This window comes from Lampetra fluviatilis, chromosome 25 (assembly GCF_964198595.1).
Source record: "Lampetra fluviatilis chromosome 25, kcLamFluv1.1, whole genome shotgun sequence".
In the NCBI taxonomy this organism is placed as follows: domain Eukaryota; kingdom Metazoa; phylum Chordata; class Hyperoartia; order Petromyzontiformes; family Petromyzontidae; genus Lampetra; species Lampetra fluviatilis.
Genome location: NC_136299.1, coordinates 7652586 through 7796764, shown reverse-complemented (window position 1 = coordinate 7796764; position 144179 = coordinate 7652586). Strand labels below are relative to the sequence as shown.

The window sequence follows — 144179 nt, the reverse complement described above, 5'->3', positions numbered from 1 at the left end:
CCATGGACGGGACGCGGCGGGCCGAGACCGCGCGCGGCGCTACCAGAACGGGGCCGTCAGGAGGCGAGGCCTGCGCTTCGGCGCAACGAGGCCGAATGTTTCCGCTGCGGGCGTAGGGGCCACTACGCCAGAGACTGCTGGGCCCGCTTCCCGGCTCCGCCGCAGCAGGAGGCCTCGGCACCGGTCAAGTCGGCTAAAGATCCTCCGAAACAGGCATGTCGGCACGCACCAGACACTCGGCAAGGCTTTACACCTCACCCATCACCGTCGTTGCGCCATCCTAACGTTGTGGTTAAAGCATGCCCTTCGACGGGGCCTTGTCGCTCGGTCACGCAATGGCGCAAGTTGGCACGGAGAGTCGTCGCGGCCGCTATGGGCTCGTCCACTGTACCGGGGTCTATACAAGGGGTGGACGTACGCATTTTGGTCGACTCCGGCGCGTCTGCGACTATTATTTCGGATGTCATTTTTCATCTGTTGGGCATCCCGCCGGGGGCTGTGCGTCCGGTTTATGGGTCGTGCGTCGCTGCCAACGGGGGTAGCATGGGTATCGTGGGTCAGGTGGATGCTAAGATATCTATTGGGGATGTGTCGGCCTCGGGTGTTGTGTTGATATCGAGATCTTTGGCGGTTCCTTGTTTGTTAGGCACCGATTTTTTGGCTAAGATGCCCATTTTGATCAAAATCAATGAGAATTGTATTGAACTGCCGGGGGGCCGTCAAATCTCGTTTCTGCCGTCGCCCTGGGGGCGACCTGCTTCGGCCGTACAAGTGCAGGCGCTGTCCGTCGCATCTGTGGACATCCCACCTGGTACACAGATGCTTATACCCTTGCGGTATCGGAAGCCCCTGCCTGATCGGCTAGGAGCAGTAGGGGTCTTGTTGTCACCGTCCGCCGCGATAACAACCGGGTTGGCGTTAGTGGGGGCACAGACCATCGTCCGGCCGGATCAATTACCGTTTTTACAGGTGCTTAATGCGGGGGGAGAAAACGTCCGTGTCCCGGCCGGTACGGTTGTGGCACATGCCACTACGGCGTTTGCGACCCATGATTGTCCACATAGCCGGGGAGTTGTTGCTGGGGTTTCCGAGCCAAGGAGTTCGGATGATCGTTGGGTTGCTCATTTATGTGACGAAAATTCTTCCCTGTCCATGGAGCAACGTGGTGCGCTGCGTAAATTGTTGTTGACATATTCCGATGTGTTCAGCTCCGATGATTTGGATTTGGGCCGCACTTCGTTGCTTTACCATCACATTGAGACGGGCGATGCTGCCCCTATTCGATTAAATTCGCATCGGATGAGTCCTGCGGAGCGAGAACACGTACGGGGGGCAGTGGAAGACATGTTGGCTGCGGACATTATATCGCCATCTAACAGCCCATGGGGCGCTCCAGTCGTCTTGGTTAAGAAGAAGGATGGCAAATTGCGATTTTGTGTTGATTTCCGCAAATTGAATAAGATATCGGTGGCAGATGCGTACCCCCTGCCGCGTATGGATGACTCCCTCGACGCATTGTCGGGGGCTAAGTTCTTTTCCACACTGGACCTCTCTTCGGGATTTTGGCAGCTTCCCCTTGACGAGTCCTCACGGGAGAAAACCGCATTCCGTACGCCGCAGGGGTTATTTCAATTCAACTGTCTCCCGATGGGATTGAATGCGGCCCCTGCTACATTTCAAAGATTGATGGAGCTCGTTTTGACGGGGTTGCAGTGGGAGACATGTCTTATATATTTGGACGATATCATTGTCTTCAGCCGCACATTTGATGAACATTTGACGCGGCTGGAGACAGTGTTCACGAGGATGCGTTCTGCCAAATTAAAATTCAAACCAAAGAAATGTCACCTACTGCAACGGTCCGTCCGCTATTTGGGGCACATTGTGAGTGCTGAGGGAGTGTCCACGGATCCGGAAAAGACGGCGTGCGTCCGGGATTGGCCGACTCCGGCCACCGTGGGGGATGTTCGGCGGTTTTTGGGATTTGCCTCGTATTACCGAAGATTTGTGCCGGGTTTTGCGACGATTGCGAGGCCCTTGCATCTCCTTACGGGTAAAGGACGGAAGTTTGTTTGGGGACAGCCGGAGGAGGCGGCCTTTCGGAGTCTGCGTGATCTATTGGCCACGGCCCCAACATTGGATTATCCCGATTTCGATCACCCATTCATTCTTGATACGGACGCGAGTGACACAGGTATTGGGGCGGTGTTATCACAGTCTAAAGGGGGTGTGGAGCGTGTCGTGGCGTATGGTAGCCGAGTCTTGTCTCCTGCGGAAACCCGCTACTGTGTCACTCGCAGAGAACTATTGGCGGTTGTTTTTTTCCTACGGCAATTTCGACCATACCTCTACGGTCGTTCTTTTATTGTGCGTACGGATCATGCGGCCTTGCAATATGCCCTTAAAATTGACCAGCCATCCGGACAGTTGGCACGTTGGTTGGACACGCTACAGGAATTTTCCTTCCAAATTCAACATCGGAAGGGAGTGCGCCATGCGAACGCTGACGCACTTTCCAGATTACCGCGGCGCGCCCCTTGTAAATGTGAGTCGGGGACGCATAGGTGTTCGCCGATTCCAAACCCCCCTCAGCCGCTTACGTTGGCCGTCGAGAAGTCGGACACTCCGATGGAACCGGGACCGGCTGACGGGGTTTTGAATCTGCCGCGGTCTGTCTGGATCCGGGAACAGATGATGGATGAGTCATTGGTGTCCTTGCGGAAGCGGTCTGCTAAGGACAATGGGAGTCCGAGTACGGCTGTGGGGCCGCAAACCGCTCTCCGAGATGGTCTGCTTATGTGGCGGGAGGGGTTCCAGGAACGTTGGCGCCTGGTGGTACCAACGTCCTTGCGATTCGAGTTGATTAGAACCCTCCATTGTGACACTCTCTTACATTTAGGGGTGCAGAAGACCTTGTTGACATTGCAACGTCATTATTTTTGGCACGGCATGGCGACAGATGTCGTAGGGCACGTGCGCGCGTGCCCTGCGTGTGCACGACGTAAGCCGCCGAAACATCCTTACGTGCCGCCTCTCCAGTCGATTCAGGTGTCTCGAGTCAATGAATTGGTGGCACTGGACATATTGGGACCTTTTCCACCATCGGCGAGGGGTAATAAATATTTGCTGGTGGGGGTTGAGTACCTCTCCCGTTGGCCGATGGCCTGGCCGTTGCCCGATCAGTCGGCCGCGGCCATTACCGACGCCTTTTTGTTTGGGTATATTATGGATAAGGGGGCGCCTGAGAGACTCCTCACGGACCAGGGCAGGAATTTCTCTTCTAAATTATTGGCGGAAGTGTGCGCGGGCCTTGGGACTAAGAAAGTACGGACATCCCCATACCATCCGCAGACGGATGGTATGGTTGAACGGCTGAACAGGACATTGTCTGCCATGCTTTGCCATACCGTGAGTGAACAACAATCAGATTGGGATCTGCACATCCCCGGGGTGCTTTCGGCGTACAGGATGACGCCTCATGCGGCTACAGGATATTCGCCGTTTTACCTTATGTATGGTCGGGAAAACGTGCCGCCGGTGGATGTGCAATTGGGAACTGGGGTGAAGGGACCTCGTAAACCACTTCCTGAATACATTCAGGACACGGTTCGCCGAGTCACGGAGGCGCGGGAGAATGCCCGCGTGGCTACGGCCAAAGCCCAGGCCCGGAACGAGCGATATGCGCGACGGTCTGAGGGGGAGTGCCCTTGGAAGGTTGGGGACCTAGCCTGGCTTCATTGTCCACAGGTACGTCCGGGGACCTCGCCGAAATTGCACAAACCCTGGCATGGTCCCGTACGCCTCATTGCGGTTCCCAACCCACAGTCAGCACGCGTCCAGATTGGGTCTCGTCGCTGGGTTGTGCATACGTCGCGCTTGAAACCATATGTTGCTCCCTTACATGATGCGTCATCCCCCAATGTTGCCTTGCCGGGGTCTGTTGCTGCTGACTCTCCCCTGCCTGCGTCCATTGATCTTGCTAGAGCGCCTGTCGTACCTGTTCCAGACAGGCCGGCCGTGACATTGCGGGGGACGAGGGGCCCTGCTCGGAGGACGCCTGCCAGGTCTGCGGGACCTTCGAGCCCTGCAGCCCTTCCGACCCAGCTGCGGGCACGGTCACAGGACAAGCCCAAGACTAACTCTTTAGAGACACGGGACGGCGGTGGACTTCCAGCTGCGACAGGGGGATTACCCCCTGTCATTCCTCGACTTTCATCGCGTTCCCGTTCTGCGAGTGGGCCGCCGACCGTCCGGGACGGGCCGGCGACCCGCACACGTTCCAAATCGCTTACGTTTCGTTGATTGTTGCTGTCTTGTTATTTTTTTCTTACAGTTGTATTTATTGCATGCTTTTTGTACGTTCGTTGATGTTAATTGCGTTGTTGTTGTTGTTCTTGCTGTTACATTGTATGCTTAGTGTCCTTTAGGGGGGGAAGCTCGGTTCGCCGCATTACGATTTGCTATTGGTCAGCCGAGGTCGGCTGGGATTTTTCTACGGGGGAGGGTGGTGTAATGCGGGCGTAAGCGACCTTCCGGATGTGACGTCACGGGGGGTGGAGTCATGTGACGTGGGGGGAAGGTTCGGGTCCTTAAGCGGGTAAACCGGAAGGGGAAGGCAGTCGGGGTGTGAGCGGAAAAGAGTGAGGCCACGCGGGCGAGTGTGGAGAGGGGGGGGCGCCGACGGCCATCGGGAGCCAACCCCGAAGATAAGAGGAAGCTGCGGAGTGGTGTGCAGCTGCAGAGGAGACAGCCAGAAGGGCTGCGTGTTAGAGGCAGCGGTGTGGCTGCCAGGAGGAGCTGCGGAGAGAGAGAGAGAGAGGGCTGCATGTTAGAGGCAGCGGTGTGGCTGCCAGGAGGAGCTGCGGAGAGAGAGAGAGACAGCAAGAGGCTGTCAGAGCTGCGGAGGGAGAGGAGTTGCAGCGAGTACAGCCAAGGGGGGCTGTGTGAGAGAAACAGCAGCGGAGCTGCTGTTGTGGATCGGGCCGACATTGGAGTCAGCACCGTGGAGAAGCTACAGAGTAAAGACAGCCGTGTGGGTGTACAGCACGAACCGAATAAAGGACACTGAGCCAGACATCGTGGTCCAGTCGTTTATTACACTTTTATTATTTCCCTTCTACGTGACTTTACCGAAAGAACCAAGAAGATGAATCCCTGCAGTGACGAAAGCTTTACATCGAAATTTGTTTTGCTCACTTAATTTTTTGCGCTGTATTGGAGCTCGTGGGCTGCCCAGGGCCGGGCACTTCCAGACACCTCCCGCGTGTCGCCTCCCCTCCACTCCCTCCACTCCCCTCCACTCCCTCCACCCCCTCCACCCCCTCCACTCCCTCCACTCCCCTCCACTCTCTCCACTCCCTCCACTCCCTCCACCCCCTCCACCCCCTCCACTCCCTCCACTCCCCTCCACTCTCTCCACCCCCTCCACTCCCCTCCACTCTCTCCACCCCCTCCACTCCCTCCACTCCCTCCACCCCCTCCACCCCCTCCACTCCCTCCACCCCCTCCACCCCCTCCACTCCCTCCACTCCCCTCCACTCTCTCCACCCCCCTCCACTCCCTCCACTCCCTCCACCCCCTCCACCCCCTCCACTCCCTCCACTCCCCTCCACTCTCTCCACCCCCTCCACTCCCTCCACCCCCTCCACCCCCTCCACCCCCTCCACTCCCTCCACCCCCTCCACTCCCTCCACCCCTCCACTCTCTCCACCCCCTCCACTCCCTCCACTCCCTCCACTCTCTCCACCCCCTCCACTCTCTCCACCCCCTCCACTCCCTCCACTCCCTCCACCCCCTCCACTCCCTCCACCCCCTCCAATCCCTCCACTCCCTCCACTCCCTCCACTCCCTCCACTCCCTCCACTCCCTCCACTCCCTCCACCCCCTCCACTCCCTCCACTCCCTCCACTCCCTCCACCCCCTCCACTCCCTCCACTCCCTCCACCCCCTCCACTCCCTCCACTCCCTCCACCCCCTCCACTCCCTCCACCCCCTCCACTCCCTCCACTCCCTCCACCCCCTCCACTCCCTCCACCCCCTCCACTCCCTCCACTCTCTCCACCCCTCCACTCCCTCCACCCCCTCCACTCCCTCCACTCCCTCCACCCCCTCCACCCCCTCCACCCCCTCCACCCCCTCCACTCCCTCCACTCCTCCACTCCCTCCACCCCCTCCACTCCCTCCACCCCCTCCACCCCCTCCACTCCCTCCACTCCCTCCACCCCCTCCACTCCCTCCACTCTCGACACGGAGCTCAGCCTCGAGCACGATCCCGTGTCGGCTAGGTACCGGGTACCGCGGAGAGAAGCCGGCTCGCAAAACGAGTTCCACCACTCAGCACTTCAGTCTCTGTGTGTGTACACGCGTATACACACGCGTGTACACACGTGTACGTGTGTACACACGTGTGTACACACGTGTGTACACACCCCCTCCACTCCCTCCACCCCCTCCACTCTCTCCACCCCCTCCACTCCCTCCACTCCCTCCACTCCCTCCACTCCCTCCACTCCCTCCACCCCCTCCACCCCCTCCACTCCCTCCACCCCCTCCACTCCCTCCACTCCCTCCACTCCCCTCCACCCCCTCCACTCCCTCCACCCCCTCCACTCCCTCCACTCTCTCCACTCTCTCCACCCCCTCCACTCCCTCCACCCCCTCCACCCCCTCCACTCCCTCCACTCCCTCCACTCCCTCCACTCCCTCCACCCCCTCCACCCCCTCCACTCCCTCCACTCCCTCCACCCCCTCCACTCCCTCCACTCTCGACACGGAGCTCAGCCTCGAGCACGATCCCGTGTCGGCTAGGTACCGGGTACCGCGGAGAGAAGCAGGCTCGCAAAACGAGTTCCACCACTCAGCACTTCAGTCTCTGTGTGTGTACACGTGTGTACACGTGTGTACACGTGTGTACACGTGTGTACACGTGTGTGTGTGTGTATACGTGTGTGTGTGTGTACACGTGTGTGTGTACACGTGTGTGTGTACACGTGTGTGTGTGTGTGTGTACACGTGTGTGTGTACACGTGTGTGTGTACACGTGTGTGTGTACACGTGTGTCTGTGTGTACACGTGTGTGTATGTGTGTACACGTGTGTCTGTGTGTACACGTGTGTCTGTGTGTGTGTGTGTACACGTGTGTGTGCGTGTGTGTGTGTCCGTGTGTGTGTGTACACGTGTATGTGTGTACCCGTGTGTGTACCCATGTCTGTGTGTATCTGTGTGTATCTGTGTGTGCCTGTCTGTATACCTGTGTGTATACCCACTCACGGCCAACACCGGTCTTGGGGCACCCCTAGGTCGACTCAGCCTGAAAAGCAGACCTGGTGCGGTGTGTAAACCTCGCCACTGGGGAGACAAAGGCGGGCGGGCGGGCGTGGTTCTGGCCACCCACCCCCTCGTGTGCCGTGCCGGCCTTCATTGGTGCTGCTCGCTAACAGCACTTGCCTTCAAAAGTCTGTGTACGGCTATACGGGGGATCTTTGTGTATCTGTGTACCTACCCGTGTGTGTACATCTGTGTGTATACATCTGTGTGTGTGTGGGTACATCTGTGTGTACATCTGTGTGTGTGTATACAAAGGAAACAACTCAATACGTTCGTCAATAACAATGTGGTGGGGGGGGGCGGTTGGACCTTAAAAGAGAAACTATATAATAGGCGACGTTTCGGACAATAGCCCTTATTCATAGCGTGTAAACACGTGCGATGTCTGCACCCCGTGACCACTCACCCTACCCCTAAACCCTGACCAAACACCATACCCCTACACCGTGACCACTCACCCTACCCCTAAACCCTGACCACACACCATACCCCTACACCAGGGGTCGGCAACCTACGGCTCCGGAGCCGCATGCGGCTCTTTACGGACTGCTTCTTGACGATATGTACGTATGTACAGTATGTACTCAGATGCATTGCGGCTCTTGAAATACTGAATTTTGTACCGAATTGGAAAGAAATGGCTCTTCTTGTTATTTTGGTTGCCGACCCCTGCCCTACACCGTGACCACTAACCCTACCCCGTGACCAGTCACCCTATCCCGTGACCAGTCACCCTACCCCGTGACCAGTCACCCTACCCCGTGACTAGTCACTCTACTCCGTGACCATCAACTCGAACCTTCCAACGTGACCCTACGCCCAAACTCTAAACCCTTAACCTGAACACAACACTTTTAAACTCCACAACACCTACAACAACAACAACAAACCCGCATCCTTACTCCTAAATCCTAACCACTCTAACTTACACACGCTCCCCCAAAAGCCCTAGCCCTGTACCATGTACACCCTACTAACCCTGTACCATGTACACCCTACTAACCCTGTACCATGTACACCCTACTAACCCTGTACCATGTACACCCTCACCCGTGTGTTGGTTGATGTTGCCTAGGCACATCACCACCGCTCATCAGCCGAGGGGTTCAGCGGAGAAGGAGACCCCCCCGCCCCCCGCCCCCCACCTTATTCCCCCCCTCCCCCCCACCCTGTTTTTACAGCATAAACGCTGGGATTAGAGTCAGACACTGAGCGGGGATCGCTCAACTTATCAGTGCCGTTCATCTCCACCACGCCTCCCCGGCCCACGTGTGTGAGTGAGTGTGTGTCCGTCTGTCACGAGGGAGACAAAGGCGGCCGGGCATGGTTGCTACCCACCCCTATCGTGTGCCGTGCTGGCCGCTAACAGCACTTGCCCCAACAGTCTGTTCAGGCGAAACGTTGTCTCTGTGTACGTGTGTGTGAGTCTTTGTGTGTGTGGTGTGTGTACGTTTGAGTCCGTGTGTGAGTACGCGTGTGTGTTAGTCAGTGTGTGTGTGTGCGTGAGGGTGTGACAGTCAGTGTGTGTGTGTACGTGTGTGTGAGTCTGTGTTTACTCGAAGAGTATGACACGATACAGAGCGTCCAGCCAAGAAACATCTTTCCACACTCAGCAGAAGCGAGCGAGAGAAGAGTGGGGGGGAGGGGGTGGGGACGTCTCAAGTAAATAAACAAAATCGGAGCCAGAACGAGAGTAGAAGACAGTAAGAACCAAACAAAGGCGGGTTCTGCAAGACAACCAAAGTTCACCAAGCAAAGGCAAAGCTCCCCCCCCCCCCAGTATAGCCTTCGGCGGACTGCTGGGGCAAGTGCTGGTCAGCGAGCACCCTACGAAAGCCGGCACGGCGCATGTACGGGTGTGGTGTGGCCACAAACACCGACGCCCGGTCCGCCTTTGTCTTTCCCCAATGCTGAGGGGGGGTGCAGGATCGGTTCAAATATTCGCCAACCGGTGGAAATTCTACGTTCCCGTGGCAGGGGCCCAGGACGTTGGTGGGGAGAGGCGAGGAAGGGTGAGAGATAGGAATGGGGGTGGGTGGGGGTGATGTGGGGGTGGAGGGGTAAAATATATGTCGCCCTCTGCAACACCGCTGTCAGTCACACCCACACTCGAGATAAGAGAGATAATGACGCACGGACAGACACGCGGACAGACGTATAGGCGGACACAACAAGAAGACACAGATCCCCCGTATAGCCTTTCACAGACTGTTTGGGCAAGTGCTGTAATAGCGAGCAAACTTATGAAGGTCGGAACGGCGCGCGAGCGGGTGGGTGGGCAGCACCACGCCCGACCGCCTTAGTCTCCCCAGTGGGCGATGTTTGACACACCGAAACAACCCAGGACCGGTTCAGATAATCGTCACTGGTGTTGGTGACCGTGAGCTGGAATCGAACTCGGGTTTGTCAGCGTTCGCAGCTAATCCCGCTGACCACTACACGACAGCTCCCCACTACTATACAGTCGAGTAAATATGTATATTGTATATTGCTGAGCGAGGAACGCAAAGGAGAAGGGAGTAATGGCAGGGTGCAATAACATTCGTGAATAGCAAGCGAATCAGCTGTACGACCGCACCGAATATCTTCAAGAACACGCGTGTTCAGCATCGTTTAACGTGCCTGCAAATAACACAAAATTACAAAAGTGTGGGTGTTGTTCGGAAAAAAATGGAAGGAACCCGGAAAGAGAGGAGGAGCTCGCAGATTGACGGCATTTAGAGGTCGGTGCCAGCAAGATGCGGCTGCACGACTTGAACAAATGCCGAGGTGCCAAGTGGACACCTTGTGATGATAATGATGATGATGATGACATATATATGATGACACTGTCACGTGCGTACGCAATGTCAACAACGAGCCACAGCCCTCGCTGTGTTCACGGCCAAAACTTTAGTAGCGCCTCGACCCGCATTTGCCAGGAGGACCGAGAGCCAAGCGGTGAGAATCGCGTTCCACGAATTCACAATTGTGACTCGCTCCGAGTGATACGAAAGTTGGCCGTGATTCGTGATTGCTCTGACACCCGTACGGGGGAGCGAGCCCGAACCAATCACAGACGATTGTGCCCCCACACACACGTGGCAATGCGGTTGGGTGGTGGAGGGTCTTCTAACATAACTTGTTTTTTGCCAGATCATGATCACGTGGCCTGACTCAGAAATAAATCATTAAAAATTTAACCCGTAAAAACTAAGTTTTTCACTATAAATCCTTTATATGCATGGCATCGATTTTATGTTATTATTCATTTCTGTTTTTCTTGAGTAAGAGTTTAATTTGTATCACATTGGTATTTAAAATTAAATATGAAAAAAAAAATCCTAAAAAGTGTAAAAAATTGTAAAAAAAAATTCACGAAAATAAATTGTCACGCACAACGAGTCTGTGTGCAAAATGTCAGCTCGATTGGATCACGGGTAGTGGGTTAAAAACGACCGAAAGATTTGCACGGTCGTAAGCGTGCAAGCAAGCAATTGAACTTAATATAAAGGATTTAAAAAATATTGTTTGTTTGTTGATATTGATACTTGTTTACGCAGGAAACGCCTCGCCTGACGCATGCACGTGTGTATGCTGAAGTTCTTTCGCACCGTACGTAGCCATCCGTGCTCATCACTGAGTCTCGTGACTCGTTTTCAAGAGGATCCTGCCAAGTTGTCAACAGGATCCTCCCAAGGGTCGATGTCGCTGCTGTATGCGCTCGAAATCGAGCAGATACATTTTGACTATTGCGATGTTTGGACGAAACCAGTTTTTACTTTTGGATTTGTGGCGGTTTTTTAACTTTAAGCTACGGGGGGAAATACCGGAACCCCTTGGAAAAACCCACGCAGAACAGGAGGAGCAGAGAGAAAAAAATAAAATAAAAAAAATGCGAAATGATGAACGAAGCAAAGTGCCGAATACACCTAGCATCTTCTTGTTTCCACTGATCGTAATTTTTTTTTTAAATATATAAAAAGAGAGAGAAAGAGAGAGAACACGCAGACTCCACGCAGAAAGGCACCCGATTTGGGAATCGAACCCAGGATTTTCTTTATTCGTTGGCTGTGAGCAACACGCGTGACCTTGCTGCCGCCAAAAACCGATCCCAATGCTTGCGTGGTGCTCCACGCGTGTTGCCTCCGCTGCTCAGATCGTGTCCTCGTATAAACAATATATTTGACCAGCGACTAACGTAAGCTGTATACGTTATAGATTATACGTGTTTGTATACGAGTCTTTATATGTTTGCGACTTGTGTGTGTGTGTGTTCAATGAGCGGTAGTGTAAGGGTGAGCGCGCTGCGCTACGAACCCGGCGATCCGAGTTCGACTCCCGCTCACGGCCAACACCGGTGACGATTATCAGAACCGGTCCTGGGCCTCCCCTAGGTCAACTCAGCCTCAAATTATTACCTGGTGCGGTGTGTAAACATCGCCACTGGGAAGACAAAGGCGGCCGGCCGTGGTGCTGGCCACCCACCCCCTCGTGTGCCGTGCCGGCCTTCATAGGTGCTCGCTAACAGCACTTGCCCCCACAGTCTGTTAAGGCTATACTGGGCGATCTTTGTCTTTGTATTGAATGAAAGGCGAATAAGCAGATACTGTGTCCCCACCATCGTGGTTGTTGTCGTCGTCTCCCTGATCATCGTTTGTCTTCTTCGTAATCATCGCCGTCATCAACATCATCGTCACAATTTCCATTAATTAGCTGCGCGCTTAAGCGTAACCGCACAGCCCCTCCCCTTCACCCCCCCCAACAACCCCCACCCCCTCCCCCACCCCCACCCCCAACCTCACCCCAACCCCCCCACCCCAGGCCACCACAGTCCATCTCAGTTGCTCCTTGCACAAGCAAACCACCCTCCCATCACCACAGGGGTAGTTCGTAACCAGACCTCTTAAGTGGGGGCCTGGAGGGGTGGGTGAGGTAGGAGGGGGGCGGGGGGGGGAGCAGCGGGGCATGGTTCGATACAAAGACAAAGATGCCCCATGTAAACCTACATGGACTGTTGGGGCAAGTGCTGCTAGCCAGCACCGCGTCTCAGCGCTCCGCACTCAGCGGCCCGAGTTCGATTCCCGGGCCACGGATAACATCAGTGGCGAGTGATGCCTGAACCACTCCTGGGCCTGCGCTATGTCGACTCAGCCTGAAACGAGTAGCGGGTGCGACGTGTAAACATCAGAATAGGGAAGACAAAGACGGCCGGTCGTGACCCTGTAGCTACCACTACCAGCGTAGTGAGTCGTTCCGGTTCATAGGTGCTCGATGTTGGCCATTTGCCCCAACAGTCTGTAAAATGATCGGGCGAACCTTTATCTTGTCAAACACGAGACACGTGGAGACACGCGTGGAAACAGACTGGAGACACGAGGAGAGACGTGGAGACACGAGGAAAGACGTGGAGACACGCGGAGACACGCGGAGACACGAGGAGAGACGTGGAGACACGCGGAGACACGCGGAGACACGAGGAGAGACGTGGAGACACGAGGAGAGACGTGGAGACACGCGGAGACACGCGGAGACACGGGAGAGACACGCGGAGACAGACTGGAGACACACGGAGACACGCGGAGACACGAGGAGACACGTGGAGACACGTGGAGACAGACTGTAGACACGCGGAGACACGCGGAGACACGAGGAGAGACGTGGAGACACGCGGAGACACGTGGAGACACGCGGAGACACGAGGAGACACGTGGAGACACGTGGAGACACGTGGAGACAGACTGTAGACACGCGGAGACACGAGGAGACACGAGGAGAGACGTGGAGACACGTGGAGACACGCGGAGACACGCGGAGACAGACTGGAGACACGTGGAGACACGCGGAGACACGCGGAGACAGACTGGAGACACGCGGAGACACGCGGAGACACGCGGAGACACGAGGAGACACGCGGAGACACGCGGAGACACGTGGAGGCCCTGGGCAATGACCATGGCCACAGGCTGGGCGAGACAGAACCGTGGAGAGTCTTGTCTGGGACGGCCCCGCGTGGAGTTACAAACTCGGCTCGCTCCGACTCCCTCCCCTCTTTGTGTATAATCATTGAGAGTCGTTGTTTGTGAATGTAAGTAACACGTAAAATAAATAATGCGTTACATCTCCTCTTGATAGCTCCCCCTCCATGTTACAAAGAAATTAAAGTATTCGTTTTCGTACATTCCATCAGTGAATAGTTCAGCAGCATTGGTTCAACACGAGACAAAAAACCGGGACCAGTTTCGACACGCAGTGTCCCATCAGTAGTCAGGCTTGCTTGAATCAATGCGCGTGAACTATCAGCTTGTCTATAGACAAGCCCCCCCCCCCCACTGTGTTAGATCATGGGTGCGATTGCTCCAGCGTGGAAGAGTAGGCCAAAAACCCTCGTCTAGCGCTCCCTCCAATGGAGGGCACCTTCCGCCAGCACTGGGGTGAGGGATGCGAGTTGCAGTGGCCGCGCCTGTGTCTCTGCCGCAGCAGCAGGCGAGCGCACAGCCACTCTCTCCTGACAGCGTCTCAAGTGTGCATGGAGAGATTCGTGCGAAGGTGGTTAAGGGGGGGAGGGAGGAAAGGGGTGGATGGGGGGGGTGCACGAAACGCGATGATTGTGCTTGAATGTAATATTGATATTGTTTATTAAATAATCACTCCCCCCCCCCGCCCGAAGAGGAAACATCTGGGCTCGACTCCCCTCTTTTCCCTGAGTTCCCGATTCGAGGGGAAGGGGTGAAGAGGATTTATAGCCGGGGAGATGATGGTGGGAGATGTGGGGAGGAGGCGTTGGGGAGATGATGGGGAGGGGGGGAGCTGTGGGGGGGGGCGTTGGGGAGAGGAGGGGAGATGATGGTGGGAGATGTGGGGGGAGGCGTTGGGGAGATGATGGGGAGGGGGGGGGAGATGTGGGGAGGAGGCGTTGGGGAGATGATGGAGGGGGAGATGTGGGGAGGAGGCGTTGGGGAGATGATGGGGGGGAGATGTGGGGAGGAGACGTCGGGGAGATGATGGGGGGGGAGACGTTGGAGAGAAGAGGGGAGATGAACAGATATTTAGTTGCTCGGAAAGTTTGTCTCGGTTAAAAAGTTTTAGTCTGCGACGTCCGTTTTAATTCACGGAGCCATTCGGCCTGATTATACCCGAAGGGCACTCTGTGTGTGTGTGAGCAGTGTGTGTGTGTGAGCACGGTGTGTGTGTGTGTGTTAGGGGAGCTGTAGTGTAGAGGTTAGCGCGCTGCACTACGAACCTGGAGACCCGAGTTCCATCCCCGCTCACGGCCATCAACACCGGTGACGATTATCTGAACCCGTCCTGGGCCTCCCTTAGCTCGGGTCAGCCTCAAATGAGTCGCTGGTGCGGTGTGTGTCAAACATCGCCACTAGGGAGACAAAGGCGGCCGGGCGTGGTGCCACCCACCCCCTCGTGTGCCGTGTCGGCCCTTTATAGGTGCTCGCTAACAGCACTTGCCCCGATAGTCTGTTAGGGCTATACGGAGGAACTTTGTCTTTATATTATTTGGGTCTTTCGGTAAAGTCACGTAGATAGGCTCAAAGAAAATCACACAAAAATAACAAAAAATATTTTCTTTGACCCTATCTACGCGACTTTACCGAAAGACCCAAAGAATATGAATTCCTGCAGTCACGAAAGCTTTAAGTCAAGATTCGACGTTGTCTTTGTCAGAGGCCGTATGGCGAGCGGGCTCAGTGACCTTCCCACTGTGCGACAAATACGGCAACCCGAGTTCGATTCCCGCTTGCAGCCAAAAACGTCGGTGACGACTGCACCACTGTATATGGAAACCGATCGTGGGCCTCCCCATAGGTTGACTCGGCCTCAAATTAGTACCCGCTGCGTTTGCGTAAAACATCAGCACTGGGGAGACAAAGGCGGCCGGGCGTGGTGCTGGCCAGCGATAGCTACACGTGCGCTGTGAAGCGACTAGAATGAGCCTGTGAAATTCGGAGGTCTAAGTTACGAGGCATGTCACACGTAGGTGTGTGTGTGTCATGCGTGTGCTTGCCCCCCACGTAAGGAGATTGCGGAGCAGAAATCGAGAACAAACGATGGCGATTCTGACCCCAGTGCCAGATCCATGGGGGGGGCGAAGGGGGGGGGGGGGTCGAGCATGGGGTTGGAGACGAAAACCCCGCGCTCAGACAGACAGCACACCTCCAGGCAATGCTCGACCTCCACGGTTTAAAGCCACGCGTGACCCCCAATGCTCAACCCAACCAACTCTGCAACCCAACGGCTCGCGGCAACCATTGTCGCGCTTCGGGCAATACGCAACCGACCGCTCTCCCCGTTGATGGTTCGGTGGCGCTGAGATCGTTGCCCAACGGGCTGGGGGGGGGGTAAGTAGGGGCAGTAAGGCCCCGCGCGTCACGCCACAATCACCTCCACATTTCGCGAACCCGTAACCCCCCGTAGCGCCAACCCCCTCCCATCTCCCTGTCTCTCTCGCTCGCCCGCTCGCTCCCATTCAACCCCCAGCGGCCGTCCCCCCGCGCGTGCGTGCAGCTGAGTGCGGTTGGGGGGCCGGCACCACCACGTGACTTCGTTGACATCCCCCCCCCCTTGCCCCCCCCCGCTCCATCCTCCTCCCTCCCAACGTGGTGAAGCGACGCGAGGTTTCACCACGAGGGACCCAACTGTCTTCTTGGTTCTTTCGGTAAAGTCATCACGTAGAAGGGAAATTATAAAATAATAAAAATAAAACATAATAAAATAATTCTCACGACGTTTCGGCCACAACGCAAGCAGCCGTCCTCAGGTGAAGAGCAGGTCTGTCGGGAAGACAGCGTCTGAAATAACCCAAGTGTCTTCACGTGTTGTGCTGTTGTTGTTGTTGTTTAACGAACAATTGGCGTGCCCGACACAATGGCCCCAATAACAAAGGGCCCCGCGCGCGCGACTCGACTCACGCGCGCGGGGCCCTCCTCCCCTTGCCCCTCCCTCCCCTCCCTCCCTCCCCTCCCTGGCCCCAGGTCAATCGGTCAGATGGTGGTGGGGGGGGGGGCACAGATCTCCCGTGTAGCCTTACACGACCGTTGGGGCAAGTGCTGTTAGCGAGCACCTTAACACACAAAGACAAAGACCCCCCGTATAGCCTGAACAAAATGTTGGGGTAAGTGCTGTTAGCGAGCACTTATGAAGCCCAGTAAGGCACACGAGGGGTTTTGGGTGGCCAACATCACGCCCGGTCGCCTTTAACTCCCTAGTGGCGATGTTTACACACCGCACCAGGTACTCATTTGAGGCTGAGTCGATCTAGCGGAGGCCCAGGACCGGTTCAGACAATCGTCACTGGTGTTGGCCTCGAGGGGGAATCGAATTCGGGTCGCTGGGTTCGTAGCGCAGCGCGCTAACCGCTACACCACCGCTCCCCCACTGACACAAATTCTCTCTCCGCCTCCCATTTACCTGTCACCCGCAACGCATGCCCCCCCTCCTCACTCACTCCCTCCCTCCCCCATGCGGCCCTCTGCACACGCGCCCGGTCGGACTGGTTCCTCGGCAGGGGCAGGTGAGAGGGCCAGAGGAGAGGAGAAGTGCCCCGGGTTTCGTCACTCACCCCACTCCGCCAGAGGGAGGGAGGGAGGGAGCGGTATTTCTATATTTCTTTCTCTCGAATAGAGAGACGCGCTTGTCAAGAGACGGGTGTTTTCACATTTGTCGTGTTCCCCCCACCCTCTCTGCCTCTCCCCACTTATGCCTTGGGTGGGTGAGTGGTGTACGTGTGTACGCGTGTGTGTGTAGGGGGCCCAGGTGGTGGATCTGCCTGTCATCTCAGTCAGTCAACCCCGTGGCACCTGGGTCTGTGCCGTGACCTCCTGCCAGCGGGCGTTCGACACTTCACGTGGCATTAACGTGCACATAGCCTGGCACAAGCGCCGTGGTGACGTCACCGCCACTTAGTGGTGCATGGCGGTTGCTGTTGTTATTGTTGTTGCGTGTGTGTCTGTATGTGTGGATATGCACGGAGGGGGGAGCGGTGGCGCAGTGGTTAGCGCAATGCACCACGAACTCGGAGAATCCGAGTTCCATGCACGGCCATCAACACCAGTGAAGATTATCCGAACCCGTCCTGGGCCTCCCTTAGGTAGACTCAGCCTCAAATGAGTAGTTGGTGAGCTGTGTAAACATCGCTACTAGAGAGACAAAGGCAGCCGGGCGTGGTGCCGGCATCGATCCCTCTCGTGTGCCACGGCCTTCATAGGTGCTACTCGCTAACAGCACTTGCCCCAAAAGTCTTTGTGTTTGTCTTGTGTGATGATATCAGAGCGTGTGTGTCTATGTGTGTGTGTGTGTGGTATGTGTATATGCGTGTATGCACAGGTGCATGCATGCGAGTGTGTGTAGCTTGTTCCAGGGTGTCTTGCATTACCGGTAACCGAATGTAAAACCGGTTACCGGTTCGCCGCAAATACGCACACTCATTAGCAACAAGCATCACGTGTTTGAACGTGTTAACTTTTACAACAAAGGCGGCCGGGCGTGGTGCCGGCCACCCACCCCCTCGTGTGCCGCGCTGGCCATCAAAGCACTTGTCCCAACAGCCTGCGAAAGGCTACACGGGGGATCATTGTCTTTGCCTGCACTCGCGAGCACACACACCCAGCCCTGCACACACGGAGACACCTCTTCACGTTCCACTTGCCTGTCACCCCCCATCCACCCTCTCCACCCCCCCCCCCGTACACCCCTCCCTGCCCCCCCCCTCCACCAACGCAGACTCGTCGCGAACTCAAACCCGAAGCACATAGCCCCGTGGGCTTCTTCCGCCACGACCACTCCCGCCCCATCAGCCCGCTCGCGTTGCCGAGTGCACGCGGAGCGGTGGTGCAGCGGTTGGGGGCAAATCCGCGCGGCTGCCGCTGCAGCGCTTTCCTCCCTACGCGAATAATCAACACGCGACATTGAATTGGTCGACAACGGCGATAGTCTCTGCACGCGCATCCGCGCTGTGCGGATTCCGTGGTTGCATAACTGACGCTGCCATTTGCAGCATACACACACCACACCACACATACACACACCACACACCACACACACACCACACACACCACACACACCACACACACCACACACACCACACACACCACACACACACACACCACACACACACACACCACACACACACACACCACACACACACACACCACACACACACACACCACACACACACCACACACACACCACACACACACACACCACACACACACACCACACACACCACACACACCACACACCACACACACACCACACACCACACACACACCACACACCACACACCACACACACCACACACACCACACACACCACACACACCACACACACCACACACCCACACCGTACACGTCTTGCCGTGTACAAGCAGCAACAGGTGAGCTCACAGCAGAGTGAGCTTTCCCCCCGTCTGCGTTACTGGAGGCTAAACGAGGGCCAGAGAGTGTGGATTACCGGAGGGTGTCTGCAGAGAGCGAGTTAGGAGGGGCGGGTGTGGGTGGGGTGATTGGGGGTAGAAGGTGAGAGACGGGCGGGGTAGTCAGGTGGAACAGTGATGGGGGGGTGCGTGTCCGTGCATGTGGGGAGCGGTGGCGCAGTGGTTAGCGCGCCGCGCCACGAACCCGGCAAGCAGAGTTCGATTCCCGCTCGCGGTCAACACCACGTGACGTTTATCTGAACCGGTTCTGGGCCTCCCCTACGTCGACTCAACCTCAAATGAGTACCTGGTGCGATGTGTAAATATCAGCACAGCGTGGTGCTGGCCACCCACCCCCTCGTGTGCCGTGCCGGCCTTCATAAGTGGGTGCTCGCAAACAGCACTTGCCCCCAATAGTCTATGATGGCTATACGGGGGATATTTGTATTTGGTGGGGGGGGAGGCGGTGGGGGAGTTAATCACCGTGCTTATCGTGTTCGTCTCACCTGGATGGGTCGTGAGTACGATACACGCCAGGGCAAGAATGTGTGTGGCGGGGAGCGGTGGCGCAGTGGTTAGCGCACCGCTTGTGTGTGGCAGGGTGGGGAGCGGTGGCGCAGTGGTTAGCGCACCGCGCCGCTTGCGTGTGGCGGGGTGGGGAGCGGTGGCGCAGTGGTTAGCGCACCACGCTGCGTGTGTGTTGCGGGGTGGGGAGCGGTGGCGCAGTGGTTAGCGCACCGCTTGTGTGTGGCAGGGTGGGGAGCGGTGGCGCAGTGGTTAGCGCACCACGCTGCTTGTGTGTTGCGGGGTGGGGAGCGGTGGCGCAGTGGTTAGCGCACCACGCTGCTTGTGGCGGGGTGGGGAGCGGTGGCGGGGTGGGGAGCGGTGGCGCAGTGGTTAGCGCACCGCTTGTGTGTGGCGGGGTGGGGAGCGGTGGCGCAGTGGTTAGCGCACCGCGAGCGGGCGAGTGACGTCTCAACCGGCAAGTCGTGTCAGCCCTCGCCCCTGCATGGTGAAGTTTGGACAACTAACTCCCGTAACAGGGACGGCGTTGCGAGGCCTTCACCCACGAGCTAAATGAGCAAATGGCTGTAAATGATGAATTATTAATATAAGTCTGCGCTGAAATAGTGTCATCGTCTCAAACGTTGGTTTATTTTATTTCCTTACATGTGAAGTATTGGAAAATGACGGCAGGAAACTCCTTGACGGGAACACACTTCTTTTATTAAATCTTGACTTGTAACAATACAACGCGTGGCCTCTCTTCTTCACAATGCGCTTCTCTTGGCTCTGGATTCTGTGCTGCCGGCTCTCTGTGCCTCGTGTAGACTCCGCGCCTCGGCTACACTCCTTTCTCGCCTCGTGTAGACTCTGCGCCTCTGCTACACTCTCCACTCGCCTCGTGTAGACTTTGCATCTCTCTCGCTGGCTACACCGTATGCATACTCGGCTCGTGCAGACCGTTCTCTCTCGCTGGCTACACCGTATGCATACTCGGCTCGTGCAGACCGTTCTCTCTCGCTGGCTACACCGTATGCATACTCGGCTCGTGCAAACCGTTCTCTCTCGCTGGCTACACCGTATGCATACTCGGCTCGTGCAGACCGTTCTCTCTCGCTGGCTACACACTATACATCACTCAGCTCGTGTAGACCGTTCTCTCTCGCTGGCTACACACTATACATCACTCAGCTCGTGTAGACCGTTCTCTCTCGCTGGCTACACACTATTCATTACTCAGCTCGTGTAGACCGTTCTATCTCGCTGGCTACACACTATACATTACTCAGCTTCTACTCTCCATTACTCTCCTCTCCGGGCTCTATCTCTGCACCTTCCTCTTCATTCTTAGATGGTTCCACTTCTGCCCCCTGCTCCTCTGTGCATCACCTTATATACCCCTTCTTCCCAGGAGACGGAGCGGATGCGGACCTCAACGTCGGCACCGCTCCTCTGTTACCCAATCCCCACGCGCTATCCCCACGATCCGGTTCCGCTCAGCGCGTGTTTCCACTCCCCGACCAATCACACCGCGCTGCTACCCGATCACTCCCTCTGGGCGCGTCACCGGCACACAGCCAATCAGCAGCACTACCCCCACCCGCGCACTGACGCCTGCTCCTCCCCGTCAGCGCGCGTCACCACACACACACCCGTACATACGCGCTGGCACACGACATATACACCCAGCGCGTATCACCACTACATCACCCCCTCCCACATAGCTCGCAGCCGGCCCGGCTGCTAACAACAACCAACCGCGACGATAAAACGACAACCAACAAAAAAAAAACCCCGTAACCCCCCGAGTGTGCCCCGTAACATAACACAACAACAACAACAACAAGAATAACTATGTACAGATTGACAATGAACCCGAAAAGTCAACAATAACACGATACGAGCAAATTCGAAACGAACGCGCCCCACGTCCCTGCGACTACACGCAGTGACGAGGCGCTCCAACTGCCCCGACTCCTCACGAGGCAGGTCATGCAAAGTAGCACGACCTGGCGCGAGTCCGTCTGGCTGGTCCATCGTATGGGGCGGGACACTGACGACCGTCCGGCGGTTCCGGCTGCTCCAGACGGCGCGGAACGGGCCTGAAAGGGCCGGCCCCGCCGCGGAGATCCGGCCGCCGGTGATCGGCAGCTGTCAGTTCCGAGACACCTGGGAGCAGATCAGGCGAAAATACGTGTGGATCAGGCAGAGACATTTCCCCCTCTGGGTCGCCGGTCACGTCACACGCCCGGCCATCACGACACAAGGGGAGGCCATATGGAGGCGAGAACGGTTTCAGTCGGGAGGGGTGAACGTACCACCGGCGCTTTCCCCACTTTATCTGAACGCACTGGGGTCGTGCAACGCGCACGACCTCCACGGGTCCCCTCCACGGTCTCAACAATTTAGGCGACGTAGCCAAGGGTGCCTGAGGGCAATGCAGCCAGGCCCTGTCACCTGGTTTCCATTCGTGCATGGACACCTTCCGTGCCCGCAACCGTTCATTAGCAATTTGGCGAGCCCGCGAATTAAGCCGCGCGGCCTCCCTCGCCTCTGTCAGCTTGTGAATATTAAACTTAATATGTTCTGCCAAATTAGAATTAGTTCGTGGAGCGGACAGGCCAAGTTGCGTTTCTATTGGCGGGTCAGCTTCCCGACCGTACATCAAATAGAATGGGGAAAACCCCGTAGCTGCATGGGGGGCCCTTCTATACGCAGCAAGGACTCCCGGGACCTGCAGGTCCCAATCTACATGTGCCTCGCACACCTGCTGGCACAGCATGGAAGTCAAGGTTTTATGGAGTCTCTCCACCATCCCGTCAGTCTGCGGGTGGTACGGGGAGGTACGCACCTTCTTGGTACCCAACAGATCGCACACCTCTTGCAACAATTTACTCGAAAAATTTTTACCTTGGTCGGTCAGCAGGCGTTCGGGGGCCCCCTTGTCCAGGACATAGCCCTGGACGAAGGCATCCGTCACAGCCGCTGCCGACTGGTTAGCGAGAGGCCACGCCATAGGCCATCGGGTAAAGTATTCGACCCCCACTAACAAATATTTATTCCCTCTCGGCGTGACTGGGAAGGGCCCCAAAATATCGAGTGCAACGAGCTCGTTGGTACGCGAGACCTGAATAGATTGCAGCGGTGGATTAGCTGCCACGGCCGGTGGTTTACGCCTGGCGCACTCAACGCACCCCTTCAGAATATGCACCACATCACTTCCCATTCCCGGCCAGTAATAGTCACGCTGAAGCAGGGCAAGCGTCTTGTTAACTCCCAAGTGCAAGAGGCGTTCGTGTGCCGCCAAGACAACCCTCCCCCTCACAGCGGAAGGCACCACGAGTGCGTTCCGCCGGGACAAACTGTCCCATTTCAATAACACGCCCCGCTCAAGTACATAGGAGCCGGTACGCTCCTGGTCCCCCTCGGGACCCCCAACCTTGCGGCGCAATGCTAGCAGCGAGCTGTCCGCCATCTGGAGGCGGCCCCATTCGCTGAGCGACAGCGAGAGCAGCGAGTCCCGACCCTGAGAGGCAGTGGAATCATCCCCGATCGGTGCGCCCGCTGTCGCAGCCAGTGCCCCCATCTCCCCCGCAAGCGTCGGTTTACAGCGCGCCGATCCCGACAAACACGCGCATTCATCACAAGGCAACAACCGCGACAAGCAATCGGCATTCGTGTGTCGCAACCCCTTACGGTACGTAGTCGTAAACTGATAGTCCTGGAGGACTTCCAACCAACGCGACAACTGGCCCGAGGGCTGGGCGACCCTCAATGAATACTGTAGCGCCGCGTGGTCCGTTCGGACTGTAAAGTGACGACCATAAAGATATGGCCTAGACTGCTGCACAAAAAAAACAATGGCAAGCAGCTCGCGACGGGTGACACAGTAGCGCTGCTCCGCCGGAGACAACACCCTACTACCGTAGGCGACAACTCTTTCGACACCCCCAACGACTTGGGATAGCACCCCCCCAATGCCCGTGTTGCTAGCATCCGTGTCCAGCAAAAAGGGACTGGCAAAATCGGGATAACACAAGGGTGGGGCACCCACCAAGGCGTCCCGGAGGGAGCGAAACGCGGCCTCCTCCTCCGGTCCCCATTTGAACTTCACTCCCTTCGCCGTTAGAGCGTGCAAGGGTTTTGCAATAGTGGCGAAGTGCTCAACGAACCGCCGATAATAAGAAGCAAACCCGATGAAACTACGCACGTCGGAAACGGACGTAGGTGTCGGCCACGAACCGACACAATCCGTCTTCGCGGGATCGGTGGAGATCCCCGAAGAATCGACAATGTGACCCAAGTATCTAACGGACCTACGAAGGAGGTGACATTTGGCCGGTTTAAATTTCAACTTAGCCGATCGCATTCGCAAGAACACCCCTCTCAATCGCCGGAGGTGTTCCTCAAAGGTTTTACTGAAAACAATGACATCGTCCATATAAATCAAGCATGTATCCCACTGCAAGCCCGACAAAACCAGCTCCATAAGTCGCTGAAACGTCGCTGGAGAGGAGTGAAGTCCCATGGGTAACCGGTTAAACTGGAACAGCCCCCCTGGAGTCCGAAATGCTGTCTTAGGTTTCGACTCTTCGTCGAGCGGCAACTGCCAAAACCCCGATAACAAATCAAGAGTCGAAAAATATCGCGCACCAGACAATGCATCGAGGGACTCATCCATCCTGGGGAGCGGATACGCGTCAGCCACAGAGATCTTATTCAGGCGACGGAAATCAACGCAGAATCGCAGGGACCCGTCCTGCTTCTTAACCAGCACAATAGGCGCTCCCCACGGGCTAGAGGAGGGCGAAATAATATCGGCTTCTAGCATGTCGTTAACAGCCGACTGAACATGTTCCTTCTCCACGGGACTCAGTCGGAAGGGATTTAGCCTGACCGGCGCCGCATCGCCCGTTTCAATGTGATGGTGCAACAAATCCGTGCACCCAATGTCATACTTATGTTTACTGAATACATCAGAGAATTCAATGAGCAACTCGCGCAGCGCACCCAACTGCGCCGCCGACAAATCGTCCGAGGCGGCACATAACGAATGGACCCACTCAAGGTCTTCCCTTGGCTCAACGTTCCGCGCGGGGCTCGAGCCCACCTGCGCAACCAACCCGTCATCCCCAGGGACCTGCGCCGCGTGAGCCAGCACGGTGCCCTGCGGAATGACAGCTGGTCGCGACCCCGCGTTCAAAACCATCACAAACGGATCCCTGTCAGCCCGCACCAAAGTGTGAGCCACCGATAAATCAAGACCCCCGACAGCCTTGTTAGAAGGACCCAAAAGCATACTCTGTCCCGAAGCCTCCCTCACCCATGGTTTTCGCAACCGGAGGGGAATCAACATCTGTGAACCCGGGGGCACTTGCACTGTCTGCGTCGCCACCGCTTGTATCATAGCGCACGCCGTCCGAATGTCAGTAGGGCCCGTCAAAAATGAAATCCGGCGACCCGATGGCAGTTCAATGCATCGTTGATCGATAAGAATTTTAATGGGCATTTTAGCCAAAAAGTCAGTGCCCAAAAGACACGGAACTGCCAAAGAAGACGAAACGAAAACGGGTCCCGACAATTTGATATCTCCAATGCAAATGGACGCCCTAACCTGACCGATAATGCCCAACGATCCCCCATTAGCGGCGTAAAATGGCACATCCACTGGAAGCAGCGGACGACATTGGACCGGAAGAATATTATAAATGAGGTCCGATATAATAGTTGCCGATGCCCCCGTGTCCACTAACACCCTAATCTCAACCCCATCAATAGATCCCGTAACAACGGACGAACCCGCCGAAGCAGCCACAATTCTATGCCCCAATTCCGCCCATTCAATGTCTCCCTGGTCCCGGCCGAACCCCCCTCGCCGAACCGAATCCCCGAACCTTAACCGGCCCTCCTCCGCCGCAACGCGGCGTCCCATGTGTGCCGAATAAACAGGCCGAGCGTGTGAGGTGCCGCGACTTGCCGGGGATTGTAGAGATGACTTGGGCTCTCGGTCGTCGTCCAGCCGAGCTCCCATGGCGCGCTGCCGCGGAGCGCGGCACCCGGACGCCACGTGGCCCCGGAGGCCGCAGTTATAGCACGTGACGAGGGTCGGAGTAGATCTTGGTTGCTCCGACTTTCGGCCCGATCGCAGAGGCGACCGGGCCCCCGGCCTCCAGTCCCCTGGTCGTCCCGTGGCGAACGCCTCCTCTCGTGGGCTGACGACTTGGGGTTCGGCGACCACCAAACCCGGGGCTGCGACGACAGCAGCGTTGCAACCAACGCCTTGCTTCCGTTGTAGGGCCTCGTACGCTTGAATACTCGTGGCGACTCTCAAAGAAGAAATATCAATCTCGTCAGCTGTGTTGATAGGGACCCCCAGGTCCTGCGCCAACTTGAGCAGCTGCTCCAAAACCATCGCGTCTTGGCCCTCCTCGTCCATCCGAGGGAACGCCGCATCAGCAAGAGCCAGCAACGCCGTGCGATAGGCCAGCGCGGTCTCCGTGGCCGCTTTCCGTCTTGCGTAGAACTGATGGCGGCACGTAGAGGGAGGCCCGTAGACCCTGGCCAACAAACCCAGCGCATCCTTCAGCGTGGAGCGGTCCGACTTCCGTGCAGCCCTGAAGGCCGCGAGCGCATCGTCGTCCAGCATGGCGGGCAATGCCCGCAGCGCCGTAGCATCGGACCACGCTGACATCTCTTGATGCGCCAAAAACCTTCGCTGAAATTGGCCCCAGTCTCCGCCTTCCGCCTTGAAGGCTGACAACGTGGGCAGGCGCTGTTGAAAAATGAAGTCATCCGCCTCGTGGTTCCTCTCCGCCTGTCCGTCGGTGTCTAAGATGGCGGCTCCAGCAGCAGACGTAAGATGGCGGACCCCCTCGCGCGCTGATGACGTCGATGCGCGTGCTTGGGAACCCACCACCACGTGGCGCTCGCCGTTCCCGCCAAAAGTAGGCCCAGGCGCAATGGCGGGAATCCCCCATTCGTTTTGGCGGGAATCTGCGGGGCGACCTTGTAAAATGTCCCCCACCGTCCCCGCTCCTCCCGACGAGCTGATCTCCGCCAAGATGGACGCGGCGGCGAGCAGCAGCTCCGCCAGTCGGGAGTGCGCCTCACGAAGCCCGGCGTCTGTCCCCGGTCGCTCGGCCGGCGCCGTCGACGGACCCTGCAGCGTGGGCAAGTCCTCTTCCTCACCCCCCGCCACCAGCGGCTCCGAGTCGTCCAGGTCTTCCTCGCGGTCAATCCCGTGGGTCCTACGGGTCTTCCTCGTCTCCATACTTGGAAGCCCGTTTCACTTCTGACGCCAGATGAAGTATTGGAAAATGACGGCAGGAAACTCCTTGACGGGAACACACTTCTTTTATTAAATCTTGACTTGTAACAATACAACGCGTGGCCTCTCTTCTTCACAATGCGCTTCTCTTGACTCTGGATTCTGTGCTGCCGGCTCTCTGTGCCTCGTGTAGACTCCGCGCCTCGGCTACACTCCTTTCTCGCCTCGTGTAGACTCTGCGCCTCTGCTACACTCTCCACTCGCCTCGTGTAGACTTTGCATCTCTCTCGCTGGCTACACCGTATGCATACTCGGCTCGTGCAGACCGTTCTCTCTCGCTGGCTACACCGTATGCATACTCGGCTCGTGCAGACCGTTCTCTCTCGCTGGCTACACCGTATGCATACTCGGCTCGTGCAGACCGTTCTCTCTCGCTGGCTACACCGTATGCATACTCGGCTCGTGCAGACCGTTCTCTCTCGCTGGCTACACACTATACATCACTCAGCTCGTGTAGACCGTTCTCTCTCGCTGGCTACACACTATACATCACTCAGCTCGTGTAGACCGTTCTCTCTCGCTGGCTACACACTATTCATTACTCAGCTCGTGTAGACCGTTCTATCTCGCTGGCTACACACTATACATTACTCAGCTTCTACTCTCCATTACTCTCCTCTCCGGGCTCTATCTCTGCACCTTCCTCTTCATTCTTAGATGGTTCCACTTCTGCCCCCTGCTCCTCTGTGCATCACCTTATATACCCCTTCTTCCCAGGAGACGGAGCGGATGCGGACCTCAACGTCGGCACCGCTCCTCTGTTACCCAATCCCCACGCGCTATCCCCACGATCCGGTTCCGCTCAGCGCGTGTTTCCACTCCCCGACCAATCACACCGCGCTGCTACCCGATCACTCCCTCTGGGCGCGTCACCGGCACACAGCCAATCAGCAGCACTACCCCCACCCGCGCACTGACGCCTGCTCCTCCCCGTCAGCGCGCGTCACCACACACACACCCGTACATACGCGCTGGCACACGACATATACACCCAGCGCGTATCACCACTACACATGCATGCGCACGCACACAACGTGAACGCAGTACATCTATAGACCATATATATGATAGACAAACCTAGACACATACAGAAGATAAAGGTCCCCCGTGATAACCTGAAGAGACAGTTGGGGCAAGTGCTGTTAGCGAGCACCGATGGGTGTCAGTACGGTTTACGTGCGGGTGGATGGGGGGCTAGAACCACGCCCGGCCGCCTTTGTCTCCCCAGTGCCGAGAACCGGGTCTGATATCACTCGCCACTGATATTGGCCGTGAGCGGGAATCAAACTCGGTTTTCCTAGTGCAGTGTGGCAAGGGCCGTCCATAGGAGTGGGGGGGGGGCGGGGCCCGGGGCAACCTGCGTCGTATGCCCCCCCACCCCCCCCCCCAAGACGCCTCCAAACTAAACACGGCCCACCCCCCAAGCGCGGGGCCCTGGGCGATCGCCCCGAGTCGCTGTACCCATAGCCACGCGCACGCACCCGCACATACACAACACATGGAGGAGGTGATGATTAAGGTGGTGGCGGTGATGTCGGCGAAGATATAAAAAAGAGGAGGAGAATAGGTGATAGAGGAGGAGGAGGGAGGAGGAGGTCGAGGTGAGATTGTGGAGGAGGTGGAAGAGAGGGAGCTGTAAGCCAGGATAATCGACCCAGGGGTAGGCCCAGGACCGGTTCAGATAATCGTCACCGGTGGTGGCCGTCAGCGGGAATCGAACTCGGGTCACCGGGTTCCTAGCGCAGCGCGCTGACCGCTACACCACCGCTCCCCCCCCACACACACACACATACACTCTCATTGACACACACATACACCCTCATTGACACACACATACACCCTCATTGGCACACACACATTCTCATTGACACACACGCGCACAGGCACACACCCAGAAGTGCCCAAAATATTTTTATGTCCCTTCTTTTTTAAAATCACGGTACAAAGTCCAAGCGATGGCTCTGGTCACGCCTGAGCGAGCTTCCTTGCACTGAATCTCACAAACTCACTGTGGTCAACACTCACCACCACACTCACCAACCGCTTACTAAGCTTCCTACCCATATCTCTCCATCCACATACCAAAAGAAAGTCGTTGTCACACATCCCATCGCCGTCATCACCCCCATCACAAAAGACAAAGATCCCCCGTTTAGCCTTAACACACTGTTGGGGCAAGTGCTGTTGTTAGCGAGCAGCACCTATTAAAGCCTAGTGAGGCACACGAGGGGTTAGGGTGGCCAGCATCACGCCCGGTCGCATTTGTCTCCCGAGTAGCGATGTTTACACACCGCTACTCCAGGTACTCACTTGATGCTGAGTCGATCTAGGGGAGGCCCAGGAGCGGTTCAGATAATCGTCACTGGTGTTGACCTCGAGGGCAGCGCGCTAACCGCTACACCATCCCCATCACCACCCCCATCATCACCCCTATCACCTTCACCACCTCCACCCCCTTTGACCTCATCTCTTCGATGCCCCTATGTCCCACATGCCCCCAATATCCCCCATGCCCCCAATGTCCCCCATGCCCCCAATGCCCCCCAATGCCCCCATTGCCCATGCCCCCATGCCACCTTTAGAAGCGCTCTGCCCTCCCCCCACACTTCACCTGCGCGCTCACCGCACTCGTCGCTTAAACCGCGCCGAGTGCGATGAGCGTCTCACGCACCCCCGCCCCCCTCCTCCCCCGCACTTCCAAACCTCTCGTCTTCTCCCTCCCATCCCCCATCCTGCCCTCGCCCCTCCGCACCCCCCATCCCCCCACGATTATTATTCGTCGACCCATCCCATCGGCGGCGCGGCGTTTTGGTCGCGGAGCGCAGAGTTTCAGCAGCACGAACACAACTCCGGAGCGGTTTCGACATTTTCGTGTCTCATCGGCAGAGTCGCGCGAACAATGCCGGGGAACGGCCATGTGTTTACAGGCACGCGCTATGCTCTGTTCGATCATGATGGGTCCTAGCGAGACGCACACGGACGTGACACGCAACGCGGATTCACAGATCAATCACTCACGTCCTGGCGGGAAATGTTAACAACATAGATACACGGGCAGACGTGCATTCACCATGACAACGAGTTGTTGTTGTTGTTGTTGACGATAGAGCGCCCTCCTACCACGCCGGGGAGTCTCATAGCGGGCGCCACGGTGGCCAGGAGATGTTGACTACCTCGCCTGGTATACAGGAGGTCGTGGGTTCGATCCCGACCCTGACGCCTGCTGCTGTATATTTGGAGTTTGCGTGTCTCTCATTATCATCATCATCACGGTGGCCAGAAGATGTTGACTACCTCGCCTGGTATACAGGAGGTCGTGGGTTCGATGCCGACCCTGACGCTTGCTGCTGTATATTTGAGGTTGCGTGTCTCTCTCTCTCCGTGGTCGCGTGGATTTTTCTCCGGGTCCTCCGAGTTTTTCCCTCCACGTTTAGAAACGCGCCTTTCGAGTGTTTGGTCTGCGATACATGTCCACGTGATAAGCCACTTCGTCGAGATCTCATTTGTGATGGTCAGGTCGCTTCTGAAAATAAGAGCTACAGACCTCAGTCCGCTTTACCTGGTAAAATCAAATCAAATCAACAGTGATCTCAACACAATTGAAAGGGGGACACTCCCAGTGACAGCTGTCCCTGCGCGGGTACAATGTGACTTAAAGGAGCTGGTCTGCAACGTCTGTCCAACAGAGGGAGGGAGGGAGGGGGGGCGTGAGTGGAGTGGGCGATGATTTGAAGCTGCTTGCTGTGCAATCCCAATCGAGTCAATCGATATCGTCTGCGGGCTCAACTGTGTTGCTCATTGCATTCTCCACAATTGCCGCGAGCGATGGTTGTGTGGTGCGTGGCAGAGAGACGGGGTCCCGGTGCCCCCGTGAGGCGGATGGGAGCGGTGTGTGCGGGTTGGCCGCGTGGAGTGCTGGGGACGAGGCTGCCTGGGATGCTTCTTGGCAGCACAGGGACCACTACCAACACCACCGCTACCACCACCGCCACCACCACCGCCACCGTCACGGCGTCTTGCGTTTACCGTCTGGACGGCCAAAAAACCTGGCACGGATTTACGCCTTGGCGAACGCGAGTGTGTTAGTGTGGTGGTGGTGGGGGGAAAGGTGGGGGGAGTGGTGGTGGTGGGGGAGTGGTGGTGGGGGAGTGGTGGTGGTGGTGGGGGGAGTGGTGGTGGTGGTGGTGGTGGTGGGAGAGTGGTGGTGGGGAGAGTGGTGGTGGTGGGGGGGGCGAGTGGTGGTGGTGGGGAGTGGTGGTGGTGGTGGGGGAAGTGGTGGTGGTGGTGGGGGGAGTGGTGGTGGTGGGGGAAGTGGTGGTGGTGGTGGTGGGGGGGAGTGGTGGTGGCGCAGTTAGCGCACTGACTGCGCAACGAACCCGGCGACCCGAGTTCGATGCCCGCTGCTCACGGACCAATAAGTGGTGATTATTATTTTAAACAGTCATGGGTCTTCACCCCCACCCCCCACGTCGACTCGGCCCTAAAATGAGTACTGTACCTGATGCGGTATGTTAGAATTGGAGAGACAAAGGCGGCCGGGCGTGGTGCTGGCCACCCACCCCCTCGCGTGCCGTGCCGGCCTTCATAGGTGCTACTCGCTTAACAGCACTTGCCCCAACAGTCTGTTAGGGCCATACGGGGCATCTTTGTCTTCGTTAGTGAGTGTGTCGGAGTGTTTTGCTAATGGCACTCGACCATACAGTCAATATACATAAGCGGGGATCTTTGTTTTCTGAGTGTGTGTGAGAGGGTTAGAATTCGTGAATGTGTTTGGCAGTATGTGTGTACGTGCGTGTGTGTTCTTTACGTTAGAGTGTGTGTATGGCTCGAAAGTGTTTGCTAGCTGCACTTGCCCCAACAGTCTATACAGCTGAAAGGGAAATATTTGTCTTTGTGAGTGGGTGAGTGGGTGAGTGTGCGATGCGGTGCTGGGAGCGGCGGTGCAGTGGTTAGCGCGCTGCGCTACGAACCCGGCGACCCGGGTTTGATTCCCGCTCGGGACGATCATCCGAGCACTTGCAGCAACACGCGTGCTGGGTCTCCCGTTCATTTGAACATTGGCCAGGCTGAAAGATCCCTGCTGAGCTTCTAATTGCAGCCACAAATGCATTGGCCAGCAGCATGTCCGCTTGATTGCTTGCACGTGTGTGTGAGTTAAAACTTCCCCCCCGCCCCCTAGCAGCCCCCCCCCCCCCCAACTGTTGAACTTGTTTTTCTTATTTGTTTGCTTTGAGGTGTATGTTTTGCTTATGTAATTCGGGATGTCTGCGTGAGATCTCGGCTGGATTACAGAGAAAGTTGGCTTTGTTTTTACAGAGAAGAGGGCTCCGGGGAGTCAATCACAGCACGACCTCCCTTCCTAACACAAGCGTCCCAGACACCAACGCACGGCCAATCAGAAGCTGTTCATATCGCCAGCACTGACACTAACCAAACTGGCCACTCAGATACCATCTCTACCACTAGCCCTAACCCTAACCACACTCGCAAATCAGATCATATCTCAATCACTAGCCATAACCCGAACCACAGTTGCAAATCAGACACTAATATTAGCCCTACTCCAAAGCGTACTAGCTAATCACAGACCCTTAACCATAGCCCTACGATGAAATATTAACACTGGCCCTAACACTAACCTCAACGTACTGACCACACACACGTGCGCGTGTGTGGGTACGCGTGTGTGAGTACATGTGTGTGGGTACACGTGTGTGGGTACACGTGTGCCTAGAGCAACACTGACACCCGTTGCACACACATTGGTTGAAATGCACGCACACTTTGGTTCAAAGACAAAGATCACCCGTATAGCCTTTAACAGACTGTTGGGGCAAGTGTTGTTAGCGAGTAGCAACCGAAGGCACGGCACACGAGGGGGGGGGGCGGCGGTGGGTTGGGGGTGGTTAGCACACCTCGCGGCCGCCTTTGTCTCCCTAGCGGCAATGTTTGCTACGTACTGCACCGGGTACTTTGTGTGTGAATTCCATAGCTGTCAATCCGTACGGTTTAGCCCGTTTTCGTGTCCAGGGAAATTGAGTTTTCAGGTCCGTATGGCGTACAGCCGTTTTCAATACGGGGCAAAAAAATGTGTCTGTCTCTTTGTTTGTGTTTCTCCCTTGTTGATGGGACGTTGTAGGATGAACGTGGAGATGTATAAGGGGCACGGGGTGACCAATAAGGTCTGAATTGATCTGTAATAAGGTAGGGAGGGCACTGACAAACAGAGGTCGCAACCGGGTACCCGATACCCGTACCCTACCCGATACCCGGCTACCCGTACCCGGCCGGGTACCCGGCCGGGTACGGGTAGCCGTTTGCGACCCTGTTGCGGCTGGGTACGGGTACGGGTAGGCCGTGAGTCACTAATGAGTAGCCGTTTGTCACTCATTTCGGGTAGGGTTCGGGTACGGGTAGGGAACGGGTTCCCGTACCCGGCCGGGTACGGGTACCCATTTGCGACCCTGGTGTGGCCGGGTACGGGTAAGGAATCAAAACCCGTTTGCGACCTCTGCTGGCAAGGGGTTGATGGGTGTGGAATTCGCCACGCGCCGTGAGCGCCCTCTGCTGGTCACGCGGGAGATCTCGAGGGCGGCGGGTTCCTATGCGGGGTTCGAGTCAAAGTGTCAAAGTGAAGTTGATTTAATCTTCATTTGAAGATTTCGTGACTGCAGGAATCCATACAGGTGGGACAACCACAGCAAGACTTCAGCAATTTCTTGCTGTGGTTGTCCCACCTGGTGAGGATTGCTTGTGTTGCGATCGAAACGTCGTGATTTGTTTTATTTTATTTCTACCTACGTGACTTTACCGAAAGAACCAAAGAGTATGAAGTTGATTTATGTAACCAAGGCGAGAGAGAGCTGTATATATATTTTTAAAAACTATTTAAATTTTACCAGATAAGGCCCACTGAGTTATGGAGCTTGTTTAAGAAGCGCCGTGGCTATATCGCAAATGAAAGCTCAAACGAAGTGGCTTATCATGTGGAAATTTAAAGCAGCCAGATACGCTAAACGCGTCATATCGATTCTAAATATGGAGGGGGAAACCCGGAGGACCCGGAGAAAAATCCACGCGACGACGGGGAGAGAAAGAGAGAGACGTGAACTCCAAATATACAGCAGCAGACGTCAGGGTCGGGATCAAACCTACGACCTCCTGCATACCAGGCGAGGTAATTAACATCTCCTGGCCACCGTGATGATGATGATGATAGTGAGAGACACGGAAACTCCAAATATACAGCAGCAGGTGTCAGGGTCGAGATCGAACCCACGACCTCCTGTATACCAGGCGAGGTAGTCAACATCTCCTAGCCACCGTGGCGCCCCGTGAGAGACTATCCCTTAGTAGAACTCGAGATGCTCCGAGGGATTATCTCGGCTTGCAAGAGTGACACGGACCGTCCAGTCGAACAGTCGGGGACGATGAGGAGATAATCCCAATTGAGTAATTTTTAGGGAAATGAGTAGGATTATGGATAGGGGGTGTGAGTTCAGGTGGGAGTGGGATATTGAATCTTAATTTTGGAGCTTTCGTGACTGCAGGAATTATTCTTTGGTTATTTCGGTAAAGTCTCCGCCCCCGCCCCCTTTCTATATTTAAGGCCCCGTCACAGAGACGACCTCTCTCTTTGTGCCGATACGTGTTCTCTCTCTGTGTATCTTTATGATGTCTGTCTGCTTATATGTCTGTCTATAGTTTTCTGGTTAGATTATTGTTGCTATTTCTTTTATACCTGATGATGATTGCTTGTGTTGCAATCGAAACGTCGTAGTATGCTATTATTTAATTTATTATTTTATCTTTATACGTGACTTTACCGAAAAAACCAAAGAATAGTGGGATATTGGTTCATAGGTATGGCTTGTAAGAGAGGCAGTGTTGAGTCGGGGTGTGGTGACGGCTAGGGTTAGGTTAGGAGAATGGGTTTAAACCGTAGGGTCTAGTTAAATATAGTGGTAGGATCTCAAGACTTGCGGTATGGTTGGAGGTAGGGGCAAGATTAGGTTCGGGGGATGGGTAGGCGCAGGATTAAGCACAGTGCTATGTGTAGAGGTGGGCGTATTGATAGGGGTATGATTGGAGCTAGGGTTAGGATCAGGAGTAGGATTATATTAGGGGTATGTGTAATATTAAGTGCATATAGGGGTAGAGAGGTAGGTGTGTGGTCGGCAATATTGTTGGAGATAGGGTTAGGAGTAGGGTTGAGGATAGGGTTAGAAAGGGTGGCTAGTGGTAACGGCTAAAGGATTGAGTTAGGGGTAGAGTTGGGGGTAGGGTTAGAAGGGGGCTACTGGTAACGGCTAAAGGATTGAGCTAGGGGTAGGGTTGGGGGTAGGGTTAGAAAGGGGGGCTACTGGTAACGGCTAAAGGATTGAGTTAGGGGTAGGGTTGGGGGTAGGGTTAGAAAGGGGGGCTACTGGTAACGGCTAAAGGATTGAGTAAGGGGTAGGGTTGGGGGTAGGGTTGGGTTAGGGATGTCGTCATGGTCAGCGGTAAGTGTAGCAATGGGAGTAGTGGAGGGAGCATGGTTAAGTATAGGGGTTGGTGTATCATTAAAGGATCGGGGTTCGGCGCGGGCTATGAATAGAGGTAGTGTTGAGGGGAGGGTAAAGGTTGAGTGTCGATGCGTACGTACAGGGATATGGATAGGGGTAGGATTAGGCATAAGGGTAGTGAGACAAAGGCGGCCGGGTCCTACCCCCATCACCTTCGGGCGCTTAGCAGCTCCATAATAGGTGCTCAAAAACAACACTTTCCTCGGATGATAAGACCCCACCCCCATCGCCCGCGGTCATTGAGAGCAACAGTTGGGGGTGCGTCTTATTATCCGGTCTGTGTAGGTGCGTGTGTTCCTATAACTCCTTATCAGTGCCCTACCTTAGCACAGACCCATTCAGACCTCATACTGGTAGGAACCACCTGGTTCCACAAGCCCACAGGGGATTATTGTGTCCGTGCGTCCGTCGTGCATCCAAAAATGGGAGGGGTGGGGCTGGGTAGAGAGAGGAGGGTGGGGAGGGGCTGGGTGGAGAGGGGCTGGGTGGGGAGGGGAGGGTGGGAGGGGTGGGGCTGGGTGGGGAGGGGAGGGGCTGGTCACCCCGTGGTGGCCTTATAAAACTCAACGTCTAACCTACTCACGCCGGCTTGTGCCCGCCCTCACAGTCGGGCATATTTGCGGAATACACCACGCCGCCGTTGACCCTGCAGGCCATTGACCGAGCAAACCAACGTTCCTACCAGCTCCCTCCACAGGAATGTGTTTGGTCACCACGCGCCCCTTATCAATCTCAACGTTCATCCTACAAAGTCCCATCACAAGGGAGAAACACAAACAAATAGACAACACAAAAATATCTTGCCCGTATTGAAGCGGCTGTACGTCGTATGGACCTGAAAACTCAACTTCCTTATACACTGTATACGAATACGGGGTTTGGAGTTGTGTCTTACTTATACTCGTCCAAGCATTCCATCACCACTTAGAACCTTTGCGCCTGCAATAAGCAGCCTTGGTTTTTTTTTTTTAAAACATACACACATACCAAGGTCGATAAAACTCAGTACCAATTTCTTTGGGAAAAAAAACTAAAAATCGTATTCATCCACAACGTTGCAGGATAATTTTAGATTTGAAGTTTTCGTGACTGCAAGGATCCATACTCTTTGGTTATTTCGGTAAAGTCACGTAGGTGAAAAATAATAAATAAAAATAATAAAAATGAAAATAACTAAATTAAATCACGACGTTTCGGAAGCAACACAAGCCTCCGTCATCAGGTCGGACAGCCACAGCAAGAAAACAATTCCACTCCAGAAAAAAACATTTTCTTGCTGTGGCTGTCCTACCTGATGACGGAGGCTTGTGTTGCTTCCGAAACTCCGTGATTTAAATTAAGTTATTTTCATAAATGTTTATTTGTATATTTTTTTAATATTTTTATTTTTTTTATTTTCACCTACGTGACTTTACCGAAAGAACCAAAGAGAACGTTGCAGGAGCTTGCAGTGACGCGAAGTGACCGCGAGGATGCGCTAGAGCCTACGATCGCTCGCAGCGAGCGAGTTACACACGAAGTGAGTTGAGTCGCGGGCATTTTGCCGTCCCGTGCGATTGTATGTAGACTTGGTAACTTATGCGTGGGGGAAGCGATCTTCAGATGTCCGTGACGATTAACCACATCGAAGCTTCATGGTTATTCTGGGTTGTGTTTTGCAGGAGGGAGCGCTTTGTGTGGGCACTATAACCCGCATATAACAGGGAGAGAGATAGAGGGCTTCTTACCCATGGGCATCTGGTAGTTCACCGGAATTAGTTCACGCAAGCCTGACCCTGCTGACGAGACATTGGATGTCGAAACTGGACCAGAGTTTTGCTTGTGCTGAACCAATGTTGCTCATGATAGGGTGCACTCCCACAAGGCTGTACGTGCTGATGGGATGTGTGAAACAACTTTAAGTAGCAATATGTTTCATTTCATTCGGACAGCTCCAGTAATTTTCGATTTAAAGCTTTCGTGACTGCAGGGATTCATCTTATTGGTTCTTTCGGTAAAGTCACGTCGAAGGGAAGTAATAAAATAATACAAATATAAAACAATACAATTATCACGACGTTTCGATTGCAACACAAGCAATCATCATCAGGTGTGAAAGAACCAAGAAGATGAAGCTCCAGTAATAATAATATATAAATAAAAACACGGTTATTGTCAGCTACATTCGTTGAATGCAGTAGTCTAATCATGGACAGCACATCTGTCAATCAGCTGCTGGATGAAGTCCTCTCCACGCCGTGCGGGTCACGTGGGGGGGTTATTTGACCATACTTCACCACCGCTGGTGAATGCGGGGGGGGGGGGGCATAGAAGACGTACAGTCCAATGCGGTGGATCTCACTGCCTTGCGTCCTCCACTGCACACAAAGTGACGACACAGCAACCTATAGCATCTGGTTATGCAATGCGGTCGTCTAAATCCGCGCACGGCTATCCAGGCTAATCCCTGCACAGCAACAAAAACAACAATCTGCCATTAAACCGGCAAGCGAGACGCCTTTACGCACTGAGATTACAACTCAGATTGGGGCTGTTTGTTACTGGCCGTTTTGCGCCGCTCACATCGGTGGCGAATGGCGGACCGTCTGAACTAACCCGCATTGACCAGAGTGGTGAAGTATGGTCAAACGACATCCCATGGCGGACACGGCGTCGGGAGGCGTTCATCTAGCAGTGGATAGACCATGGCTGATGAAGATGATTTTAATTACGATATGAACGCATCACGTGCGTGAGTAACTCTGCCCTAACAGAGGAAGAGGAGGAGGGGGGGATATGTCGACGACGTTTCGGGAAATGACCCTTGTTACATCATTTCCGCGAGGCCTTCGTCCAGCAGTGGACTGATCATGGGTGACGATGACGATTCGTGTTTAAATACTCAGTACGATCACGTGGCAGTGTGAAAAATCAACAACAACAACAACAACCAAAAACCAGGTACGAATAATAGCGACGCATTCGGGGGGGGGGGACACCGAGAGCGACCGATAAAGCTTTAATAAAAAATTATTGAATTTTTTTTTACAAATTTTACGTCAATTCGGCGATGTTGGGGTGGTGTGAAAGCAAAATAGAAAGCAAAATAATAAGTCGCAAAAAATCAGTGCTCCAGGTGAGGCTCGAACTCACAACCTCGGCATTGCCCACCAAAGTACTGCTCTATAAGTACCGCGCGCTAACCGATTGCGCCACTGGAGCCGCCGCTAGACCAGCGGTCACAGCGGCTACTTGAATGTTTAGTGGGGGGGGGGGGTGATGTGGGTTTTTTTATTTGATAGGGTTTTGGTTTTATGAGTTTGCATTGTTGTTGTTGTGCTGTCGATGGCGTACCATGAAAGGAGGAGGAGATGTGTGTGTGTGTGAGTGAGAAAATGGTCGTTTGAAAAAATATGAACGTTTTTCTTTGCTTAAAGCTTTCGTGACTGCAGGAATTCATACCCTTTGGGTCTTTCGGTAAAGTCGCGGAGATATTCTGTTTCTATCTCCGTGACTTTACCGAAAGAGCCAAAGAGAGTATATATACACACTGTACTCTTGGGTTCTTTAGGTTGCTACAGTTTTGTGTTGCTACAGTAGATTTACTGTTTTGCGGTGAGTCGTGGCGAGCGCTGTGACTTTGTTATTTTTTTTAAAGATCATTTATTCACAAGTGATATTGTATATTTACATGATATCGTAGGCGACGTTTCGGGCAATGGCCCTTATTCATAGAACACAGTGCTATGAAGAAGTCATGCGCGCTAAAATATTTTTCACTCTTTTTTTATACTAATAATGACTATTTTAGCACATTTTATATTATTTCATTTTGAGGATACACACGTGGTGGTGTCGTCGTTATTGACGAACGTGTTGAGTGCTGCTGCTGTTGTTGTTGTAATCGTGGCCTCGTCACCAGCACGTCTGGTGCACGAGGTGTCAGGGCCTTGAGAAAGAGGTGTCAGGGCCTTGAGAAACGAGGTGTCAGGGCCTTGAGAAACGAGGTGTCAGGGCCTTGAGAAACGAGGTGTCAGGGCCTTGAGAAACGAGGTGTCAGGGCCTTGAGAAACGAGGTGTCAGGGCCTTGAGAAAGAGGTGTCAGGGCCTTGAGAAACGAGGTGTCAGGGCCTTGAAAAACGAGGTGTCAGGGCCTTGATAAACGAGGTGTCAGGGCCTTGAGATACGAGGTGTCAGGACCTTGAGAAACGAGGTGTCAGGGCCTTGAAAAAGAGGTGTCAGGGCCTTCAGAAACGAGGTGTCAGGGCCTTGAGAAACGAGGTGTCAGGGCCTTGAGAAACGAGGTGTCAGGGCCTTGAGAAAGAGGTGTCAGGGCCTTGAGAAACGAGGTGTCAGGGCCTTGAGAAACGAGGTGTCAGGGCCTTGAGAAACGAGGTGTCAGGGCTTTGAGAAAGAGGTGTCAGGGCCTTGAGAAAGAGGTGTCAGGGCCTTGAGAAACGAGGTGTCAGGGCCTTGAGAAACGAGGTGTCAGGGCCTTTAATGAGGTGTCAAGGCCTTGAGAAAGAGGTGTCAGGGCCTTGAGAAACGAGGTGTCAGGGCCTTGAGAAACGAGGTGTCAAGGCCTTTAATGAGGTAGGGCCCTTAATTAGGAGGTGGAGCCTGAAAGGAAGAGGTGGGCCTTTACTGAGGTGGTGGGGCCTTTAATAAGGAAGTGTGGCCTTTAATGAGGTGGGGCCTTTAATAAGGAGGTGGGACCTTTAATGAGGAGGTGGGGCCTTTAATGAGGAGGTGGGGCCTTTAATGAGGAGGTGGGGCCTTTAATAAGGAAGTGTGGCCTTTAATTAGGTGGGGCCTTTAATAATGAGGTGGGACCTTTAATGAGGAGGTGGGGCCTTTAATGAGGTGTGGCCTTTAATGAGGTGGGGCCTTTAATAAGGAGGTGGGACCTTTAATGAGGAGGTGGGGCCTTTAATGAGGTGGGGCCTTTAATGAGGAGGTGGGGCCTTTAATAAGGAAATGTGGCCTTTAATGAGGTGGGGCCTTTAATAAGGAGGTGGGACCTTTAATGAGGAGGTGGGGCCTTTAATGAGGTGTGGCCTTTAATAAGGAGGTGGGATCTTTAATGAGGAGGTGGGGCCTTTAATGAGGAGGTGGGGCCTTTAATAATGAGGTGGGGCCTTTAATGAGGAGGTGGGGCCTTTTATAAGGAGGTGGGGCCTTTAATAAGGAGGTGGGGCCTTTAATAAGGAGGTGGGGCCTTTAATGAGGTGGGGCCTTTAATGAGGAGGTGGGGCCTTTAATAAGGAGGTGGGGCCTTTACTGAGGAGGTGGGACCTTTAATGATGAGGTGGGGCCTTGAATAAGAAGGTGGAGTCTTTAATAAGGAGGTGGGGGCTTCAGGAACGAGGCACTGCAACAATGACGCCCTCCCAGAAGGCGGTGCGGGCTGATGGGATGGGCAAAAAAAAAACTTTAATTTGTTTTTTGTTGCTACAGTATGTGGCGGGATAGATGTTGGGGGTCGTCCATAAATGACGTCACGCGATTTGGACGATTTTTGACCCCCCCCCCCTCGTCACACGTCGTCACAAAAAGTCAGAACCCCCCCCCCCTCAAATATGACGTTACAAAGCTCTGCCCCCCCCCCCCCGAAAACCATTTTTCAATTTTGAAAATAACACATGCCTCAAATCGCTTTAAACTATTGTCATCGTAGTGCGTATTTAATGTGGCGCTGCACTCTGATGTTGTAGGAGAAAACATTTATTTAAAAGTCTATTTAATTATGTAAAACGTGTTGTCTATATTTATTTAAAGTTGCGCATTTTGATGTGACGTCACATTTCTCACACATCGTCACAAATGTCTGACCCGCCCCCCCCCCCCCTAGGCGCGTGACGTCATTTATGGACGGCCCCCCCCCCCCACCACCTATGATCGGCAGGCCGCGTGCGGTGGGGTAAAGTGTGGGTACCCCAACCTCTTCCAGGACGACTGACCAGCGTGGAAGAGTAGGCCAAATCCCACTCGAGACCTGCCTCGAAGTGGAGGGCCCATCCACCAGCAGTGACGCTTGCCAGCAGTTACACGGCTGCGCTTTTACTTGTTACGACCACAGTCAATAGTAAGTCACACACGACCACGACAACAAATAGCCACGTCTTTAATGTTTTTATTCATTTTTAAATATAGATTTTTTTTTGCAAACCATCGCTTTTAGGGCGTGGTGAAGGAGTATTGGAATTCTCATTGCGTTCATATATGTGGAGAGAACATGTGATGCATGTATGTCTTTATTTTACACTTTTTTTGAACAACCAGTACAGTATTCCGCCTCCAGACCTTGGCTCAAGTTTCCATCTTAACAAATCCACCCATTGTGCCGCACGCGCCACGCACATCGTCTCACTGCGCATTCTCACATGTTTACTGGGTTAAAGGTGAGTGGGCGTTGAGTGGATGGTGGGTGGTGGTGGCGGTGAGTGGTGGTAGTGTTGGGTGTCTGGTAGGTGAGGATGGTGAGCGATGGCGAGGTGGTGACGGTGAATTAATAGTGGTGATGGTGAATTTGAGTGGGTAGTAGTGGTTATGATATTGAGTGGGTGGGTGGTTGGTAGTGTTCATGGTAGTGAGCGGGTGGTGGTGAGGTGACGACAGTGGTTGTGTTCAGTGAGTGGTGGTGAGTACAGATTACAGTGGTTGTGTTGAATGAGTGGTGGTGAGTCGATAGTGGTTGTGGTGGTGGTGGTGCTGCTGATGCTGGCAAGTTGGGTGGGTGGTGGTAGTGACGGCAAGTAGGCAATGTTGAGGATGCCAGTGGTGGTGCTGGTGACAGTGGTGGTGCTGGTGACAGTGGTGGTGTTGGTATCTGTGCGTGCAGAAACATTGGAGGTGTGTCTGGTGTGGCTAGGAGGTTCAAGGTGGATTGGTAAACAGGACCGGCTGAACTTGTGACCTCCACTTTCGCAACATGACAACAAACAAGGACCTCGGAGTTAGGTCAGGAATCCCAAAAAATACATTTCCCAAGTCAGGTTTTGCTTGTTTTTGTTGTTAAACAAGGTTATGTATTTCAATGTTCCCACGTGGATAGTGCTTTCACAGACAGAACTCTGACCACATGTGGGGGCTTTTAGGGCTGCCACCTTTCCCACTGTTTGACCCGAACCGGCCAGAAGTTCTCAGTCAGCTGTGACTGCGATAAAGGTCAACACGATACCACTGCCAGATCTCGATACAGCTGGGTACTAATCAGATACCACTTCGAGATCTCGGTACTAATCAGACACCACGACCAGATGATACAAATCAGATGTCACGACCAGATCTCGGTACAACATCTCGGTAACAGGTTTATTGTCGAGCAACAAAAAACAAAACGGTAAAAACTCTAACCGTTATCAGAACCGATTACAGAAAATAATAAACCGGTTACCGTTTCATATTTTTTTTATGAATGAACCGGTTTATTTTTTTTGCTAGACATTCGGCTGACGGTAACACTGACACGTTTTTATTTTGTTTATAAACTCCCGATTTTAACAACCCTCAAATCGAATCCTTAACCCCCCCTTCCATCCTCATCACGAATGTCCGTGACAAATCTGGGACGGGTGGAAACCCCCTGGAGCCTTCAGAGCCCAGGCCGCGAAACGTCGCGACTATCGCTGGCACTCACGTGGCTGGCGGAATACAAAATATATCGACTGTCTATCGACTGTCTATAGAGTGTATTGATCATGACACCGGACGTAAGACGAGACAAACAGGCAGGACGAAGTTGGGGGGGGGAGGGAGCAGGCAAGACGCGTGACGGTGCGGTGATGTTGATGATGGTGGAGTGAGGTGGGTTGGTGGTGGTCGGGTGAAGTGATGGCGATGGTGGAGTGAGGTGGTGGTGGGGTGAGTGATGGTGGGGTGAATTCACGCGAGGGCGAGTGATTACATTGCGAGGTGAGTGATGTGAGGGTGAGTGAGTGATGGTGAGGTTAGGGTAATATTGCTTATGAGCTTCATTGCCCCATCAAGGGCTGGTGTATATTGCAGTAAATCTGAAATATTCAATAGAAAAATTGTTCAGCTCATGATTATTGATGAGGGGGGGGGGTTGCCCCATGTGGAGTGACGTCACCCGCTAATGGTTATTGGGGAGGGGTGCGGCATGTGGAGTGACGTCACCCCCTCATGGTTATTGGGGAGGGGTGTGGCATGTGGAGTGACGTCACCCGCTCATGGTTATTGGGGAGGGGTGTGGCATGTGGAGTGACGTCACCCCCTCATGGTTATTGGGGAGGGGTGCGGCATGTGGAGTGACGTCACCCCCTCATGGTTATTGGGGAGGGGTGTGGCATGTGGAGTGACGTCACCCCCTCATGGTTATTGGGGAGGGGTGTGGCATGTGGAGTGACGTCACCCCCTCATGGTTATTGGGGAGGGGTGTGGCATGTGGAGTGACGTCACCCCCTCATGGTTATTGGGGAAGGGTGCGGCATGTGGAGTGCGTTCGTCTCAATTTCCACGCGAGCATGAATATTAATGAAGGGGGGGCAGTGACGTCACGCACGGATGTAGCACTGTGCTGCGTAGATTTATTTTTTACCGTCGCTTTCTGTAAAGAAACTCAACATTTGAAGCGACTTTGCGTAATACATTTTTAATTCAGCTCGACCTTCCTCTGCGTTAGTGTGCAAATCCACCCACTCATGAATATTAATGAGGGCGGGGGGCCTCATGCAGAGTGACGTCACGCGGGAGGGGTGGGCCTCATGCGGAGTGACGTCACACGAGGGGGGGTGGGCTTCATGTAAAGTGTCGTCACGCGCGGGGAGGGTGGGCCTCGTGTGGAGTGACGTCACGCGCGGGGCCTCATGCGGAGACACGTCACGCGCGGGGAGGGTGGGCCTCATGTGGAGTGACGTCACGCGCGGGACGGACAGACATTTGTGGGTGATTATACTCGGTAATAAACAACAACAAGAACAACAACCAATCATCCACCAGGATCCACGTGCAAATACCACGATTCTCGCGTGCCAATACTCGCATGAGTGGGGGTAGGGGGGGGGTGATGAACCTGTGGTGGCAGTAACAACAGGCGTGCGTGGAGATCACAACGAGGGAACAAACACCACGACACGCTCGCTAGCACGACGGTGGTGGTGGTGGTTAAAGTTTGGTGGTGGTGGGTCTACTCCTGAGACCTACTGCTGGCCAGCGTGCAAAATTGGCCCAAAAATACAATGTCTTACCCCACCCCCCACCTAATACAGCAGCTCTCGATGACAGCTGCCTTCTCGTATTCTTAGGTTTTTTCGGTAAAGTCACGTAGGTAAAATATTAAAATTAATAAAAGTAAAATAAAAATTAAATAAAAATCACGACGTTTCGGAGGCAACACAAGCTTCCGTCTTCAGGTGGAACTGTGACGGTTCCACCTGAAGACGGAAGCTTGTGTTGCCTCCGAAACGTCGTGATTTTTATTTAATTTTACTTTTATTAATTTTAATTTTTTACCTACGTGACTTTACCGAAAAAACCTAAGAATATGAATCCTTGCAGTCACGAAAGCTTCAAATCTAGAATTAGCTGCCTTCTCGTTGACGCCCTTCCGCCAGCTGCGGGGCGAGAGAAGCTACTTGCAGGGCTGCGCCTGTACCTTCTGTTCGGGAAATACGACCTGACGAAGGCTGCTCGGCCGGAACGTCGAGATCTCTCATCTCGGCGGTGCATCTGCCGGTCATTTCAGTGGGTTAACCCGTGACACCTGGGTGTGGTGTCTGCACCGGGACCTTCCACGCTTCACGTGGTCGTTTCAAAGTGCACCTAGCCTGGCACAAGCGCTGCTGCGGTGGTGTGACCGCCGCTGTTGTGTGCGTTTCTGTTTGTGTGTGCGTATGTGTGTGTTTTGTGATTGTGTATAGGTGTCATTTATATCAATTATGTGTGAGTATGTGTGACCTGGGGAGCGGTAGTGTAGTGGTTAACCCGAGTTCGATTCCCGCTCACGGCCAACACCGGTGACGATTATCTGAAACGGTCCTGGGCCTCCCTTAGGTCGATTCAGCCTCAAATGAGTACCTGGTGCGGTGTGTAGTAAACATCGCCACTGGGGAGACAAAGGCGGCCGGGCGTGGTGCTGGCCACCCACCCCCTCGTGTGCCGTGCCGGCCTTCATAGATGCTCGCTAACAGCACTTGCCCCTACAGGCTGATAAGGCTACACGGGGGATCTTTGTTACGTGCGTTGTGCGTGTGTCTATGGGGAGCGGTGGTGTAGTGGTTAGCGCGCTACGTTACGAACCCGGCTCCCCGCCTTCCAAATCCCAGCCACGGCTAACATCAGTGGCGAGTGATGTGCCTAGGTCGACTCGGCCTTAAAATTAGTTCCTAACGCCTGACGGGGAGACAAAGGCGGCCGGGTGTGGTGCTAGCCACACCAATACCCCTCGCGCACCGTACCGGCCTTAATAGGTGCTCGCCAACAGCACTTGCCTCAACAGTCTATGCAGGCTACAACAGGGCACCTTTGTCAGTGTTTTTGCGCACACGCGCACATATACAGTATTGTACAACTCTACTCAGTTCCTAACAACACACACACAGGCGCGTAACCCAGATGGACATACATCAGAATTGCCAATTTTAAATTTACATTCTTCATAAATTATCACACGCGAGAGAAAGGGAAACAAAAAACACGCATCTTCCGCGTTACATTGAAACATTTAGTTTTTGCATTGCTTGGCTTAATTCTTCACTCTGGCCTCGCCGCCACCGGGCGGAGTTCATTGCACGCTTCCTTCGTGTCGAGTCCCTTATTCGCTTGGCTTTACTACCCATTCAATAGCTTAATCATTCAATCAAGCACTCGATAGTTAATCAATCAACAACACCGATCAACCCCGGATCCCGAAATCGCAATGGACAGACATGTTGGACACATTTGCATTGCATAATCTGTAAAACGACCTGACATCAATCTTTGACATCTGTCAGTGAACAAACAAAATAAAACAATTACGGTAACATTACTAAATTTTTTTAAAAAGGACACAGCCAACAAAAAATACGAAACGATTATAAATAAGTAAACGAATTAACGAAAATTTAACTTCTCGCACTGCTCAGTGGCGCTGGTCGAGTGCTCGTTTTGGGCCCTCTGTTGCTAAGGAATGCGACGTGGCCACGGCTAACATCAGTGGCGAGATCTGGAAATCCTCCCCGTGGCCCCCCTCTAGGTGAACTCGACGTTAAAATGCCGCAGCACTGGAGGAGACAAAGGCGGCCATGGGGAGGAGGGGGGCGCAGTTGCACCGCCTGCGCACTGCGTAGCTACGTCACTGCCTCGAGCGGCAAAATGAAATGAAACGAAACAAAAAATACTTTTGCCGATACGAACAGAGCTACGTGATGTTCAACTCAAAACATAATCATGACGCACGTTCTTGTCGATGAGCGTTCAAGTAACAAAATCGACACGCCGCACATATCCGTCTCTCCACGTTAACCAAATGTTTCTTGACGCAGCTGTGCGTTTCGTATGACTTCATCATTTCGCGTTGAACCAGAACCCCTGGTATTGTAACATGCGGCAGTTCAACATTGATTCAAGCAAAGCCTGGCTCTGCTGCTGATGAGACACTGTGTGTCGAAACTGGTCGCAAGAGTTTTGCTCGTCTTGAACCATTGCTGCTGAAATTCACTCCCAATAGGCCGTGGCAGCAGCTGATGGGATGTGAGACTTTATATATATTTTGTTGTTATTATTTTAACGTAGAGAGACGGATTATACATAAAGGAGACATTGCTCGTTTTAATTTGTAACCGATATTAATGACGGCAGTAACCGCAGCTCTCTCTGATGTCTGTCCGGGCTTGCTGGACACTTTGTCAGACGTTTACGCTCCACGTGCTAGAACCGAGAGGTCCCAGACGATGAGATATCCTGGCTTCGAATCCAGATTTTAGCCGCTCCAATTTGCAGTGATTGAAGGCGGCGTTCTCGGGCGTAGCGATTCGATAGTTTCACCAATTATCAGTCACCAATGACTGCACACAACAACAAGAAAAAAAAACCCAATCATAAAATTTGCTTCTGGACCTCTTAGGTGTGGCTGTCCGTTCAGTTCCATCTGTACGGGGGGGGGGGGTTCAAGCGGCGACCGGCTCTCACACGCGTGGGCTTTTCTTTCTCTCCTCCCACGTGAATGAATAAACCACTTCATCAATGAAGTTGACCAAACATCCGCACATAGGACCCACAGGGCTTGGCCAATTGTGGCCAACCGGTTAAAACCTTCCTGCCTGTCTGTGGTTTCCCCGTGCCTCTCAATTATTCTCTCTCATTCTCTCCTCTCTCTCTCTCTCATTTTCTCCGTGGTGGAGAACGTAAAACTGCGCCGTTACAAAACTCCGCGTTAATTAGCGAGATGCTCCCAGCACGTGGAGAGAATTGGCACGACCCGAATTCACACGGGAGAGTCGCGCGCGCGCACACAGCGGCAACAACCGTGAAAGCACACGCAGTTGTAAAACAGTAACGGTATCAACCGCAATCGATTGTTGGGGGCGAGATGACCGACCGCGTGTGAGTACAGCCCCCAGTGTTGTGTCGCACGCCATCCTCCACCCGACGCAGCCACTTAAAAGCGCTCACGTGAACAAACGCACCGTTGTATTTCCGTATCGCGTCGGCACGCCGCTGTGTTGTCGGAGAACATTACACACGCGCCTTTAACAATCGGGGAGTCTGGCGTTTCGCTGGAAGTACCAACGGACAGCATGCGGTGATTGTACATGTACGTTGAGCTTCTTTTCGCACTGCACGTAGCCAACCGCGCTAATCGGAGATGCCAGAATTGTGAGAATGCCCTCTTCCAGTCTCGGGCCTTCGGTAGGCGGCGTGAAATCATCAACGTCCCGCACAGATGGGCAGGGAGTAGTAGGGAGTGATGCCTAGAGGTCTCTTTCCGTCTGTTTGTTCAACATTTGCCACACACAATGGAAGTACCGGAACTTTTTGTTTGTTTGTTTGGCTGCGTCGGGTGGAGGAGGGAGTACGACACAACACTGGCCCCAAACAATCGAAAACGAACCTTGTCAATATTGGCCACGAAAACCCCCACGGGTTAAACGGGCAGTAACAGAGATTGCTTGCGGACTAACGTCACGAAGGACTGTAAGATCTGCGCCAAATCGATTTTGATGTTTTTGTCCATAAGAGGTTTGTTTGGGTTAGATCGTGTAAATATATAAATGTGTCGTTAAACCCGCCACCACCCGACACGGCCAACTAGTAAGGGCTGTCACGTAAACAGAACGTGGCCAATTCGTCACTAGTACAGCAACACCGGTGTGTTGGAGAGCCAAGCCACAACATTTACAATCTGAGTACGACGTTTCGCCAGTAATTACAACCAGCTTTATCAGGCGAGAGCCAGATTTGTTTTTGGTTTGTTTTTGAACACTTTAAGATTTTTCTAGGAGGGGGTCGGGACTCGCAAAAATGACCATTGAGCATCGTCGTGGAGAATGTCAACGACGGAATAAATTTCGCCTCCTTGCCGTCTTTGCCTCGTACATTAATTAAATGTACTTTTCACGCAACAACTATAAACTAAACTTAAAAAAAAAGTTTAAAATTTTACCGCGTGAGGTCCACTGAGCTGTACAGCTCTTTTTCAGAAGCCACCTGGCCACAAATGATAGCTCAACGAAGTGGCTTATCGTCACGTGGACATTTATTGCAGCCAAATGCTCTAAATGCACGTTTATAAACGTGGAGGGAAAAACCGGAGGACCCGGAGAAAAATCCACGCGACCACGGGGAGAGATAGAGAGACATGCAAACTCGAAATATACAGCAGGCGTCAGGGTCGGGCTCGAACCCATGACCTCTTGTGTACCAGGCGAGGGAGATATTGTCTCGCCATCGCAGCGCCCCTAACTCACGGACCACAGAATCCACCGAATCGGCTGATCGCTACAATTTTCAATGTCCTCCTCTCGTCTCCAAACGAGGCGAAGGGAGATGATTTCTCAAGGGAGTCTTGGGAGCGAGCGAGCGGGCGGGCGGGCGCGCAAGCGAGTGGGCGGGCGCCGCGATTGAACGGGCGAGCGGAGAGAGGGTGACACTCGAGGCATCGCATCATCCATCAGGCCAAATGGGGTGAGGGGGATGACACTGAATCGATCGGGCGAGCGAGTGGTGGAGGAGGAGGAGGAGAGAGAGGTCATGCGCTCTACGGCACAGCGAGCTGCGTCTTCATCGTCACTATCATTGTCGACATCACCATCATCTTCGCCGTGAGCTCATTACCACCATCGCCGTCATTGCCATCTCTGCGATCATCATAATGACCACACCATCACCACGATTATCGTCAACTTGTACCACAGTTCACTGAACAGCGCCTTGGTTAAGTCGCTAAAAGAATGTACGATAAGGTAAGCGATCACTTTCACCGTCATCACCGGGGTCAATCATCGTCGATCGTCATTGGCGGTGTAAGCTAATGTCTGCAACGCTGGCGTCACGATAGCTCAGGCGGCTCCCAACACGAGTCGACATTTGCGAGAGCCGGGCACCACCTGCTCCTCGCTCGCTATTTATACCCCCGTTTATATTTTATCCGCGGCGCGGCGTTTCATAATTCCCCAATAACTCCTAACCCCTAAACCCCCACAATCACGTCGCGTGTCGGAAGCTGGGCAGCCTCGTTTGCAATCGGATGGGAATGTCAGGTGTTACAGGCTTCGGGGCTGCGACGTAGCGGACCAGGAAGATGGCATTACGTAATTGGATTGTTGATTCAATCTGTGCGGGGCCTTGAAGGGTGCCCCCTTGCGTCGTGCTTTGTGGACTTTCTCCAGGTTCTCCGGTTTCCACGCACGCGGTGCCAGGCTCTCTCCGCAAATAGAAAGTGGCCAAACGTCCCGAGGCAACGGGAACCTCCTGCAAACTAGCCTCGAGAAACGTAAAGGGCACTGCCGTTAAATTTCGATTTAAAGCTTTCGTGACTGCAGGGATTCATCTTCTTGTTTATTTCGGTAAAGTCACGTAGAAGGGAAGTAATAAAATAATAAAAATAAAACATAAAATAATTCTCACGACGTTTCTTGGAGCGTATATACGCTCCAAGCGTGGTGGTGTTTCATTCAGACGCTGTCTCCCCGACAGACCTGATCTTCACCTGAGGACGGCTGCTTGCGTTGTGGCCGAAACGTCGTGAGAATTATTTTTATTATGTTTTATTTTTATTATTTTATTACTTCCCTTCTACGTGACTTTACCGAAAGAACCAAGAAGAAGACGCTGCCGTTATTGTTATCGGGATTACTTTTAAAGATCGCGAGTAGAAAAGCAAATGGGCCTGGGCGGAACGCATCGCCGGACGGGGCGAGGGCCGATGGGACGAGACTGGTGACGGAGTGGCAGCCGAAGGAGGAGGGGAGGGGCGGCCTAGCGGACAACCGGCCACGAAATCCGTTCACGTGCGCAGAGTCAGACGATGGGTCGCGAGGGATGGGCAACGGCACGGGGAGGCCTCCATGCAGCAGTGGATAGACACTGGCTAACGACGACGACGATGATGATGATGACAATGATGATGACGATGATTTTAGCCATCTTCATTCAATCCACATTATTACATAACCCACAATACGAGTCCGACATGCCACGGGCTCGGCTGAGACACTAAACACCAACGGGGGGGGGGGGGGGGTCCGAACATCAAGACAATTCACAGTCAGCCGGTGATCCCGGGTAGAAATCCGCGGCAGCAGCAGCAGCGAGGGCGGCGGCGGTGGCAGCAGCGGACAGAACCGACTGCCGCGGATTTCTTATTTGACCCACGAGAGGTCACGCAAACCGCACACAAGTCGCAATCCAAATCGCTCACCCCGGCCGCCGAAACCGCGCGCACAAATAAAAAAAACCCAGCAGCAGCTGCTGCTGTCGGGGGATGTGGGGATGCAGTAGGGGGTGGGGGGGTGGTGAGGGGGAGGTTGGGGGGGCAGGAGGGAGGTGGGGGGCCGGGGGGGGGGGTCTCCCCTGGGAGTCCCCCGTTGCTACTGTTCCTGGCGGCATCTTCGCTCGCTCGACGTTGGGACCGCGATCGTCGGTGCTCGCTCGTGGTGTTGCACGCGGGTTTCCGCGCCGCAGTTAAATACAAGACCTTGGTCAATCCGCTGCTGGATGAAGGCCTCTGCATGCAGTGCTGGTCGTATTGTAATATCGTACTTAGTACATGTAAATATATATGTACGCGTGGTTGTTTTTTGTTAAAGCTCTTGTTAGTTTTTTTTGTATGTTTTCTTCTTTCTTCTACTTGTTCTTAAAGTAAAAATAAAAGTACGACGGGTTCAGTTTGAAGTATCTTTAAAACGTAATAAAATGACGATGACGACGACGATGACGACGATGATGATGATGAGAGTTGTGCAGGAATTCCTGGACACGTGGGAGTGTCGGCGAATTCGAACCGAGAGGTACGGAAAACATCTTAAGCTCAAATGGATTTGCGTTAAACACGAAGAAAAAATAAAAAAACGAGTTCCGAATGAAACGGAGCGTTCGACGGGAATTGTTGAACCACACGGGAAAAAATGTGCGCGTTGAGAAAGTAATAAATTAATTGGGGAAGATCGCAAGAGTCGTGCCGCTTTAAATTGGCGGAACAACCCCGGGAGACACAAAAACGGAAACTGCGACGAGGAGTAGGAGGACGATGAAATGGAAAGTTTTTTCTTTAAATTAAACAAATTAGATTTTTTTAAAAACACAATCAAAGAGCCTCTAAGACTTTTAAAGAACAAACAAGATCCTCCAAACTACTTTGATGGAAAAAAAAAACCGCAAAAAAAATAAACGGCGGATTAGAGATCGAACGACATATACATTCAAGAATTTAAACGCCGGTAAACTGGAAACGTAACCTCCAACTCAATCCACGTTCGGCAACTCAGATGTGAATAAATTATCGGCGTCGTCACGATCGCCCGGCTCTCGACAAGCGGCAGGCCTACCGACCGCTCGCCGTGCCGATGGCCGACTTCGCGCCGCCGTCACAAATCCGAACTGTGGCGCCGGCCGGCCGGACCGGAATGGCGACGCGGTTTGTGGCGGTCCGGAGAAGCGACGGAAACTGAGGGGAGGTTCCTTGCCGTCCCCAGAGACCCCCCCCCATCTCCGGGGAGACTCTCCGTCATCCGCAAGAGGGTTGGTGGATCACGGACGCCCGGCTTTGGTCGGTGGGTCGACCGATCAGCGCAGCGGTCGTCACCCGGCTTTCATGTCGCCCTGCGACCGGGTACCGGCCCCTCGAGTCGACCGACCGCACAACCGATCGATCGGTGGATCGGTTGATCGGTGGGCCCCTCTCCCTCCCCCAACTCCACCCGCCCGCTCGCTCGAAGCATACCGATCGATCGTTTGTCGTGACCGTCCGATCGCCGGTCCCGCTTTCCCGCGGCCTCCTCCGCCGCCTCCTCCGCCACCTCCTCCGCCACCTCCTCCGCCACCTCCTCCGCCACCTCCTCCGTCACCTCCGCCTCTTCTGCCGTGTCCGCGGTCATTCGGCCTTCGCGGCGACGGCGGCGGCCCTGGCCTTGCGCTCGCCGCGCTCGTCGAAGCGGAGGCGCAGCGTGTTGCGGATGACCATCGTCTCGACGAGGAAGCAGCCGCAGAACCAGGGCAGCGCGTACTCCAGCGTCACGAGGCCCATGAAGTTGTAGCGGAAGTGCGAGTAGTCCCAGGGGCAGGCGTCGACCTGTCGCAGCGCGAGGCCCGTCAAGAACTCCCAGGCGTAGGTCCAGAGCGTGTAGACGACGCAGCGCAGCAGGATGTTGCAGCGTCCGCGCAGCCTCAGGTACATCCACTCGAGCACCAGGATGGACGTGCCGTAGATGAACAGGGCCCAGACGCTCGTCACGCCGGGGAACTTCCAGTTCTTGTTGACAACGAACTCCCACGCGGCGGTGAACATCACCTCGCAGAAGTAGCCGTGGATGGCGTAGATGTACCAGCGCGACTTGAGCGTCAGCGGCTCCACGGGCATCGCCGCGGCCGCGCGGCCTCCACCGCCTCCCATCGCTCGCGGTGGGCTGGTTGAGTGGGTGAGCGGTGGGCTGGTTGAATGGGTGAGCGGTGGGCTGGTTGAGTGGGTGAGCGGTGGGCTGGTTGAGTGGGTGAGCGGTGGGCTGGTTGAGTGGGTGAGCGGTGGGCTGGTTGAATGGGTGAGCGGTGGGCTGGTTGAGTGGGTGAGCGGTGGGCTGGTTGAGTGGGTGAGCGGTGGGCTGGTTGAATGGGTGAGCGGTGGGCTGGTTGAATGGGTGAGCGGTGGGCTGGTTGAGTGGGTGAGCGGTGGGCTGGTTGAGTGGGTGAGCGGTGGGCTGGTTGAGTGGGTGAGCGGTGGGCTGGTTGAATGGGTGAGCGGTGGGCTGGTTGAGTGGGTGAGCGGTGGGCTGGTTGAATGGGTGAGCGGTGGGCTGGTTGAATGGGTGAGCGGTGGGCTGGTTGAGTGGGTGAGCGGTGGGCTGGTTGAATGGGTGAGCGGTGGGCTGGTTGAGTGGGTGAGCGGTGGGCTGGTTGAGTGGGTGAGCGGTGGGCTGGTTGAGTGGGTGAGCGGTGGGCTGGTTGAATGGGTGAGCGGTGGGCTGGTTGAGTGGGTGAGCGGTGGGCTGGTTGAGTGGGTGAGCGGTGGGCTGGTTGAATGGGTGAGCGGTGGGCTGGTTGAATGGGTGAGCGGTGGGCTGGTTGAGTGGGTGAGCGGTGGGCTGGTTGAATGGGTGAGCGGTGGGCTGGTTGAATGGGTGAGCGGTGGGCTGGTTGAATGGGTGAGCGGTGGGCTGGTTGAATGGGTGAGCGGTGGGCTGATGGGATTGGTCGGTTGATCGGGTTCAGCGGTTGGGTGCTCGGTCGGTCGGTCGTTTGCGTGGTTGGTCAGTTGGTTGATAAGTCGGTCGGTTGGTTAATCGGTGAGTTGGTTCTTCAATCGATTTGCTTTGTTAGTCGGTTTGTCTATCGCTTGGTTGATAGGTTAGTCAAGTCCATCGGTGGGTTAGTCGGTTGATCAGTGGGTCAGTCGGTCAGTCGGGGCAGTTGAGTGTTTGGTTGCCCAGTCGCCGGCTTGCGCAATCGCTCGCTTTAATCACACATTCGATCACTCATTTGATCATTAGCTGAAGAAGCACTTCATCGCCGGTTCCCCCGATCAATTGCTCGCTCGAACGTCAAATCAATTGTTCAATAGTTCAGCCAATGGCTCGCTTGCTCGTGAACTCATTCGGCCGTGTCCTCGTTTGATCGTTCGTTCTCCATCCAGCCCGTTCATTCGCTCACCGACGCAGTCGCTCACACGTTCGCGCATACGGTCAGTTACTCATTCACTCGGTTACTCGTTCCCTCAATCACTCGTTCATTCACTCCCATCAGTCACTCGCATGACAATTCAATCGACCAATCGTTAAGTGTCTCATTCACTCATTTGTTCGTTAGCTCCTTCACTCACTCGAGTGGTCGCTGAGCCCCCCAGTTTTTTGTGGTGGTGGGGGGGGGTAGGGAGAGGCTCCGTGGCTCACTGTCCCTGTGGGTTACAAGCGGGAGTAAGGGGGTGCGTGGGGGGGGGAGGTCAAGGGTCGAGTGAGAGGGAGGTGGACGAGCTTCCGCAGATTTCTACCTGGTCGGTGATCATTCCAAATGTGAACGTCCTCATCTCGTTACTTATGACATCACTTATATTACTTACGACATCACTTACGATTTTACTCACGACAAGTCTTATGACATTACCTAGGACATGACTTGCAAACACAAATAACGGAGAGAAAAAAACTCAACACCTTTGTCAATAACCCTATGTGGTCTTCAAGGGCGGTTGTTGTTTGTTATTGTTGTGGTCTTAAATGGAAACTTATATAATGGACGTTTCGGGCAGTGGGCCTTCTGCATAGCACGTGAATGGAGAGCCGAGTGGATGGCACTTCTATGCACCATGGGACGAGATGAGAACTACAGTTTCAAAATGACCATCATGATGACCAATGTCATTTTAAACAAAAAACTTCCCGATGGACGTTTTGAGTTTGTGTGTTCACGATGAACCGTAAACATCGGCTGAAGGAGCCTAATTATGGATTGCACAAAATCTCTCAGGACTTGTCGAGATCCACCAGCTCAAAGGAACTGCGCGTGTGGCCGATTTTTATTGTTTAGAACCGCCCGGCTTTCGGAGTTCAGAAACCGTGACCATCCCAACAGGCACCAATGGGACAAAGACACTGAGGACATGCATTCATATTTCATACTACGTTGTAAACAAGTTTTGCTGGCTGCCTGGCTGCTTGGAGGGACGGACTGCTAGTCTGTTGCGATTGGTTTCCTCGTCAATTACAGATTTAATTACTCTAATCAGTTGTGGGGGCACAGCTAGTCCGAGGAGTGTGTGTGGGAAGTTGGGGGGGGGGGGGGTTACCTTGAGTGTGATTGCAGCCAATCAGCAATCGGCTGCTCCCCCAAAGTGGGGCAGCACTTGCGGTCGCGAGTGGAACGAGGGCAGCAGATGAAGATGCTGCGACGAAAATGGTGCGGAGGGGGTGGGGGCAGGGGCAGGGGGGGGGGGCACATGACACACAGGTCGTCATCGTCGTCCGTAAGCCATGATCTCTCCACTGCTGGATGGAGACCTCGCCAAGTCGTCGTCGTCATCTCTCACGCGGCGCTGCAAGCGATGCAGCGGCGCTACAATCCACCCCGCCAGTGCGCCAGCAAAAGATCTATCGTGCCGCTAGCGTCGCGCAACCACAAAGACAAAGGTCACCCTGAACTCAACGTTTCATCTTCTTGGTTCTTTCGGTAAAGTCACGTAGAAGGGAAATAATAAAATAATAAAAATAAAACATTATAAAATACAATTCTCACGACGTTTCGGCCACAATGCAAGCAGCCGTCCTCAGGTGAAGACCAGGTCTGTCGGGGAGACAGCGTCTGAACGACAGACCTGGTCTTCACCTGAGGACGGCTACTTGCGTTGTGGCCAAAACGTCGTGAGAATTATTTTATTATGTTTTATTTTTATTATTTCCCTTCTACGTGACTTTACCGAAAGAATCAAGAAGATGAATCCCTGCAGTCACGAAAGCTTTAAATCGAAATTTAAACGTTTTATTTTACCAGGTAAGGCCCACTGTGCTTTACAGCCTTTTTTCAGAAGCGACATGGCCACACAGATGATAGCTCGACGAGGAGGGGCTTCTCACGTGGACATTTACGGCAGCCAAATGCTCTAAACGCGTGACGTCGATTATAAATGTGGAGGGAATAGCCGTAGGACCCGGAGAAAAATCCACGCGACCACGGGGGTGAGAGACGCAGCAAACTCCAAATATACAGACGTCAGGGTCAGGATCGAAGCCACGAACTCCTGTATACCAGGCGAGGTTGTTAACATCTCCTGGCCACTGTAGCAACCAGTGTAGCCACGCAGGTTGTTGCGGAAATTGCCGATCGTGAGCACCGATTAAGTGAGGCGGGCAGAGAAACATAACCTGGACTGGCCGCTGGTGGGTCAACAACCCACTTTCTGCGCCATCTTACTAATACATATTTGCGAAATTATTTGGTTTGCTATGAAGAAGGCCTGTCGCCCGATACGTCAAGTATTATAAATATTTATATTCCCACACCCCCCCGCTTTTATCAAAGCCACACGGTGTTAATGATGGACCGATTGCGCACATCTCCGTCGTGAACGGAATATTAACGATACAATCCACAGTCGTACGATTGTGGCCATGCAGCCTTGACTATGGGTCTTACAGTAGACCCACAGAGACACACAGAGACACACAGAGACCCACAGAGACACACAGAGACATGTAGAGAGACATTAACGGCAAGCCACAGAAGTGTGACTGATGAAACTATGGACCACGAAGTAACCCCATTAAGACCCAAAGAGGTACTTGCAGAATCCTCGAGACCCAAAAGATGGTGACCCCGCTAGATACGTAAAAGACACGAGCCACATTAGTGAGATTGTGCCCACGCAAGCTACGGACCGCGTGGAAAACCCACTGTGGCCTCCGCTCCTTCAACGGAGGAACAGCGACACGACACGAACTCTCTCTCTCTCTCTGCTGAAGAAGCCCTCTCGTCCTGGCGAGCAGCAGCAGCAGCAGCAGAACTCGACATTGGTCTCAAGCTCCTGAACGACAACAACATCATCATCATCGCTGTCGCTGCCTCCGTCGCGTGCAAGGACAGGGGAGAGGTGTTACGGACAAACGCGTTGAACCGAGTTCCGTCACGTTTGCCGTACTCCGTACTCCGTACGTACGTGCATTGAACTTCCTTCGACCGCCCGTAGCCAACCGTGCTTCCCGCGGGCGGAGAGGTGTGTGACGCTCGCTCGCTGGGTGACCGTGACTTTTATGGGGGGGGCCCCAACTCGAGTTGCGATAACGCGGTGGGGGGCGGGGTGTGGGCGGCGGTGACATTCATGCTCCGCCGCCACCGATGTCACGCCACGGGTGTTGACTCGGCGATCGCCTGTGCCAGGCTCCGGTGATTACGGCCCAAGGGAATGAGCTACCGCCTAAATTTCGCTTTAAAGCTTTCGTGACTGCAAGATTCATCTTCTTGGTTCTTTCGGTAAAGTCACGTAGAAGGGAAATAATAAAATAATAATAAAACATAATAAAATTATTCTCACGACGTTTCGGCCACAACGCAAGCAGCCTTCCTCAGGTGAAGAACAGTTCTGTCGGAAAGACAGCGTCTTCACCTGAGGACGGCTGCTTGCGTTGTGGCCGAAACGTCGTGAGAATTATTTAATGTTTTATTTTTATTATTTCCCTTCTACGTGACTTTACCGAAAGAACCCAGAAGATGAGCTACCGCCTCTCAGATCCCTCCTCCTCCTGCTCCTGCTGTGAGCGTCCTCTAGTCCACGCGCACGGCAGAGGGCAGCGACTTTCGCCGGTTCGCTCTGCCGCAGGAGAGTCATAGGGAGCGCCGCGGTGGCCAGATGTTAACTACCTCGCCTGGTATGCAGGAGGTCGTGGGTTTGATTCCGACCCTGACGCCTGCTGTAGATTTGGAGTTTGTCGTGTCTCTCACCATCATCATCACGGTGGCCAGATGTTAACTACCTCGCCTGGTATGCAGGAGGTCGTGGATTTTATTCCGACCCTGACGGCTGCTGTAGATTTGGAGTTTGCGGTGTCTCTCACCATCATCATCATCACGGTGGCCAGATGTTAACTACCTCGCCTGGTATGCAGGAGGTCGTGGGTTTGATTCCGACCCTGACGCCTGCTGTAGATTTGGAGTTTGTCGTGTCTCTCACCATCATCATCACGGTGGCCAGATGTTAACCACCTCGCCTGGTATGCAGGAGGTCGTAGGTTTGATTCCGACCCTGACGCCTGCTGTAGATTTGGAGTTTGTCGTGTCTCTCACCATCATCATCACGGTGGCCAGATGTTAACTACCTCGCCTGGTATGCAGGAGGTCGTGGGTTTGATTCCGATCCTGACGCCTCTCTCCCCCGTGGCCGCGTGGATTTTTCTCCGCTTTTTCCCTCCACATTTAGAAACGTGCGTTTTAGAGTATTTGGCTATAAATTTCCACGTGATAAGCCACTTCCGTTGGGCTATCGTTTGTGATACCCAGGTCACTCCTGAAAAAGAGTTCTACAGCTCAGTGGGCCTTAGCTGGTAAAATAAAATAAAAAAAAGACAATTTTTGTGTTTTTAGTTTTCAGTGTTTTGTCGCCGCGTGAATTCAAACCGACATTTGAAATTCTCCGAGCTGCAGTTGAACGAAAACGAAGCACGGATTTTTGTTTTGTTATTTACGACGACGACGCCGTCTCTGAGAGATCCACCAACCCTCGACTCTCCGTGACGCTCAATTCCAGGGGGGGTGCGGTTCGGTCTCGGTACAAGTAAATGTTTGCCGATCGATAACGTAACGGGAGACGACGGATACGCCGCCCCATTGTGTTTCCGTCACCTTTGGTCCAGGTGTGAGCGTGTGTGTGTGTGTGTGACGCGCACGCGCGTGCGTGTGTGGGTGTGTAGATTTCTTTCCACGTAGTTTGCTGGTAATTAAATTGGAAGGTGGACGGGTTACCAGCCCCCTCGCACCCGTCCAGAGGGCCCCCATGGGGCACTGCGGTGGCCATGGGGTCCATGAGGGGAAGCGGAGGCTCAGTGGTTAGAGCACTGCGCCACGACCCCTTCGGCCCGAGTTTGAGTCCCAATAACAGCAGCGAATACTTGAACTGATCCTGTGCCTCCCCTAGGTCGACTCTACCTTAAATGACTACCCGGTGCATCTGTGTAAACATCAGCACTGGGGAGACAAAGGCGGCCGGGCGTGGTGCTAACCACCCACCCCCTCGTGTGCCATGCCGGCCTTCACCCGAGCTCGCTAACAGCACTTGCAAACCAACGGTCTCGGTGCCGGCTAGCCGTAGGCCTGTACCACCGTGCTGTTTAAATAGGCGAGGAGATTTTGAATAATTCTTTAACCTCGGGGCGGCCCAGTGGCTCATGGATCAGAGGCACCGTGCCTGCACCGCTGAGATGCTGGGTTCCAATCCAGAGTCCCTATGTGGGTCTCTGTGGGTCTCTGTGCAAATGTGAGTTTCTGTATGGAATTGGCCTGTGTGAGTATATGTGTCTCTATGTGACTCTATATTTCTGTATATCTGTGGGTCTCCGTGCGAGTCTGCGGGTCTCCGTGTGAGTCTGTGGGTCTCCGTGCGAGTCTGTGGGTCTCCGTGCGAGTCTGCGGGTCTCCGTGCGAGTCTGCGGGTCTCCGTGCGAGTCTGCGGGTCTCCGTGCGAGTCTGCGGGTCTCCGTGCGAGTCTGCGGGTCTCCGTGCGAGTCTGCGGGTCTCCGTGCGAGTCTGCGGGTCTCTGTGCGAGTCTGCGGGTCTCCGTGCGAGTATGTGGGTCTCCGTGCGAGTCTGCGGGTCTCCGTGCGAGTCTGCGGGTCTCCGTGCGAGTATGTGGGTCTCCGTGCGAGTCTGCGGGTCTCCGTGCGAGTATGTGGGTCTCCGTGCGAGTCTGCGGGTCTCCGTGAGAGTCTGCGGGTCTCCGTGCGAGTATGTGGGTCTCCGTGCGAGTCTGCGGGTCTCCGTGTGAGTCTGCGGGTCTCCGTGTGAGTCTGCGAGTCTGCGGGTCTCCGTGCGAGTCTGCGGGTCTCCGTGAGAGTCTGCGGGTCTCCGTGCGAGTCTGCGGGTCTCCGTGTGAGTCTGTGGGTCTCCGTGCGAGTATGTGGGTCTCCGTGCGAGTCTGCGGGTCTCCGTGAGAGTCTGCGGGTCTCCGTGCGAGTCTGCGTTTCTCTACATCCATTCCATCACCAGTCTCGACCACGATGTCTCTAACCCCCCGTCTGCCCTGTAATCCACACACTCCTCTTTCTGTATCTTCACCAGGCAAGCCAAGATACTGATATGAGAGTATAAACACGCTGTACTCTCACATGCACACACATCCCCCTGGGGCCAGTGCTGTTGGCGAGCACCTATTAAGGCTGACAAAGCGCACACACCCGGCCGCCTTTGTCTCCCCCATTTCTAACGGTTACACACACCGCGCCAGGTACAGTACTCACTTAAGGTTGAGTGAACCTAGGGGAGGCCCAGGAACGGTTCAGATTTTCGCCACCAATGTTTGGCCGTGGCCGGGAATCGAACTCGGGTGGAAGGGTTCTTGGCGCAGTGCGCTAACCGCTACACCACCGCTCCCCTCTGCCGCTCACACGACAAAAACTGCTGCTCACACACACAGACACAGATAATGCAACGGTTAGTGCGCTGTGCTCGGAGCCCGGAGACCCGAGTTCGATTCCCGTTCATGGTCAACGCCAATGACGATTATCCGAACCGGTACTGGGTCTCCCCTAGGTCCACTCAGCCTCAATTGAGTACCTGGTGCGGTGTGTAAACATCGCCACTGGGGAGACAAAGGCGGTCGGGCGTGGTGCTGGCCACCCACCCCCTCGTGTGCCGTGCTGGCCTTAATAGGTGCTCGCTAACAGCATTTGCCCCGACAGCCTATTAAAGGCTATACCGGCTATCTGTGTCTTTTGTGCGTGACGAAAATATCCATCCCCAAGGAACGGGGGGACATTTACAGTTCGCGATTATAAGGCCCACAGGGGCCGTGTGCATGTGTGTGGGGAGCGGTGGTGCAGTGGTTAGCGCAGTTGGTTAGCGCACTGGACTAGGGACCCGTTGACCCGAGTTGGATTCCCGCTCACGGTCAACATCCGTGAGACGAGTATCCCCCCCCCATCCCCCAACCACCCCCTCAATTGAGTACCTGGTGCGGTGGGTGTGTAAACATCGAATGAAGCTGCCCGCCAAACCAGCTCGCACCAACTTCGTGGGAGAGGCCCCCCTCACATATAGCAGTGGATCGTGCGTCACGTGGACGACCCGTCACGTGCCGGCACGGGATGACGTCACACGAGGGTTCCCGGTTAGAACTTAGCAGCTGCGTAGCTGCAGGCAGAGACAAAGATCCTCCGCGTAGCCTCGACAGATTGTCGGGGCAAGTGCTGTTAGCGAGTAGTACTATAAATGCCCACGTGATAAACCACTTCGTTGAGCTATGATTTGTGGCCAGATCGCTTCTGTGGGCTTAACCTGGTAAAATAAAATTAAAATGTTTCGTTTTGAGTTCAGGAATTATTTTTACTTATTTTTTATTTAAGTACGGTCAAGAGTCATCGTGGTCACCGCCATCATCAGCCACCAGCAGCAGCAGCATGGCATCGTGACCGGAACAGGCACTTCCTCTTCCCTCGGGATAAGAGCGAAGCGTCTGGAGTGCCCACAACTCACATCGAGTTCCAGAATCCGATATCGTTTTGTTGAACCGGGCGAGAACTCATCAAGAGGCCAAGATACAAGAGTCCCGTTTGCAGTAATATTTACGATTATTGCACCGGCGGTGATAACCGGCGCGGCCACTTGATTCGAACCGTGAACATCTGTAACAATAACACAAGTAAGTAATTTACAGTCGTGTGTCATTCCACTGCTGGATGAATGCCGCTATAAGCTGCCATCGTCTCTCGCGGGTGCTGCGAAAACGCAACGAGAATTATTATTGGTTCTTTCGGTAAAGTCACGAAGAAGGGAATTTTATTATGTTTTATTTTTATTATTTTATTACTTCCCTTCTACGTGACTTTACCGAAAGAACCAAGAAGATGAATCCCTGCAGTCACGAAAGCTTTAAATCGAAATGCAACGATAATTATTACACTGGTCAACAAAAAAACAAAACATTTTTTTTTCTGGCCTGGACTTTTGCAGCTGTTCTAGACTAATTTCAGGGTGCTGATTCCAAATCTGATCTCAGATTTGCTCTATCACGTCTCATTTTTATGCTATCGGCATACCCCATTTTCATTGATTTTACCCGAAATTAACTCTGTCACTTATGATTGCAAGTTGTTGCGAGACAGTGACTGCTTTAGTGTTAAAATACGGTGCTGTATTTTTAGGATAGTGTGTTTATAATATAATTTTATGTAGATATCCACTTTCATTTAATATTGTTCTTCTGCAGTTTTTATTGAAAATGCAATATTTGATATCTCAAAAACCTGATGTGATAGACAAAAACTGATGCCAGATTTGGAATCAGCACCGCAAAATTACTTTAAAACCGTTGGAATACCTTACGCCAGAAAAAGTGTGTTGACCAGTGTTAGAAAACCGTTGGAATACCTTGTGCCAGAAAAAGTGTGTTGACCAGTGTTAGAAAACCGTTGGAATACCTTATGCCAGAAAAAGTGTGTTGACCAGTGTTAGAAAACCGTTGGAATACCTTATGCCAGAAAAAGTGTGTTGACCAGTGTTAGAAAACCGTTGGAATACCTTGCGCCAGAAAAAGTGTGTTGACCAGTGTTAGAAAACCGTTGGAATACCTTGCGCCAGAAAAAGTGTGTTGACCAGTGTAATTATCCATCTCGCTGCGTTACGCGATTTCGATGCTCCGTCTCCGTGATGGACGACATCTCGGGGGCGCGTTTTTCTTACCCCCCCCCCCTCCCTCCTTTGGCTGCCACTCCGTCGTTAGTCTCGACCACCGCGCCGTCCAATGACCCGCACGGCGTGGGGGGAAGGAGAGTAGGAGAGGGGGGCAGGGAGGGCTGGTGTCATCCGGCAGGGGATTGACACCGAGCCTTGTGAACTGACGCCTCGTGTGTTGACGCAAGAGAAAGCGAGTGCCAGGCACCCGATTATTACGACTCGGACGACAGCAGTAAAACTGCGGTAAAGGCGCGGCCCCTGCAAGTGCTCGCTCGCGTCACTGCTGCCTCACGGGAGCTCTCGAGCAGTGTTCTTCACTCGTTCACAGAGCGGGGAGGAGGATGGGGGGATCACTTCAGTGAGGGCCGCCACACGTTTGAAACCATCGGGAGTTTGACAGCAGCAGCAGCACGACGACGACGACGATGATGGAGGGGTCTTCTCACTCGTTGTACCTCATTGGGGAGGGGGCCCGCAGCTCAGAGGCCGCACTAAAGGCCACCAGGGACCGCCAGTGACCCGCTCGGGGCCTTGCGGTGAGAAACACCGCTCTATAGAGTCCGGCGAGCGAGCGAGAGAGAGCCTCTACAGATGGAACTTTTGGATTCCTCCCGTGGTAGGGATGGATGCCTGGCGGCTCGAGACTTCGTGGAAGAGTTGGGAGCGCCGCACACTTTGCCCCGCCGCACGCGCCGAACTCCCCGGTCGACTTTGCTGCGGTGCAGCCACGCACGATGGGTGGACATCGTTCATTCAAGTGCCGCGCCGGGACATCGAAACGGCGACCCCCGCCTGGCAAGTCCAGGGTGCTGAACCACTCACAAAATAGGCCAGTGGGCATACACCGCACAAAGACAAAGAATCCCCCGTATAGCCTGCACAGACTGTTGGGGCAAGTGCTGTTAGCGAGCACCTATGAAGGCCGGAACGGCACACGAGGGGGGTGGGTGGCCAGGACCACGCCCGGCCACCTTTGTGTCCCTAGTGGCGATGTTTACACATCGTGCCAGGTACTCATTTGAGGCTGAGTCGACCTAGGGGAGGCCCAGGACCGGTTCAGATCATCGTCACCGGTGTTTGGCCGTGAGCGGGAATCGAACTCGGGTCGCCGGGTTTTGTAGCGCGGCGTAGCGCTAACCGCTGCACCACCGCTCCCCACGAACACACACACGTGCATGCAGTACAGTACAACACACGCATACACAATGCGTGTACACAGCCAATGAAACAGGAGCCTCTTGTAAAGGAGTCCCGAGACTCAGTGAGATTTCCCTGGGTAAAAAAATAGCTTTATAGCTCATGGGATTCCCCCGGTATAAACAAAGATTCTGATTACATTATGACTCGAATACATACGCGGGCATATTGACTACACGTGGTGCATACATAATCAACTACATATAGTTAAAGGATCGTGACTGAGTTACTAATGTGAATTCCCATGGTTTTCAAAGAAGGGCTGGAGAATTAAAATGTGTTATACAAACTGAAGTCTGTGTGTGTGTATAGTGAGAAACATTTGTAAACGATTCTAATATGAATATCTAAAAACTATTTAATACCGGGTGCTTCAAAAAAAAGTTTTTACACTTATATGGGACTATCGTTTTTAATGGAAAAAGAACGGACAATACACTGTAACATCATAACAAATCTAGAATTGAAGCTTTCGTGACTGCAGGAATTACTATACTCATTGGTTCTTTCGGTAAAGTCACGTATGTAGAAATAAAATAAAATTTAAATAAATCACATAAAAGAAAATTAGAAGTTAGAATATAATTTTAATAAATCACAAATAAAAGAAAATGTTATTTTAAAATAAAATAAAAATGTTAATTTCATTTTATTTGTGATTTATTAAAATTCTATTTTATTTCTACATACGTGACTTCACCGAAAGAACCAATGAGTATCGTAACAAATGTGATGTTAACAGCTTCAAAAAGTCAAAGAGTCTCCCCTTGTTCGCCATCCAGGCGGTCTGCGGAGCCAAGAGGCGGCGCATTTCTCGTGGTTGTTGTTGCAAATTCCCAGAAGTGTTACAGCATTACAATGCATTGTTTCTAAGCACCCCCTGTGTACTTCTCAAGCCGCCGCACAAGCGTCGAGAGGGAGACCCCGAGAGGGAGAGGACGCGGAACCGCAGAGGAGGATCGGGAAGACGGTAACGGCAGCCGCCGCGGCGTCGTGGTGGTGACAATTTGCCCAAGTTCTGCGGTCCTCTAAATATATACACACACGTGAAAGGTGGCGTCGACAGTTGCTCACGGTGCCGGATTGCCCTCGTAGCAAGAGTAGCTACTACACACACATGTAGTGTGTGTGTAGTAGCTACTACATATGTAGTGTAGTAGCTACTACACTACATATGTAGTGTAGTAGCTACTACACTACATATGTAGTGTAGTAGCTACTACACACACACATGTAGTGTGTGTGTAGTAGCTACTACATGTACTACATATGTAGCTACGGGCCCCGCACTTTCAAAAGCCCCGCGCTAAATGCTTTCAAGATATCAATTCCGGTTCAGCGATTCTGCACTTGCTCGATTACTATAGTACTATACCGCCTTCAACTTTTACGAACGACTGCGTGTTTAAGCTTAGCGATTTGTCGTATTATCTGGCTGTATTGCAAATGAAAAAATACAATTACTTTACTGTGCAAGTTAAACATTTGTGTGTTAATATGTGTGTGTTTGTTTTAGGGCCCCGTACGAGCTGAATGCGGCACTGGTTGTTCTACCGCTGAGGCACGTGGCCGCGAAGCGTCGTGCCAAACAAAGACGAAGATTCCCCTCCCCCCGGTATAGCCTTAACAGACTGTTGGGGCAAGTGCTGTTCGAGGGGGGTGGGTGGCCAAAACCACGCCCGGGCCACCTTTGCCACCCCAGTGGTTAATTTAACCACACCGCACCAGGTACTCATTTGAGGCCGAGTCGACCTAGGGGATGCCCAGCACCGGTTCAGATAATCGTCACCGGTGTTTGGCCGTGGGCGTGAATCGAACTGGCCGCTACACTGTTACAAGCACACCCGACACACACACACAAGACACGGATAAACCCACGTGGGTAATGAGTGTGAAAGTGCTGTTAGAGACCACCTCTGTACCGTACACCGATACACACACACATACCTGGAAACCCACACGGTTCACCCCGTATTCTTGTGCAGGGAAATTGATCTTTCAAGTCCATACGGCGTACAGCCGTTTCGATACGGGCACGCGAACAAAACATTGTGCATTTGTTTGTGTTTCTCCCTTGTGATGGGACTTTGTAGGACGAACGTTGATATCTTTAAGGGGCACGGGGTGACCAACAATGTCTGAATGGGTCTGTAATCAGGGGGGCAGCACTGATAAGGCATGCACACAGGCACAAGGATAGTCGCAGACACACACACACTGATACACATTGATACAAAACACCTATTCACACAAATACCCTGATATACACCACGATACGTAACGCTGACAAATACATCAACAAAGACACACAGCAAACACGCTGACACACACGTGGACAACACAGACACGAACACTTCTATCGATACACACTGATGCACAAACACCGACAGACACACACAGACACACACACCGACAGACACACACAGACACACACACACAGACACACACAGACAGACACACACACCGACATGGCTAAGACTTACACCGTCACACGTACAAAGATCCCCCGTATAGCCTGAGCAGACTGTTGGGGCAAGTGCTGTTAGTGGCGGACTATGAAGGCCGGCACGGCTACACGAGGGGGTGGCCAACACCACGCCCGGCCGCCTTTGTCTCCCCCAGTGGCGATGGTTACACACCGTATCAGCTACTCATTTGCGACTGAGTCGACTTAGGAGAGACCCAGGACCGGTTCTAAATAATCGTCACCGGTGTTGGGTCGTTCTTAGCGTAGCGCGCTGACCGCTACGCCACCGCTCCCCACACACAGCCAAAATAATACACACACACCGACACACACACACCGACACACACACACCGACACACACACACCGACACACACACACACACCGACACACACACACACCGACACACACACGCACCGACACAATGACACTGATACACACATACCGATATTGACACAAAGACAGATACACACACGCAGTGACGATAATATACTAACACGCTGGCAAACGCAGTACCCACACTGACACAAAGACGCACACAGTGACACACACACACTGACACACACTGACACACACACTGATAAACACAGTACCCACACTGACACAAAGCCACACACACAGTGACACACACAGACACACACTGACACACACACTGATAAACACAGTACCAACATTGACACAAAGCCACACACACAGTGACACACACAGACACACACTGACACACACACTGATAAACACAGTACCCACATTGACACAAAGCCACACACACAGTGACACACGCAGACACACACTGACACACACACTGTGACACACACACAGTGACACACACAGACACACACTGACAAACACTGATAAACACAGTACCCACACTGACACACACAGACACACACAGACACAATGACACTGACACACACACACTGATAAACACAGTACCTACACTGACACACAAAGACAGCCACGCACACAGTGACACACACAGAGTGAAACACACAGTGACACACAGAGTGATACACACACACAGTGACACACAGTGAGACACACAGTGACACACACACAGTGACACACACACAGTGACACACACACAGTGACACACACACAGTGACACACACACAGAGAGACATCACCATCAGCTGAGCGACTGTGCCTGGGGATGGACGCAACGAGTGAGGTTACACCACGCTGCTTACCTTCATCACGCAGCCGGAATCTCTCTGCTGATGCTGATGCTGCTGATGATGCTGCTGATGATGATGACGCCGCTGACGTGCGATGAGAACCAGGAAGGTGATGGTCGTGATGGCGAGGAGGATGAGAATGGGATGTGATGGGGGCAGGGAGAGAGACGATGGGGGGGAGGAGTGGAGTGAGGGGGGGGTCCGAGGAGGAGGTGGGGGTGGTGGGGGGGGGGTTAAGGCGCACGGCCGTGACGTCACCGGCGAGGCTGCAGCGACTGCCCGACGAGGTGACGTCACCGGAGGGCTCGCTCAAGCGCACGCAGCGTCAGTGTGTGTAGTGGTGTGTCAGTGTGTGTAGTGGTGGTGTCAGTGTGTGTAGTGGTGTGTCAGTGTGTGTAGTGGTGTGTCAGTGTGTGTAGTGGTGGTGTCAGTGTGTGTAGTGGTGGTGTCAGTGTGTGTAGTGGTGTGTCAGTGTGTGTAGTGGTGTGTCAGTGTGTGTAGTGGTGTGTCAGTGTGTGTAGTGGTGGTGTCAGTGTGTGTAGTGGTGTGTCAGTGTGTGTAGTAGTGTGTCAGTGTGTCAGTGTGTGTAGTGGTGGTGTCAGTGTGTGTAGTGGTGTGTCAGTGTGTGTAGTAGTGTGTCAGTGTGTGTAGTGGTGGTGTCAGTGTGTGTAGTGGTGGTGTCAGTGTGTGTAGTGGTGTGTCAGTGTGTGTAGTGGTGTCAGTGTGTAGTGGTGTCAGTGTGTGTAGTGGTGTGTCAGTGTGTGTAGTGGTGTCAGTGTGTGTAGTGGTGGTGTCAGCGTGTGTAGTGGTGTTAGTGTGTTTAGTGGTGTCAGTGTGTGTAGTGGTGTGTCAGTTTGTGTAGTGGTGTGTCAGTGTGTGTAGTGGTGTGTCAGTGTGTGTAGTGGTGTCAGTGTGTGTGGTGGTGTCAGTGTGTGTAGTGGTGTGTCAGTGTGTGTAGTGGTGTGTCAGTGTGTGTAGTGGTGTGTCAGTGTGTGTAGTGGTGTCAGTGTGTGTAGTGGTGTCAGTGTGTGTAGTGGTGTGTCAGTGTGTGTAGTGGTATGTCAGTGTGTGTAGTGGTGTCAGTGTGTGTAGTGGTGTGTCAGTGTGTGTAGTGGTGTGTCAGTGTGTGTAGTGGTGTCAGTGTGTGTAGTGGTGTCAGTGTGTGTAGTGGTGTGTCAGTGTGTGTAGTGGTGTCAGTGTGTGTAGTGGTGTCAGTGTGTGTAGTGGTGGTGTCAGTGTGTGTAGTGGTGTGTCAGTGTGTGTAGTGGTGTGTCAGTGTGTGTAGTGGTGGTGTCAGTGTGTGTAGTGGTGTGTCAGTGTGTGTAGTGGTGTCAGTGTGTGTAGTGGTGTGTCAGTGTGTGTAGTGGTGTGTCAGTGTGTGTAGTGGTGTCAGTGTGTGTAGTGGTGTCAGTGTGTAGTGGTGTCAGTGTGTGTAGTGGTGTGTCAGTGTGTGTAGTGGTGTCAGTGTGTGTAGTGGTGGTGTCAGCGTGTGTAGTGGTGTTAGTGTGTGTAGTGGTGTCAGTGTGTGTAGTGGTGTGTCAGTTTGTGTAGTGGTGTGTCAGTGTGTGTAGTGGTGTGTCAGTGTGTGTAGTGGTGTCAGTGTGTGTGGTGGTGTCAGTGTGTGTAGTGGTGTGTCAGTGTGTGTAGTGGTGTGTCAGTGTGTGTAGTGGTGTGTCAGTGTGTGTAGTGGTGTCAGTGTGTGTAGTGGTGTCAGTGTGTGTAGTGGTGTGTCAGTGTGTGTAGTGGTGTGTCAGTGTGTGTAGTGGTGTCAGTGTGTGTAGTGGTGTCAGTGTGTGTAGTGGTGTGTCAGTGTGTGTAGTGGTGTCAGTGTGTGTAGTGGTGTGTCAGTGTGTGTAGTGGTGTGTCAGTGTGTGTAGTGGTGTCAGTGTGTGTAGTGGTGTCAGTGTGTGTAGTGGTGGTGTCAGTGTGTGTAGTGGTGTGTCAGTGTGTGTAGTGGTGTGTCAGTGTGTGTAGTGGTGGTGTCAGTGTGTGTAGTGGTGTGTCAGTGTGTGTAGTGGTGTCAGTGTGTGTAGTGGTGTGTCAGTGTGTGTAGTGGTGTGTCAGTGTGTGTAGTGGTGTCAGTGTGTGTAGTGGTGTCAGTGTGTGTAGTGGTGTCAGTGTGTGTAGTGGTGTGTCAGTGTGTGTAGTGGTGTGTCAGTGTGTGTAGTGGTGTCAGTGTGTGTAGTGGTGTCAGTGTGTGTAGTGGTGGTGTCAGTGTGTGTAGTGGTGTGTCAGTGTGTGTAGTGGTGTGTCAGTGTGTGTAGTGGTGGTGTCAGTGTGTGTAGTGGTGTGTCAGTGTGTGTAGTGGTGTCAGTGTGTGTAGTGGTGTGTCAGTGTGTGTAGTGGTGTGTCAGTGTGTGTAGTGGTGTGTCAGTGTGTGTAGTGGTGTCAGTGTGTGTAGTGGTGTCAGTGTGTGTAGTGGTGTGTCAGTGTGTGTAGTGGTGGTGTCAGTGTGTGTAGTGGTTTGTCAGTGTGTGTAGTGGTGTCAGTGTGTGTAGTGGTGTGTCAGTGTGTGTAGTGGTGTCAGTGTGTGTAGTGGTGGCAGTGTGTGTAGTGGTGTGTCAGTGTGTGTAGTGGTGTCAGTGTGTGTAGTGGTGTGTCAGTGTGTGTAGTGGTGGTGTCAGTGTGTGTAGTGGTGTGTCAGTGTGTGTAGTGGTGTGTCAGTGTGTGTAGTGGTGTGTCAGTGTGTGTAGGGGTGTATCAGTGTGTGTAGTGGTGGTGTGTCAGTGTGTGTAGTGGTGTGTCAGTGTGTGTAGTGATGTCAGTGTGTGTAGTGGTGTCAGTGTGTGTAGTGGTGTCAGTGTGTGTAGTGGTGTCAAGAGTGTGTGTAGTGGTGTCAGTGTGTGTAGGGGGACCGCACAGACTGTAACAACTACAGGGGCATCTCACTCCTCAGTGTGCCGGGAAAGGTCCTGGCAAGGATTATACAACATCGTCTTGCTAGGCACGCTGAGGAGAGGCTTGCGGAGCCCCAATGCGGTTTCAGGAAAGGGCGGTCCTGCACAGATGCCATATTTTCTGTCCGTCTGCTACAGCAGAGGTGTAGGGAATTCCAACAAGACCTACATCTCTGCTTTATTGACCTGGTCAAGGCCTATGATACCATCAGTAGGCCTGGCCTCTGGGTTGTTCTTCGTGCTTTGGGAGTCCCTGACCCTCTGCTCACGATCATTAAGGACCTTCATGATTGTGAGCGCGCCCGGGTAAAACTACGCGGCCGGGAGTCAGAGCCATTCCCTGTACACCTTGGGGTGCGACAGGGATGTCCTCTGGCTCCCACATTATTTAACATCTATCTCCATTTGGTACAGATATAATGGGAGGCTGATCGATGCCCGGGTGCGATCAAGGGATGGCTCCCTATTGGTCAACCACGTTATGTATGCCGATGATTTGGTAATAGCTGCTCATTCAGAGGAGGAGTTGGAGACGCTGCTGCTGAGACTGGAGCGTGCCACTAAGAGGTGGGGCCTTACCATTAGCCCCACCAAAACTAAGCACCTGCCTGGGTATTTTGTACAATCGGACACTCCACCCACACAACTCCCAATCGGTGATGGGGCAGTAGTTGAGAGAGTGGAGAGTTTCCCATACCTGGGCAGTGTGTTTATGACCGGCTCCAGTTTAACAGCAGAGGTCTCACTCCGAATCAGTCGAGCGGCAATATCTTTTCATCGGTTGTGTAACGCTGTGTGGAAGCTACCTGGTTTGTCGCTCCGTACGAAGCTTCAGGTCTTCTCGGCCACAGTCATTCCCTCCCTTCTCTATGCTTGCGAAACGTGGACCCCCCCCCCTAATGGAGCATCTTCGCCGGTTAGAAACATTTAGGCTGGCCTGCATACGATCCCTCCTGGGTTTAACCAGGCTGGATTGTGCGAGGAGCTCACAAATCCTTGAAAGATCTGGGCAAAGTCCCATCCGTGAGCTGCGTTGGCTCGCTAACAGCACTTGCCCCTACAGTCTGTTCAGGCTATACAGGGGATATTTGTATTGGCATCAGTGTCTTCCAGTATCATTGAACGCATTGGTGTATAAATGTGTATCAGTGTGTCATAGCATCGACTCAGTCTAAAATGAATACCTCGTGCTGTGCGTCATTATCAACTACTGGGGATGCAAAGGGACGATTTTTGACCCCCCCCGTCACACAAAGTCAGACCCCCCCCCCCTCAAATATGACGTCACAAAGCTCTGCCCCCCCCCCCCAACCATATTTCCATTTTGAAAATAAAACATGCTTCAAATCGCTTTAAACTATTGTCATTGTAGTGCGTATTTAATGTGGCGCTGCACTCTGATGTTGTAGGAGAAAACATTTATTAAAAAGTATATTTAATTAAGTAGAACGTGTTGTCTATATTTATTTAAAGTTGCGCATTTTGATGTGACGTCACATTTCTCAACCCGCCCCCCCTCGTCACACATCGTCGCAAATGTCTGACCCCCCTCCTAGGTGCGTGACGTCATTTATGGACGGCCCCAAAGGCGATGGAGCGTGGTTCTCGCCACACCCACCCTCTCATGTGCCCGTGTTGGCCTTCATAGGTGCTGGCGAATAGCACGTGCCCCAACAGCCTGCTTAAGGCCCAGTCGACCTAGGGGAGACCCAGGGCCGATCAAGAGGGACTCGAGCTTGGATCATTCGTAGTGCAGCGCGCTAACACCACGACACACCTTTACAGGTGATGGCGATGTTAGAGAGGAGGCCTTCATTCAGCAGTGGATAGACCACGTCTCAGGATGAAGTCTTCATCTTGTCGTGGTTTGAGAGAGAAATAAAAGTAGCGGTGCAGCCGAGCAAATGGTTAGGGGCCATCCATTTAGTGCGTACGCATGGAGGGGGGAGGGGGGTTAACCCAAATGCGTACGCTTGCGTATGAGGGGGGGGGGTCTACTGACAATGTTACGTACGCATAGGAAACGGGGGAGTGGGGGTGAAGCCTCGATAATTGTCTACATTGGCCTTCAAATTAGTTAATATTATTCATCCTTGATCGTTTCTGCGCGGATTAAATATCGGCCGTTCTATAGAATTCAGGGGGGTAGGGGTGTAAAAAGTCCGCGTGCGTACAGGGAGGGGGGAGTGGTCGAGTTTTGACAGCTTTTTGCGTACCTGCTAAATGGATGGCCCCTTACTCACAAGCAGATGTCTGGGAAGAGTTGTGAGTCCCCACACTGGGTAATCCCCCCCCCCACCAAACGCGACATGCCCATCGACCATACTGCTGGGTAGACGATTCATCATTTACACATTCCCTCGGAGGGAGCTGGTAGGAACGTTGGGTTGCTCGGTCAATGGCCAGGGTCAACGGCGGCGTGGTGTATTCCGCAAATATGCCCGACTGTGAGGGCGGGCACAAGCCGGCGTGAGTAGGTTAAACGTTGAGTTTTGTAAGGCACCACGGGGTGAACAGCCCAGCCCCACCCCACCCAGCCCCTCCCCACCCAGCCCCTCCCCTCCCCACCCAGCCCCTCTCTCCCGACCCAGCCCCTCCCTGCACGACGGACACAATAATCCCCTGTGGGCTGGTGTAACCAGGAAGTTCCTACCAGTATCACGATACGTGGGCACGCAGCTCGTAATTGTCCCCTGCACATCTCGTCATCTGTCTCCTTTCATGTCTTGTGCCAAGATGCTCAAGGACTTCACATTTTCCCGGCACACAACTCTTCCGTCGTCGTCTTTGAGCCGTTCTCGGTTTAGGTCTTCCTCTATTTCCGGTTCCTTCCATGTGTACCGAACAACAACAGCAACACACTTTTAATTTCCCTGTTGTTGCCCATCCTACACGTGTGTCCAAATAGTGCCAGTTTACTTCTCATCACTGCCTGCATCGGGTCTTCTTCCTTATTTTGGTGATATTCGAAAACGTATGGTTAAGTCAAATCAAGATTAAGCCATGTTTGTTTTGTTGAAGTACGGAATTAGCCTGCTAATTTAATCTAAATTATCTTATTGTTGTTATTGTTCGACTTGCATCCCATTGGGATTTTTGCACACGGCCTTGATGTAGGGTGCTTTTTTTCTGGAAGATTTTACTAGTTTTTCCTGGATGTTTCTGTTGCAAAACGTCACTTTAAGATGTTCTTTGTTCATGAATTGTTTGTTGCGGTTGCACCCGAGTTCAGAGTCTGATGGCTCACAGGGCTATACCTAATAAATGAAACTGAAATGTGCAAACTGTGTTCTTCTACGTTGGTCACTAGTTGGGTCCAGCTTAGACGCAGCATCATTCTGTAGCAACACATTTCGACGATTACTTTTAAGGTATACTCATATTCCGACAGCAAGCTCACTCCCACTCCTGGCTATTAATTACGCATCGTGTCTCCACGCAAAAGCCCTTGTGTTCAACACATTCCTGCGGAGGGAGCTGGTAGGAACGTTGGGTTGCTCGGTCAATGGCCAGGGTCAACGGCGGCGTGGTGTATTCCGCAAATATGGCCGACTGTGTGGGCGGGCACAAGCCGGCGTGAGTAGGTTAAACGTTGAGTTTTATAAGGGCACCACGGGGTGACCAGCCCCTCCCCACCCAGCCCCACCCCTCCCACCCCCCACCCAGCCGCTCCCTCCCCTCCCCACCCAGCCCTTCCCTACCCTCCCCACCCTCCCCTCTCCACCCAGCCCCACCCAGCCCATTTTTTGATGCACGACGGACGGACACAATAATCCCCTGTGGGCTGGTGGAACCAGGTGGTTCCTACCAGTATAACCCACGTAGTACACGTACTTGAGTGGCGATTACATGGGAATCAATGTCACGTGAATACTCGTCTTTTGAGTCCGACCCACATCCTGTACTTGGCTAATACGGACTACTCCGTGTGTCCAAAGCTCAGACGAAGTGTCAATGTTGCTGCCTGCGAGAAAAAAAAGTCACTCGGAAATGCGTCCCCAGTCTCCGCGTTGGGCACGATGGCACCGCGCAACGAGCAGGGCGCCCATTCAGCCGCTCGTTGCAATGGAATCACGGGTTGGGATTTCGGCGGCCGCCCCGATTAATACTGTGGTTGGTGTATGAAGCGTAACAAAACAAATATAAATGCGTAATTCGCAAGAGTAATAAGGCATTGTGTGTCGGCTTCAAGGTTCAAATTGGGCAAGTTTGAAGAATAAAAATCCGCAAATTACGCAATTTGGATTACACACCGCTCCCTACACACACATATATACGAAAAACCCGACAAAAAAAAGAGTGATGAGACTCAGAGGCTTCCCCGTGTAAAGAAGCGTAATGATGATACTATCTCGGGACCCGAGCCTGAATATCGCACTTGAATCAGCGACCACCAAGCGTAATAAAACAACAGAGGGCAGTGCAGTATCATTGCTGTACTGTACTTATATGCTCCGACGACTATGATTCCACTGAAGTTATTTGCCGGAAGAACATCCAACGACCCGCACAACTTGGGGATTTCCTCCTACAGCAGTGGATATTCCTTTCTTAAGTCCTAACCAATGTGGAACTCTCCATGTTGCGATGCAAAGCGTCAGGAATGATGGACACGTGGATCGCGTGTGTACAATGCGCACACAATGTGAGTGCCACTGCGAATTCTGGTAGTTAGGACTCGCAACCCTGTGGGAAACCACGATGGTTGCCCTGTTCAGTTACACTCAAGGGCATGGGGGGACTCGTAAGATTAAAGTAATTTAATTTAATAAAGCCCCCGTAAGGTCTTGCTAATGCTAACGCCAGCGCCTTTGATAAGCCAGATTAACTTACCGCCGGCTTTCCATTAAGCAGGTGTAATTCAACGTCATCGTCGTCTGCCATGGTCAATCCACTGCTGGATGAAGGCCTCCCCAGGGGGCGTCAACATCCCTCACGGTGCCACAATGCAACAATTCCACCAAGGCCCCGTACAAGATGTTTTTGGGAGTGCGTGTACATTGTCGTCTGTACTACAAATGTCTCCAACGACTTCAGCCATCGGTCATTCCACTGCTGGATGAGGGTCTTCCTATGCCGTGTGGGGGGGTGGGGATGGTGGTTTCAAGTTTGTTTAAAACCATGTGAGAACTCGAGAAGAACCAGGATAATTATTTAATTTGCGAGAGAACTGTTTATTTGACCATACTTCACCACGCCGGTCAGTGCGGGTTGGCAAAGACGGGGGGGAACATCGCCGTGAGAGCATAGAAGTACAGCGCAACTTAAACGTTTTACCGCACTGCCCTCTGCTGCCCACCACGCACTCGTTCCAGTAAACGAGGAATAAAACCCGTTGCAGAGGCAAGGTTTGTCATGTTAACAAAAGCTCGGGGAAGCTTTTGAGCAATTTGGGCGAATCCGGCAGATCGAGATTGGGTCCCAGCCACGGCGAACATTAGCGGCGAGTGACACCGGAATAGGTTCAGGGTCCCCCCACCCACCTCTACGAACACCACAGGATGGTCAAAACCACCCCCCTCCCTCCCTCCCATGATCGGCACGGCGCGGGTAGACTTACCGCCAGCAGTGGAATGACAAACATGGGCCGTCGTGCATTGCAACTGTTATTTATAAAATGCAGGTAAAAAAAATGTAATGAACACAGCCTGAAAAGAGAAAAACGTATAGCACTGACGTTTCAGGCAATGACCCTCCAAAGCAGACTATAGTTCATTTAATGCATAGCTGGATTATGTAAATAAGCTTACGTTTAAATGTTAAATATACTTTAAACGACAATCACCATCAATGGTCACAATCTATCCACTGCTAGATGAAGACCTCTCAAAGCCATCGTCATTAAAATTTAAATAAATAATAAATGCTATGGTGTTTTTCATCGCTTGATTGTATTATTTTATTGGCAAGAATTCCCCAAAACAGCAAAGATTCATTATGAAATTCACAAAGTATTCGTTTTTGTGTGTGTGTGTGACAGAGGGACGCAAATGATAATAGTACCGACTGAAATCGCTCTACTGGTATACACTCACAATGGGGAAGTCGGGGTATGGTTGCCCACCTTATCCACAGCGCAAACCTGGATACACTTCTCAAATTAGCAGAGGTCGATTTAGAACTGGGATGTACACACTGCAAACCCTGGCATCATTGTTGCCAGGGCTTTAAGTCCTGGCAGCCGAACACAATGCTAATTTTCTCGCACTGTCCGCGGTTAAACCCGGAGAGGTGGCAACCTTATGTCGGGGTGCAACTGCTTCCACCTTTTCCACCGTGTCTCGTCAAAGATGTCACAATACACCTCCCGTAAAGTGTGTGGAGGATGTGTGGAGGTGGGGGGGGTCAGGTAGGGGTTGGGATGGGAGAGATTCGAACCAGTGGTGAAATCAGTGATATTCCCGCCCCTTAGTTTGTGATGTAAATCTGTGCACACGAACTCGGTGGATAAGACATTTGACTTGCGGAATTCTACGCAACTTGAGCCGCAGGACCTCGCAATCAGCCATCTCCGCTATAAAGTGTAGCCGCTGATCAAATCAATCCGGAATGCGCCCCAACCTCCTCAAGTCTCGGTAGCTAAGCTACGTGGCCGGTGGTGGTACTAACTCATGGGGTAGGGGAAGGGGGTTGTTTCTGCAATATTTTTTTGGTACGTTACACGACCATATACTTTTGCTACACAACTGCAATCACATTACAGTTGTGTTAAATAATGAAGGTAAGAGACTAAATTATAGTGTTCTTAGAATGCAATGCTTTTTTTTATAAGGAGCTGAATTCTAGATAACAGTTGATGCACCATTATTTTTACATGAACTAGGGCCCCTTGAGCTACTTGGGGCCCTAAACGTTTGCTTAGTTGCTTGTGCCTAGCCCCACCACTGTGCATAGTACTTGGATGGGCGCCCCACCATGCACCCCCAGTTCGTCATAGGTAAGTGCGGAGCTTTGTGTTGGTCAGCAGGAGGCAGTGCAGCAGAACATCCATCCGTTGTACTGTAGTTATATGTCCCACGTCTGCCTTCACCAATCCGCACTGACCAGCGTGGAGAATTATGGTCAAAAAACGAGCCGCGCGGTATGGGCACGTCAACCCTCATCCAGCAGTGGATTGACCAAAAAAAATGTTGTACATGTGCGCATGGTAGGTACCAAATCTAAGTTTAAAACTAATTACATTAAAACTGCTTTGTGTGTTTGGTTTGTTGTCCTTCCCCCGCAACTCCGATTAGCACGGTTGGCTACGTACGATGCGAAAGAAGTTCAACATACATACAAGTACGACCACCGCATTCATTACTTAAAGTGGACTATGACAGAACTCAGGATGACCGTGGTGGTGGTGGTGGTGAAGCCATACGCGTACACCGCCATCGCCTTTAATCCGGCTCCCTGGAGAGTGGTGTTGGTGGCCCGTGCAGAGACCACGTGTGCAAGACTCCGGATCTGATGGACATAGGCCCTGGTGGAATTCAATGGGGGGCAACCAGTCGAATTCCCCACGTGGCTCTCCCCCCCCCATCCCACCCTGCCACCTGGGCACCATTGGGCCCTGCTGCAATTGCACCGCCTGCACACCAAGTAGCCACGCCACTGCTGATGGGCCAAGAGAGGGCCAGTCATTGAAGTACAGAAAGTGGGACTGCTGCTTCGATTTGATTACAAAATTAATAGTGTGTCAATGTGGCACATCTCGTGACTGCAAGGGCTTTAAAACCTATCGCATTAAATAGATACGAATAAAAAAACTATTCTTGCACATTTGATCAATTCGTGCATAGTGATCATAAGAATCGAATCATTGCATGCCCACCGCTGGCCAGTGTAAATGGAATTTTTAGTGTTGTACCCTTGTAAGTGAACGTTTTCTCTGGTGACTCCAGTTTATTTTCCAATTATTTGCCATCCGTGTAACAAATAATATGAACTAAATTCTGAGTACTCGTTAAAGAAATGGCCAAACATCTTAATGCAGCAGGAACCTCCCCCTCCTAACGTACTGAGGCTAAGTAATGCTCAGTAATGCTTCCTTGGATGAAGGGTATTGTTAAACTGTTGCTAGTCTTGTCATTTATATTATTGAGCAGTGGGCTCTTTACCCAATTCAGATTTAGTCACACTCCATGGGAGGGAATTACTCGGTTCACTGATGATGGTAAGTGCTTATCTGGATACAACTTTGAACTCTCGGTGAACGTTGCTCTACAGGTGAAAATAATCGAACCACCGGTCCTTGAATTTTTCGGAAGGGGCCCAAATTAAAAAAACAATTCCCGATTCGCCAAGTCAAAAGCATCGACTCAACTATATTAAGTGCAAAATCTCTTTCTTTCGGTCCCTTCTGGAAAATAATTATAATTTACAAGTCATTCAGTCCTGATCGTGTTAGATAACGTAGACCCCTTTTCCACTGGCACATCTGAGCGGAGCCAAGCCAACACGGGGCCAACTTGGTAACACGTGATTTTCCACCATTCTTTTGCTGTGCCGAACCGGAAACCAAACCGTAATACTCTGGGGGCCTCACAAAACATGTGAATCAGGGGGGGGCCAAACAGGGCCAGGGGCTCGAACATTAATAACACATTCGTTGCGTGTTTGACGTCCGACAGTACACTGGCGAGGGGGAAATTGAACGACATGGCATCGCCGTGCAGTGGAAGCGAGGTACGAGATAGCGTGGCGCTATTCCCCTAACACTGAAAGATCGTGGGATGGAGGTGGGGGGCGTTGATGAGGTGTCCACAGATGTACCACTGGGGTTTTTTTTGTTTTTTTTTTACTAAAACGGACGCATCGCCGCCCATAAACAAATACAACTGCGGTCTCGGTCTTTTTTAGACTATAAAAAGATGCACATGAAATATATAATTGCATAATTTAGCTATCGTCTTAACAACGCTTCATACAAAAAGAGAAAAGGTTGCCGCACCTTGCTTATGAACACTAGCTTATGGCCCTGGTAACACTGTTACTGCGATGGCGCGCGGTACAACCTTAATAACGGGTACACATGAGCTGCTAACCAAAGCACAGGCAAAGCGCCGGTCTGCTGAATGTATTGTGACATCATCCCAAAGCGTACACACGCAGATTTGTTAAAAAATGCAAATATGACCCATCTGCCACCCTCACCTCCCCATTGCAGCTCCTAGCACCAAAATGCAAATTGGCATTTTTATTGTCTCAAAAAAGTCGACCTCTCTCCTCACATCGTTTCACTCCAAAATATTACAACGGTAGCAATTTTTTTTTAAATGTAAAGTGGAATGGCTATTACACGCTAGAAACTAAACCTAGGGTAACATTTATTTATGTACATATTAGCAAACTAATAAGCCATCGTATGCAGTATTAACAGTTTCTTTTTATAAAGAAAATAACGTGTCTGGGCGTCAGAAAAAAAACCCAAAGCCCGCGACGAAAGTTGTAATTCTTCTCACATATGTAAGCAATGATAAGCAAATTTAGTAAAAAAAAAACGAGTTTACAACTCTTTTTGCAAAAAAACTTGATTGAAAAAATTTCTTCACTTTTCGCTTTAGCAAAAAAGTCAGGGAATGGAATGGGAGAGATTTGGGGGTAAAGATAGGGCGTTAGGGTGGGGGGGCAGCTAGGGGTGGGGGAGAGGTGGGGGCGGGAGTGATGCAAAAACAAAAATATCGGAGTCGACTCCAACCACCACATTAGCTCATGCAAAACACGACAGAGATCCGAGCCTACGAGGGTTCAAATTGCGAGGAGAGTCGATGGGGGGGGGGGGGTAGGGGATTACCTCTCGCCAAGTGGACAAACGACACGCTGACGGTCAAAAAGAACCCAGCGCGCGCTACGTGCAGGGCTTAATTTCTCACTCAATAATTTCCGGGTTATCGACATAGGGAAATACAGGTCAAGGTGCAGCCCTACAATTAGAACTTTCTCACGTCAATGTTGGTGGAAGGGCCTCCACTAGACGGAGCTCTAAAGAAAATGTTTTGGCCTACTCTTCCACGTTGGCCAGGCGTCTTGGAAGAGGTGGGAGTACCCACACTTTACCCCCATCACGCGCGACCCGCCGATCGACGAGCCGTGGTGATCCCATTGATACCCCTGGATGGCCAGAGGCAGCACGGATTCGGGAGGAGGAAGATATATGAAGCTTGCACCATTGTTTGGACTACCGCGCCAGGAAATCTAACCAAACCGAACTGGCGACCCCTGGGATTGCAAGTCGAGTGTAGGCCAACCGTTAAGCCACGGCAACACCCTTGGCGAAGCGAAGAGGGGGTGGTGGTGTGGGACTAGACCCTTAAGAAGTACAAAAAATCGCAGTCACTCAAAACTCACTGAAATCGCACAACGCCGGAGGCACCTGGGCAAGTGGACTAATACCCGGCAAGGTTCCCACACAAGCGATTCACGTTGTTGTCGTCGTCGTCATATTTTCCGAGGAGGCCACCCCGAAATATTTTCTAGGTGCAAACGTCCCCTGCGGGGGCGGGAGGCGCTAAGGGGGGATACACGGACGTTGAAAACGGCTACGAAGCAATTGGCGTGCGGCAGCTACGACATTGTCGACCGAAAAAAAACCGAGAAAAGTAATAAGAAAAATAACCAAAACAGTTTAGTTTATAATCGCAGACACTAAAGCTATCATGCCTGTTTACAGGGAAGAAAATAAAAATCCTTATTTGTGCGAAATAAGAAATCGAACTAATAACATGACGTGCTGGCAGCGGCAGGGTGAAGGAGTCAAGGTGGGCGAAGCGTGCGTGTCACGAGTGTCTGTGTGGGGCGGCACTTCTAGGTAACCACAATGCTCCTCATTCCTTCTATCACGCGAGCTCTCAGCTCGGGCCACGCGCCCTCCCCCCCTCGTCACTGAGTGACCTCATCCAGCCAATTACACGAAACTCCCATTTAAAAAAAGCGGCTTATGCCACGCAATAATCCGCTTGTGCGGTGAGTTCTCTTAGCAGGCCTCTTCAGGTGCCTCCTCCTCCTCCTCCGCCGCTGAAATCGCCATCATCCCCGGGACTTTTTTTTTTTATTGAGGAGGGCTTGCAGATGGTGATGGGGGTCGACGGCGTAACGATGGATGCAAGAGGGGCGAAGAGGGGGGCGCGTCACTTGGTGACATGGGTCCCCCCCCTCTCTCTTCCTCTCCACTTTCCTCCTCGATCTGCTCCTCCGCTTTCCACCGCTAGCTTGCTGTGGCTCTACCTCGTCACTCTTCCGCCTCAACCCCGACGTGCCCTCTCAGTCCTCGATGACGATGGGCTCGTCGTTGATGGGCTGGCGGGCGACGAGGTGCGAGGGCAGGCCGAGACCCAGCGGCGGTTTGACCGTGATTCGCCTGTATGGTCGCCGGGCTGCCCTCTTCATCTCGAGCGAAGGCAGCAGCTTGCGCACTTTCCTGCCGCCCGCAACCACAACAATGTCAAACAACAACAACAACAATCTTAGCTGCACAAATTAGGTACTGGACAGAAATACCTTTGATATGGCAACAAACACGCATTTTCTAATTGTAGCCACTGCGCTCAAATCATTTCTGTCACTGCAAGTGACAGAAGCAACAGGTGTGTTTGTATTCTTGGTTCTTTCGGTAAAATCACGTAGAAGGGAAAAAATAAAATAATAAAAATATAAAACAATACAAATTCTCACGACGTTTCGACTGCAACACAAGCAATCATCATCAGGTGTGAAATACACGGCAAGAAAATTTGAAAAAAAGTGGCCACTTTACCGAAAGAACCAAGAATAGGTGTGTTTGTGTTAATGCGTGGTTGCTCATCTGAGAGTCATGCAAATCAGTCAACCCATAAGGCCTTGGTTTGTCAGGTGACCTACCAGTGGCGCCTTAAACTCTTCACCTACCCTGGCACAAGGGTTGTGGTGCCGTCCCTGCCACATAATGGCAACTGTTGTTGCCCGCCAATGGAATTTGAAAGTCCTACTCGGCCCTCAGTCTTGAAAAGGTTTCCCGTCCCTGCTTTCAAAATCCAGGAGTCGTCACCGTATTACAAGCGCGCCGATTGGACATCCTTGTTTCTATCTGTTGCCCCAACAGTAACAAGCCGAAGCCCAACCAGATCACGGTGACTCCCATGAAAGCGGCGGTGGCGAACGGCACACCGCCTCTCAGCCTGGTGCTGTCGCCACCACAGAACGCCAGCATCGGACACGCCTGTGAAAGCTGCTTCGGTCAGTCGTTTGCAGATTTTTTTTATTTTTTACAGATTCCTACGGGAGGCTTTTTCATCAGCCATGATCAATCCACCGCTGGAGTAAGGCCTTCCCAAGCTACTATCGCCTTATGATGGCAAACGCTCTGTTCCTTGCCTACCGCTCCGTTATTCTTTTCCAGCGTCCCTCCGTAATCCCTTCTCACCTCGATGTGTCCTCCCCGAGCCCACTTACTTTTCATAATAGTTTGGATGATGTCATTGTATTGTATGTATGTTGAACTTCTTTCGCACCGTACGTAGCCAACCATGCATTAACCTGGGTATGTTCTATCCACGTGTTCCTAATTTGTCTCTCTGAATGTAATTCCACGGACGCATCTCTCTCCAGGCTTCTTTGCGCACTTTTCAACGTTTGACGGCAAGGGACTCACCCAATAGAAAACGGGCCAAACCGATCAAAATGTTGCGCAAACCTCCGAGCGACAAACCAGCGATTAAAAGGGGGCTGCGCCTCGGTGCGCCCGTCCTGCCGGCCGGAGAACGGTAACAAGACGCCGGGCGACGCAAACAGCTCTTCACCTCGTCTCGTCCGTGGCCATGAAGAAGACGTCGTCGGGAGCGTCGATCCAGTTCATGCGTCGTCGCTTGACAAGGGACATTCCCCCAGGCTTCAGCAGCTTCACGTTGGCCGGGTACGGTTTGCCGTTGATGAGGTACGGGCGCGTCCCCAGCGCCTGTGCGGAGGCACACGATGCGGGTAGAGTCGTGGTGGGGGGGTGGGTGCCAATTATCGTCACCGTATTCTCCGGACTTCACCGGCCACTTGGCACAGCGGTATAGCAGGCGGTCTCCCACAATCGAGCGGTTAATTAATTCAAATGAAAGTTAAAACGTGACGGATAGCAAAACTGCGGGCGAGTGCAACAAATTAAGATGATGAGTTAATTGCCGCTCCATCATTATCCTTGACCGTCACCTGGTTAAACCGACCGGGTGGGCCACCAGTAAAAATACGCAGTTCGCAAATCACAAGGTTATGAGTTCAAATGCCAGTTAGGGGTTGGATCAGTCCACCATTCCTCTGGGGTCGATACAAATGAGGACCACTTAGTAGGGAAGTCACCAGTGGCTGTCCTGTGGATACACTTGCCCCATCTTAGGAATCTGGAATTGCCTACATCTGGCTCAGGGCTCGGAACAGAAGAGAGCACTGCCTCAATGCTCATCTGAGTAGAATCACTTTAATTCTCCAGATTATTAGATGCTTGGGAAAGTAAGACCCCCCCCAACACCAAACTTGTGTCTGGTGTCAATAACTTTATACAAATCTGGAATAACACACACAAAATAAAACACACACTGACCAGATCATAAGCTGCACTCCCAACTATTTCTTTAAAATACAGGGGAGAAATAGTATAATCTGGAGATTATGGGAAAATTACATGAGTTATATTATAACTCATAATTATTATAATAACTTACGTAATGGGAATTACACAAATATTTACAGCAGCGAACACTTACCAACTGCCTGACTTGTCCATGGTTCGAAAGACCTGCAAAAAACGAAACGGATATAATTTTACTTGGATGTATATTTTGCAACACAATCGTTAACTAATTTGGCCACAACCAATGGAAAAATGTCGCTGCAATTAAGTCCATGAGTGACTAAAGTAAGATGTTCCATTTATAGGCACGATTCAACATCACATGGCTATGGAATATTGGCCAATTATAGAGGTTATTCTCATTAAAAGGACAATTCACTCAGTGGTAGAAGGGGCACTTTCACTGAAGGCCGCTGGAAGAAACGAAACCGAACCGGTGACTTTGTCTCCAGTGGGCATTTAGCTGCGTTAATTCTTAATCAGTGACGGACAGTGAGGGGGTGTCAACAGCGTGCGGCGACAAGAGACGGATTTGAGAAGGGTGTGGGAAAGCCATTCCCCACTGCATTATCTGCACTGCCAGCCCATCGATAAACGATGCAAAAGACTTTCTGTAAAGATTAGAGAATCAGCAGACAAAAAGGTGTGTGCAGGCTGGTAACTTAAGTAGTAATACAAGCAAAAGTGTGATTTCTAGACATAAAAAAGTGTGATTGTTACGGCAAATGCATACATAAGCCACCATACAAACTGGGAACAATTATTCAATAATACGTCGATTAAAACGACTCTTATGCTCACGACACACGCAACCGAAGCATGCGTCTTAGAATGTATCCATCAAATCCTTGTCCCAAGCCTCATAAACGCGTAATATGTGAAAGGATGTATTATTTACAATTAATGCAAACTAAATACAAATGATATTCCAAATAGAAACGACTGATTCACAGAGGGGTGAATGTTGACATGACTATCAGAGACCTGGCCAGAGTAAAGATAAAACACCAACACTTAAAGAGAAATCGAATCGTCAACATCCAGCCATGCCTCAACCCCACGGTTAAGCAGTAAAAACACCTATAGCCGGCGAAGAGATATGTGGTTGTCAGCATGTGACATCCATAACAAAGCACTTATTGAAGAACTGACAAAGAAATTGCTATGTTCTCCTTATCTTTAAGGCAATGGGCTATAATTAACTGATACAACTACAAATTGCATGTGCGACTAACTCCTCCATAACAGTGGCAGGAGACATCAATAGCCGGTGGTGAGTAATGTGGTCAAGCATTGCGATGTCCCTCAAAACGCCATTGTTGAAGATCTAAAGAAACGATCTGGGGCTTTTCCTCATATCTTGAAGACAGTGGACAACGTGTAACTGTATTATAGCTACATATGGGATGTGATGCTACCTCCTCCTACTCCATACGTGGGAAATAATTAGTCGCGTAAGTTTTCAATGCGATGAAGTGCAATTCATCACCCACATCACATTGTATTGTATAGTATGGGTCTCTATGTAAGTCTATTGGTTTCTATGTGAGACTATGGGTCTCTATGTGACGCGATGGGTCTTTATTTCAGTCAATGGTGTCTGTGCAACCTTACCAATAATCAATGCCCAACACACATGCTTTTGCAGCATGTACAAATGTAATCAATTTCGTGGCCCCAGATACCAATGAATGGCTTTCCATATTCAACAGTCACAAACCCAGTCTGTTCATTTTCAAATGCCACATTAATGCCGTATTTATATGATTGAGCCAAAACTGCCAATTTATTTTCGGCTTACATTTTAATTGTAAAGGTGCTAGAAGATTTAAAGGTGTCACATAACCTTTGTAGACATCCCAAAGTAAAGCCATATGGTCTTAAAACACGTACATTTGTAGATTTGGAGGTTATGGCATACTTCTTGCAGTATGTGTGCGAGAAACATTTTGGTAAGAAAATTTGGTTTGACATTACAGTGTAAATTTACACAGTCATGATACAGTCCATTCAATACATCATCAACATCATTGTAACCTCCTTTGCCAGTAGCAAAATATGATAATTGGTTTTTGACCCTTTTATCTGGCAACAAATGGTGTAAATGCTTAACCCGAGCTCTCATACTCTGATGGTGCATTGTCTTTGAGTTGTGTGCCTTTTGGCGTCATCTGGTCCAACACCATGTGAGACTAGGCTCTAAGAAAAGCTGTCTCGGGTGTGGACCAATCAATTTCAAGGACAGTGCATACATTATCAAAGTTGTGTGTTTTTGTTTGCATTCCGACTGCAGGTATTGTGGTCAATGCAAACATGACTCCTTGTAAAAAAGGTGTCAGTTTTGTTGCCAGATAAAAGGGTAAAAAACCAATTATCACATCATCAACATCTTCATCACTATATCAGGCTGGCTCAGTTTCATCTAAAGTCACGTGGATGAGTTTCTTGGTAAGATGTGATCCAGATTTGTTTTTATAGCGTGGTGTTTAAAATAGGAGTGCTAAAAAAAGATGCAAGTTAAATAACAGCACCTCCTCCTCCAGGCAGTGCTGTTAAGCACGACACACGTCAACAACGCACTGTAGTTTGTTTTCCAAATTCACCTCTTCAACTGATATTTGCCTCATGCCTAGAAGTTTTTAAAAAAGTTAATTAAAATACACCCCTTGACAGGGGTATACCCGCTCATCGGGACAAATACACACTCACACAGCTATGCACAATCACACGCATAGCTGTGCACACACACGCACTCACACATTGACATGCCTTCCAACTGCAACTCCACAGCTATACGCAATGGTCATTGATGCAGCAGAGCCAGCAGAATGGATCACACGCAAGGGGCAATAACACCTTGCGGGTAAAAAAAAAGAAAAAAACGCTGAAAAATGTGCAATTCAGTTTGGAAATGGGGAAACAAAGTTACTATCTACAGCGGTTTCTCAACTTCTGTTCTCTTGACCTGCCACAGTCCTCGTTTGTGTGATTACCCAGACTTTACATCCACAAATTGTGTGGCGCAATGGTGAGCACGCTACGCTGTTCACCGGGTGAGACCCGAGTTCGATTTCCAGCCACAGTTAACATCAGTGGCGAGTCATGTGAAATGGCCCTGGGCCTCACACCTTCACCAACCCACATTGACCACCATGGTGAAATATGGTCAAATAACCCTCATGTATCATCACGGCGGATTGATGAGCTGAATGTTAATTCACATTAAGCCACTGCATACTGAATGCACGGGATGGTTGGTAATCGTGGAAATTTGTGCTATGGGGGTCACTACGACTGGAGTCGAGACATACTGCTGTACAAACACAGGAGAAGAGGGAAAGAAATGGACATTCAAGAAGGTGGTGCAAGCACACCATGCATACTCACCCCTGTAGGGCATCAGAAGACGCTTCCTCATGTTGCCTGGGTGGTCAATGTGGGAGACACGCACAGAAACAAGTTAGTTTCCACTGTGGACTAGCCTCCCTGACAGTGTAGTCACAGTCCATGGACTGAGCAAAAATGCAACCAAGTAAAGTGACAAAACTTTATAGGCAGAGCTTTACACTTGAACCATTAGTAGCTCAGGGCAGCAATCAGAGCAGCAGCACATCTGTGTGTATGTTGAACTTATTTCGCACCGTACGTAGCCAACCGTGCTAATCGGAGGTGCGAGGGAAGGACAACAAACTAAACACAAAAAGCAGTTATAATATGACTTTAAGATGTTGAAAACTTTTGACATTTCTATATCACCCATGGCTAAAAACATTTTGTTATCTAAATTTTGGCAACCCAGGTGGTGTCAACAGGTGAAATATCTTGCCTGGGCAGAATAAAATTAGGGATGCTTATGCAAGCCCAGCACACAATACAGTGCTTGTTAAAGACTCCTGTGTAACCTACTAATTAATGCTCCATATGAAGAATTGTGAGAGATCATGACAGTTTCCAGATATGATTATCAGCATGGGGATGTTTTGGCCCAAACCAATAACACTATTTTTTTAGCTATGGGAAGAAGCCGCAAAACATGGAAGAAACCCATACAGAGGGGAACTTACACGCTGCACACCAAAATCGGAGTCAGGTATCGAACCCAGGCCCTTCTTACCGTGAGGCACAAGTGTCTGTGTCATTTTACTACACAATGGGCATTAGGCCAAGGTGCCACCCTGCTGCCCTTACAAATCATATACCCCAGGAAATTAGTTAAATGCTTTCCAGGAAAGACAGACAGATAAAGTGTATTTGAACAGACAATGAGTAATGTCTTATCTTCACTTCTCCCATCTGACGGGAAGTGGGCACGTTAACAAAACGACCTCTCACAAGAGATTAGATGCTGAAGAAGAGACAAGCTGAATAAATTGAATGTAAAAAAACAATTGGTCAAGGGAGAAAAATAAAGCAGAGAAAATAACAAATGCACAACAATGCTCACTGCGTAAAACTGAAGATTCCAAATCAAACGAAATACTACTCTGGTTAAAATATTAAAATTTCTTCTGCACAATGTGAGCACCCAATGAGTATCATCCTTTCCAGGTTAACTTAAATTAGCACCGTATCAACTGCATATAAGCACCATATATAAGCACAGTTTTATCAGTATACATGCTTACATTACACTGGTGGGGGGAAAGTCAAAGGAAACATTCTGATACGAGCACACTATGGATAATAAGCACAGTTGCAGAGCTTGCTTATATCCAGCTTCAGCTGTACAGATGCGTGGGGAAGTCAACAATAGTTGTTCTACTAGACCAGGGGTCGGCCACCTGCGGCTTCGGAGCCCTGTGTGTCTCTTTATAGACTTCTTCGTGAAGTTATGTATGTACGTATGCACACGCATTGCGGCTCTTAAAATATTGTTTTGTACCGAATTCGAACAAAATGGCTCTTCTTGTTATTTTGGTTCCTGACCCCTGTACTAGACAGACTTCCAACCACCAGAATAATGTGGAAATTCCACCATTGACTTGTGAAAATAGATAGGAGTACAGCCCATCGCTAGCCTCATCTCGGGATGTTTGAATTTTTCACTTCTGTTAAAACTTAAATGCGTGTAGATTCATGAGATCCTGTCTTCTGAAATCCAAACTGACACCAGAAATATCCTTTGAATATTATTAACGTTGTAGAAACTTAACAGTGGTGTCCCATGGAAAAACTAGTCCCCACTAGAAGAAACACGTTGTTTGCGAATGTCACTCTTGATAACAAGACTAGCCTGGTCTTTTAATGTTTCAACTGCTTGCACAAATTAACACACTCCTTTTCATATTCTTGGTTCGTTCGGTAAAGTCACGTAGAAGGGAAATAATAAAATTAAAAATATATAAAACAATAAAAATTTTCACGACGTTTCTTTCGTTTTCGTTTTATATTTTTATTATTTCATTGTTTCCCTTCTAAGTGACTTTACCGAAAGAACCAAGAATATGAATCCCTGCAGTCACGAAAGCTTTAAATCAAAATTTAACGCTCCTTTTCGTCCAATTTTTGGCAACAATCTGCACATGTCCTGATCACCAACAATGGGGGAAATTGCAGGACCACGGTCACACAGACAGTCTGACGCACAGATTGTTGGACAGACCAAACGCCAACCACACACGGACACCCCTACCCATGCTGATAGGCGGGCGGTAGAGATGGTTCAACCCACCCGTACCATCCAGTCCGTTGTGCTGCTCGTAGCCGCGCTTGCCAAGGATGGTGGGGGAGCCGTGGTTGATAGTCGATCTCACTTTGGTTGGCGTGGAAAGCCCCAAACTGGGTTTTGGCACCACCCTCTTGGGGCATGGGTGAGCCTCTGTGAATGAGCACAAGAGATGTGCGACATATTTATCATTGTCACCAGCGATGATCTGTTCACTTATAGATGAAGGCCTCCCCCAAACTGGCGCCATCTCTCATGGTCATACGATGCAACAATCCATCAAACTCCTGCACATAAACTGTTCATACCGCTTCAGCTCGGTGGTGTATGCTCTCTCGGACTTATTACATAATTCACAAGATTAAACGGGCTTGGGCAGGACGCATCGCTTGATGGGATGGTGGCCGATGGATGAGGCAAGTGATGGAATGGCAGCCAAAGGAGAGAATAAGTCCAAGATGTTTACCACTGTGGAGATGGAAGCAATGAGATCAATTCATATGCAGTTGTGAAATGGATGGTAGCAGGCACCAGAGGTCGCAAACGGGTTTTGATTCCTTACCCGTACCTGGCCGCACCAGGGTCGCAAACGGGTACCCGTACCCATACCCGGCCGGGTACGGGTACGGGTTACCCGTACCCTACCCGATACCCGACCGGGTACGGGTAGCAGGGTATCGGGTAAGGTACGGGTATCGGGTACCCGATTGCAACCTCTGGGATGAAGCCATGTTGCAGGCGCGGGTGGGTTGATTCTAGGAACTTGAATTGTGAGAAGAGACAAGACGTTGGGAAATGAGTGACAAACGGTTACTCACCAGTGACTCACGGCCTTCTCACTCATTGGTTGGGGTGAGTCACGTGCGGCTACCCGTACCCGGCTGCACCAGGGTCGCAAACGGGTACCCGTACCCGGCCGGGTACGGGTAGCCGGGTATCGGGTAGAGTACGGGTATCGGGTACCCGATTGCGACCTCTGGCAGGCACTGGACCATTAAGGATGGTGACGGCATGGGGAGGCCTTCATCCAAGTGGGAACGCAATGGTTGATGATGATAACCATACTCTAGACAGCTCTAATATGAGTAATACACTCCCCGCTACTCCCGACGAGGATATTTGGCTTGACCACCTGAATGTGAAATTGTAGTTGTTGCTCTGCATTTACATCAGCCATAAGAAAGCAGAAGCGTGGAGTGGGTGTAGATGAGGTTAAGAAGCATAACAGAACTCCTTTCAAATTGATTGTGTTGAGCAGCTTATTTACCCAAGTATTTAGCAATGGTTTCCAGTGGCTTCCTGGTCATAAATCTGGGTTTAACGGGCTCCTTTGCAGCTTCAGGCAGTCGTGTTGCACCTACAAGAGCAAACACACACAAAGAAGGAAGTTGATTATTGTTTGAAATGTATTTTATCTCCCCCACCCCCCCCCCCTTAATTATGTTGGTGTCATGTCAGGATAAAAAATCCACGTGAAACTCTTGCGGAGCTGTTAATCGCTGTCAGAGAGGACAGCTTCCGAAATGTCTTCAAGTGACATCTGATCCACACTTGCGAGTCGGCACTATCCCAAACACCCTGACAAGAGTTACGTTTTGTTGTATGACAGTCAAAGCAATAACTGAATAATTCACAGAGCTGGACTTTAGCCAAAAAGAGTACAACCAAATGTTATGCAATTGTGCAGCCATTGGTGACCGGGCTAAAACCATCAGCCCACTACACTTTGTAATCTGGTTTAATTACAGACGGCTGAAATCTGGATTCGAACTCATGGTTTCAGTGGAAAGGATTCAGCGCACCAAAGTCTTTATTGAGCCACCCGGCCACATCACAAAACCTAATTATATTTTTATATTCAAGTCAATCCACTGTGCCACGTTTAATGAAACGTAGAGCGTACACTATAACGCACCAGGTTTTAAGGCCCTTGGGAAATAATCACACATCCATTGCCTGCATCAGCATCATAGTAGTTTCCATTGATAACATTTATATATAAAGGTTCCTCACTAGTAGCGATGACCTCAGCAGGTGTGTGAACGTGCAAAGGTCTTTTTATTTGCTATTTCTATCGAGCTAAGGCTTAACATGAGTTGATATGCACTGTACGTACTTCCATATTATACATGGATTTGTATTAGTACAGAAGTGTGATTTGCAGTTGTTCTCGCCCCGTGCAGGTAATAATAATACATTGTGATATGACAGCTCCATTATTTATACGACCACTCGTGAGTTGTTTCTTGTAAAACAGATTACCCGTCTCAATAACTCATGCTCAGCGAGAAAAGCCTTCTGTTGAAGCCCCCCCAATCAACCTTCGCTCAGAGGGAGGTCACTCATCATTCTCCTCTGCTGCCTTTCCCTTAACTGCCCGTGCTGTCGACTCCCTGCCCCAGTTCAAATCCAGACTCAAGACCTTTTTAATTCAGCCAATGACTGTCTCCAAGATAAATATGCCAATTGTTCCTGTACAGCTTCTTAAGATGCGGTTGAAATGTAGATGCTAAATAACTTCAAACTGTATTGTATAATTGTATTGTAAGGCCTTTTGAGGCTGGTCCTGGATTGCAATGTTTGGCTAATTCCAAATGAAGGAACATGTCACATATAGGAGGAAACTGTATTAAGCAGGGAAAAGCTACCATGTGTATTACGGGGATATTTATAATGCTTTCAGCATTCTTAACATGCTTAAGAATAATTACACCTGAGTAGGATATCTGGGGTTTATGGAGAGATAACCTTTAAAACCAACTGAGAGCCCAATGAGACGAAGGGTCTTGTCTTCAAGGGAAAACTAGGTTGTTAAAAAAGAAACTTAATAGGAATATCAGAACTCTGTTCTGTTTCCACAATGAGATGAAAATATTTTAGTCCATCACCCGATTGGCTTTCCAGACCTATGTTATCTCACGGAATTTTGTTCAAACAAGAAAAATCTGGTGATGTCACCACGGCGCCTGTGCCAGGCTAGGTGCCGTGGTGATGTCACCGCCACGTAGTGGCAAATGGCGGTTGTTGTTGATGTGGTAATTGAGTGATCATCACATGCTTATCTGGGTTGTAGTTTCATGAATCACCCTTGCCTCTGCAACCCTACTCTGCCTTACCCAGAGAAGTGGCAGATCAAAGGGGAGGCCGATGGGGGTGATTGCTCTACTCCTGACCACCCCTTTGGAGACCCTGAAAATTAGTATTTATGATATAACAACGGATACAAAACTTGGAATGTTTAAATTTGTAAATAATTTAGTGCCCTATTTAAAAAGCTTCAAATCTCCACTCTCCCCACCCCCAATTTCGAAAGTTTCTAGATCTGCGTCTGCCCATGAGAGTCCATCGTCATCATTACCGCACCCCCCCTCCTCTCCCCGTGTGCGTGTGTCACGTACACTTGGCCTTGATGGCGGTGGTGTTGATGGGCAGGAACGGCCGGCGCGCCGCCTGTAGCGGGTGCAGAAGGTCACGGCACAGGCGGCGGGCGAGGCGCGTCAGCTTGGTGGTCTGCAGGTAGAAGGCTTGCCGCGTCTTCAGGGTGAACTTGGGGCTGCCGTTGCTCCGGCTCACCGAGCTGTGGGGGCCCTGGCAGTGACGTGACGACACATGCCCCCTCGAGCGGAATTCCTGCTTCCGCAAAAGGTGTTGTTTTTCGGGAACTTTGGTTGTTTTTGATTCCTTAATCAACATGTTGTTATCGATTATATAGTTTTTAAGAAACGTTAAACAATACAATTTGCATACATTCCTCAAAATTGCATACGTGCTTAATTTCCGGTGGTCTTGATTTGATTCCCGGATGCAGCAAACATCAGTTGTCATTTCTTCTACTGGTCCTGGCCACTCTCACCCTTGGCCAACCTGCACTGACCAGTGTGGTGAAGTATGGTCAAGCAACCTCCATTACTGACATGGCATGGAGGGTTGTTTGAACATTCCTCATCAATTATCAGATTGAATAAAGGCTCTACATTATTATTTTAGATAATTGTTATGACTATAGTGATGATATTCTTTGGGTCTTTCGGTAAAGCCACCTAGATACAAAAAAAACATGATAAAAATAATAACAATATCACGACGTTTCAATCGCAACACAAGCAATTGTCATCAGGTGAAAAAAGAGGGGGGAAGGCTGCTGAAGCAGGCTGCTTATAAAGGTTTAGAAATGGGTGGGGCAGCTGTTAATGTAGGAGAGGTCTCCTAACCTGCAGTATGTCTACATCAATCAAAGAGCGGTTTATGAAGGTTTAGAGATGGGCAGGGCAGCTAATGTTAATGTAGGAGAGGTCTTCGTAACCTGCAGTAGGTCTATCCCAATCAAAGAGCTGTTTACAAAGGTTTAGAAATGCTTGTGAATGTAAGCTTGGAGACAGCTTGGAGAGAGCTAGGAAAGAGCCATCGCCACATGGAGGTGGAAAAGGATGACAAGCCGCCATTTACTAACACAGCTAACGGTGGCTGTGTTAGTGAATGTAACTCAGAGAGTCGAAAATAACTGCTAACATAGGTAGGTAGGAAGGGAACATCACAGCCAGTTATGACCTAAACTGGTTAATAACGTCCTTCCAATGATTGCTCAGTTTGTACCCATCTTCTCGGTTAAAATTGTGTCTGTGTTTATATATCTGGATGGCTTCATGAACGAATCTTTGCTGATAGCCAGTGGGTTTGCAGAGTAAAGATCTAATAGTTAGGTGGAAAAGGCGGTTACATCTAGCTCATGATTTTGGAAATATTTTTGGTGACCCCTGCTATGTATGGCAAGGTGATGGTTTTGATTAGGTCCTCAGATGGTTCTTTCCCAACGGTTGTAGTGATAGCTTTACAGATTGTGTAGTCTGAATATCCCTTCTTCTTGAGGGCTTGGTGTACGTGCTCCAGTTCACTGGCTAGGTGGTGATGGTTGGAAATACAACGAGCTCTATGTTATAGAGTTTTGATGAGGGAATTCTTCTGGAATAGATGGTGGTGGGAGTCAGGTTTTAGGTCGGCATCCGTATGGGTGGCTTTCCTGTAGACAGTGTCCCATTAAGCCATCAGATCGAAAAGAAACCTGATGGCTCAATGGGAGTACTGCTATGCAGTATGTGGACAAATTTGGTACACAGAATAAGACAAATCCTGGAATAGGTCTTTGTTAATTAGCCAATCGTTAGTAGAGTAAGACAACTGGACTTGCAACATACAAGAACATTTGTAGCCCAAGGCACTAATCCAGGCTCAAGAGACACTACCTCACTACCCCAGGTGATTCCCTTTATCTTTGAGTGCCACCACCTTTAGTTCTTCTACAGGGGGTTGTTTGCTATTTAAATGAGAAAAATAATAATGCACACTCTTACAATCTCCCCCAATCTATTCTTGGTTAGAGCCGAATTGAAATGTAGATCGCAATTTCGAGACACTGTCAACACCTGTAAGGAATCACTCAATATTAAAAACATTTCCAACATTATCGCGAGCGTATCAACAGTATTCTAGGCATGAGCAGGACGCCAAAGCCCAAAGTATACTCTTTAAAAGCATTAATTGATAGAGCACTTCACACAAGGATAAACATTTATGTACACTTTCTGGAGGATAGTAAAGGTGCAGCCCTGCAACTGCTTGCTCATGCCACTGAAGACAGAAGGGCCTCCATTTGAAGGCGCTCTCAAGAGAATATTATCGTGGGTATTTGGTCTGCTCTTCCACCGACGCTGGCCAAATGCCTTGGAAGAGGTGGGAGTGCAGAGACTTCACCCAACCACATGTCACCGAATTACTAACTGTAGTGTACACAGGAAGGGGGATTTAAGAAACTTCTCCGTGCTCTTCATGGCCATGATCAGAACAACCTCTGGACTGCAAGTCCAGACTGCGATCCATTACACCAAAGAAGGAACTGATACAATTTTGAGATAGAATGATTCAGTGATGGTTAAAATAGTCATAAATACATCGAATTAAGAGTGTAGAAATGTATGCGTTTTAATTAATGTACTTTAATAGATTTTAAACAACTATATATTCATACCACTCGAGATTCAATATGCACTACCGAGGAGAAATTAACACATTGATTTTTCAAATGATTTGCCTTTGAAGACTTCAAAGCTTGAGAATTCTTTAAATCATAGAGTGGATTAATCATTGCATACAGACTTCAAATAAATTACTCTCTTGGTTAATTTAATATTCAAAAGGCTATCAACAATCCTGATCATCAGAAGCCATGATCAATAAACTGCTGCATCAAGGCCTCCCCAAGACCACACCATCTCACATGATCCTGCGATATAATAATAATCCAGAACCTGCACAGGAGCTGATATCACTACATTGCATCGGTGGACGTCCTCTTGAACGCCTTATATACCTTGGCTGCCACTCATTATTATTGGCCATCAGCCATCATCCCTTCTAGCCATGACCATTCTTGCTCAAGTCGACTTATTTTATCACTCTTCTCTCGCTACTACCATGATTCCTGTTTCCATGAACTTCAGTCATTGATTCCTCCACCCATGCTGAGGACTCGGTCTATCGGACCGACTGTTTCGTCTCAAGGACATAGTGTTCAACTACCATCCGGCACACTCACTCAAACGATAACTCAACCACCCACTCACCCACTCGCTCGCTCAAACACGCACTCACGCTCGCACATACCAGGCCTCCCGCACGGAGGAGAGCGGCACGGTCGCTCTCCAGACGTGTGGGCATCTTGAGGCCACCGTACTTCTTCCAGTAAGTCCAGCAGGCGGTGCACAGCCGGCACTGCATGTTGGGCGGCCCCCACGAGTACCACTGGCACGAGCTGGCAGCTGCGTGGGGAGGGGAAGGCGGCACAACGCCATTGACGTTCGCTCGTGTCAAAGCAAAGGTAGAACATGGGGCCCAAACAACCCATCGACCGATGAACGTCTGGTGCCGAACAGAACTGATAATAATGATAGAGCGCACTTTATTTGAGCACTATCCTGGTCTTCTTTTGCTGTATGGAAACAGCAACGTCAAGTTTTGATTTCCAGTCAAGAATAACATTGGATGTGAATTGAATGTATAGTAATTTAATGGAAAGTCGGTAGAGTAAGATTTATTTATATCGGAAAGCCCAGCTCTAAGTTTTTCTTCACCCAATTTAAACACAGTAGAGCAGTGACACCGTTGTTAGCCCACTGCACTACAAACCCAGCGGCCCGAGTTAAATTCCCAGCAACGTGGCTCTGAGCCCGTCATGTTCTCTCCCTTCCCTTCACCAATCAACATTGACCAGCTTGGTGAAGTATGGTCAAGCAACCCACATGCCAGATAGGGCGTGGGAAAGCCTCCAATCAGCAGGAGATTGATTCAGAGCTGTAGATATATGAACACATTTTAACCTGGCCATTTCAACATTCCAGTCTATGCCTAGAGTGACCTAGAAAACAATGAAAAGAGAAGGCCTGGACGAATCGTTTCTATGGCCTAATCCTCACCGTGTAGCTAGCTTACACTGACAAGAACAAGCACTCCATCTACTGACGCTGCAGCTGCAGCAGTAGCAGCTCTGACAGCTGCTGCAGTGGCTTCTCAGAACCGCACGGTGGAGACACGACACCAAGCGCTCCCCTCGCCTGCGTCTTGGCCCAGCCACCGACTTGACACAAAGCCGACTGTCTCCCCCACCCGTCCACCCACCCGCGCCCTCGGGGCACTGAACACAAGCAACTTATCACCCAGACAGCCACTGCGCCATGTTACCATTACGCAGTGGGTGATTGCTTGCCTTGTCCCGGAAGGTCGAGGGGAGGGCCTGGCAGCGGCGCGGTGGAGGGAAAGGAGGATGTGCTGTCTGGTTGGGTAAGGTAGGCTCCGAGTAGCAAGTAATACAAAATGCTCGCCAAATTCCCGCAATGATTGTCAACATCATCGGCAGCCAAGAACTACCCACTGCTGGATGAAGGCCACGTTCAAGCCAATGCTATGTCTCATGGTCTTGTCATGTAACAATCTGTCCAGCTCCTGCACATAATCTGATTTTCGTTTTCATGGTAGATGTATTTGAGGGTATGTTTCCTCCTTTGTCTGCCGCTTCACTATTGCTCACGACCACCGTATTATGTTTAATGTCCACGTTTCTAATCCAAATGTACAGTGGGTTATTTGAATAAGAGGTCACCAGGCCTGCAAAAAGCAGTGTATCAATCAATACGCAGCAATGAGACAAAGGGGCTTAGATAGCAGCTCTGCTGTGGATGGTTTGCCTCAGCCGGCAAGATCCAGGGCACGTTATTTTAGTACTGGTTTTGTCTCCAAGCTGTGTGCAACCCTTTTCATCAATTCGGCCAGTTTCTACAGGGTATATCACTAAAAGCAACACATGTTTACAGCAAAGTTCCAGTTTGCATTGAATTGTGTTTATGGGAGTTATCGTGACCACCCACTACAGACAGACAGCCGGACACAGAGAGAGATATAGACAAAGCTAACACATTCACACTTTAAAAAGCAGTTGGGATTTATTAAATAGTAAAAAAAAGCTCCGAGCGACTGACCAAAGCAGCTTTCGCAGGCGCGTCCCACGCTGGCGTTCTGCGGTGTCGACAGCACCAGGCCGATGGGCGGCGTGCCATTCGCCACCGCCGCTTTCACGGGAGTCGCCGCGATCTGGTTTGGGTTCGGCTTGTTGCTGTTGGGGCAGCAGATAGAGACAAGGATGTGCAAATCGGCGCGCTTGTAAAACGGTTACGACTGTGGATTTTGAAAGCAGGGGCGGGAAACCTTATCAGTACTGAGGGCCGAGTAGGACTTTCAAATTCCTTTGGCGGGCAAGCACAAATTAACGCACACACCTCAGTCAATTCCGACTACTTTTCTCGCACTGTTGCCCGTCACAAACACCTAAACAATGGTCTAAATGTCCAGGTGTGTATTTTTTTCAGGGCGGGCTGCGATTTCAGTATTTATTCTGCCAAGCTTTCGCTACGCACTACTTTGGGCACCTTCAAGAGTTGAAACCGTACTCGGATTGCAATCGGTGGTGAAAACGTGTAGGCGTTAGACGGTTCGCGGGCACGGGGTCTGGGTTTATCGGGTTGCTAGTTCAGGTTCGCGGGTTAGTAGTGCGAGTCTGATGAAGATTCTTAGTCCGGTTTTTGTGGGTGCGTGTTTTTGCCCGTACGGTGTTCGTGGTGCAGCGTGCTGGCTGCCGTTGGGTTCAAGTGGTGTGCACCATGAATACTATCTGATAAGGAAGATGTTGCGGTTTAAAAAATCAGGCTTAAGATGTATTTTATAACCTCTTTTATATATTTTCAACTAATGTGTATACTTTTTATTATTTTGCGAAACCCAAAATGTTAATGATGTCATGTCATGTTTACTTGTGAAGTGCTCTGTGACAATTTTATTATGCAGGGCGCCAAATTAAATAGAGACGGGCGTACATTAAACATTGAAATTCAAGTAAGCATTGAACGGCGTTCATCGACTGCCAATTATGAACTAATATTATACATTTCACATTACCATGGTAAGGATAAGTCTTTTCCATTGGACAAACATGGCTGACTTTCCACAAAGTCATGCTCATTCATTGTATGGATCTAACGCAGGATTTCAATGACCTGAATTATCCCAGAACATGATTTGAACTTGTAACCTTTCAGTTTCAAGACAGGCACTGTCAAAATGTATTTAATGTTTGTATATTTAATCCAACAGAAATATTTCATAGTCCAATCTCACAGACAGCCTCACTTTTAAACTGGCCACTATGACATACTTTCACCATCCACCAGATCAGACATTTCCAAAAGGTATATCTTCTTCCCGACAATTAAAAGTGCTACACAATTTAAATTAGAAACAGAAATCTTTACGACATGAATATTTGCCAATTTGTTAAAAAAAAACCCCACCACAACAACACCTCTTTGGCACTTATAAATCCAGACTAAGCGAGTACCATTATACATACAGGGGAGCATTTAATTTTTTGTGAAGGATTCCAGCAATGAAAGCCCCCCTCTAGTTTCACCGCCACTAATTGTATGTCATGGGAATGTATTGCAATGAGCCTTCTACATTCCGTGAGAATTAGCTTCGTAATTGCCAAGACAAAGCTAAACAGTGGGAAATCTCATTACATTATTAAAACATCACACCTTTAGGAATATTTCTGGGACCAAAACACTTCAGTTAATATTGTTGGCTTTAATTGTAAGAAGAATAGAAAAAGATATCCACTGGGGTATAACAGCATCTTAAACACCCCAGTCGAAATTAAAGTGAAATTGGAAGGGTGGTCACTAGTTTTGTTAAACAATAGTCATACACCAGCAACCATTTTGAGAATCTATTCCCGATTCTGAGAAGCCTAACCCGGTAATCGATGCCAAGTGGAATGTAAGTAATTAGCTTGCCGTTTTGTATGTGCAAAAAAACAAACCGCACAGCGGCCTCAGTCGCTCACCATGTGGGACATTTGCCCTCATTTATCAGTTAAACGGTAAAGGTGCAACCCTGCAATTGCTTGCTTATGACACTGCTGGTGGATGAATCTCGACTAGAGAGCTTTTAGGGGTTATTTGGTCTAATCTTCCATGCTGAACGGATGCATTGGAAGAGGTAGGCATACCCATTTATACTGCCGGGTGGACACAGGCGGCGAGTGGAATATTTAAGAAACTTTCCTTATTTTTTCTACTGGAGTGCCGAGAAATAGAAATGCACCAGCTAAAAAATTCCAGTGTGCTAACCGTTACATCATTACAGCTCCTGCAGTTTCTCAGTAAAAAAAAAGTAGAACATTTTTATTGCGAGACATTTGCGCTAAAACCGATTTCAACAGCCCCTCTTGGTCACTCACTAGTTGGGGATGTACACCTGCTTTAGCTTGCTCTCAGCCTCGGCTGCTTTGAGTCGCTTCTGAAATGCGCAAAGAATAAAAACGTATTAACATGTCAGTGTAAACCTGTCATCATCATCACGACCTCCATTATCATCACCATCATCGTCATTATTTTGAGACATTGTCTATCCCCCAGAACTGCTTTTTACGTTTAGTTTGTTGTCTTTTCCTTTTAGCACGGTTGGCTACATACGGTGCGAAAGAAGTTCAACATACATGCAGTCGATGAAAGGCCTCCGCACTTAGTGTGCATCGTGGGTGGGGGAGGGGGTTATATGATGAAACGTCACCACAATCGCCAGTGCGGGCTGGTGAAGGTGGGGAGCATTCATGTGTGAGTGGCAGCACTACAAATGCAGGTGAAACAGGTCGGTGGGAGGGTTACCTGTTGCACGTATCTGTCCGTTGTCTTCCACATGTAGTAATACTCGATAATGCTGCTCAACGTCTTCCATGGTAACTGTAGAACAACGAAAACGTTGTAGAAACTCAGATACACTTGCATCACTCACTGTGACGAATCTATACGTAAATGTAATGGGTTCCGGAGACACTTTGTAGATGTAACTTCTTTATTACAATACACCACTCCAACAGTCCTGATACACTGTTACAGCCTAGTAACACAGCCTACTTCTAGCGTGCCTGACACTGGCTACGCTCTCGGGTCCTCCGGCTACAATTACCCTAGGGGAGGCTACCTGACCCGACCCAGCCAAGGTACGGGTCTAGACTCTGGCTTCATCGGACCTCGCCCTTACAAGGGCGTAGAGCCGGAAGTCCCAAAGTCCCACCACTGGCCCACACAGGGTCCCGGCCCTTACAAGGACAAGCGGGTCGAGGGGGTCCAGGGCCCTAAGCTGGCTGGTCTTGGGTCTTGGGCTGCGACTGGTCCCGATCGGCTGGGGAGGTCCCCTTATATGCCCCTTTGCCCATCGAGGGGTGGCGTTGCGTGGGATCATAGATCCCCCCGCAGCCCCCCCCCGTTGGTGGCGCTGAGGGGATTAGCTGTCTGGGGTCCCCATCGAGGGGTGGCGTTGCGTGGGATCTACGATACTACGCAGCCCCCCCCCCCCCCTTGGCGGTACGGGTACCCTTGCAGATGGACCTTGTCTACCACTGCCGGTAAGCGTGGCCCATCTACGGCACTATATTTATATAAATTAAAACGATTTAGTTTTTGGTGTTTGTTCCACCAGAAAAGGTGGGGCTAGAATAGGAACCAAGCGGAGGGGCTGTGGGGGGATAGATGTGAGAGACGGCATAGCCAGAGATGTACAAAAGGTGGAGGAAAAGAGAAGGACGTTGGGAGGAGCTGTGAATTGAAGAAATGAAGACGCCTCGTTGATTTTGAAAGAGTCTTTTAAACCAAGGGCTCACCACACAATGTCCACGGATGCCTACTTTGTTGAGGGCGATATTGGCACACAAAATAAAGATTGATTGCTACACAAGGATATGCCTGGCAGCTTATTATTATTTTATGTAGTCGGTCAAATATTTTGTTGGTTAGATTACACGGCAATTGTAATATGTTTATGCAATGTGGATCTAAACTTGAGCAATGTGTAATGCTAAAGGAGATATAAAACATTGGTTGGAAAAGTGTAAATTCTTTACCTTGAGGGGGCAGTGACCATTTTATGTGACGTACCGATCCGCAAAAATATACAGTTTCAGTATTTTAAATTAAACAGAGTGATAAAGCAATAATCAATCACTCAAATGCTCATGCCGAGGTTTTGTGTGTTCTCTAGAGTCGACTTAAGACTCCATAATCCCCCATAAAGTTAAATCCTGGGCCACCAATGTTGACTGAATTAATTCGAGCGCTACCATTGAATTTGAAGCTCCATGAATATACATTCTTAAAATTAAAGTAATAAATAATGTCAAATGCTGTTTTTTATTTTATATAGTACCTTGGTTTTAACCTGTCCTCAAATTTAAATAGAGATAGTCCTTGCCTATACATTTCTGGCAGGTCACCAGCATTGCTATAAGCAAGCTTTACTGCTGATAAAGCACTGCATTTTGTAAGCCGGTCAAGAGTTTGCTTGGATTACAACCAATCCTGCTGAAAATATTCACTCCGGGATGGCCGTGCATGTGGCCAATGCGGTCAGTGTAGAACAAACAACTTAATTTTTCGATTTAAAGCTTTCGTGACTGCAGGGATTCATCTTCTTGGTTCTTTCGGTGAAGTCACGTAGAATGGAAATAATAAAATAATAAAAATAACAGACCTGTTCTCCACCTGAGGACGGCTGCTTGCGTTGTGGGAATTATTTTATGTTTTATTATTTTATTATTTCCATTATACGTGACTTTACCGAAAGAACCAAGAAGAAGATAATTGTTTTTTATCCCTTCTATCTGGCAACAAAATTGACACCTTTTTACAAGGAGTCATGTTTGCATAGACCGCAATACCTGCAGTCTTAATACAAACAAAAGACACAACTCTGATAATGTGCACTGTCCTTGAAGTTGATTGGTCCACACCCGAGACAGCTTTCCTTGGAGCCTAGTCTCACATGGGTTGGACCAGATGACGCCAAAAGGCGAACCAAGAAGAACTTAATTTTTTATGTGGAGAGACAAATAGGGCAAGGAGGCATATTCTCTGCTCAATTTGTTTTTCATTGGTGTATTTTTTTCATAATCATCTCGTGTCTTCCTAAAAAATATGAGTCTGTTGGTGAAATATTCTACTCGGATAATTGAGTGGGATATGACTTTTAAGTACAAAACTATTCGCGTGATCTTTGTCTACATTGTGTTTAAATTAAAATGTGGCAAACTTAAAATAACATATTTATGATTTACATTTCGACCCTGAACCGTGAAAATTCAGCAACCTCACGGCAGTGAGGTGGACAGGTGGTTCAGAGATCAGTGTGCTGAGCCGGTACTGCTGAGATCCTGGGAGAGTTGTTAGCCAGCTGTGATTAAACTGGTTTCGCCGGTGTAACGAGTTGATGGGTTCGGCCCCGTCACCAATGACTGTATTAAAAACATGACATTGTTGCAATAATACATTTAAATTGGCTAAATATCGGTTTGATTATTATTCGACGAACATTATGTTCAGTGGCAGGGTGGGTCGGAAAGTGCTGCCCTTTATTGTGTGGACCAGAGGTCACTTCAAGGTGTCTTAGAGGAAGCTCTGTGATATCTGCTTTTGCGGGCCGTTCTCCAATACGAAGGCTTGCGTACTGCTCTACGAGGGATCCACGTTAGAGTCTCCGTCGCTTGACACGACACCGATAGCACAACCATGATAGAAGTGTCCAAAGGCAAAAATAAGAAAAAAACATAAAAATGAGAGGGCACAAACATCACTCACAAAGTCCTGTCGGATGTCGTTGAAGTCTTTGCCGTATTTTTCGAGCGACTCCTCAAAGAGGTTTGCCTCGGAGGCCGACCACTCCTCCATCTCGTCGCGACACAGCACGGGCCCGCCCTGCGGGACCAGGCTCGCGATCGCTTTGCTCAGGTCGTAGTCGTGCTTGTGCAGGGTGTCCATGGCGTGGAACTGCATGTGTCGGGGGTGACGGCGGATGAGCGGGAAGGGTTACAAAAACATTGAAACAAAACGTGAAATGTTCTCCGTTTTTCAGCAGCATTCAATCAGTCAGTACCCATATATATGTCAACTGTGCATCCAGAGGTCTAAACGGGCAAGCCATATTCTTGGTTATTTCGGTAAAGTCACGTAGAAGGGAAATAATAAAATAATAAAAATACAACATCATTAAATATTTATCACGACGTTTCGGCCACAACGCAAGCAGCCGTCCTCAGGTGAAGACCAGGTCTGTCGGCCACAACGCAAGCAGCCTAAGGACGGCTGCTTGCGTTGTGGCCGAAACGTCGTGAGAAATATTTAATAATGTTTTATTTTTATTATTTTATTATTTCCCTTCTACGTGACTTTACCGAAAGAACCAAGAAGATGAATCCCTGCAGTCACGAAAGCTTTAAATCGGGCAAGCCATAGTTAGTCGATCAGCAGGTCGAGTGTAGAGGGTTAGAGTGTGGATACGCATACCTCTTCCGACACGTTTGGTCAATGTGGAAGAGTAGGCCAACTACCCTCTAGAGTTCACTCCCACGGAGGCCCTTCCGCCGGCAGTGGCTTGAGCAAGCAACTGTAGAGCCACACGACCACGTTTGGTGTTTTTGTCTTCAGCTCGTCGATGACAAACTGTGGACATTTGTTGACGAATCTTGGTATGTGGATTTTATTTAGCCATTTAAAGACTAAGTGACCAAATAAAATGCAAAGACTTGAATAAACATCCACAGGTTATCGGCAACTAAACAAAGACTAAAAACGACTAAAATGCTGACTGCATTAACACTGGTTTTCAGGCTGTACCGCATGTTGTATGGCACAATGTCCAATATTTCCTTCTAGATTTGCAGCTTTCGTGACTGCAAGGATTCATACTCTTAGGTTTTTTCGGTAAAGTCACGTAGATAAAAAATAAAATAAATAATAGAAATCATTCTAGAAATAAAATAATAAATCACGACGTTTCGAAGGCAACACAAGTCTCCGTCATCCAATATTTTCCTCCATGTGCTGGTGAGAACTTCAAGAACTAAATTCAACAAACTGTTGGGCATTGTGCCGAACAACACACAGGCACATCCCGACAGCAACACAACATTGCACCGCACGTTTGTTCATATTGGATCAGCTTTACCAGACATATAGTGCTTCCCCGCTATTATGGACAGAGCGAGTGCATGAACATGATCACATTTAGTTGGAAATTGGTAACAAATACAAGTAATGCACTGGCCGGGGAGTGTAAGGATACAATAAGTAAATCTCACAACATTCATTATTCATTCTGACGTATAACTGATAAACTATCACAAGGTGATGGTTTGCATAAAGATCCTTCCAAAAACAGAGAGAAGGCAGAGGGATCGACTGACTTTACAGATCAAAACTCTACATTATAACATGGGGTTTACAAAGAAAATTTCCTTATTTTAAGTTGGCAAGTGAACAGTTTTGAAGTGACGTATGAATAGTTTCATGGTGGTAGAGCGCTGAGTATCAAAGATATTCTTAAAACGTTGTAAAATAAAAAAAAATATGCATAAACCCATTTTAATTATAGAGTCAAATGATCAAATGTTAAGGCAGAACTGTATCGCTGGAAAGACAACTGACCAGTGCACAGCCCATTATTATTAATTATTATTATTCTGCATGAACTGTTTTCTGGGCCAAGCCATGCATAACTGCAGTTAGCTCTGGCGGCATTTATCTACGACTACAGTTTGGTATGACGAACCGCAATGGTCAGTCAGTTTTACTATAAAGTCAGTCAATATTTCTGCCTGCCCTTCATCCTTAGAAGGGCCATTGCCTGAAAAGAAAGTCTTAGAGGGTGATCCATGTACAGATAACACATTCATTTCCAATGACCCTCTTACTTTCTTCGCAACAAGTGATTGAGCATTGTGAAAGTGATGGCTCCACATATCATACCCAGTAGTGTTGAACAAATGTGTCAAGATTGGCAGGCTATATATGGAGAAGTTTTTAAATAAAATGTTGTTTCCTCTTTAATGTTACCCGCTTATTTTAGTGAGGAGTCTATAAATGGATCACTGTTATGAGGCAGAGTTTATGACTAAGGAGGTTAATTTATATACGTGGAAAGGTAAAGCATCATGTACGTTTGGTGTGTTAATTTTTTTCTTAAAATGTAGGTGGTAAAGTAAGAATGAGGTAGAAACTGGAGTAAGTGGGTGCGTGGGTGGGTAGGTAGGTAGCTGGGTGGGGAGCGGATGACTGAGACTAGGATGAGCTTGAAAAGTAAAACGACAATTCAGAAGTTTTGGGAGCAAGAGATGAAAAAGATAAGTGGGAAGACAAACGGTGAGAAACAGTTGTGGCAACGGATTTGAAGAACGCTTGCAAACACATACAATGTGTTATTGGAAATATATTTATATCACGTAAAAACTGAAAGTACAGCATCATATATTGTCTCATTAGGAAAACTCCCAAGTTTAACCAAAGGGGCTTATTAAATATATTTTCTTACCTCTGCTTCTTGGTTTAAAAAACTTTGTTATTAAAAATGTAAAAAGTCAAAACTCCCTAAAGAAAAGGCAAATATCAAGACACCTAAAGGGCTCATTATTTGGTTGACATTGATTTCATGCATGGCATCCCATCTCCCTAAATTGTTAAATATTTTAAAAATCTTACTCTCAACCCCCCCCCACACACCATGCTCACATCATTAGCTTGTGGTTGTAAGGCAGGAGACTGGACAAAGAAGAACATGAATAGAACAAGGTGTTTGCCTACCAGCGTGATGTCTCTAGAGGCAGCAGCAGCGCTCATGTGAAGGCTCGGCTGTCTCACCGAGCTGCTGCAATCCAGGGCGCGCGCAAACGTGCCCACAGACCTGCATGTAGCAGAGACACACAGACAAAGATCCCCCCATGTAGCCGAGACAGACTGTTGGGGCAAGTGCTGTTTGCAAGCACATACCAAGATCAGCACAACGAAGGGTGTGGTGCGGCCAGACCACATCCGGTTGCCTTTGTCTGCCCAATGCCCACTGCACCAGGTACTCATTTAAGGCTATTTTGACCTAGGGGAAGCCAAGGACTGGTTAAAATATTCGTCACGGATGTTGGCTGTGAGCAAAAATTGGACTTGGGTCACCAGGTTCATCGTGAAGTGCACTTAACCACGACAAGAACGCTATCCAAGCACGTGTAACACACACAAGCATGTGCTTGCACGTGTAAAAGGGAATACACACACAAATTAGAAGAGTAAAAATTAAAATAATTAACCAAATTTGCTCAATCACTCACTTTCCTAATCAACATTTAGGTTTCTTCTAAAATATTGATTCGCCGCTCCTTTGTTAATCCAAGATTGGTTGAATGATTTCCAATGCCGTGTTGGTCAGTACGGTCCAAAAATCCCGTTGGACCGTACTTCACCATGCTGGTCAGTGGGTTGGTGAAGGGCCGGGAAGGGGAATGGAAACCCAGAACGAGTTCGGGTAGTATTTGCCGCTAATGTTAGCTGTGGCCGGAAAATCAGATTAAGGTGTCCAGGTTCATAGCCCAATGCGCTCACCACCGCGCCACTGCGGCACCCCAACGATAGTATGCATGCAAGAAGGGTTATTTTATTTCAACATGCATATATTATACTTGTAAAAAGCATAGGTTTATGCTTTAAGGCACGAACCTCCTTGTTGACCCATAACCAAAAAAATGTGTTCCCTTTTCAATAATCTCATAACGCCTTCACTGGCTGTTCAGAAATCTGAGATGTGGTCGCATTTAGATGCTTTATAAATCCAAATTGTATTGCATGATTGTATTGTGTTATTACCATTCAGAGCAAGGTAAATTTATCACCTTTACAGATGGTGTTTCTGGAGAATACTAAACACTACTGAACACTCCCTTATATATTGTTAATACAAATGGATGCTGCTGTGGTGTAATTGTTAGCACAATGGGCTTCAAATCCTGAATAGAAAACAATAATTCGCGTCATTGTAGAGAATGTAAATAATGAAATAAATAGGCATAAAAACACCTCTGTCCCATATCTCTCTCTCCACAAAATAGTTTTTACACATATCCCATCGCTCACACGGCCTTCTGGGAGTGATTACATTCCATAGCATTGGTTTTATACAAGCAAACTCTGAAATGGTTTCAACGTTTAGTGCCTCATCAGCAGAATCATGCTTGCCTAAACCAATGCAGGTGAACTGCCAGACATTTATATGCAAGAATCCTGTGATAGATACGGGTCCTAGTTCGACGCATAACTATACAATTCATATGATCTCCTGCCACGGCAGATTTACAATGTTCAAGTTTCTTACATTCCCCCTGCCCCTCCCCCCCAACTTCTAAACTTGACGGTGATATGGCCCCGGTGTAAGCGTATTCACCGCTTGTTACAGAGGTTCGTGGTTGGATTCCAACAAGCAACCCTAGTTATTACTGCGGGTAAATTAACCATACAATTAACCATCTGCTTCACAGTGGATGTGAAAGATCCCTTGGCATTATTTAGTAGGCCAACTGTGTGCCAGCGTCACAGCTCAAATGTGCCAAATTCAAAAAGACATACAATCTAATTGTTCAAATGGGATTACGCGTAGCGATCGTCACCCCAACTGGCAGACCAATGTCCAATTAAAAGCCAGGTGCTGAGTCACCTTGTGTGCTGCATACTCGGGGTGCCCTTTCAAAAGTTTGAGATGAGATGTAACGTACGAAGCCTATCGGGTATAAAACACTCGCTCCAGTATAAAAGGGCGGTCTTTAATTTTTTTAAAAATAATTATTATGAATGTCCATACCTGGCAATGACGAGAAACTGATCAATGTGCCGCTGCATGAGTGGATTCTCCGGGTCCCAAACTCTCGCCTCCAGCTTCAGTTGGTCTCTGCAATCAGGCTCCCCTGTGGAACACGCAGAATGCTCCATCATCCCTTGTCGCTCGACGAAGAGCGAGTGTCAGCACACCTGCTCACAGTGGCATTTAACTGGTAAATCGACGTATTATTTGCTCAATATGAGCAATGAGGCAGTGGTCATTGCATATCTACAGCCCTTGTCCCAAGTGGGAAAAATTATATTTTCCTATGACAGGGGCATGTCTCTCCCAAGGACAACCACTGTTGACTTCTTCACAAAATGATAATATACCTCGGAGGGATGATGTGAACTGAATCAACCTCCAACGAGGATATCTACTTGTAACCTTGCAATTGCAAGCCGCTCACTCTATTGTGAGCCACCAGGCTGGTGTAACTTACTGATGGTCCAAAAAAATGTCAGTGGCAATAATGTTTTTGCACACGAGAATCTGTTTGCTGCTACCCTCTATTAATATCAACCCTTGGAACAGGCAATTTTGGTCCTAATCGTTTTTTAAATAATAAATTATACTAATTTACGGTGCCTGTTAATATTACTGGATTGCCATCTCAGTCACGGCTTTATTTTTGTTCATAATTCACCACGCCGCTCAGTTCAGTTTGGTGAGGTGGGTGCCCATGGTTAGATATCACTCGCCTCGTTTTCAGAAAATAAAATCAGAATTACATTTTACTGAATGACACATTCAAAATGAACTGCTCCTTAACTAATGTTCCACAAGGATCAACATTGTCGAAGCCTTGCCACCAGCAGTGCTGTGAGCAACCATCTTCACGGCATATGGGAACTAAGCCCATCACCTGTTGAGAATGCAATCTTAGCAAAATTACTATGAAAAACCCAGGCACAGCCACACAGTTTAATTAACCGTAAACATAAATCCCAGCTTGCTGAATGTTCCCGTAATGTTATCTAGACAATCCAGGTGGCTGAAATGTCACCACACATGTATTTAATCCCAATCTCCGGTTACCAAACTGCTTGTGTCTCTTAAACAAAGACGCAGCACAAAATATGAATTAGATGTTATCGTGCAGATACGACAGTGTAATTGTCCGAGGCGAGTTTGAAAGCTTCGTTAATAAATTGATGCCCTTTATTTATAACCAGTTACGCGCCCACCGGGACCAGACGTCTCTCTTCCAAAGGGTAGGTACAGTGGAACAGCAAACAACAAGGCATTCAAGAGAAAAAAAAAGACTTTAAAAAGTGACTTTCAAGAAGGAACTTGTGGTGTCACTGTTGTGGTTCAAGGATTTAAATGGGAGCCCTTGTCCAATTTCCCCCCTTTCTTCGTAGCCGGTGCCTCGGCCCTTCAAGCCCATGGGCCCCCGCTGCAATTGTACTGCCTCTGTACTTGTCAGCTACACCACCACTACATCCATATAACGAGGAGCTAATCTGGAAGTATTTCCAGAAAACCCCTCTAAGACAACTCCACCAATTTAAATGAACGAGTCGTCCTTTAAAGACTTATATGTAGTTCATGCAAATGAGCTAACCATTTTGATAAAATACTTCTGACCCAATAATTCAGCTTAATGACCCAATGTTACTTATCGGATGCACCATTTACAATAACACAGGGTTAGGCAAACACTATTTAAAATTATACAACAGGTACATTTATGTGTATATCTCTTTGAAACTTTTACACTTGCTTCACAAACATACTCAGTAACATTATTGTTCTAGGTATTTAGTTATTATTATTATTGCACCCTATTTGGTATTTCTGTTTTGTAAAATTCACGTCATGAAATTTGTTAAATAAAATTAATCATTGTAGGATCAATGTATTAACCATGAACAATTGAGAGGCTGGCCACCAGTTTATTATTAGGCAGACATATTGGCAGCAAAGAACTCTTTGCGCTTGCAGGTGGAAGTTGTACCATCTTTGAGAAAATCTGGGATGTCAGCTTGATAGCGGGGGCCAACGCGGATCTCTCCCTTATCTGCTAGGAGTGTCTTCTGAGTCGGATCGTAGACCAATGAGTAGAAGAAACAGTCCTGCGAGGTCAGTCCCCAACACAAACAGATCAACAGCACAGCAATCAATTTAACAAAAAATGCCAACAGAAAAAACGTCAAAATAATTAACTGCATTTCTGTATTAAAATCAGTTTAACACGTAGGCTTTCGCGACCAATATCATCCATACTAGAGGTTTTTGGGTTAGATCGCGTAAATATATAAATGTGTCGTTAAAACCTGCCACCACCCGACAGCCAACGAGTAAGGGTTGTCACGTTAACAAAACATGCCAATTCTTCACTAGTACAGCACTAGTCTATAGTGTAGTATATAGTAGTGTAGTGTATAGTATATAGTGTAGTGTATAGTGTAGTATGTAGTAGTGTATAGGAGGTAGTGTATAGTGTAGTGTATAGTAGTGTATAGTAGTGTATAGTGTAGTAGTGTATAGTGTAGTGTATAGTGTAGTATACTAGTACAGCGCTAACCGGTGTGTTGGAGAGCCAAGCCACAACATTTACAAACCAAGTACGACGTTTCGCCAGTAATTACAACGAGCCCCATCAGGCGACCGCCAGATTTGTGGAGAAGTCTTACTGTTTCGAAACACTGACGAATTGGCACGTTCTGTTTATGTGACAACCCTTACTAGTTGGCTGTGTCGGGTGGTGGCGGGTTTTAACGACTCATTTATATATTTACGCGATCTAACCCATTAAAATCATCATAATTTTGGTACATTTCACCCATAGTCAATCCACTGCTGAAAGAAGGCCTTGCAAAGCTGCCATCACACCTCTCATGATCCTGCAATGTAATAATCTATCTGACATCACACAAAATGTTCTTATCGCTCCATTTTGTCGGTGGACGTCCTCTCAGATGTGTTCTATCCCTTGGCCGACACTCCGTTATTATTTTTGACCGTGGGCCATCATGCTTTTTCGCAACATCTCCCGTTCAAGCTCCATTCTTGGATAATTTATTGTTTACCAGTTCAACATGTTCATAATCAGACATGCTCAATCCACCCGTTGGATGAAGGCCTCCCCAAAGCCGTTGCCATCAACATTTCATTATCACCCAAAATGCTGGTCAAGTGCATTTTACTGGTAGGAACGAAGTGGACCAGACCACCAATAGATTATATCGTCCGTCCGTCCGTCCGTGTATCAACATCGACTCCTACTGCAAACACTTGGCAGGACCCTACAAAAACCTTTTGACTCAGTGGGGCTTTCCTGGCTTAACAAGTGTAATAATACATTATGTTTATATTATTTGGTTATTCGTTCCTACCAGCCCACCCCGCAGGGTCCTGTTATACTATTTTAATAGTTGGGTAATTTCCTCATACATTTGGTCTACTTCTTCATCATTGTTTAACAATTCATTTGGACAAAAAAAGATTCGTATGGTTTGACAAGTGTCCACTTATTGTTGACCACAGCATCAGACATACACCATTAAGCAAGGTGCAATATAATTCCACTCATTTAATTACAAAGGCTCAAATGTTGATTCTGGCCCGAATACACATGCAAGAGGTTTCAGGGTGTGTGTTATATTAGCCTCTTTACAACGAGGACCGTAAACTGTTCTAATGCCAAGCGCCCCCATCCCTTCCAGGTGCAGCCAATTGATAATTGGATACTTTCAAAGGGCTATTTAACTGCACTGCTTGCGAGAGCCACATTGGACGCGATTATCAGCACTCTGCAACTGAATGATAGATGGTGTGTGACTGTACGTTTTCAGATGGGGTCTTTGTTGTGCATTTTAGCATTAAACACGCTCATAATGGACCCCTTCGGTGAAGCACGTTTGAAGAGGGGGGAGGGGGTTGCATGCTCCGTCCACTAATTTGCACGGAAATAAACAATCCGGTGAATGTTTGCAAAAAAGCATAGGGCGACCGCGCATTATGGTCAAATACGGTGGCACACTCACAAAGGTTAAATTATCTGAATCCTCCGAGGTGGCTGATTGGCCCAGGGCGCTTAGCTGACAATGCTGAGATCCTATGTTCAAATCTAGGCAGCAGCCTGTGATGATTAAATTGGGCTCTCAATCGAATGTAATAAATTGATGGTGTCAGCCGGTTACCAATGACTACACACAAAAAAGCCTGGTGTGTGTGAAATGTTTAATGATATCACGGTGTATTAACATGAGTTGAAAAAAAACCTGGCTCATGAGGGTGGCAGGGTGGCTCAAAGGTCAGAGATGGTTAGCTGGCACTGCTGATATAATGGATTCGAAATCAAGGTTTTAGCCACCTGCGATTAAACAGGGTTTTCAAGTGATCATCTCAACTTAGGAAGACAACGAACGCTAACAAAAACATCATCACATTAAAATAGGTGCTGCGCTTAATTTGGCTAAATTACAGCTGTGACCAGTATAAATATCGGTTTCACTGTTACGCGCCAAATATAACTCTGTGGCAAGGCGAGTAAAAAAGTGATGCCCCTTAACCTGTGGATTAGACATCAGTTGAAGGGATCTGGTTGGTTGCACTCCTCCATAACGTTCCAAATGGATACATTGCCTCATGAAAAGACGCCGATAGCATAATCAGGATAACAATTTGGTAGATAGGCGTTTCTATATAACTATTCTATAAAAAATATTCTTGGTTCTTTCGGTCAAGTCACGTAGAAGGGAAATAATAAAATAATAAAAATATAAAACAATAAAATTCTCACGACCTTTCGAATGCAACACAAGCAATCATCATCACGTGTAAAATCCACAGCAAGAAGTAAAATTATTTATTATTTTATTATTTACTTTCTACGTGACTTTACCGAAAGAACCAAGAATATTAATCCCTGCAGTCACGAAAGCTTTAAATCAAAATTAATTCTAAAAATGTCAACTTGTAACAACATGCACAGTATTTATTTACTCTCAAAACAGAAATAGAATGACTCAAAGGTGCGAGAGTCACGTGGTGAACTGGCACCAACCATTTCCCAAGCTCTATGGCCTTCTATATGAAGGTGTTATTGGCCAATTAATGTGTACACATGTGGAAATCAGGAGCAATCAGAGAAACCCCACGCATACAAGGGGGAAATACGCTATGGAACAGATCGAGTCCACATTATTCCGTACCACCACCTCATTGATGCCCATTTCTGCCATTCACAAACCATCGCCTCCATAGTACTGGATTACTGTTTTGTGCCACCACTGCTCAGTGATGGTGGTGCAAGCCTGTAATTATTATTTTATCATCCCCTCCTCACAAATGCCTGGTAAGAGCCGGCCATTGCGGCAGTTAAGATATTGGTATAAATCGCTGCGGGCTCAAAGCTGGTATGTGGCAACGGCTGTCATATCGATGGTGGCATCATCATTCATTGAGCACGAATGCTCTGGATGGTAAATTAATTGTGACAGTTAAATGCCAATCAAAGTTTGAAGAAAAAAACCCAGAAAATTAAAGAGCGGATTACCTCCTTGTCCAGGTACGAATTCAGAGCCTCCGTTTCATTAAGTAAAGTCACTCGGCATTTCCCTCTGCAAGAAAAAAACATTAATATTTCAAAGATGCTTTTTCTAGAACATTGCACCACATCTCAAGAAATGCTGTGGCATAAAATACAAACCAGACATTGCACCAAAACCAAGCCGTAATACATATACACGTACAACCCGTTTGAGTACCCACTGCTTGGTGAGGGCCTCCCCATGCTTTGCTCGTCATGACCATATTTCACCACGCTGGTCAGGGCATGTTGGCGAAGGTAGGAGCATATATATGGAAGCACAGAAGTACAGAACAATGGAATTTGCTGCACTGCCCTCTGCTGCCCACCACATAACACCGCAATGCCCTATGACAACTTGTGCAGGGTGGTCATGCACAATCTAAGCCTCATCTAGATTCAAACTTGCTTAGCTTTCGAGATTGACCTTTCACCAAATCACCCAGAATCTATAATGTCCAACACAACTGCAAATAGTCGGAACTCACTGCAAGTTATACACAATGCATCATACGTAAACATGTAAAATAAATAAAATATATATTTATACATCCAAACCGTGTACACATGTATTATATATGCACTCTACTGTGTAACAGCCGACTTACTGAACGCAACACTAAAAAATGTATTGAACATCTGTGCCAGGATTCGGCATCTGTATAATCATCGGCATCACAGGCACAGAAAGGAGGGCACAAGTTTTTTTTCTGTCCTGTGTAGCGCTGGGGCAAATAGAGTGAGAGACTGTGAGCTGCCCAGCCTCCCACTTGTTTCGTTTTCTTTGCAAAATGGATGCTCTGCTGTTGCACAATTGTTCTTAAGAGAGCCCTAACAAAAATATTTCTATCTTGAAGAAATATATAATATAATCCGCAGACAATTGGGGTAAATAATTTAAGTTTGCGATGCATTAATGTTACAATGACAACAATGGTGCAAGGTTCCTGGGTGTTTTTATTTATCTATTTACACTTGCGCTCACATTGGCGTTCATCACCAAGATCCCGTGTAAATTCACGACAAACCCATTTATACTACTGGGTGGACAGAGGGATTTCAGAAACCAGCCTCATTGTTCCAACGGTCACGAGCAGAGAAAGAATCGAACCAGCAACCTCTGAACTGGAAGACCAGTGTGCTAACCACCACACCACGGCAGCTTAACTTTATTTATCAGTCAATACAATTTGAATGTTAAGTTTGTTACGAGATATTCCTATGTGTGCGGCAAACCAGTATTCGTTTTTTTTACATGTTTTGTTGATGCGTTACCGGTCATACAAATACAACTATTATAATTATTCTACTCTACGATACATGGTTCATCTCTACCGTGAGGCACATCTATGGTGAATTTTGGCCGTTTAAACCACCGCTTTCTGTTGTCACCTGATGTGCGTGGCGGGCAGGGATTCAAGCTGGCGCGACAGGAAGAGCTCCCGGTGCTTCAGCTGGTGTCGTTGCTTCTCTGTCAGGTCCTGCGCCGTGGTGTCCTCCATCTCCTCCTCCAGTTCCTCTGCCGAAACAGGGAAAAGTGAGACCATTTAAGCTCGCATCACTGACTCGTCGCTCTGATCATCATTTACCAGACATGATCGACCAACTGCTGGACGAAGGCCAACCCCAAGCAATCGCCATTTCACATGGTCTGGCAATGCAATAGTCCACCTAGCACCCGCATGAGTATCATTTCACCGCTCCATATCCATGGTGGACGTACTCTTGGACACGTTCTCTCCCACGGCAGGCACTCGGTTATCACTCTTGACTTTCACGGCAAAGGATGGATGATAAAGGGCCTGCAATCCCCACTCCCTCTCATCGTCTTGTATTCACCCAATAGCTATTGCTTTGTCACTCAAGAGATGACAGTGAGGCTGTGGTAGTGAGTTGTTAATCCATTAAACATTTTTTTCTCGTTCTCCAGGTCAAATCACTCCCTCTCACCAAAAACCCTCCTTTTGGAAATGGCGAAGTTTTTTTGTACGCAGATATTTTGGTGTATTGTTCATTCCTGTACTGCTCTTGCTTTGCAAGTTACAACCAAAAATGACAACCATCTTTCAACCGATTAATATTAATATGACTGACAACATCACCTAGAATGTACCCAATGTCATCAGACCTCAGAAGCTAAGCAGGCTTGAACCCCCATAACGTTTCAAAGAGTGACTGCCATGCACGCCAAGCTGTAATAGGCAGAAACTTAGCTATGATACTTTTGATTTCCAGATTCAGCAACCTGCACGCACCAATGTGGTGAAGTATAGTCAACTAACCCACACCAGGAGAGTCCTCACTCAGCAGTGAACTGACAGAAGCCTGCACATGTCCATGGACATGACAGTATGATATCGATATTATAACATATACGGCTGGGGTGACGTATGTACTTTAGCACTGGCATATACCACCAAAGTCCCACACTGACCAGCATGATGAAGTATGGTCAATTAACTCCCACGAGGGGAGGCCACATCCAGCAGTGAATAGATAAAAGGCTGTACGTGTAAAAATCTACATACAGTGGTGGTGGAGTGTACACTTGAGCACAAGGCACATACCACCCCCACTCCACCACAGCAAATGTTGTAAACCAGAACATTGGAGTTCCTGAAAGAGCTGCCCCTTTAAAAGGGTTCCCAGACAATGCGTCGCCCTGCCACCCATTAAAAAGTGCATAGTGCTTAAGCAAGTACTGCAAGTGTGTTTATCGGTTTAGACTTTACAGCCTATTATTGGTCAGCAAGTCTGGGTAAATACCACTGGAGGCATGTGGTCTGGAGTGCAATGCCACCCACTCCACAATCATTATCAATCCACCATCATCAACCATGATCAATCCACCATCAGTCCCGGAAGGCAATCGGTCAGTATCCTTTATTTTTCTAGGAGATTAAATAAACCCGTAGAGATACATGATTCTAGATTTGAAGTTTTCGTGACTGCAATATATAATTACTCGTCACAGCCACCTCTGAGACACACTTAAGCGGTGTGCTTTCGCTAAGTTGTCCCCACCTGAAGAAGGCCGCTTGTGTTGCGCCCGAAACGTCGTGATTAAATTTATTTCAATTTTTTACCTACGTGACTTTACCGAAAAAACCAAAGAGTAGAGAGATACATAAACCATTGTGTCTATTGCAACGGTGACCTAGGTCAACAAGGCCTATATACAACTATATTTAGAAAACTATAAAAAGCATTTACAAAAATGGAAAAGCTATATTGAGCTGGCAATAATAAAGTACCAAAACAGAAGGGCGGTAAGGCGTTTAGAAATGCATTTTCTAATGTTATTCACAGTGACATTCGAAGATATTCCCTGACAATGAGTTGGAGAAACAAAAGGCATAAATATATTATGGAGAAAACAGAAGCCATGTTGGATTTCTGACAATGCAGTCAATAACACATATTTTTACTTTGGAGAAAAAAACTAATGCATTATATAGATAATTATTATTTCATGCATTATTACGCTTGTTTGTCCAGGAAAGCCTCACTGTGTCTCAAGTCTATTTTTCAGGAGGGGCCTGATAAGTTTTAGAGGGGGGGGGATGTTGCTATGTTTAATCCCAAAAGAGTAATTTGCAGGTAATTTCTCAGCTTTGGGATGTTTGACAAATACCAGTTAGTGTTTTTTAGCTATCTATGGGGAGAAAGTGGAGAACTCTGGAAACTCATGCAGAACAGGAAAAGAACATACAAATCACCACACGGAAAGGTGACCTAGTCGGGAATGGAACCCACAAACGTATTGCTGTAGGGAACTAGCGTTACCACTGCATCAACCCTGCCGCCCCAATCGTCGAGGCACACGAACACACACATAGCAGGGTGAGAATCCGGATGAAGCGCAACAGCCAACGCACAGAGATAAGCAGCTGCATCAGGCGTTGGTGCCAACGCACTAGGCTGAATGCACCATATCAAAGTCCTCACAATTACCTAATTATACTTAATACTGAATTAATGTATCTTTTTAAGGACTCGGTCAAAAGGGACAAAAGTCAGTATCACCATACCGCACTCAACAACAACAAAAAATTTAATGTTCTTAACTGCCAAAGAAGGGGGGCCAAACTTGCTTTATAGCCCTAATAGTCAGTTGACGACGATTGTAAAATTCTCACCATAGCTACCATTGAGGTAACAGCACAGGAATAATAAAACGTGCATACTACTGCCTCAGTGATAATGCGCAAATCGGTAGAGGCACTTAACAACCATTCTGAATGTAGCGCCTGACCTAGTATTTTCAAAGAACCATTCTCCTCTTCACAGAAATGGGCCAGGTCTCTATGCAACAGGTAATGAGCACCCGACAATCGCCAGTTTTGAGATACGGTAGTAATTAGGTGCGTTACAAATTCAAGATTTTCTACATTTTGCACTCTGCGGGGCAACCAATGAACTTTCCTCTATCTTAAGAAAAAAAAGTCACTTTGAATTTTCCTTGTCAATTATTGTTCATGGTGTTGTTTGCCCAGTAAATCCTCAATGAATTCCAAGAGCATATCAGAAGTGACCTGCAATGGGATGGTTGGTGAAATCTACAATATATGTAATAATATAAATTAATTTTAATATTTATTTAAATGCTTATTTTTAGATTTCCCTTCAAACATTCACTGATGTGAAATATATAATTTGCAAAGGTGTCCATTAATGATGCCATTACCATATTTTCCAGATTATAACATGCTCCGGAAAGTAAGATGAATACCAAACTTGTGTCCGGTGTCAATAAACGTTTACAAAACTGGCCACACACACTCACCAGGTTAGAATATACACACTCGACTTTTTCTTTAAAATAAAAGTGGAAAAACATGTCTTCTAATCAGAAAAATGCAGTAAACGTGGGAAGCAATCCAGAAAACCCAGAGAAAAATCAAGTTTACAATGGAATAACACTCTAAGGTCGGGGAAACGTATTGCCTGGCCACATGATAGCATAGCGAGTTTGGGAGTTTCACAAATCTCTATGTGACCCAACAACCCTTGCAGACAAAGCATGGCCCTTGTTCACATTGGGTGAGGTCAATACATTTAACTTAGGTGGAACACAAAACTGAGATCTAGTTGCACCACTCTGAAAGCCCTGAAATTAATGATTTTCATTAACATTAGGAGTGGATGTTGTCAGTAGCAATGTAAGCATTACCAGCATATGAAAATGACAAAATAAACCACATGCACTGGCAGAGCCAATTATGTGCCCATATTTCAGCAAAGGGCAGAGAACTCAGTTATTACGACCAGTGCAGCTGTTATTATAAAGAAGCTTAGAGCGTAATTATGCTAAACGCTCAGGACTTTCTGTTTCGTAGTGAGAGAAATGTGCTAATTGTCTAATGCTGTGTAAACATAAAACAACACGAAATAATGACCCCAAGTTGGGACAATTAAAACATGAATATCTCAACGAGTCTAAACAAAGCTGTGATGGTCCACAGTCCCTTATCCTGTCATAAACGGTACATCTACAGCCCATTTGTCATTCCAGTGCTTGATGAGGGCCTCATAATGCCATGCAGGCAGTCAGGGGTTATTTCACCAAGTTTCACCATGCTGGTTGTTGCGGGTTGGTGAAGGTAATGTGGGGTAAAGAACAATGGATTTTGCTGCTCTGCCCTCCACTGCCCACAACACCGACTATACCTATTTTATATAACTATATCCAGGCTCAAACCTGTTTAACTTCCTAATGTCTGGTAGGTCGAATTTTTGGTGATTTGATCATAGGCAATAAACAGCAAAGTGCACACAAACCCCATCAAAATGGCCAACGCGAAGTAAATTTCACTGGGCTAGCCAAGCTCAAACCTGCTTAGCTTATGAGGTTTGACGGGATCTGGTGCATTACGGGCGATTTTGTCTTAGGCAATAAACACCCAAGTGCACACCACTCCAACCCAAATGGACAGCACTAAGGAAATATCACTGCGTCATAGCTTGCTTTGTTGAGACATGAAAAAGAAACTCTCCTAGCCACATCTAAACGTGCCCCAGTGTGCCACCTATCCAAACAACCGGTACCCTTGCTGCTACTACTGGGCAGTGACCTTTTCTAGATCGGGATGATAAACCCTACTCAGAGAAAGAAATGAAAACTGTCCGGCTAACGCCTACTCCTTACTATGCCTCGCACGTGACCCCAAGAAAATAAATTACTGTACTGTAATAAAACACAAATTCAGTAACTAACAGTATGCCTGCCTGGGTTGGGACTATCCTTCCATAAAAAGGTGACAGTTCAATATTGTTGTTAATCTGTGCCTAACAGCAAGCGGGCCGTTGGGATGTCACATGTCGTGTGAGGTCGTTAACGTGGAGCAGATATCATTAAATTTATATTCGTCACGTAAATGAGTGTAAAGGCATGAGCAGTCAAGAAACATATATACATAGACACACACTATTTTATGCAATCAATTACAAAGAGACTATGGCACCTTAAGGATTCTTCAGGTTGAAAGCAATTGCCAAAGGCTCTTAGAATGAGACTATTTTACATTTTTGGATATTTAGGGATCAATATTTATGAGACTCAGAAAGCAAATATCATGAGCTGCATAGCCATTTAAAATCGCCTAGTAAATAAAATAACCAGTAACTGGAACAAATAGTACAAGAGCATATCGAGTCATATATGATGACTCATATACGAGTGATCCAGCGTTGGTGCATCACGAAGATTTGTGGAACTCCCACACCCACTCATTTGGCTGAGAAGTGGCTAGGCGACAGCAATTCGGCAAGTGAGTTCATGCACCTGTGTGGGTGGACCTATGAATGTTCGCCCTTCACATGTTAGTGCCTTTTCTTAAGGTAATCTGATTTCCTCCTACACAAAGCAAAACACTCATTAAAGGAATTGTCCAAACATCCTACATTGGGTCCCTACTTTTAAAAGTCTAGACACTCAGCAAGGCCTTCCCAGATAAAAACAGGATATTTACACAACCGTATTATATATATTATAAGATGCTCCAGAAGTGAGATACAGCCCAATCATGTGCCCAGTGTGAAAAACGTGATACAAATTTGGCCTCTCAAACATGCACAACGAGCATAATATTTTTTAAAAACACCCAACTTTTTTTATTTAAAATAAAGGGGGGAAACAGTGCATATTTTAATTAACAGAACATGGTATTATTTTATTTCCAAGAATAATGTGACACGAGGGTTTAACTCTTGTCTACACAAGAGCCTGGCTACTTGACATTGGTACTGTCCAAATGGATGTGTGCATCAATAACGGCGTGGAGCGGAGAGAACGAAGGAGCTGGTTGGGGGAGAGCGCTGGGGTTAGGGGCAAGGGTCGCGAGCGTCAATCCTCATTGCTTACCTAATCACGCCGTCAAAAGGTTACGTGTTAGAGAGCAGGGTGCCACGGAGGTTTCAAAAATTGGGCCATTTGTCACCATTACTGCTGTGTGCCCACATGTCCGTCGCCAAATTACCAGAGGATAAAAAAAAGGATGGAATGGTGCTTTCCCTCCGTCACAAAACGACCGGACGTTTAAAACTCAACACACCCGCAACACAACCACGGAAAACATTTAGGTCAAAAGCCAAGATTGCCCAGTGGTGGAAAATTGTAAATAATTAGAGTATTCATTTGTAAAAACCTCCAGGCCATAGAGAAACGAGATAAAATGATGCAGCCCAATGTGGTAAAGCAAATTAATTGGGAATCAATGTGGCAAAGGCTGGATCTGGCAATTTAAAAAAACTACAAATACTACACATCACAGAAGTTACATTAAATAATATATATATTTTTTAAATATCTTTTTTTAAATCACACTCAACAAATTTGGTATCGTCCGAATAATTTTAGCCATGCATGAAATTCAACCACTGACAAATGTCGTAAACACACGCCGTATAAGGCTTCGTACGATTCAACGCATTGTTTTAAACGAACGACAAAAATTGCACCGCACCCCGATGTTTTTTTTCATCCCAGACGCAAAAACATCAACGGCGGTGAGCGCGACATTACGCATGCGGTAGCTGCTTAGCGGCAAGAGGTAAAGGACCTTTTGTTGCTCATCTCTGCAATCCATAATACGGGGCCATGGATACACACATTGGGCGGAGCTTGCTATGGCTCATTACGGTCCTCCGATCTAGGGCTCTTGCATGTCTGTGTCTGTGGCACTTGATCCAGCTGCATGGGCTGCAGAAACCAGAAACCACTGCACACCGACCGCCCTGGCGCATCTCTGGTGTAACTTTTGCATCCCTATAGCAATGGGAATCTGGCCAGTGCAGCTAAAGAGCAGTGAGCAGCAGCAGAGACCGGTGAGGAGGGTGGTGGTAGGGAGTTTGGGGGGGGGGGGAGAGAACGCCGAGTCAGCAATAGTGAAAAGGGGGTGTTGTGCTACCATTGACGGCAAACAAAATAATCCTGGGTTACTGTACTATGTGCGTGCGCGCGTTCAAATCTCAATCACAGGGCACTTTGTCACAGTGCGTGGTGCTGGGTGCATGGCTTGTGTGCCGGCGTGGGCGTATGGTGTGTGCGTGCTTGCGCTATGTTCTTGCTATGCGTTGTTGTGCATATAGTGTTGGTCTATCACAACGCCCCTCCCCCACACGCCCATCACTCTTCTCCCTTCCCCCACCACAGCCGCATGCTACTCCCCCACAGACGCACAGACCCCCCACCCCCCCTCCTGCACCCCCCCCCCCAACAGGTCTAGCCACGGCCGTCTGGCCCTGGGTCTCTGTGAGCCCTGCTCGTACAGACTGGGAAACCCCTTCTTGTGCGTCTGGTCCGTGGGTTAATTTGATTGGAAAGACTTAAATTCCCCTCCATCGCACATGTCCTTCCGAACGTGGCTGATGCAGGATTTAGCATCATTTTTCTCCCTTTTTACACGGACGTGGCAAACCTGTAAAGTTAAGGCCGCGCATGAGAGCTTGACAGCTCTTTATAATAATTTCATAGGTAAATATTTTTTAATTGGCTCATAACCATTTCATATAAAGGCCTGCAGGGGGTTAAGCTAATTTGATTCATGACAAGTGGTGGATTGCTAATAATACTCGCGAGTGCTAATTGACCGCGTGCTCAGGTACAAAATTGAAAACAACAGGCCCGAGAACACTGCGACCACACAAAGCACATGCGGTACATTTTCACATGATACTCGATTTAATAACAGTCTGAATCACTATTTTCCGTGCATGAAAAGACTGTTTGTCTCTGCCAGACTCCCAGCGGGTCTTTCATCCCCCAAGCGCTCGCCTAGCTGTACACGAGCAGTTCGTATCAGCGCGGCATTAACCCCTTTTCACAGTGGCACAAATGCTTTTTCTTGTTTTACTGTCGCAAACGTTTACCGCACGGCACCAAGGGTTAATTGTGAAAAAATTAATTTAGCCCCCCGTGTTTACGTAACGCTTAGTGTGGAAGAAGCACAGTCCACTGTGTCGTGAACGCAGGTTACATAACCTCTGCAGGGAAAGCCCTGAAAACGAACGAACCCTGTTAGACACGTTTTTAACGAATGCATTCTCACATTCAGAGGGATCGTATCTTAACTCAGATTTGATGCGCGCAGAGATTTATCATCAGAGGTGGGACAAAGTCATTGTTATGCAAGTCCAAGTCGAGTCGCAAGTCATCAAATTCATGACTCGAGTCTGACTCGAGTCCAAGTCACATGACTCGAGTCCACATCTCATAGGTGGGACAAAGTCATTGTTATGCAAGTCCAAGTCGAGTCGCAAGTCATCAAATTCATGACTCGAGTCTGACTCGAGTCCAAGTCACATGACTCGAGTCCACATCTCATAGGTGGGACAAAGTCATTGTTATGCAAGTCCAAGTCGAGTCTCAAGTCATCAAATTCATGACTCGAGTCTGACTCGAGTCCAAGTCACATGACTCGAGTCCACATCTCATAGGTGGGACAAAGTCATTGTTATGCAAGTCCAAGTCGAGTCGCAAGTCATCAAATTCATGACTCGAGTCTGACTCGAGTCCAAGTCACATGACTCGAGTCCACATCTCATAGGTGGGACAAAGTCATTGTTATGCAAGTCCAAGTCGAGTCGCAAGTCATCAAATTCATGACTCGAGTCTGACTCGAGTCCAAGTCACATGACTCGAGTCCACATCTCATAGGTGGGACAAAGTCATTGTTATGCAAGTCCAAGTCGAGTCTCAAGTCATCAAATTCATGACTCGAGTCTGACTCGAGTCCAAGTCACATGACTCGAGTCCACATCTCATAGGTGGGACAAAGTCATTGTTATGCAAGTCCAAGTCGAGTCTCAAGTCATCAAATTCATGACTCGAGTCTGACTCGAGTCCAAGTCACATGACTCGAGTCCACATCTCATAGGTGGGACAAAGTCATTGTTATGCAAGTCCAAGTCGAGTCGCAAGTCATCAAATTCATGACTCGAGTCTGACTCGAGTCCAAGTCACATGACTCGAGTCCACATCTCATAGGTGGGACAAAGTCATTGTTATGCAAGTCCAAGTCGAGTCGCAAGTCATCAAATTCATGACTCGAGTCTGACTCGAGTCCAAGTCACATGACTCGAGTCCACACCTCTGTTTATCATAGCTTTTTATATCACGCCAGGTGCATTCAGTAGTGAACACCTTGGGTTATGCACTCTCTCTTAAAATTACCACTGCCTGCCACGCCTGGGTTGGGGGGGGGGATAACCACAGACTTTTGACAAACCACTCAAGCTCTAGCCAACTAGAAACAAGAACTGCGGGTGAACGTGTCACAGTCACTTCGTGTTCCATTGAGCATTAAGGCGATGATCATCTCATTAAGCGCTGACACAGTGGCAGAATTTCCACGTTCGCATGGTGAGGGCGATAACATCCACAGGACAACCACTGTCGGCTTCCCCCACGAAACGGTACCCGTTTTATGATACAAAAGGATTGGATACGTCAATCCCCAACCAGGATTTAAACTTGAAACCTTCCAATTGCGAGCCTCTAGATCGACCGCCGAGACATCTGGCTTGTGTGTGTGTAATCCATGGCAATGGAATGAAAAGGGCCAACCTGAAAATGAGAAGTCGGCACTGAGAACTGACAGGCGGCATGTGTCTGCGCGACCACTGCGTATATCTCCGTCGCATCGCCGACTTACCCAATCAATTCTCACGCAGATTTGTATCTGCTGTGCTAAATGATACCGCCTGTCACTCTTTTTTTTATCTGCTGAACCCTTCTTCTCTCACACGAGTTCCCCCCCCCCCTCTCTGTGTGTGCAAGTCAAGCTGTGAGATGCGGCACACAGCTCGTTCAGTCAGTCGTACGAGTAACGGAGAAAGGTGAGCCAATCGGTGAGCAACACAGTGCTTAACAAAGCAGAAAACGACCCGTGACATAACAGTTCCTCAAGTATTTACAAATCTCAGCGGGGCAGGACAGCACCAAGAAAATCATGGAAGCTAAATTCAACTGGCAAATCTTTGACACGTCTTCATTGGCAATGATCACCAACCGCGGGTAAAATGCCACGTGATGAAAACCAAGTAGAACACACACACACAAAAGTAGAACACACACACACACAGATATGCCAGCCGACAATTGCACGTGAGTTGTCACACACCAGCCAGTTACTCGATGCAGCTTTTGACATACCAGGTCCAGATTTTTTTCTTTTGCGAATATGAAAAGCAACCGTCTATTTGGTGCCAAAGTGTGTGACATGCACGCATTCATATGCAAAGACAACCGCTAACAAAACATCTGACAAACGACAAGGGATATTTGGAAAATAGGTCCCAAAAAAAACTCACTCAACCCTCAACTGGTGCCACACAAGATACCATGTTTTCAATTCAACTACTCAATCATAAGCGATATTTTAGAATTGGCCTTCACAATAAAAAATGCTTTCAAACAAATGGGCATGAATATGTAAGCAGATAAATCACCAGCAAAATACTGAAATCTTAAATCGTGCGGCAAACAGTCGTCTTTTTGGCAAAACCAGAAAAGAAAACAGCAGCCAAGGAAAGAAGAAATGTAAAAAAAATATTCAAAAAGGGAGAAAAAAAAATAAACCGGGCAACGTGCCTGCATGAGGAAGTCTAGTAACTTCCATGGCACCTAAGCGCTGCCATTAATATCCAGGGGGGTGAAAGGTTGCACACAGGCACACGCGTAGGAACACATGCATCTAGGCACGCACGCGCACGCTCCCTCGCATAATGCCGCTGGCACCGTGCCAGGCTTGCGGCAGCCAACGGGAGGCAGCCAGGGGACCCACGCAGCTCAGTCACCTGACCCTGCCCCAGCCACACGCAATCGCCGCAGGAAAAAAAAGAGGTTGGTCTCAAAGGGTTGGAGGGTTGGGGGAAGATTGGGGGATATCTGGGGGCGGAGTTGTTGTGTGGGGGGGTGGCGGCGGGCAAGCAGAGTGGGAGGGGGGGGAAGAGACGGCTGGTAGCAAGGGAAGGGTGAGGGGGGAGGGGCGGGGGTACAGAAATGCAGGCCCTCGTATGACAGCACCAGCAAGATGGCATCAGCTCACGTCAGCAATCACTTCCTGAACCAAATCCCTCCTCCTTCTCACCGCTGTACAAGGCGATTTTTTTTCTGTGTGCGTGCGTGTACAGGCGTTCTGGCTACAGGCAAAGGTGGCCATGTTGAACACGCCGGACAAAAGCAATGGGCTGAAGAAGGCACGCAGGGGGTGCCAAGGGTTATATTAATTTCAGTTGCTTCGCCTATTCGCCATTTAAATTTATTTTTTTGGGGGTGGGGGAGAGGTATTTTTATTTATTTTAATAGAATTTTCTGAGCGAGGATGCAGAATACGGGAGCGCCAGAGGGCATTTAAATAAGATTCCACATCACGACCTAATTATGCAGATCTTTTAACATCTCTGAAAATGGCCGCATATTCTCAGTTCCCTCCACCTCAACTACAACCGTGCCAACTGACTCCCAACTATGGCGGACGTGCCACAATTTTTTTGCACAGATTTTTTTTTTGGGGGGGAGGGGGGGCGGTTTAAATAAATTAAAAAGTCCCAAACTGGATATTGTACAGATTTACCTCTGTGTGAATACAGTAATAAAGCAGCTGCATTGGTTTTTATTACAGAAGCCAAGGAATGCTTGGGGAGGAAAGAGGTTGAATGATGACATTACCTATTGAAATAAGAAGTGCATGTCACATATAAGAGACCATGAAAGTTTTCCAATAGATTTTTAAAAATGCATTTTACACATTTTCAAAGCATGTATCTCTGTGTTTGACCCCTATCTGATTAATTTATACAATAAAAGCAGTACACATTAAATATAACCACGAGAATGTGTTTGACCATGTAAAAGAAAACGATGTGAATGTGGGCAGAAAAGTCTAAAAACTATCTTCGAGCTTGAGTTTTTAAAATATATTTAGTTTTGCTTTAGAAAATAATTTGACCCATCACTGCACAAATATCACCCACACTAAGAGTCACTCAGTTTTTACACAATTACTTACACAAAGTGGCACATTTTCTACAAATTTGGGAGTCCATTTTTGCAGATTATGTTCAACGTTAACTTTTTACGATTTTCATCAAAAGCTGAAGAATTACTTAACCAAAGCAAATTTTCACACGAGCTCTGATAAATAAAACAAGTTTTTCTATTAAGATTTCTGAACATCTCTGCATTCAGAAGATACATTGCACAAGTGCAAATACATTTTTTGGGCTCTACTTCTAATGTGTCTAAGACAATTGTCTTTTTCAACATGCAAAAGCCGGAACATAAAAATGTTTAATTGTGAGGTAAGTGACAAAAATAATACATCGAATCCCACAATTATGGCTTAAATAAAAATTTAATAATTACAAATGGAGTGATTCATATGACAAATGTAGACTTTTAATCTCAGAATAAATTTCCCACAATTCTCGCACAAGTTCCACTCATTGGGCTCTCTACGAAAGCATCAGGCGTCAAGAAAAAAAAACAAAGAAATTTGAAAACTAAATCTGAACCGAATCAAATTTAACGTAGTCTTACATGTATGAGACACGTGTAGAATCACACAAATTGCACTGCAGATAACGCTATCAGAACCAATTTGAACAAAAAAGGAATTCCACACCTAATTTTACACATCTTGCTCGCGTTATTTTATCGACACATGCAGAAGATACGCGACTACTGTGGTGGCAATTGTGAAGTACTTCAAGTGATTGTGCTGGGATGTTGGACAACCTAGCAAATGGATTTTTTTTTCAATTCACCTTGCTTAAGTGGAGTTTTACCCCCACTCAGGTCTTCCTAAGGCAAACATTGCGAAGCGCAGAGGACAATCGCCACCGCATTCGAAAGTGGGGGGTTGAAAAAGTGATAACGCACAACAAATGCAAATTCAAAGAGAAAAGGCTTAAGCACTCTGGTACACAACCCTCTCTGGGTTGTCACACGTTCCAACTAAGCAATTTAAATTGTAATGGGATCACAAGCACAGCACTTTCTTGTGTAGTCCATATAGTAGTCTACATAATGGGATTTTCCAGGGTGATCTCTTTTCCAGGCACGTAACAAAAGGTAAATTGAAATGGACTCGAGTTCACATTTTTTCCGCAACTACTTTAATGCCGGTGTTAAACTTTTTAACATTGGCAATGAATACTAAAAGCAGCAAGCAAGATTTCTCGGTCAAAAAAAAGTGTAGAAATGAATGAGCTATCCTATGTTATCACCGCTGACTAATGGAATGCAATCTGAAGACAAATAAAACTTCCCATCGGGTCTGCGATCCTTGAATATGTCAACCGGAGGTTTTTAACAGATACTGTGTTTTGAATATGGAAGCTGTCACAGTGTCATCGTTCACACACATGACCTGCAATCCAGAGGTCACCAGTTCGATTCCATCTCCCAGCACGGCAGTTGAAACAATGTGGCAAATTTATTATCTCCTCCCTCGTCAACTATCCAACCATAAGTTATAAAAGGGTACACCGATTAGACAATCAGCAGGTCACATGCAGTGGGGTGACCGTCTGGGCAACTGCCACCTCTCCCAAGCAGTCTGGCCAAACGTGGAAGAGTAGGCCAACATCTCCGTTAGAAGGGCTCTTTAGAGCTCTCGCTCGCCGCAGTTGAGTGAACAAGCCAATGCAGTGCTGCACTTTACCCTTCTACCACTTATTTAGCTGCTGTGCGGATATAGCGGGGTACGTAGACATAGCAGGGTACGTGGATATGGCGGGGTACGTGCACAGCGCTGCGGGGCTTGATTACTTGCGTGCTTGTCGGCGAGCGAGATGAGGTTGCTCGAGATGTCTCTCCGACGATAGAAGCATACCACTTTCGCTTCCACGTTCCCATTTGCAGTCTGTGCAGAAAGAGAAATTACAGAAGGGCAATGACATTGTCATTATAACAATGGAGTTCGCTCAAAGTGCCAACTCAGGAACACAGAGCTTGGGCAATTGTTGGTGGCAGTTCTGGACGCCTTCCCGCTCGTCTGAGGTTTCCAGCGCGTCCGTGTAAAAACCGTGTTCATTACAGAATCTGCAGAATTTTGAGACATGAGCATAAATAACGTGATATATGAATTGAAAAAACACATGTATCCTTATTATTTTCAACTCATATTGTTGCACACTTTCCCCGACACACATGAAGCTTGGTTTAACATGTAGGCTTTCGCGACCAATATCATCCGTAACAGAGGTTTTTGGGTGATTGCGTAAATATATAAATGTGTCGTTAAAACCTGCCACCACCCGACACAGCCAACTAGTAAGCGTTGTCACGTAAACAGAACATGCCAATTCATCACAAGTACAGCACACCAACAGCCAGATTAAGCTAGTTGTAATTACTGGCGAAACATCACTCAGTTTTGTAAATGTTGTGGCTTGGCTCTCCAAGACACCGGCGTGCTGTACTAGTGACGAATTGGCCACGTTCTATTAACGTGACAACCCTTACTAGTTGGCTGTGTCGGGTGGTGGCGGGTTTTAACGACACATTTATACATTTACGCGATCTAACCCAAAAACCTCTATTATGAGCACATGAAGCTTATTCACAAGGGGGCCAATTTTAGGGTTCGGATTTTTTTTCATTTACCAGCCTAAGGCTCCTGTTGGCAATGGTTACACCACCACAGAATATAAAGACTACTTAATGCTGGATGGAACAGCAGGGTTAATTCTTACATAACAAAATCAGTTTTGATCTATCCATTTCTGGATGAAGGCCTCCCATCACGCCATTGCAACACGACAATTCATCTCGCTCACATAGAGCGGTTGCGCTCATCCCCCTCCTGCCAACCATGCTGGTTGCTTTCTCAGGCGTATTCCCCTCCTTCAGCAGGCATTCCATCACTAATCTTGTCCATCGGTCATGATCCCTTGTCGTGATGTGGCCTAACCCAAGCCTACTTTTCTTCACAATTAAGCAGATACAGTTTGGGCATACCAGAGCCACTAGCAAAAAAAAGCAAGCAGAACTGTCTCATCCTCCAAGCCACGTTTGATAGTATTTTGCCAATAACCAACGGAAGCAAAAATATATAACAACGCTATTTCAGTTTCCTTAACCTTTTCATCAAGGCTGGTCTTCAGGTACTGTAAGAAAATAAGCTGACTACATATCACTTTAACACCCTGTACAAACACACTCACGATGCTTCAACAGCCCAGACAGGGTAGTTAAAAGAGAATACAGTATATTTAAGCATATTTTAAACAAAACGTGGTCGTAAACTCCCCCACATGTATCCCCAGGCAGACAGGAGAAGAGAAGAAACACCTAATTATTTGTCCTGCAGGAAATGTATTAACCCTATTTTCATATTCTTAGGTTTTTTTCGGTAAAGTCACGTAGGTAAAAAATTAAAATTAATAAAAGTAAAATAAAAAATAAAAATAAAATAAAAAATCACGACGTTTCGGAGGCAACACAAGCTTTCGTCTTCAGGTGGAACCGTCACAGCACGACAGCTGAAGACGAAAGCTTGTGTTGCCTCCGAAACGTCGTGATTTTTTATTTTTATTTTATTATTTTTTATTTTTTTATTTTACTTTTATTAATTTTAAATTTTTACCTACGTGACTTTACCGAAAAAACCTAAGAATATGAATCCTTGCAGTCACGAAAGCTTGAAATCTAGAATTAACCCTATTTTCTTAAAGATCTTTGCCCACAATCCATCCTGGTAGATCATCAGTGGAGCAAGTGGCTCACAATCGAAAGGCTGAGGAGTTCAAATCCCTGTTTTCGGGTTGACTGTCAATTGTTCCTTTGAAGTCCTAAAAAAGTGATTGCCCTATGGATAAACTTTCCCCCGCCATAAGAATATGGAATATCCACTCCCGACGACTCAGGGCTGTAAAAAAAGAGATGAGCACCACCTCATTGCTCATATGAACAGGAAATCACTTTGGCTTGCTCACTGCTCGTTACAATAGTCCAGCAATGAGGGTAATACAAGGCAACACTGCCTTGTAGAATGGGCTCCACAGCTAATGGAAATTTCATGCACTGGAGATTCTGGAGGTACAGAAGTGGAGCAGTGTTTTTTTACCAGTACCCTGCGAATAACTGATCCTACCTCGTAAACATAATCCAATCTTTCTCAGGACTTAATATTAACACATGCTACCAATTGCCGTGTCGACATTCCATGATGATCAGAAAAAATGCAGTGGAAAATAAAAGGACGTCATAAAACATACGAGGCAATGTCTTGGCCTTAATATAAACCCTCATCCTACTCTGATGCTACTCTGATCCAACCAATATGCAATTTGTAATTTGCAAAGCAAAATGTTTTACATTTGCCTTAATTTCTCAACTCACTGCCGTGGTGAAATGGCCAGCACACTGGACTTGCAATCCAGAGGTCAGATTCAATTCGATTTCCCAACAGGGCAGATTAAACAATTGCGTAAGTTTCTTTAATCCCCCCCACTCGTCTGTCAACCCAGCAGTATAAATGGGTACACCACAGTTAGTCAATTGGCAGCTTGCTGTGATCGGGGTAAAGCCTGGGTATTTACAAAACTTCCAATATGTCTAACCAGCACGGAAGAGCAGATGAAATACACTCTATAGGCTCTCTATAAAGCTCCTTTTAGTGGAGGCTCATTCCACCAGCAAGTGGCATGAGCAAGCAATTGCAGGGCTGCACCTTTACTTTTCATAATTTATTGAACAGCTTTCAAACTAAATTTCGATTTAAAGCTTTCGTGACTGCAGGGATTCGTCTTCTTGGTTCTTTCGGTAAAGTCACGTAGAAGGAAAATAATAAAATAAAACATAATAAAATAATTCCCACGACGTTTCGGCCACAAGGCAAGCAGCCGTCTTCAGGTGGAGAACGAGTCTCAGACTCTGCCTTCTCGACAGACCTGTTCTCCACCTGAAGACGGCTGCTTGCATTGTGGCCGAAACGTCGTGAGAATTATTTTATTATGTTTTATTTTTATTATTTTATTATTTTCCTTCTACGTGACTTTCCTGAAAGAACCAAGAAGGAGCTTTCAAACTAATCAATCAAAAAAAGCATTTGAACAGTTCAATGTTTGGGGGGGGGGTAGATAAATAAGCAGGAAGTTCTTTCCACTTGAATGCTTAGTTACTTTTTGCAGAAACAAGGCAGCAGTAGACTCTGCGGTAAGAAAAGTATGTAAATGGCTGTCATATTTTCAATCCGCATGTTAACATTACGATGCAGGTCAAGGCACTGTCACCTATACCTCAACATCAGCCTACCAATTTAACCACCCCAAAGCGTACCAACGCGAGAAATAATTTCCCAGTGCGCGGAAACCACGTGGAACCATGATGGCTTTCACGGGTCCACTAAAATCTTCCACGATGAAAACGGTTTGCAGTCCCCCACATGCTGGGACAATGCAGTTTAAGGTGGTAAACATCCAGCATAAGTAACTAATTCACATTTGTGTTGGTCCATCCGTGAGATATTGTATCAGTGGCAACACTCACACGCATATTGTTTGTCAGAGAGAAAAGTGGAGGCTCATTCTGACCAGAAGGAACAAGGAACCTACAGTATTGATGAGGAGTTAGGTAAGACATAACCTTGACAATGGTCAAAAACAACCATGACAAACATTTTCACCATGCCAATATTAGTGTTCAAGACATATCTAAAGTTGTGGCTACGTTTGAAAAATGAATACAAATCTGAGTCATGTGTGGGGGACAAATGTAATATTCTTGGAAGATTATAACAATATTTCACAAGCATTTCTCTCATACCATGCACACACAACTTAGTGACCAGGTGAGAGCCCATTAAAAGAAAGTATTTTTTCAATGTAGACCTGGGAATACCAGATCCAAATAAATCCTTATGTACATCACTAATATACCACTTTATCAAAGCCTCCTGATATTGTTTAGTATTCACCTTCTCTGCAGTGGTATGCGTCTCTCCTAATAGCTACTGGGCATGCAACAATGCAATGAATCATCGATTAATATTGATAATTTCACTCACGATACGGGCGTTGAATTGAGCATGTCACAATCAATTATTCAAATTCATGCAAATGATATGCGGTTGAATTTTGGGATAACTTAGCACACAAACATGTATAAACGAGACTGAAAACACATTATTCCAAATGAGATGATAAAAATACTTTTTTTTATTTTTATAATCAATTCTAGACTCAATTAGTTCCATGCCCACTGGCTAAAACCAACCAATGTGACACTGACAGTTTATGGTATCTCAATTTGGTGTCATTGCAAAACATTTTCATAACAGCATTTCGAGGCAAGGCACAACAATATATAACAATGTATACTTGTTGAAAGCACGAAAGCCACACAAGTGAGATAATACCGGACTTTTACGTATTACGGCACAGACTGTAATTGTATTAACAACACTGAGGAGGATGCATTACTTAATTCTCTAAATAGTCACTTCAGGCAAGGTGGTACAATCTGGCAGCGATGATTTCATGTCAGCAGCCCTTTCATCGTACTGGAACTCGTTACCTTGTTAAGTTCCTCTATTCTTCGTATTAAGTAGGGGTTGCTTGAGGAGTTTTCAAAGAAGACATAGTCTGAAAGTAGACAAAAAGTAACAAGCAATGTTTATGTCATTAAATGCACAGGTTCCATAATCGTTACACTATGTGCTTTACGTGTTGGGAGTGGTCACTTAGACGTTGGCCCACTGCATTATGAGCCCGGTGACCTTGTTTCGATTCCTAACCAAGGAAAACATCGGTGGAAAGTTATACGTGAACCTACTCCTGGGTTTCCCTCAGATTATACGGTAATCATAATTTACAGCTGTTCATCAATTAAAAAAAGAACATCTCCCCACATCATGTCTATTTCACCATACTTCACCACACTTGATAATGGAGATTGGTGACGTGGAATAACCCAGGATCAGTTGAGATATTATTTAACCACTGATGTTATCCGTGGCAGACAGAAATCGTACTCTGGTAGCCAGATTCCGAGCGCAGTGAGTTTATCACTGCGCCACCACTTCCCACCCCTTAGATGAGTACCTGGTGCAATGTTTAAACATAGGAACATCTTTTCTTTCCGTGTTAAGTATTGTACACTCTTAAACACAACATTGCACATTCATTTGCAGCGTTAATTATTTGTTACTACAATACTAAAATATGCAACAACGAGTACTATTTTCTATAGTAGGGCAAGGTGGGTTGCACACCAGTACTCAGGGGTTGGTGGATGACATAAATCTGTGAAACTCCCAAACACTATGGACTGCGAAGTGGGCAGGATATGGCAGTATACAGCAAGTAGGTTCATGAACCCATTCATATGGAACTCTGCGTAGTATCCCCTTGCATGTGTGGTCGATGTTTTCTGGGTAATCCTGTTTCCTTCTCCACAAGCAAAATTCTCATTAAAAAGGGAATTTACCAAACATATCAATTCACAGCCCTCCTGCAAAAAAGGCCTTGAGACTCAATGAGATTTTCCTGGATAAATAAATGACAATTATTGCACTGTATTGTCATTGTTTTTGTGTGGTCGCCAAGTGAAAGCCATTGTGGAATTTTACATAACGCTTACAGTGCGGCAGACGTTTAATGGCATCGTGTATGTGTGGTGGTGGCGACGGGTCGTGTGTGTGTGTCTGTGGGTTCTTTAAATCCAAAACTTTTATCAGGAATAAACTGCGGCATTTTGTGTTTTGTAGGAATTAGGGATACGTGGATGCTGTTGCCACCGATGCTGTGTAAAGCCATGAAGATGAAGGTGCCGGCACAAAGCGTTCACACACACACGCCTACATATTAAACAGGGCACGGTGCGGGTAATGACCAACAGCCGACACCACGGTCTCGCCATTATTGTTTTCGGGTTTTTTTTCCTTGACACGATCTACGCTCTGCAAAATCCCGCAGCACAATTAAGCCAATGCGACACGAACACGACCCGCGGTTATCACGCACATAGACACACACACACACTCTCCAACACATTTAAAGGTTTACTAACAAGAGAACGAAGGTAATGACGGTGATGATAGCCATAGCGTAATGATAATAAAAGACATGAGGAACCCACCCACACACACGTACACGGGTATGGCATGAGGAAAACGAAAGGAAAAAAAAACACAAGTGTGGCGGCCGCCTCGCTCGGGACGCGGACCCAGCGAGTAGGGGTATTGTCGAGATCGATCCCTGGGTTTCGGGAATCGGTAAGAACACTGTCGAGGAAGGATGCCTGGGACTCGGGATTCAGGAGGGCATTGCCTGTGACAGATCCCTGGGACTCGGGACTAAATGAGGACATTGTCGAGGACAGATCCCCTGGGACTCGGGACTCAGGGAGGGCATCGTCTGGCACTCGGTGAGGGGCACTGTCTGGGACATGATCCCGGGGACTCAGGACTCAGTGAGCGGCATTGTCTTTGATAGACTGAGAAAATGTTAGGATAATGTCTAAGAAGAAGAAAAACCCTGAGGACTTGGGAGAGAGCATTATCAGGGATTAGCTCCGGAGACTCAGTGAAGCATGTCTGGCACAGACCCTTGAGATCAGGGAAGGGTGCTGCCTAGAACGATTACTGGGACACACAGGACTCGAACACTGACTGGGACAGGTCCGTGATAGTCAGAAAGCGGTGAGAGCATTGTCTACAATTAGTTCCTTATATTGCCAGTGACAGATAGTTATGGCTTCGATCTCATTTAGAACATTGTCTGACACAGACCCCTGAGACTCAAGACACGATCAGAACAATATCTGCGATAGAGAGACCCCCCCCCCAACCAGCGAAGGGTGATGTCTAGGCTTTCTCAGACTCGGGACTCGTTAAGGGCACTGCCCTGGACAAATGCCTGTGACCGAGGGAGAACAATGTGCAGGACAACTGCTGGGACTCGAAACCCGGCAAGATTGTTGTCCGGACCAGGCCACTGGAAATCAGTGCTCAATGGAACCTTGTCAGGACTCAGGAGGGCAATGCCAGGACTGATCCTTTGGATTAGGGGAGTGCATTATCAGGGAAGTGCATTATCTGGGAAGGAACTTTAGGACTCAGAACTCGGTGAGAACTTGATCTGGGACAGATTCCGGCAATGAAAAGAAGTAGTATAGAAATAGCTCTTAGTCTCGGGACTCCATGAGAGCATTGTTCAGGACATATCCCAAGGACCAATGTAAAGAATTTCCCCGGATATATTCCTGTGTACACGGTACTAAGCAGGCAACTGCATGTGGCAGATCGCTGGTACCAGGTGACAGCATGATCCGGAAAAGATCCCGGGACTCAACGAGGGGATTTTCCAAGAATATCCCTGAGACTTAAGGAGCGAACCATTGCTCAGAAAAAAATCGCTCGGTAGGCAATGCCCGGGACTGGTTGCCCGGGAGGTCATCGCCTGCGACAAAACCAAGTCCTAGCCTGGCGGCATGCGAGGCGGCATTGAACCAGGCGACCAGGAGACTCAGAATACGTCAGCCCCCGGCTGCCCCGGGTCGACGGGACGTGCCCGCATAAGGCGACAACAAAAGCCACACGCACACCCTAACAACCTACTTTGCATTGTTACAGCATCGTGTGTGTGCTGCACGCTGTGCATTGTTTATGCATGCACACATTCACATTTGCATACAAAGTGACATACCTAAACAGAAAACATGCACCGAATGTGGAACGAAGCACACGCATGTAACGTGTAAAAAAAAATACCGCAGCTATTCTTTACATGCAATACGCAAAATATGGGGTGGTCGCTAAGTCTATATACCCCCCCCCCTTCACATCTTCTGAGTCAAACAAGGTTTTAAGACGAGAGGGTAGGGTGACTTCCCGCCCACACACAAACACGTATGCGAGCGAATTCTTGGCATGCACGACAGCACAAAGGGACATCCATTAGCGTGCACACGTGTGCACCTCTGCGTGGTGCACACGTGTACTCACTGTACATACTGTACAGGGGGGAACTACACGTTAGGCCGCTGTTTGCTTGTGCACGTGCCAACACACGGGGGGGACACAGCCACACGAATGGTCACAGCGCATACTGTAAATACTGTACACGTTGCATAACAGTGTGACGCCATGGGTGTACAGTTGAGCCGTGTGATGATTCAGATGCACACGTGTGTATTGCCCCATGTGCATGGCATGCACTGCACACATGTGGTGTACACGCTAGATTGTGTACACGAGGATAACACAGAGGGTGTATTGTGTAAGCAAGCACTTGTTTTAATGTCGTGGGGGTACGAGCTTGCAGTATATGTGTGTTGTACACGTGTCCTTGTCAATGAGTCTACTCTTGGATGAGGACTTCCTCCCGCACCGTGCGGTGGCGTGGGAGGTTCTGTTGAGCATACTTCACCAAGCTGGTGTGTAAAAGGTGTAAATATAGGTACTGTGGTCCGGTTTGCGCTGCTGTGCGCGCGTGTTACACCATACACGTGCTAAGTCGTGATGCATGAACATGCGACAGGCACATTGAAGGCAAAAGCTCGTAGCCGATACATAAAACACATGCATGCTTGACATCGAGTACAAACTACACACGTAACAGATGACACGTGCATGTACGATTCATATAAGACACACATAACAAGCAACATGAAATATACGCATGACACACAACATATATATAACATATAAAAGCTACACTTAGCATGTAATATGAAACAGAATACCTTACCGTGAGCAGAACGAATAAAACATGCACTTAACGTATGCCAAACGACACAAAATGTAACATAAAACATGCAACACGCGTAATATAAAACATGCATGTAACATAAACCAAGTTCTTTACATTCACTATCTAACATAAATCACGTAACGTAACACATAAAACACACTTCACGTGACACGCTTACTTAAACGTGACGGCTAACACATAAAACACACACTTAGCATGTGCGTTAAGTGACTTAACACACACAAAACACACACTTAACACATAAAACACGCACTTTTAAGCCTAGAAAACACACTTAACATTTAACACTTAGGGTGAATTACTTAACACGTGAAACACACACAGACTTCGCACATACAATACGCACGCATCAGACTAAACACTGGCCGAGTATCACTTTCATTTGTCAACTCCTTCCTATTCTCACTCACTCTTCACTCATTATTAAATAGTACAATTGCGTTTAATTCGTTCCTCTGGACACTTAGCACCCACCAACTTACTCTTCTTAACTCATTACTCTTAACCATGTCTTAATAAAGTACTTCACGCTACGATATCACTTTCATTTGTCAACTCCTTCCTATTCTCACTCACTCTTCACTCATTATTAAATAGTACAATTGCGTTTAATTCGTTCCTCTGGACACTTAGCACCCACCAACTAACTCTTCTTAACTCATTACTCTTAACCATGTCTTAATAAAGTACTTCACGCTACGATATCACTTTCATTTGTCAACTCCTTCCTATTCTCACTCACTCTTCACTCATTATTAAATAGTACAATTGCGTTTAATTCGTTCCTCTGGACACTTAGCACCCACCAACTTACTCTTCTTAACTCATTACTCTTAACCATGTCTTAATAAAGTACTTCACGCTACGATATTGCACTCTTTCACTGTCTGCCCAGAGTCTAGAATCTAACTTCACCCATCAACACCACTGCCGACCAAGTGTATCCCTTAATAGTAAATTGTTATAACTCTTCACCAAAGACGTGTCATCAATACTTACCTTACTGGAAGTACTAACTACAACAATGACACATTACTACTCTGCAACACTTAAATATCGTCCGTCACTTCTCCAGTCTTCACCTTGCTCGCTCATTAACACTCCTTACATCTTTACTCTTCACACTCACTTCTAACACTTCTAACTCCTTGCCATTCACACAATATCCCCCCCCCCCTTACTATTCACTCCGTGCTAATCCTTAATCTTTACACCGCAGTTGTCCCCACTCTACTCTTCCTCAATCACTCCGTCAAGATGTCCTTCTCAACATTGACACGTTCGTTCTCTCTCCTCACCACTCTTATTATGTTACTTCTCACTTTGCCACTCGCTTTACTCACCAATCGCATCCTCACCACTTTACCACCCACCTCTTCTTACACTCGCATCACTCCTCCCCATCATCTCCTTCACTCGTGCCACCACTCGTCACCCTCTTACTTCTCTTCATCACGTACCACCACTCTTCAACTCCCCTCACCTCTTTGCCTTCCTATTGCTCACTCATTCCTCACCACCACTCATCCTCACCACCACTCACCACCACCACCCCCCTCACCACCACCACCCTCACCACCACCACCACTCTCAACACCACAACCACTCACCCCCCTCACCACCACTCACCAACACCACTCACCACCACCACCTCCCACCCTCACCAACCCTCTCACTACCACCACCTCCCACCCTCACCACCCTCACCACCACCACTACTCACCCCCCTCACCCTCACCACTCACCCCCCTCACCACCACTCACCCCCCTCACCCTCCTCACCACCACTCACCATCACCCCCCTCACCACCACCCCTCATCCTCACCACCACCACTCACCTCCCACCCCCCTCACCACCACCACTCACCCCCCTCACCCTCACCACCCTCACCCCCCTCACCCTCTCCACTCACCTCCCACCCGGTACATGTTAGCAGCCATTGCAGCTGGGCAGGTTCCTCCACTTGAAAGGCGGCGATGACAATTCGTTCTCTTTTTTCCCCCAGGAGTTAGCCGAAGTAGCGACTCTTCCCCGCGTCTTGCGAATCTTCGATATTGTTTATCGATTAATAAACGTGAATCGTAATCCTATCTTCCCTCAACACCTCGCGAGGCCGGCGCGCAGTAACGTTCAACACTTTAACGCGCCCGTCAAGTCAATTCACTCAATGCGCTCTTCTTCTCCTTGCTATCTTCATCATCAGTCCCCAACAATTATTAATATTATAATTCAGTTGTATTCCTTATTAATGTCTCGGAAGCGCTGGAGGGGAGGGGGGGAGGGGAGGAGGGTGGAGGAAGGGGGAGCTCCTCTGATGGAAAGGTGGCAACACGCGATTCAAACGCATTTTAAATACTACATTTTTTAAGACGTAACAAAAACTAAACTGGGGGAAAAAACACTACAGTTCCCTCACGGAAATTATAATCCGGTTAATTAGTGAAAAATTAATTATGTAAAAAATAAAAAGCGGGAAGCGAGCGGCGCGCGCGCGCGACGGCGAGAGGCAGCGCGAGGCGGAGTGAGGGGTGGGGGCCACTGTGGGGGGTGAGGGGCGGGGGCACAGGGGAACGGGGGGGCGGGGCGAGAGGCGAAGTGAGGGGTGGGGGCCACTGTGGGGGGTGAGGGGCGGGGGCACAGGGGAACGAGGGGGGGGCGGGGCGAGAGGCGAAGTGAGGGGTGGAGGCCGCTGTAGGGGGTGAGGGGCGGGGGCACAGGGGAACGGGGGGGGGGCAAGAGATAAGGGGCGGGGCGAGAGGCGAAGTGAGAGGTGGGGGCCGCTGTGGGGGGTGAGGGGCGGGGGCACAGGGGAACGGGGGGGAGATAAGGGGCGGGGCGATAGGCGAAGTGAGGGGTGGGGGCCACTGTGGGGGGTGAGGGGCGGGGGCACAGGGGAACGGGGGGTGGGGAGATAAGGGGCGGGGCGAGAGGCAAAGTGAGGGGTGGGGGCCGCTGTGGGGGGTGAGGGGCGGGGGCACAGGGGAACGGGGGGGGAGATAAGAGGCGGGGCGAGAGGCGAAGTGAGGGGTGGGGGCCGCTGTGGGGGGTGAGGGGCGGGGGCACAGGGGAACGGGGGGGGGGAGATAAGGGGCGGGGCGAGAGGCGAAGTGAGAGGTGGGGGCCGCTGTGGGGGGTGAGGGGCGGGGGCACAGGGGAACGGGGGGGGGAGATAAGGGGCGGGGCGAGAGGCGAAGTGAGAGGTGGGGGCCGCTGTGGGGGGTGAGGGGCGGGGGCACAGGGGAACGGGGGGGAGAGATAAGGGGCGGGGCGAGAGGCGAAGTGAGGGGTGGGGGCCGCTGTGGGGGTGAGGGGCGGGGACACAGGGGAACGGGGGGACGGCGGCGGGAGGTAAAGGGCGGGGCGAGAGGCGAAGTGAGGGGCGGGGTGCGATGGAGGATGAGGGGAGGGGCGCGGGGGGCGGAGGGTAGTTGGCCCGAGGGGGCAGGGGGGAAAAAGTCGAGACGAATCGATTCGCTGTCAATAAGAATCGAAGAATCGTAACAATTCTCTGTATGCATCGATTACGAAATCGATGTTTGCTGTGATGTGCGTGACTAAGCTTGTCTGTCGTTCCAATAAAGATTAATCGATGAATTGTCACACGTTCGGTGCACGACTCGATTCACAATTCGATTTTTTTCCCTTAATAGTCGTGCTTAGATAACATACAACGTTAGAAATATGTAGCGTATTTCGTGGTGTAAATCGGCACTACCATACTTTGTAGTGTCATAATATAACGAAGAGACTGACGTAATCAATTAATATAACGCGAATCGATTACTAAATCGCAGTTAACAAAATCGATTTATAATTGAGTTTCAGCTCTTGACCCCACATTCCGGCAATCTAAATCCCTTAACAACCTTATCGGTCGAAATAACCTATTTATAAAACACGTGAGCGATTCGATTACTTCGTCGCAATTCTCGTAGGCGAATGGAATCGACGAATCGTTCTACCACCACTGGGTGGGCGGGGCTTCCTCCGCCCCCCCCCGACCGTGACGTCATCCTCATTATCCCCGCCTCACGTCCCCACCCCCTCCTTCCGCAGCCCTCCCCCACCCACTTTATTATCCCCCGCCCCTTGCCCCTAACTCCCCCTCCCCCCCTCACACAAGACACAGACAAAGATCCCCCGTATAGTCTTTCACAGACTGGAGTAGCAAGTGCTGTTAGCGAGCACCTATGAAGACCGGCACGGTACAGCACCACAGTGGGTGACCAGCACGATGTTTACACACCGCACCAGGTACTCATCTGAGGCTGAGTCGACCTAGGGGAAGTTCAGTACCGGTTAAGATTATCATCGTCACTGCTGTGTGTTGACCGTGAGCGGGGAATCGAACCCGGCTGGCAGTGCAGTGCGCTAACCGCTACAAAGACAAAGATCCCCCGTATAGCCTTAACAGACTGTAGGGGCAAGTGCTGTTAGCGAGCTCCACTCCCCCCCCCACACACACAGACACACTCACTCACACACATCGTGCCCAGCCCGTTCAATCCCCCCATGCACAACAGCCTCGCGTAATGTATTGATTTAAATGGGAAATAATGAAGAGGAAATGCTGGCTATTTTATTATTTGTCCTTTTCTACATTTGTTGTTTGTGTGCGTCTCTCCGCCTCGCTATGTCTCCTCGCGAGAGAGACGAGATGTTTCCGGCTGATTTGGCTTTTGTAGGGATCCTAATGATGCCCCTGCTACTGATTGTATTTGCTGATTGTAAATGGTGATAAGTGCTGCTGCTGATGATGGTGGTGATGGTAGTGCGCTGATGATGCTGCTGATGATGGTAGTGCTGCTGCTGATGATGATAGTGCTAATTGCGACAGTGCTGATGATAATGACGAGTGCTACTATGATGCCCGTGCATCACAGCCCTGCTGCTCATGTCGATGATGCTGTTACTGACGCTGCTGCTACCGTTGCTGATGACGATAGTCGTGCTGTTTCTCCTATTATGATGATGATGATAATAATGCTATGATGATGGTCATAGTTCCGATGCTGCTGCTGATGATGGTGACGGAG

General features: G+C 49.2%; 2 protein-coding genes, 1 long non-coding RNA gene and 1 other non-coding gene across 8 annotated transcripts; all 4 read right to left on the bottom strand.

Annotated features, from left to right (window-relative positions):
• Positions 1-38232: 38232 nt before the first annotated feature.
• On the bottom strand, positions 38233-38326 carry TRNAI-UAU (transfer RNA isoleucine (anticodon UAU)). Its single transcript has 2 exons — positions 38289-38326; positions 38233-38268 (listed from the first exon to the last, which is right to left on the bottom strand). It is a non-coding gene; the product is annotated as a tRNA-Ile (tRNA).
• A 14269-nt stretch (positions 38327-52595) lies between these two features.
• On the bottom strand, positions 52596-53303 carry TMEM229B (transmembrane protein 229B). Its single transcript, XM_078868173.1, has one exon. It carries the CDS (start codon positions 53154-53156, stop codon positions 52638-52640), a length of 519 nt encoding a protein of 172 aa, XP_078724299.1. The 5' UTR covers positions 53157-53303; the 3' UTR covers positions 52596-52637.
• A 409-nt stretch (positions 53304-53712) lies between these two features.
• Positions 53713-68106, bottom strand: LOC144941757 (uncharacterized). The gene is made up of 3 exons (XR_013639264.1): positions 67974-68106; positions 55539-55634; positions 53713-54650 (listed from the first exon to the last, which is right to left on the bottom strand). It is a non-coding gene; the product is annotated as an uncharacterized LOC144941757 (long non-coding RNA).
• Positions 68107-76656: 8550 nt separating this feature from the next.
• Positions 76657-141674, bottom strand: LOC144941754 (metastasis-associated protein MTA1-like). 5 transcript variants are annotated; one of them, XM_078868168.1, is made up of 20 exons: positions 141056-141674; positions 134943-135010; positions 130194-130287; positions 116312-116438; positions 114887-114950; positions 111341-111458; positions 109363-109465; positions 107325-107424; positions 104328-104516; positions 101364-101438; positions 100937-100995; positions 98622-98755; positions 96754-96908; positions 93495-93726; positions 91364-91453; positions 90064-90249; positions 87819-87854; positions 84565-84596; positions 83617-83771; positions 76657-82259 (listed from the first exon to the last, which is right to left on the bottom strand). In XM_078868168.1, exons 1-20 carry the CDS (start codon positions 141081-141083, stop codon positions 82103-82105), a joined length of 2202 nt encoding a protein of 733 aa, XP_078724294.1. In that variant the 5' UTR covers positions 141084-141674; the 3' UTR covers positions 76657-82102. The 5 variants fall into 5 exon arrangements, with proteins under 5 accessions (XP_078724294.1, XP_078724296.1, XP_078724295.1 ...); XM_078868170.1 differs by having other exon boundaries at positions 90109-90249; XM_078868169.1 differs by having other exon boundaries at positions 93495-93684.
• Between the last annotated feature and the right edge of the window lie 2505 nt (positions 141675-144179).

Coding starts and splice junctions, on each gene's coding strand:
- TMEM229B (XM_078868173.1), bottom strand. CDS start 53,156: ATGGGAGGCGGTGGAGGCCGCGCGGCCGCGGCGATGCCCGTGGAGCCG.
- LOC144941754 (XM_078868168.1), bottom strand. CDS start 141,083: ATGGCTGCTAACATGTACCGGGTGGGAG. Junction 100,996..101,363: donor CGGACAGATACGTGCAACAG/GTAACCCTCCCA, acceptor TGCGCATTTCAG/AAGCGACTCAAAGCAGCCGA. Junction 82,260..83,616: donor ATGGCCACGGACGAGACGAG/GTGAAGAGCTGT, acceptor TGCGGGCGGCAG/GAAAGTGCGCAAGCTGCTGC.